A 137,849-nucleotide genomic window follows, 5' to 3' on the forward strand; every position below is an offset into this window, starting at 1 on the left:
CCCCATTATACCCACGAATGGATTTACTTAGATGAAACATTGTCATAGTAAACGTGTTTCTCTGTTACAGAGAACAAGGTACAAGAATGGATGGTCTGGTGGTTTCCTGGGGCCTGCCACCACCAAGTGCCCTGAACTGCGTGGCTTGAACACAGACGTGTTTTCTCTCCCGGTTCTGGACAGAAGTCTGAAATCCAGGTGTGGGCAGGGCCGTGCTCCCTCCAGAGGCTCTAGGGGAGGACCCTCCCTGCCACTTCCAGCTGCTGGGGGCTCCGGGTGGCCCTGGACTCGTGGCCGGGTCACTCCTGTCGTCACGTGGCCTTCTCTCTGTGTCTGGGCCTCTCCTCTTATAAAGACACCATCCACGTTACGCTCAGGGCCCACCCGACTCCGGCGTCACCTCATCTTAATCTAACTCATTACACCTGCAAAATCTGATTTTTCCAAATAAGTTCCGTTTCGGAGTTCCGGGTGGACGTGAATTCGGGAGCGGGGGTCGGGGGGATACTACTCGACCCTGTACGTCTCTCCTGGAAAACCCGCCCTTCCCGGGCCGGCTGGCCATCTATCAGGAACGGCCCCTGCAGGGCGGTCTCCCTCTGCTTCTCAGCGGGGCAACTGCTCCTGGCCCTTGAGTTTCTGGAGCCTCCAGTCGGTGTCAGGGCTGAGGGGCTGAGGCCCAGCCCGGTGCTGGAGGGCCTGGGAGGCGGCCTGCGACTGCCCACCTCCCCTCAGGGATCTGCCCTCACCCTTCCAGTCCCTGGGCCAAGACACCCAGTCCCACCGGCCACCCAGGGACAGTGAACTCCCGGTCTCAGCGCTTCAGCTTGAAAGGGCTCCCAGCATGTGGGGGCTTGTGCCTGAAGGCACCACCCCACCCTGGACCACAGGCTTTGGGGATCCAAGAGGCTTCCCAAGAGCCCCGAAGGAATGTGGGTTCCATCTCACACCCATTTCCGGAAGGCCCCATCTCTGCCCTTGCGACGTTTTCATCGGAGCGGCCCCCCTGCCCCCATCCCAGGCCCTTGGGCTGTTCGCCTCCGGAAGAGGGTTGGCTTGGCAGTTCCTGCTCTTGCCGTGGGCCGGCCAACCCAGAAGCACCAGAGATGGTGACGAGGTGACTGCTGTTTTCAGCCACCAGGTTCTGGGGCAGTTTGGTGGCAGGAGACAACGGGAACGAGTTTGTTTCACTTTGTCTTGGGGCCTTTTCTTTCTGGTTCAATTTTGCTTGCATGTAAGATGTGTACAAGGTGGGAGGGCCCGGTGCCTCCATATCAGGGCGGCTCTCATACTCACGGAAGCACCGTGCTCCCCGCGGCTGCGGTGCCCCCGAGGAGCACCGGGTGCCCGGGGGACGGTCAGCCCCCTGAAGGACGCTGCGGCGAGGGGCACACACACATCGGCACGCGTGCGGGCGTCTCTCCGGGTTTCCCACAGCGGGGCCCCAGGCGCAAGGGCTGAGGGGGCCTACACGCGGACGTCCCCGAACTCCCCCACGGGGGCCACGGTGCCCGGTGCTGCCGTCAGTGCTGCATGAGACGGCGTCTCCCGACCTGACCACCCGGCACCGACCACCCTCGGGTCCGAGCAGGTGCCCAGCCTTGGCAGGTGTGCAGCCGAGCTGAGCCGACTCCACCCGCACCGTCCTCGACAGGGTTCTGCCGGGGATGCTCTGCCCCCCTCCCCCCGGCTGGGACCTGGCGACAAACGGCTGCCCTCCCCGCCCCACCCCCTTATCTCCGCGGCCAGCTTCGGGATCCGGGCAGCGGCCGGGGCCCGCCCTGCTGAGCCAGCCCTTCGCTGCCCCCGGAGCGCGGGACAGCGGTCGGAGCCGTGGCGGTGTGTTTGCTCAGCAGAACGAGAGGGGCCGACCGAGCGGCCTTTGTGTGGGTGTCAGCGGCCTCGCCAGTCTGAGCCTGCCTTTCTCCCGCTTAAATACCTCCAAATGCACCGGCGCGCAGAGGTCAGCCGATAGCGATCTGCAGGGGGAGAGATTTCCCGGCTGAGCTGCGCGGCCAAGTCGTGCCCTGCTGAGCAAGCACCCCGCAGCCGCTTCCGCACCAGGGCCGGGCCTGCGGGCGACAGGCGGCGGCACAGAGGACGCGCAGCCCTGCTGTCTGGAAAAGTTTATTACGGAGTCTCAGAGCCGGCGACGGCAGGTGAACACAATTCTCAATTTGGGACCCGAGAGCCACTGTAAACATCATCGAGCGTGGGGCAGTGTCACTAAGGACGCAGAGAGAAAGCCGTCAGGCCACCGACGGCTTGGTGTGAAAACTGAGTCCCCTGCTGTTTCATTTGAAGCTTCCGTTTTGAACCATTTGCAGGTACTCCTTGTGGAGCCTCTCCTGAGCTTCCAAAAGCTTCTTCAGCTTCTTGGCTTGCCCTTTGCTCAGCTCTTTGCCCTCGCTGTCATGTGTGGGCAGACCCTGGGGACGGAGGGCACGGGGGGTCACCTGCACGCACCTGACTCCCGCTCCCGGGCTCACAGACTCGCGCTAGGACGCGCCTGGGCGGGTACCCGCCACGGCGCACCAACCCCAGTCACCGAGAGGCCGGTCTGGGGCGCCCTCCTCCCGCCCGGGGGCGAGGGCCACTGTTCCCTCTGGAGGCAGCGTGGCTCAGTCCTGATGGGACCGGCCCAAGCGTAAGAACCAGTAAGGAAGACCCAAGGGTCTAGCGGCAAGGCAGCCGAGCCCCGTCGGAAGGAGGAGCCCTGGGGACAGCGCCCTCTCCTCCTGAGTCGCGTTCCCGGCCAGCTCAGGAGCGACACCTTGTCTCGGTTTAGCCAGGCCACGACTCAGTGCGGCCGCCGCCACGGCGGGGAGACTCGAGAGGCCACAGGCACTGACCCCGGATAGCGCCTCCCCCGGACTGAGCCCCAGACAGAATAGCCGCTCGCCCGAGGCTGGAGATCCCCACCATTTAGGAGCCCAACGAGGTTCTGAAAAGACAAAAACGGGCTCCTTACGTTTTCATCAAACTTGGAGTATTTGTCAGTCTCTGACAAGAACATCTCACTGGGTGAGATCTTCATCTTGGCCAGTTTCGCCGCCTGCAACACAGACCCTCCGTCACCGCAGCCGAGCCCACGAGGGGAAAGGCGTGACCTCGCATCACTCCCGCCCAGCCCCGGGTTCAGAGAGCGACAGAAGGCGGGGCGGAGCGAGTCAAAAGAGGGACAACCCAACACTGACGGAGCTTCACGGTTTTTCTACGGAACGTCGAGAAGCTCGTTCCGAACGATCACAGCAGCGGGAACCCGGGAGGGTGCCGCTGGTGGGTGCGGGCGCAGGCCAGGGTGGGCCCGGCTGGGCCCAGGGAGGCACAGAGAGCAGGGCTCGGGGTCAAAGTGTGCACTTCCTCCCAGGAGAGCCCGGGCCCCACACAGACGGCACGTGGTACCTCTTGTTCCTGTTTTTTCCTGGCGGCCCCCTCTTTCTTCTTTCTCTTCTCTTCTTCAACCTAGGGGGCAGCAGGGGCCCCATGAGCCAAGTCTGCCCCAGGGCCTCTGGGGGTGGGAGGCGGAATAAAGCAAGTGCCCGCCACCCCCCACTGCCTGGACTGTGACCTGGCCCAACCCACGGAGGGAGCGGGGAGCCCTCGTTCATTCCCCGCGGGGTGATGCCCAGGGGCCTCGAACCAGCACACGTGACAAGGTCCGGGGTGCGGCTGGCACGAAGGCAGGAGCAGAGCAGCGAGCCCGGCTGGGGGGCTCTGTCGGATGGGTGAGCGGAGAAGCATTGCGAGGGCCCAGAGGGTGGGGGGCGGGGAGGTACAGGGCAGCAGGTGCCAGGACACAGGGCCTGGGCCAGGGAAGGGGCCTGCAGGAGACAGGTGGAGGCCGGAAGCCCACCCCCACCCATAGCCTGCGTCAGCGCAGGGCCGAGGGGGGGCGGCCTGGGAGCAGGGGCGGGGAGGGGGTCCCCGGGCCCGGGTGTCGGGTGGTGCCCGTGAGGACAGGCGCAGGGCCCCAGCTGTGCCACCACCGATAGGAGGGAAGGGCAGGTGTGGGGAGTTGAGTCATGATACCGTCTTGGAATCTGGGGTTCTCAGGCGGGCGGCTGGGTAAAGGCAAGCGTGGGGCCAGAGAGAAGCGGGGCGGGGGGGGGGTCCCGGGCAGACAACCGTGGGACGGGGCGAGGTCAGGGGAGGGCCGGTGCAGCGGGCAGTGGCGCTATGGGAAGCTGCACCTGGGGCCGCGGCGAGCGCGAGCAGCAGCAGGCAGGGCCGCCCCCCTGCCGCCCTCAGCAGAGCCGCCGTCTGCCTCTGTGCCCCACGAGCACCTGCATGGGCAGAGCGCCAGCGGAGCAGAGCGGTAGGCTGACGTGTCTGCTTCCCGGCCCAGCCCGCAGGGATGGGACACAAGGCTGGGCCACGGGACGGGGCGGACACGGGAGGATCGGGGAGGCCAGCTATCGAGAACCTGCCCTGGCTCCTCGCCCTGTGAACCGCGCACCCGCCCCCCCGCTTCCTGGGCAGATGGAGGGGTGACTGGCGGGTCCCACCTCAGGGACAAAGGGGACAGCACTTCCGTAGGGCCAGGTACAGCCCAACATGTCAGCTGCACTTTACTGAAAGGGACCTATTCTCCCTCAAACCCCGGGAGGAGCTTTTTAAGAAGAGGGTCCTTCCTTAGAAGGCAGACCTTCCCGTCACTGGATCGCCCGGCGGTCACACGCAATTAGGTCTCCCCCGACACTCGCAGCCACGGGGCCTTAGCACAGGAGCTGGCACAGCACAGGGCACACGAACGCCGCGGGTCTCGCGTCCCCGTAAGCCCGCAGCGGCTCCAGCACCACTCACCCGTCTCTTCTCCTCTCTCTCCTTCAGCAAGGTCTCTCTGTCCCCCAGCTTGACCACGGTCGGCAGCCCTGAAAAGCCAAGTCTGTGAGACGGAGCCCGGCCTCCACGCCGCCCACGCGCCCCCTCGCCGCTCGCTTCAACGGCCTCAACGTTAACTGACGCGGGAAGGCCTTGCCGCTCGTGACGGAAAGCCCAGAGGTCGTAAGATAGGACAGGCCCCCTCAGTGTTTAAAATCTAATAATCTGCCAAAAGTCAAGCCCAAACCCCCACAAAGTCGGAAGACACACAGTGAAACCGGAGGACAATCCCATAGGCTGTCTCCCGAGTGACAGACAACAAGCAGGGGTGGCCGGTGGCCTAGCCGCCGAAACGCCCGTCAAACACAGGAGGTGTCCTGGACGGCCACAACCGCAAATCTACAAGGCCGGCCCCCAGGGGCCACGGGGGCACCACTCCGGGACCCCTCCTCACGTAAAACCCCAGCGTCCTCTGACCCTGTCCCAGAACTTTTTAAAAAACAGCCCCCCCCCCAGCCTCCTTCCCTCCTGCCCACCCACCACCCCCGAAGCTCCTTACGACGGGTCCCCAGAAGCAGCCAGGGGGACCCACCTTCGTGATCTTCGAGCCGCACCCCGAGCTCGGGCAGGACGTCGTCCCGCAGGGCGTCGCTGAGCTGCAGGACCTCAGGGACTATGGAAAAGACAGCAGCTCAGTCAGACCAGACACGAGGCGTGCCCAGGACGCGGCGGACGGGCGCCTTCCTGAGCGCCGCGGAGGGAGCCCAGGCCTGGGCACGAACGGGGCCGCTGCCAAGAGTGGCCACGGTCTGCGCCCTGCCCTAGGACGCCGATCAGAGGCAGGTGCTGTCTGAAGACACACACGGACTGGTCCCAGGGACTCTGAGCAGGGCAAGGTCAGGGCCGCCTGGGGGGTCTCAGTCAGTTAAGCGTCTGACTTCGGCCCAGGTCAGGATCTCACGGTTCGTGGGTTCGAGCCCCGCGTCAGGATCTGTGCTGACAGCTCGGACCCCGGAGCCTGCTTCTGATTCTGTGTCTCCCTCTCTCTGCCCCTCCCCTGCTCGTTCATTCTCTCTCTCTCTCTCTCTCTCTCTCTCTCTCTCTTAAATATTAAAACAAAACAAAACAAAACAAACAAAACAAAACACAAGAAAAAAAATAAACCACCCCAAGCACCTGGCCAACTGGGAAGGCATCCGGGAGTGCTGAGCCCCTGCAGCCCGGCACCATATTCCACACTCCAGGACCCAGGGACCCAAGGCCACCCGCACGTCCTGCAAAGGCTCCTTGCACTCTTCACATCGCAGTCAGGCCCAGGGCAGGCCCAGCGGTGACGAGTCTAGGCTCCCCCAGCTCCCCCATTTCCCCCTCGTTCTCGTGGTGAAACGTGCTCCCGTCCACACGCTCCCCCGCCCTCCACACGTCCTCGGGACTCCGCAAGATTCCAAGCCCCCACCAGCCAAGAGCCGGAAACGGGTCTGGAGGTTGGGGCGGACCCCAGAGCTGCCGGCATTCTCAGCGATGCGGGAGGCCCAGCCGAGGGGTGCGGGAGGGCCAGAGGCCTGGGGGACAGGCACAGGTGCGGGTGACCCTGCCTCGAGCACCAGCTCCACTGCGGGCACGCCGCTCCCGGCCAGGCCTCAGCCCACCCCCAGGCTTGGGCCAGAGTGATCAGAGGGCCCGGGAAGTCCAGGAGGAGGTACAGAGCCCGCCGTCCCACTGGCTTTGAAGTGACGCCCCGAAGAAAGAGCACACACACCCCGACCCAGCAGACGGGAGTGGGCAGGGGTGAGGTGGCCACCGACGTGGCCTTCAGACCTCGGTGGACGGTCCCTGCGGGTTCAGACGTTCTCAAACCTCCGTGTCAGTCTCTGTGAGTCCCAGAGGCAGAGCCAATGACCACAGGCTCGCTCCCTCCAGGCCGGGGACGGCGGCCTTTACGGCTCTGCGGCAGTGGTCACAGGGCGAGCCCGGCGGCCAGAGAGGCCCTGTTCCAGGAGGCTCAGTGCCGGGGATGAGGCGGCAGGGAGAAGCAGTCCGTCTGCCTTGGGGGAGAAGAGCACCTCGCTCAGGAGCTCCGCCGTGAGGACCTGACCTCCGTGAAGGACATTCAGCCGCAGTGACAGCCCCGCAGGTCGGCCGGTACCTGGGACCAGCCGCCTGCCAGGCGGGGCCGACGTTCACGTCTGTGAAGCGGGCACGTGCTGCCATCCCTGAGAGCTCACAGGGTCTGGTGGCGCCGGGACACTCTGTCGTTCACAGCCAGGTCCCAGACCGGATCGGCTCACGCTCCCAGAAGGCCGCCTGGCCCAGCCGCCACGCCCACCAAGTCCCGGGCTGGCCCAGCCCGCACCTGCGGAAATCAGCGCGGGAGCTGGGCTGTTACGGGCACGTCTGTCTCGGAAAGGTCTAACGGTCACAGACCACAGAACGAGGGTCTTCCGGTGTCGGGACAGGCGTGCCGGGGCCCGGCCTCGTCTCGCGGATGCACCGCGGCCGGCGTCTGCCGAGTCCGCCGCCCTCCCCCGGCACCCGCCGGCACCCTGGGGCCCAAGTGGTTCTGCGTGCCCTGGCCGCACCCCCGTGAGAGCACCTGTGCGGGAAACCGCGTGCCGCCCCCCACCCCTGCCCCTGCCCCCGTGCCGGCCCGGCGTGCCCACACCCTGCACTCGCACTCCGCCTCGTCCCTCTCTGCCGCCCTGACCCTGGCCCACGGGCTCGCGCACCGCCAAAAGGACAGGTGACGCACGGGCGGCGGTTCTGTGGTCTCAGAGGACTTCCGAGGCCCCTGCCCACGAGCACAGCCACCCCCGGGGCAGATTCCCCCTTCAAGATGCCGTCTGGAGAAAAGCCCTTTCAGCCTCCCCGGCACGGCTGATGGAACGCCACCCTTTACGCTCGCTCCCTGCCCTGGCCCTTGCCCTGCCCTGGCACCGTGAGAACGGCGGACCCCGGGCCGGGCGCTGAGCCAAGCTGACCGGACCCGGAAGGAGAGCAAGCCAGGGCCCGCGCCCACCGCCACCAGCCGCCCGGGGGGGGCTCCGCAGAGCTGAGGACAGTGGCCATCACCCCCACGCGAGACCTGCCCTGTGAACACAGCTCGGACCCCCCCCGGCTGGCTTTCTCCTCTGCCCTCTTCTGAGTCACGTACTGACGAGGCCCCGGGGTCCCACAAGTCGCCAAGGTAAGACGAACGGCCCAATGAGAGGCACGGGGGCGCAGGGCCGGAAGGGACCCCTCCCCGCCCCCCCCCATCCCCCCCAGAGAAGATGCACAGGTGGCCGAGAAGCCCGGGGAAAAGTGGTCGACATCAAGTGTCGTCGGGGAACCGTGCCCGTGAGAGGGCCCCTCCCCTGCTAGGAGGGCTGGAGGGTGGCCATCGCCTTCGTACAGCCAGGGGCAACGAGTGGCCGCGATGAGACATCGGAACTCCCCCCCCCCCCCCCCCCACGGCTGGCGGGAACAGGAAACCGCGCAGCCGCTGCGGGACGGCTTGGTGGTTCTTACAAAGTCACACGTGCAGCAGCCACGGGACCGCCACGACTCCACTCCTAGGTCCGTCCCCAACCCAGACGCTTGTACCCGCGTGTCCCGAGCAGCCACGAGGTGGGAACAGCCCGGAAGTCTGCCAGCAGCGGAACAGACACGGCGTGGCGCGTGCACTCGGGGGCGTTCCGTCCCGCCCGCACGAGGAACGCAGCCCCACACACGCCGCCACGCGGGGGACCCTCCGTGAGGCAAAAGAAGCCTCCGTGGCCGACGGGCGTGCGGGGCCCAGGCCACCCCAGGCCACGGGGACAGAAGGCAGGCTGGTGGGGACCGGGGGCTCACGGATCACGGCTGCTCCTGCGGCCGGTGGGAACCAGAAGGAGGCCGAGCACGGCTGCACGACTCGGGAAGCGCGAAACGCCAGTGGACTCGTTCACTTTAACGGCAGCTGGGTTTACTCGTGTGAAGTTTGCCTAAGTTGTTTTTATTCTTAAAAAACAGGAAAAGTCTGGTTGGATACTTTTGAGGAGTTCGATAAAGCATTCTTTAAAGAAAAAAAAGTTTTTTTTTGTAATTTTAGAGAGTGTGCAAGTCGAGGAGAGGGGCACAGACAGAGACGGTGACAGAGGATCCCAAGCAGGCTCCACACTCAGCACAGGGCCCAACGGGGCCTCGATCCCACGACCCTAAGGTCATGGCCTGAGCCGAAATCAAGAGTCGGACGCCCAACAGACTGGGTCACCCAGGCGCCCCTCAATAAACCATTCTTAAACTAAACGTCTGGAAGCACCAGGTCTCCACAGCTAACATGACCTTATAAGAGAAGCAGAGAGGGGCCTTGCCTCCGGGGTGGCTGGGGACAGGCGGGAGGACAGGGCGCAGACAGCACGACGGCCGGGACTCCGGGAGAGGCCCCGCCGCACTGCCTGCCATGTCCCCAGAGCGGAGCTGGGGCTCCGGGGCGAGCTGCAGCCTGGCTGCCGAGCCTGGGGCTGGGGTGGGACCCGGACTGGGCAGGGCTGTCATGTGGAGAAGGGGCGCAGGGAGGGCGGGGCCGTGACTTGGGATGCCCTGAGCGGCAGGGCAGACGCAGAAGAGCCGCTCCCAAGGGTGCGACCACATAGGCTCGGACCCCGGCACCGCTCTTCCAGGGAGGAGACAGCCCCACAGCCACTCGAGGGCCCAGAAAAGACGGGCCTCCCTGGGTACAGCCCGGGGCGCCCCAGCCAAGTGTGCCAGCCACAAGGACCTCGCGGCCCTGTCCACTCTAAGGGGCTCCGACAGCAGCAGATTCTAGAAAAAGAGGGTTTCCGTCGCGGTCCTCCGTGAATGAGCAACAGCTCAGAAGCGTTTTGTATGAAACCAAAGAGACAGCCCCACCGCCCCCGGTGCGAACCCAGAGCCAAGACCCCTACCAGCACCTCCCTCGCGGGCCCCTCCTGGCATGGGGCTCAGAGTCCACGGAGCCCGGGCCCACAGGAAGGGGGTGTCCGTCGGGGCTGAAGGCAGGAGGAAAACAGCGGGCACGGAACAGGGAGGGCTCGGGAGGGGACACAAAGGGCCGTGGGAATCCCCCGAAGGACGAGCGAATGAACACGATGTGACAAGCACACACGGGGTATTACCCAGCCTCAAAAAGGAGGGAGACTCTGACACCGTGGCATCTGTTGGGACACAGATGGACCTGGAAGACGTCAATGACACCGAGTGATATGTGCTGTCACCGAGGCACAAGTGCTGAGGATTCTACGTGTATGAGGTCCCCAGAGGGACCAAGTTCATAGAGAGCGAAGGTGCAACGGTGGGCACCACGGCCGGCACAGAGGACGGAGGTTAGCGCTTAATGGGACAGAGGGTCAGTTTGGGAGCATGGAAGGTTCTGGAGAGGATGGTGGGGACGGGTGCTTACCAGCAAGAATGTGCCTAATGCCCCTGAGCGGAGCACCTGCACGTGGTTAAGACAATAAATTTTACGTTCTGCACCTTTTACCAAAAATGAAAACACAAAGGGGAAACGGCTCTTGTCTCCCCCACCCCCACCCCGGGCCCCCCGCCGAGCTCTGACCACAGGCACATCCCTGCTCCTGTGACTTCCCAATTTCCCAAGCCTCTCCTGGTCAGACACCCCCACACCCCATCCCTCCTGGCCAGGGCTGAGCTCTGGCCCTTTACTGGGGAAACTGTCTCCTACTCCTGTGTCAGGCAAGCGCCTGGACCTGGGAGACTCGGCCGAGTGAATGAACCAGGACCTGCCCTGAGCCTCTCGCTCTGTCTCCACGGCCAGCCCAAGGTGCTCGACAAACAAAAACTCAGCACTTGCTGCTGCTGTCGGGTCGGGAGGGAGATGGGGTAGGGACAAGGGTGATGCCGCCTTCGGCCCGGAAGGCTTTCCCCATCTGCGGACCGAGGTCCACAGGCCCCGGGTCTCTGGCTCACGGACGGTTCCCTATCCGCAGGGCCCCAGGTCTGCGCGTCCCAGGTCATCGCCTCGGGTAGGATGACCTCTCTAGCCACCTGAGCCTCAGGGTCGCACAGCGCAGCAGGTGGGGAAAGCAATACGGCATACACACAATGACCCCCGTCCTGACTGGCCACTTGGCCTTGTCCATCTACCAGAGCAACAAACGTAACAGAGCAGAGAAGCGGCCGAGGAAAAGCAAGACCGAACTGTCCCCCAAACCGGTCGACGGGCACCGCTCTCAGGGCCTGAGCAGGGACGTGGCTGGTCAGGGCTGCTGTGCTCAGCCTCCCATGGCCCTGGTTCCCCAGAACCTGCCAGGAAGGATGCCGTACAGCCGGGGGGAGGGGGGGAAGAAATGCCCAGGCTGCGCGGCCCCCCGACAAGAACAGTCACCCCCAAACCCGAGACACCAGCACTGTCAATGCTGTTGGACAAGTCAGCACAGGACCTGAACGTCCACCCGTTTTTTAGCTGCTTTAAAACGGCGTGAGGGCCAGGTGTTAGAGACAGAGAACCCTGCTTATTCAACTGGTCCAAACGCCACAGCCCCGGCCTAAAGCCCTCTGCTCCCCACAAAAGCACCGTCAGATCCCGGCTCCTCCCCGAGGGGCCCGTGGCCTCGGCTGGGGGGGGGGGGGGGCCCTCCCGCCCTCTTGCTCTGCCCTCCCCGGCACAGGCCCAGGCCTGCTCATTCCTCTTCACGGTGCTGCTTCCTCCAGAGGCTCCCCGGCCAGGCCACACCGCTGGGCCCTCTGCCCGCTCCACCCGCAGGACACCCTGCCAGGACCTCCTGCTCTGCGGGAGTGGCGGCCAGATGAGCTCCAGGTGGGACTTCCCAGCACAGAAAGGCCTGGGGAGGGAGCACAGCACAAGAGGTGACAGGTGGCATCTCCGGTGAGCGAGTCCAGCATGACCCTGGCAAGGCTCAAACCTTCCCGCTCTCCTTTCCACTCCGTGAAATGCCGAGCCTTGAGCCAGGCAGGTGAGTGTGAGCTCAGCCTGGCAGCCCCGGGCCCCCGCTCACCATGCCAGCCCCTGGCCGCCGATTCGGCAAGGGCGGAGAGGCGTCCCGGCCTGGCAGCTCCCGGGAGGCTCCGCCCTCACCCGGCTGTCCTGCCCCGCGGGGACACTTGGGAGCTAGAGACGACGTGGCCGTCACGACTGGGGGCGCCGTGCTAACCCCCGAGCTCGCCCCCGCCGGGCCAGGTGGAACCTCACCTTTCTGCTCTCGGGCGATCTTCCGCACGCCTTCTCGGAAGTCCGACAACACCTGCAGGTAGGGCATGACCGTGGACTCGAGCTGCGGAGAGAACGATTTCGCTCAGAGACCAGCTCGGCCCGTACTTGAGGACGGGCTTCAGCACGCGCTGCGGAGCTGGGCCGCCTGCACACTGCCCGTGGCTCCGCTGCCACGACCGGGGCCCCGTGTGGACGGCGGGAGCCGGGGCCCGGCCGAGAGCCTCCCCTCCAGCCCGGCCGGACGGGCTCCACAAGCCGCACCGCTCAACCACTCGAGGGAGCAGCTCCGTCCCAGGCCAGACACACGCTTGTTAAGAAACACCCGTGTTCACAGCGAAACGGTTCGACGCAGGTGAGTCTGCAAGATGGGCTGCCTTCGGACAGGCCGCCGCCGTCCCCCCGGGCTGGGACCTGCGGCCACACGCGCTCCCGTGTGAGGCCAACCAGCGCCTCTGAGAACCGTCCACCATCCACGCGCGCTCGCACCCGCTCCACGGCGCGCTCCCCGCAGCACCACGGAGGCGGCCACGGAACGCAAAGCCCGCCAAGGAAGGGAAGCCGACGACGGCAGAACCCGAAGCAAAGAAACAGTGATTTTATAAAAACTCTTTCTGTTACAGCTTTCCTATTTTTCTAGCAGGCTTTTAAGCAAGGTCTCTCCCTGCCTCCTCATTAAGTCATCCGGCGGCTGGGTAACCCAAGCAATGACCAGTAAACGCAGAAGCGGGCTAGGCCTCCCCGGGCCCATTCCCGCACCCGGGCTGGGGCGTGGCCGTCCTGCAGGGGAGGGGCCGGGCTTCTGGGGTTTAGGTCTGGATCTCCACCAGGCTGAGGCAGCTGTGGTGAGCCTCGGGGCAGAGGGGCAGGGGCCTCAGCCAGCACGCCTGGGGGTGCGTCTGGAGGAGGCGGGCCCCCAGCGGTCCTCCCTGCTCCCTCAACAACTCAGGTTTGGGGCAGGTGCACACCCTTCAAGGCCCGGCCCTGTGGCCTCTGGCAGCTCACCTGGCTCGTTCCCCGGGGCTGCTTATCCCAAAGGGCCCGCTGAGGTCACCTGGAAAGGCTCCCACCCCACCACCGCATTTGGAAGTATCTTTAAGGGGTGCCTGGGTGGCTCAGTCGGTTAGGTGTCCGACTTCTGCTCAGGTCATGATCTCGCGGCTTGTGGGTTCGAGCCCCGCGTTGGGCTCTGGGCTGACAGCTCAGAGCCTGGAGCCTGCTTCGGATTCCGTGTCTCCCTCTCCCCCTGCCCCTCCCCTGCTCGTGCGCTCCCTCTCTCTCTCTCTCTCTCAAAAAAAAAAAAATAAACACTAAAAACTTTAAAAAAAGAGGTATTTTTAAGTTCGAAAGCGATGGTCTCTAATGTAGGAAGTTTTTTTTTTTCCCCTGGGAAATAAAAAAAAAATCTGGTATCGCTGACACAAGAGAAAACAGCTTCCTTTTCTGAAAAGCGCCAAAAATGATGAAGCCTCGGGGCTCAGACAGGCCTTCTTAAGTCAATTCTCGGGGAAACACCTCCAAGCTCCCCTGAAGGACAGAGTTTTCACACCAGCCGCTATCACGAAACCATCTTAAAGAGGTTTTGCCCTTCCGCCCTGTACTTGGTTCCTGTTTTCATTTAAGTTACATTTAAATATCTACACTCGCATTCCAATCAAACCACAGGGATCATTCCGGAGCAGGGGTGGGGCGTGGAAGCAGTTCTGACAAGGCACACACTCCAGGAGAGTCGGTCACCAGGTCACCACGCAGCGGCTCCCAGCCACAAGGGTGACACCAGCTGCTTCTGCTGAACCTTCTCCCCATCAAGACGCGCGGACCAGCGTGGGATCTGATCCACACGAGCAAGGACGTGAGCGCCTGTGAACCCGGGCCGTGTGGCTGTGGCTTCTTCAGAGACCGTCCCAGCTAGCCTGCTCTCCCGGGACCACCTCACACAGACAGCACGGCAGCGCGGTTCCCTGACAAATGGCCGGGAGCAAGGCCCTGGCTGCCCCTGCACACGCACTGGGGTAGCCGACTGCTCAATTCTCCCAGCCAGGCCCAGGCGTGACCCGGGGCTCAGTCCGGAAGGTCCAGCGCAGGTGGGACCTAACGTGGGTCTCCAAATGTCCACAGGCTCGGCCAAGGAGGGGGAACAAGGAAGGCACGGAGCAGGTGTGGAGGGTGAGAGCGTGCTCCTCTGCATGGGCACGCTTCCCGGGGGCGGGGCGACCCAAGGGAGGGGGCTTCTCTGCACCAGGTGCACTTATACTCACATTTAGGCTGCTCCCAGGTCCTCTGACCGGGAATCCCAGGGAGCTTTCCTCTTCTATGGCCCCAAAGACCTGGAAGAGAAACGGACGTGCGGGAGCGTGTAAAGAGGTCCCGAGAGGCGGCCCGCGGAGGTCGGGTCCAGGAAACACGCTGCTGCAGATGGGTAGGGGGAGGCGGGGCAGACGGCCTCGCCGGGTGGAGGGAGACGCCAGGCCCGAGGGTGCCCCCCTCCCCTGCCCTCTCCGGCCCGCTCTCGGTGAGGCCACTGGGCAAGAGGGGGCCGGAAGGGCAAGGAGGCCGACCCCAGAACGCGTGAGCACGGAGGGCAGCTGCACGCAGGTGCTCTCTGAGGCGCAGGAGCGCAGCGGGGGCGAAGGACGGGACGGGTCTCGGCTTCCGAACGGCACGATTCGCCGTGCCGCCCGGGGCCTGACCGCCTGCGTGCACACAGCCCGGCGAGCACACGGCGGCCTGTGCCTCCAGGGAGCCGCCTACCTTGAGCATGTGGGTGAGGTACCGAGCGATGCTTCCCAGCAGAGCCCGGTTGGGCCTCCTCCTCGCGGCCTTCCGGGCCGCCATGTAGAGGTTGCACTGGCCGACCAGAGCCCGCATCTCTTCCAGGACCGTGCGCGTGTCGACGTTATCACAGAGGGCCTCGTGCACCGCCGTCTTCTTGTCGTAAAAGCTGAGTAAGAGGAGGCAGCAACGTCAGCCAACGGACACACTGCCAAGAACCCCCGCGGGCCAGCGCGCCCCGGGCGCGACGGCTGCCCGACCCCAGAGGCACGTCTCCCTCCTACCTCTTGTTCAGCTCTGACTCTTCGTCTTCCCACTTTTCAAACCGACCGGTTATGTCAACAGGGGCTCGGAGGATGTCTTTCACGTTTAAGAAAAACTCCTGAAGTCAGAAAGTTCCGTTTAATGGCGTTTAGAAACCTCTGCCCTCCGGGGAAGCACCGAGGAGAGGCTGTTGGAGGGGAGCACATCTCCTTCAGGTAAGATCTGGGGAGCCACGGCACGCCGGCAGCACCCCAGGGCCGGCCGAGACGGGGAAAGGTTTTCCTTCGAGACGGAAACGCGTCCCGGCGTTAGCCTGAGACGCTGGTCCGGCCGACGCCACGGGTCCGAGCGAAACGAGGCGCACGAGCGCTCCTGACGCCAGCGGGCGCCAGGGCTTTCGGGAAGGGGGCACGGGGCTGGGCGGCCCCGGGCGAGGCTGCTCTCGCCAGTCTCCGGTCCTCCACTGGGGGCGGGGGGGGGGGGGGGGGGGGCGGTCGCGGTCCCGCCGCGGCTGAGCCGAGGCGTCCCCGCCCCGGGGGAGGCGGGCACTTACGTTCATGAACTTCTCGTACTGAAGCGCGGACTCCATGGTGTTGCTCGAGTAGTCCAGAGTGTCCTTCCACGAGTGCATGAGGAAGGCCAGCCGCAGCTGCCGTGCTGGGGGAGGAGACGGCACAGTGGTCCCCCCACCCTCCCGAGCAGCCACCGCCGTCGCGCATCCAACAAGAGGGGCGCTCGGGTCTTTGGGAGAGGCCAAGTTCTTACCCGAGTGCTTCTGCAAGGCGTCTTTGATGGTGATGAAGTTCTTGAGCGATTTGGACATCTTGCAGCCCGCGATGGTCAGGTGGCCCGTGTGGAGGAAATAGCGGACCCAGCAGTCGTTGTCGAAGTAGGCCTGCTCGGGGGGTGGGGGGGGGGGGGGGGTGGGGGGCGGAGGGGGCAAGGTCGGGCACACGAGGCAGCTGCTGGCAGGGGCAGGGGCACGCTCCGTGAGCACTCTGTGTCCCCCACGATGCAGAACAGGGGGGGCTGCCTTTTCCAGCTGGGGAACGGGGGCCCAAGGGACGGCCCTGGACCAACGATGCAAGAGGTAACCACCGCGACCACCCCAGGCCTGTCTGTTGTCCAAGGTCAGGCTGTTCAGGTGGGAAATCGGACCCAACAACTAGGGTTCAAGTTCCACTGGCAAGACCCTGATGTGGAAATCAGGCTCCACGCAGCACCCCGCTGGCAGTGCCCTCGGCTTCTTCCTCCCCCGCAGGGAGAACTCGAGGCCCCCCAACCGGAACAGCAACCCCGGCCTCTGCCCACCTCTGACTGGGCCAGCTCGTTGTCGTGGTGGGGGAACCGGAGGTCGAAGCCCCCTCCGTGAATGTCCATCGAGGCTCCCAGGAGAGCGCTTGCCATGGCCGAGCACTCGATGTGCCATCCCGGACGCCCCTAGGGACCGAGATGACCCGGTGACCGATGGCCAACCCTCTGCGTCCGGGCCTTCAGTTACCCCAGCGTTCATGAGCCTCCAAATCTCCGGGCCTTACTGGAACAGGGGTTATGTTCCACACGTGAAAAACTCAGGGGAGCCCACGGCAGGCCATGAAGGCCAAGTAAGGCTCATGTAACCCCCAGAGCCGCCCAGCACTCGACCAGAAGCAGATGTCTACACCCCCTCCCGCAGCCTTGGGCCAGGGGCACTGTTGTCACAGGGGACATCAGACAGTGGACTCATCTCCAGGAGCGGGTAACACTCAGAGTCAAAGGCCCCCAGGACAGAGGGGCCACGGAGGTCGTCCAATCCTCCGGGAAGGAGTCCCAAAAGGGACGTCTCGTGCCCCGAGGCCCACGAGGCTCTGTGGCATCTGGGTCCCCGCCAGCAACCGGGTCCCGCCGTCACCGCAGCCCCACCCCTTCCCAGGGGCCCACCTTTCCCCACGGGCACGGCCAGGACGGCTCGCCGGGCTTGGAGGCTTTCCACAGAGCGAAGTCATTGGGGGACCGCTTCTCACTCAGGCGGTCTGCCGAGACGCTCAGGTCACCTGCGGACACGAGGGAACCAGGTCACCCGGTGCTGCCCGGCGGGCGGACCAGTGTCGCCGCGGGGCCCCCGCTGGGAGCGGCTGGCCGACACTTCTGGTTTGCGCGGATTTCCTCAGCCGGTGCTGCGGCTTCACAGCAAGACTTCGGTGCTGCCCCGCGGTTTGAGGGCGACCACCCGGGACCGGACCACGCCTGCCGCTTCCTCAGACCCTCCTCCCCGCCTTCCCCTCATGGCCGTGGCCCGGGGCCAGGGTGAGCCACGGGGCTCCGGTCTGAGAGGTGAGGCCGTGGCAGGGTGGCAGCCCTCGGTGGGGCGGGCTCGTCTCGGCGGCCCGCACGGCTCCCGGTTCTGGGAGGTCTGAGAACCAGCCAACCCGCTCTGTGCGGCTCCTTGGCCCTCCAGCTCGGCCCCATAGATGGCGAAGCGGGACGTCACCGCTCCTCCTGGCTGAGCTGGGCTCCCAGACGCGGCCCCCCAGGAGAAAGCCGTGGCCAGTCACGGCCGGGCCCCCAGGGGCAGGCCAGCCTGGGGTGGGAGCAACAGGAAAGGACAACGCCATCACCCCGGGACACTTCCCTGGGCCACACGCAGGAGCCGTGGCGCCCACGGACCCACCGGCTGCCGAGAGAATGAAGGAACGCCTCCGGCCAGTCCCCCTCACAGCGGGGCCAGGTGAGCGGGGCCAGCGCGGGGCATGGTCCCCGGGCCCCGTGCGTGGTCTCCACGCCGCCTGGTTGGTCCTGGGTGCTGTCGCCCCCCCCATGGACAACAGCGGAACAGGAACGACAGACTCCTCCCAGGGCCCACAGTTGCAGACACAGCGGACCTCAAAGACGGCCACCGTTCAAGCAACAGGGCAGGCGACCCGAGAAGAGCGGAGGGAGAGCGCGCGCAGGACATTTTTACGACAGACCTGACGCCTATGACACGGGCACTATAAGTAGAATACTTGGGAACAACGAGAAGACCCGGAAAACAACGCCACGGTCACAGACGAAGGCTGACATGTACTGTCAGTTTCCAGGTGCCCCCGTGTGCAGGTTTCTGGGTTGTTTTAGTCTCTGCAAACAAAACACACATCCACACCCAGCAGGACAGACTCCACCCCGGTCTCACGTCTCTTTCTCACTGAGCCAGTCACCACATCACACCAGCCGCTCAAAGACGATGTGACGAGCCGTCATGACACCCCTCTGGCCAGCCTGTATTTAGCCGACAGCGTGCATCCAGGCTTTTAATTTTCACGCTAACGAACACACTTACTATGAACGTACCTGACTTTTCAGAAAATTTTTTGGAAAGTTCTGTAACCGAGGACCCCCTTTCACACACACCCCTCCCCACACCGTTTGCCAAATGCCACTTTGGGGGACACCTGATAGTTGCTCTAGACTCTTCAAGAGGAGTAAGTCACACGACCCCTGCTACTCTCCTGGTGTCCTTTCTCGTCTCCCTCCTGAGGCACCCAAAGTGACCCCAGGCACAGCGGGTTCGTGCCTTCTGCCTCCCCGATGCCCCGCACCCCGAGATGGCTCTGGGCCCCTTCTCCCCCGGAGCCCCACATCCCAGCGTCCATGCAGTGAGGGGCCTTGTGCCGTCAGCACAGCCAGGGAAGTGGAACTGTCCCCGAAGGAGGGCGTGACCCCCCCCTTGTCCCTTTATATTCGCTGTCGGATCTACTGCTTTGGCCCCCGGAACACAAAGATTCTGACGTCAGTCTGGGAAAAAAGATCCAAGAACAAGTGACATTTAAGACCCCGGGGCGCCTGGCTCGGTCGGATGAGCACGAGGCTCTTGATCTCAGGGTCGTGAGTTCAAGCCTCGTGTTGGATGTGGAGGTTACTGGAAAGGACAAAAGAGAAAAAAGAAGAAGAGAAAGCAGAAAGAAAAAGAACGCAGCTGGGGCAGATGGTGCGGGGTCCCTAGCGCGGCGGGCAACCCCCGTCTCTGGGGCTCTCCCTGCCCCCCAACTGGACGCCGCCCCTGGCCGCGCTGGGCCGAGCGGCGCGGTCCCGTCCTCCCGGGCTCTCGCAGACGCCACCGTCTCTAGTCCCGTGCAGCCCTGTCTGGACGTATTTTCGAATCTTCTGTGTTTATTCATCGGTCCCGCTAGCGGGTTTTCTGTATCGCAAATCCTTGCGAAGAACCAGCTGTTGACTGTTTCAATTACCGCTATTTCAGGCACCTCTTCTTTGAGGCTCTGCTGCTCCTTTCGGGGCTTTTCTGGCAGCTGGCCCCGCTCATTTGCCGTCTGCGTTTTTTCACAACTACACGTAACACGTCAGGCGGCCCGGAACTGGCGCGAGAGCTCCCCCAGTCCGGTGGGGGGGGGACCGTGCGGCCCTCCTGTGTCCGTTCAGTTTCAAACCCGGAGTGACCTCCACTGCGGCTCTGGTGCGACTTTAAACAGGCCCGGACGTCCCCTCAGTGCGGGTGTCCAGCCCAGCGCGCCATGGGCAGAAGCTGTGGTCCTCGTGAGGAGCAACTCCTCCTGCGGCCTGGCGTGGGTCCCACGCGGGCTTATGGGAGGGCCCTGCCCTCATTCGCGTGTGTGAAGGCCCGTCTGCTAGACAAAGCCCCGCTGCCCGCGTACCTCGACCCCTCTGCATCTTGGGGGCCTCGGCCCGTCTGAGCAACCCATGCGTGGGGCGTGCCCGGCACCTCTCGTGCACACCAGGGTGCGTCCCTGATGCCGCAGGGATGCGGGGGCCCCGCTGCCGGTCCACCCAAGTCTGTGACCATCCTCTGAGGACACGGGTGACTCAGCATCGTGACGGGACCTCCTTTACTCTGCGGGATGTCTTCAGCGACCCTCGGGGTGGCCGGGGAGCTCAGGGGGCTGAGCGTCTGACTCTTGGATTTGGTTCGGGTCACGATCTCATGGTTCATGAGTTCCAGCCCCAAGTCAGGCTCTTCTCCCTCTGCCCCCTCGCCCCCGCTCGCGTGTGTGCACAGAGGCATTCTGTCTCTCTCTCTTTCCGTCTCAAATAAAAAACTTAAAAAAGAGAAAAAAAAGAGAGAGGAACCAGGGATTCTGAGGCGCCGCCCAGAATCAGAACATGCCCACAAAGACCTGACCTGGCAATTCTTGCCCCGCGTTCCTGCCTTGCTCGTCCCGGGGCACCTTTAAGACAGCTGCGCAGAGCTGAGCCCGCAGAAAGCGGTGACTGCCACCCCAACCGCCTGACAAGGACCAGGGTCCCGCTTCGCCACTGTCTCCCATTCCCCCGGGACAGAGGGCCGCTCCTCCCCCGGCTCACTGTGTGCGACCAGAACCCATAAGGGCCAGCTCTCAGGACCGTACTTCCTCTGGCGTGGGTGTGCTGAAACCGTAGCCTCAATCCAAACAGCCCCGGGGTTTCCACTTTCCCAAAGGCAGGACCTCAGATGCCAAGGGGGCCACCTGCTGACCCTGGTTGGGGGCGGGGGGGAGCGGCTTCTGCCCCCTCATTCACCAGGTCGCAACCTGCATATTCGTGACACATCGGCACTGGGTGTCCCACACCAGCACGCAGGGCGTCCCACAAGCCGCCCTGACCCTCCGGATCCAGGCCCGGGGTCCGCTACGCTTTTTGAGATGGTGTTGGATGCGCTCGCCTTTTTGTTTCTTGCGGAAAACCCCCCAAACTCCTTGGGCAACAAGGCGCAGCCCCCAGGCGCCCGGGTGAGGCAGGCTGAGGGCGGGGGCGAGGCCTGGGCTTGAACCCCCTCACCCGGCCCCGTTTACCTTCCCCTTCCTGCAGGGCTTTCTGGTCCCCAACGGCCTCGGGCACCAGCTTCCCGTAGGAGTGTCTCTCGCTGGAAGCGAACTTCACGGTGTCAAAGTAGACGGACCCATTGGAAACGTAGCTGGAAAGTAAGAACCAGGCTGTGGGAAGGCGGACAGACCCGCGGACAGCCCGGGCGCCTCGCAGGAGGACAACCTGCAAAGCCAAAGGGCTGCACGGGCCGCGGGCCTCTTAAAACTCTGCTCTGCCCACTGCGTCCAGCGCGGCCTCGGCCGTCCTGCGGCCCCGTGACGTAGCTACTCGCAACCACGGCCGCCGTGCAGGCCGAGCGGGCCCGACACGCACGCCTCGTCACGGAGGCCAACTCCTCACTCTCGGGACGGCGTGTCCCCGTGCAGTCCCTCCGCCTCGCAGCCCGGGACCACACAGCTCCCGCCCTGCCCCTCGCCTCGGTGACGGCGCGGTCCCGGGTGCCCTGCCCTCGCTCGGTCCGCCTTCCACCCGCCTGCACGGCCCCGCCAAGGCTCTCTGCCTCTCAGCAGCCCTCCATGTTATTCCAGCCCGGAATGATCTGTCTTCTCTCACCTTGGCCTCGCCCGCGGCACTCAGTCTGGCACACGACCCCGTGTCGCCCTGCAGGGACCGTGCCAGGTAGGGGACGGGGAGGCGCCACCACCTCCAGAGAGCCTGTGCTACTCCGGGCCCCACACCAGGTCTTGTGCTCTCCTCGTTCCGCTCGGTGGCACCTCGTCTCGCCCGAGAGGCGGGGACGGAATCTCCCAGAGCAGGGGCGCAGGGGAGGGCGCCCCCCTCCCCCTGCGCGGCAGACCCCACGCCCCCAGTTACGCTTCTCGGCATCGGTGACTCCCGACAGCGCTACCTTCAGAGACGCGGACGGTCTTTCGCGGGTCAGGTGGTGCCGAGAGGGCAGACCAGGGGTCGCCACCGAGGCCGAGGGCCTCGAGGAAACACGCGTCCCCGGGAGGTGACTCGTGGACAAGGGGTCTCACGCCACGCGGCGGAAACCGCGCCTCCACGCTCGCCAGCCCGGCCCCGTGCTCGTGGACTTAGCCCTGGGCTCGCCGGCAGCCGCAGGCGGGCGCTCTCTACGGCACGCGCATCCTTGCCGCGGCCCCGACGCTGAGGACTCAGCGGCACTGAGGAGCGAGGCTGCCGGGAGGGTCGGCGTGACACGGGGGCGGTTGCTCCCGCGGTGAGGTCATGGGCTCGGCCGCGTCCCCCCCAATTCCTTTGTGTCAGTGCTAGCCCGTAGCCCCCCCCAGAACGGGACGGTGTTTGGAGACGGGGTCTTTGCAGGGGCGAAGCGAGGTCACCGGGGGAGCCCCAACCCCGCATGACTCCTACGCAGCATCTGCGTCAGAGGAGGTGACGAGGACACAAAAGGAGCCCCAGCAGCCGTGTGCAGAGTGACAAGTATGTGCCAAGGCGGCGAGAGGGCCGCCGTCTGCCAGCCGAGGCCAGGGGCCGGGACAGAGCCCGCCCTCGAGGCCCGTGGAGGAACGACCCCGCCCTGTGCCGTCCGGAGCCAGGGGCTTGGTGGCCGCAGCCCCACAGCACGACGAGCTCCCCTCCCCGCCGCCTTCCCTGCACAACCTTCCTGGAATGCCGTGCTCCCACGGGGAGGGCCCCGAGCTTACCCGTAGCCGTTGTCCACGATCTTCTGGACAAAGTTCACGATCTCCGGCACATATTCACTCACCCGGGTCAGGACGTCCGGAGGGAGAACCTGGGGGCGAGAAGAACAAGTGCCCCTCTTCCTTCTGGAACGGCAGCCTCGGACGGCACGCTCCAGGAAGCACCGGCACCAAACGCAGGCCAAGAAGGCCCGCAGGCCCGCGGCCCGCACTTGAGACCTGACTGAAGACGGTCGGGATCGCGATCATCGGGCCCCGATGAGAGAGCAAGGGCAGGACAGCTGGCGACACTTACGTTCAGGGTTTCCATGTCTCTGTGGAATTCTTCTTCCCAGAACTTGGGCAGTTTGGAGAAAATAGAATTGTCCGTAACTTCGCTGCCCAGTGTGGAGTCCAGCCAGTCAGAGAGCAAATCTTTTGCTTCTTCCAACAACACCTGTGGACAAAGAACAGCATCCACACACGTGTACGAGCTTTACGGGGCCGCATCTCGTGCAGTTGGTCCGCACCGAGACCTCGAATTCGAGGATGTGCCACGCAAAGCCACGTCCACGACGAGCGCCATCTCCGTGAGACCGCGGCGCTCGTGTAAACGGCTCAGCACGGGGACAGACGCCAGACTCCCTAAGTGGGAGGTTCCAAGACGCAGCACACTCAGGAGGTCCGACTACTGTGGTCACAGGGTTGGGGTGGCCGTGGGGACAAGCGGGGCCGCCGCTGCCACGGGGCGGGGCAGGGCAGGAGCGGGCACGGTGCGGTCGTCCACAGCCAGGGCACAGAGATGGCAGGGCCCCGTCCCGGAGGGCGGCCTCCCGGCCAGGGCGCCCTGACCGCCGGATGCCATCACTGAAGACAGCAGGCCCACGTCACGGGCAACAGCGCAGTGCTGGTACGAGACGTGTCCTGTCACCGCAGCACTCCCGTCAGACAGGAGAAACGTCCATCTGTGATGGGAGGTGAGTGTCGTGGCCGCGGCCTGAGCCGTGCAGGCCGGGGGGGGACCCTGAGGTCCTGCTCTGGAGGAACCCAGCGACTTCAGCATCTTAACCGGAGCAGTGACAGGGATGTGGGGACAGGCAGGAGGTCTGCGGTCCGCCAGTGGGGGCAACGGGGCCAAGAACAAAGGGTGCAGGAAGTTCAGGAAAAGTGGACACGGAAGACACAGTGAGGACACGCAGGGAGGCACGTTTGTACCACGACGTGGACAGGAAAGGCGCAGCTAGGGGCTCCCGCCAGGCTCCCACCTGGAACACACCTGCGACCTGCTGCCGGGCTGGCGGGCGGTGACAGGGACCCACCAGGACGCTCGGCCCCACGGCCACCACGCCGGGCGCCAGGGAGGCATGGACCAGAGGCGTGGGCTCGCTTGAGACTGAACCCCGCTCACGGCACCTGGCACGGGGCCCGGCCCCCAGCCTGGTCACCTCCCCGCCCATCCCCTCACAGCCGGGAACCTCACGGCTGGCTATCGAGGAAACACGACCGGGCACGCCAAGAGGCAGGGAACGACGTGAAGACACAGGGCGGCTGTCAGACCCGGGGGTAAAACTACTGGGATTAATACGCTCAGGGTTCCGATGGATGCGGCCGACCATGCGCAGGAACAGAGGGTCAAGGTGAGCAGAGAGAAGGAAGTCCTGAGAGAACGGGCAGGAGACGTCGGGGATCCACCACTGCGTGACAGAAACAAAGACTGTCCTTGTGGGGTCATCGGGAGACTGGACGCGGCCGGCGGAAGAATCTCGGGGCTTGAGGACAACAGAAGAGAAACCCCCCAAACTGAAAATTAGAAAGGCTTCATTTTCACAGAGTGAACAAAACCGAACAGGGTAGCCGAGGACCCGGGCCCGCCATAGACGTGCCACACGTGCGTCACGGGGACAGCAGAGGGAAAGGGTGGGAGAAACATCGGGCTCCCGAGCGAGTGAGAGCGCCCCACTCGTGTCGGACCCTAACCGCAGGCGCACGGAGCCCCCGGGACGTCGGGCAGGAGAAACACCGCAACGCCACACCCAGGCACGCCGAGCTCGGGCCGCACCCCATCAAAGCTGACGCGATCCTGAAAGAAGCCAGAGGAAAACACCTCGCCGGTAGACGAGCAGAGGCGAGCACTGCGCCCGACTTGCCCTCACACTCCGTGCAAGCAAAGGAGGACGGGGACATTTAAGTGCTGAGACAAAACGCTTGCCACCCGGGAATTCTGTGCCCTGTGACGTCGGCCTGCAAAAGCAAAGGGAAACCAAACTCTCAGGGAAACAAAACCCAAGGGAACGTGTTGCCAGCTGACCTGCTTTGCAAGAAATGTCCAAAGAAGCTCTTTAGAGAGGACGGAAGTAACAGAGGTTGGAAGCTTGGGTCTACATAAAGTCAGAAAGAACATCGCGGAAAGAATTAAGCGCAGGTAAAATAAAAGCAATTTATTGTTATTTATTTTTTAGAGAGAGGAGAGAAAGAGCATGCACGTGAACAGGGGAGGGGCAGAGAAAGGGAGAGGGAGAATCCCAAGCAGGCTCCAAGCTGTCAGCGCAGAGCCAGACGTGGGGCTCGATCCCACGACCCTGGGATCACGATCTGAGCCAAAATCATGAGCCGGACTGCTCAACCGACTGAGTCGCCCAGGTGCCCCAGAACTTCTATTTCTCTTAACTGATCCAACAGAGAACAGCTTGTTCAAAATGACGGCAGTGGGAACGCATCGACCTGCACACTTACGTACACGTTTAAGTAGACACAGCGCCCTCTGTGTTTCCAGACAGCTAAGACAAGTGACGGCCACGACACAAGGGCGGGAAGCAGGAACTAGGGTCGTCTCGTTATTGTAGGACACTCCTATGACCACGAAGGGTACAGTGTTTTTGAAAGTGGGATTAGTCGTAAGTGTATATTGCAAACTCTAGGGCAACCACTGAAAATCAAGCGTTAGATATGCGGGAAAAGGAGAGAAAGCAGAATCATGTGAAATGCTCACCTAAAACCACGAAAGACAGGCAAGGAGTGGAAGACAAAACAGGAACAAAGAACGAGGGCAACGAGAGAAAACGGCAGCGTGGATAAGAACCCAACTACATCAACATCACTTTGAATGTCAATGGTCTAAACGCGCCAATTAAAAGAGATCGTCACAGTGGATCAAAATCCAAGACCCAACTCTCAGTTGTCCACAAGGAATCCACTTTAAGTAAAAAGACACGTACAAATGAAAAGTAAACGGATGGTGGAAATGGACTGCGCGACCACGGTGCAAATCAGTGAGATAAAGCAGGAGTAGCTCCCTTCAGACAAAGCAGACTTCGAAGCCAGGAGAGTCGTCAGGGATAGAGAAGGACGTGGCAGGACGAACGGGTCAGTTCTACAGGGCGACCGTGCTTACGGTGTGCGGGCCCGGGGCAGGGCGTCAGACCACACGAGGCAGAAGCGAGCAGAAGTGCGAGGAGAAACAGATGAATCCGCAGAGGTGGCTGGGGACCTCAACACGCCTCCCTCCGAAGGGGACGGACCCAGCAGTAGGAGATGGGTAAGGAGGCGGATGAACTCAACACGACCATCAGTCGGCTGGACCCAATGCACGTCCACAGACCACTTCGTCCGACAGCAGGCAGAACACGCAGCGTTCACCAACACGGACCACAGGCCGGGCTGTAAAACACGCCTGAACAAACTCAAAAGAACGGAAATCATACACCGTGTCTGCTCTCGGACCACTGTGCAACTGAACTAGAAACCAGTAAGAGAAAGAGAGCTGGAAAACCCCCCACAATACATGGGGATCAAAGAACACATTTCTAAAGAACACACGGGCCAAAGAAGGTTATCCCAAGAAAAAATTAAAAGTCTTGAACTAGGGGCACCTGGGGGGCTCAGTCGGTTGAGCGTCCGACTTCAGCTCAGGTCACGATCTCACGGCCCGTGGGTTCGAGCCCCGCTTCGGGCTCTGTGCTGACAGCTCGGATCCTGGAGCCCGCTTCGGATTCCGTGTCTCCCTCTCTCTGTCCCTCCCCCACTCATGCTTTGTCTCACTCTGTTTCTCAAAAATAAATAAATGTAAAAAAAAAATTTTTTTAAATAAATAAAAAGTTTTTGAGCTAAATGAAAACGAAAACGCAGCGTACCAAAATTTGTGAAATACGGCAAAAGCAGTGCTTAGAGGACATTTGTAACACTAGGTGCATAGATCAGAGAAGAAAAAGAGGTCTAAAATTAATCATCTACACTTCCACCTAACAAACTGGAAAAAGAAGAACAAATTAAGTCCAAAGTGGAAAAAAGAAATAATAAAAATTAAAGCAGAACACGGGAACTCCATACAGAAAAAATGCACGAAACCAAAAACTAGTTCTTTGGGGAAATGAATAAAACTGATACGCCTCTAGCCAAGCTACTTAAGAAGAAAGAGAGGACACAATACTAGGACAAAAGTGAAAGAGGGACATTACTACAGACCCCATGAAAACTAAAAGCAGAATAAAGTAACACTGTATACAACTCTGTGCCCCCAAACTGGAAACCTGGACGAATGGACCAATTCTTTGAAAGACAGAAGTTGCCAAAACTCACCCAAGATGATCCACACGATCCGAAAAAAGCCTGTATCCTATGTCTATTAAAGAGATTTAATCAATAACTTGTAACTTTCCAAAATAGACATCACCCAGCCCAGGTGGGTTCACTGGTGAATTTTATCAAACATCGAAGGAACACGTTATATCAATTTTCTACAGTTTTTCAGAGGAAAGTAGCAGACTACTTCCTAACTCATTCCACGAGGACAGCATTACCTTAATGCCAAACACAGACAAAGACATTGCAAGAAAAGAAAACTGCAGACCAGTATCTCTCATGGACATAGATGCAAAAATCCTTAATAAAATATTAGTGGGGCACCTGGGTGGGTCAGTCGGTTAAGCATCCGACTTCGGCTCGGGTCACAATCTCACGGTTCTGGGGTTCAAGCCCCGCGTCGGGCTCTGGGCTGACAGCTCAGAGCCTGGAGCCCGCTTTGAGTTCTGTGTCTCCCTCTCTCTCTGCCCCTCCCCCACCCGTTCTCTTCCCCGCTCTCTAAAGAGCATTTAAAAAAAACAAAAACAAAAACAAAAACAAAGAAAAAGGAAAGGAAGTGGTGTGCCCACTGCTGAACTTTAAGATCACAAAGTTCTGCTCTAGGAAAACCACAGCAAGAACACAAAAAGACGAGCCTCAGACTAGGAGAGACTACTTGCCAAAGACACAACTGATAAAGGGCTCTTATCCGAAATGTGCACACTCAACAGTGAGAAAACAAACAACTCGATGAAGACTGAGTCAAAGACCCCGACAGGCCCCTCGCCAAAGAGACTCAGATGGCAAACAGGGAAGGACGTGGGAAGGTGCTCCCCACCGATGCCGTCGGGGGAACGCAAACCCCAACAGTGAGATACCATCACACGCCTGTCAGAAGGGCCAAAACGCACACACACACGCGCCATGCTGGGGAGTCAGAACAGCAAGGACTCCCTCTTGCCGGGATCGGGGGCAGAGCAGCCACTCTGGAGGATGGTGTGCTGGTTTCTTGCAAAACGGAGCAGGCTCCTAGGATCCAGCAGCCACACCCCTGGTATTTGCCCAAAGGAGCCGGAAACTCACGTCCACACGAAACCCTGCAGGTAGACGTTTCTATCAGCTTCTTCACAACTGCCTAACCTCGGAAGCCACAAAGGTGCACTCGGCAGGTGGGCGGATAAACCAGCTGTGGGGCGTCCAGCGGACGGAGTCTTACCCCGCGCCCAAGAGACGCGAGCTCTCAGGACGTGAGACGCGTGGATGACCCTGACATGTAGATTTAGTGACAAGAGCCAATTTGAGAAGGCCACATGGGGTGCGATGCCAACTCTGTGACGTTCTGGAAAGGGAAACGCACGGAGGCCGCAGACAGATGAGTGGTTTTCAGGGGCTGGGAACAGGGAGGGACGTGCAGGCGGGGCACACGGCATGCCCAGGGCAGGGAAACCACTCCGCCTGACGTTCGAGTAGATGTGTGCACCACTGCACATCCGTCCACACCCACGGAACACGCACCACCCCCCCCCCCCCCAGGACAGAACCCGTGTCTGCTGTGGGTTCTCGGTGACGACGACACGTCTGCGGGTGATGTGCTGACAGTGGAGGAGGCGGGGCTGGGGGGGAAGGCCCCGTGGGAAATCTCCGTGCCTCCTCTCAGTCTTGCCGGGAACCTCAAACTGCTCTAAACACCAGGTCTTTAAAGAAACAGACGAAACAGAAAGACAGAATGGAGGGGACCGACCCGTCCGAAACGACGCCTCCCTATGAAGGTTAAGATCCCACCCGGGCCCCCCATGGGCCTGGACAAGCAGAGGATCGAAAACAGACGGGAAGAAAGAGACAGCACAAACGAGCCTAGACCTCCTCCCTCCCTGACGCCAGGGACAGCTGGTGAGATGCTCACACAGGGTGGGTGGCACGGCCAACAGAGGAGAACCTGGGCAACCACATGCTCAGACCTGACACAGAACACAAAGGAGCATTTAAAAAGCTGATACGTTTGACTGCGTCAGAATTAAGACCCTCTGTTACTGAAAGAAAGTGAAAAGAAGAGCCAGACATTGGGAGAAAGCGTTTGCCACGTATTTAGATGACGAGGGGTTAGCGTCCGGGAGTAAGGACGCTTTTAAACCCGTAAGAAGACAGAAATCCAGGTGGACAATGGGGCAGAAGACCTGTGCCCAGAATCACGGCCGTCAAGAGAGCACACGGAAAGGCCATCTCGCAAGAGGTCAGACACATGCGGACCCAAACTACAGTAACGAGCACGTCACGTGCCGGCTCCTATCCCACCCGTGAAAGGAACCCGGCAACCCCAAGTGCTGGTGCACAATAGCTGACACGTGTCACAGACACGGGAGGACACAGACACTTAGGGAAGCGTTACTGCACGGCAGGCCCCAGCTGCCAGCCCCCCTGGAGAGGCCCGCGGGCAGGGCGGCCCCGGCTGAGTCTGCAGGAAAACGTCCCTGCACGGAGAGGCGGGGACACCGGGACCACTCTGTGTCATCGAGCGAACAGTGTGGCTGACGCAAAACATAAACCTGCTCGTTTCTGGAGTCGGAGACTCGGTGGGTGGGAGCCGCGGTCGGGGGAAGCCGTGCTGGGTGCCGGGTGGATGGGACGGCACCCGTGAAGCCTCGGGCATGGAGGGTCCGATGGGCTCTCTGCACACGAACATCTCCCGCGGGCGGCCACGCATTTTCTGGTGGGGGAGGGCCAGCCGCGCGTCTGCGGGAACCGGGGAGGCCCGTGCGTGGATTCCTCCAGACTCGGCCCGAGCCTCGCCTCCAGCCACAACCCCGTGAGACCCGTGAGACCCCTTCGACGTGAGGACAAGTCTACGCCGAGTCCCGCGCGTCCTTCCGGAGAATCACCGGACGCGTGGCCGGTGTTGGGGACCCGACGGTTAGGCAGACACACGGCCCGACAGCCCGGCACCTCCACCCCAGACGAACAGCCTAAAGAAACTCTTGCAAATGTGCGTCCACAGACAGAAAAGGACTCCCAGCTCAGGGTCAGCCGGTCAGCCTCACCGGTGCTCAGAGAAGTGCGAACCCAGCGCCCCACGGGCCACGGCCCCCACTCATCAGGAAGGCTACCGTCAGAAGGACGGAAATCACAAGTGTTGGTGGGAACGGTCAGAAACCGCGGTCTGGATGCTGCTGTGGAAACCGGTGTGGCGGACTCTTGGAACCCTGAAATCTAGCTGCCAAACAGTCCAGACTTCCGCTCCGGAAGTGTCCACGCGAAGGAACGAGGCGGGATATTTGCACAGAGCTATTCACAGCTGCGTTACTCATCACGGACAAAAGGGGGCCCGTGTTTCACAGGGACAGAGTTTCTGTTTGGGAAGACGGAAAGTTCTGGACGCAGAGGGTGGGGACAGCTGCACAACAGCGTGAACGTGCTTAGCGCCCCTGAGCTGTGCACCTGTAAGTGGTTTACGTCACGTCTGTGTTATCGTACTCTTCGAAGAAAAGGGTATCGGTGGAATAATCAAGGAAAAAATTCCCAGTCACACTGCCATAACCAGGAAACGCGACTGGCATCCCAGGAGAGGGAGAAACAGCGGAGGCAGGAGGCCCACCGAAGGAAGGCCAGCTACGATGCGGGGCCCAGGCGGAAGCACGCCCGGCAAAAACGCCGGTCCGCAGGCCTGTGTGCATCAGGCTCTGTCTCATTAAGCTCGGCAGGAGGCCACGCCGGCCATCTGAACCTCGGGAGAATGTGAAAGTGAAAGTAAAGCCTGAGCTGCCTCCCCCCCTCCACTCCAGGGAGGCATGGCCTTGTCAGTCGTCCCACCGAGCGCTGGAGAGGGCAGCCAGCAGGGGGCGCCAGCGTGCAGGAGACGGGCCAGGCTGGAGGCGCCGGCAGGGACAGCCTCCCGGGCTCCAGTGCAGTGCCCTCACCCCGTCCAGGGGGCGGAGGAGCCTGCCCGGGAGGCCCCGGGGCCGGCGGGGAACCCACACAGGGCCCCACAGCCCAGTTCAACTCCAGCCTCACTCTGCTCTCTGCAGGTGCCGCCGAGAAACACGGGGGAGGCCACCAGAAACCCCTGGAACCATCTCCGCACATGCTCCGATGCGCCGCCCCCGCCCGCGAGGACGCTGGCGTGGGGTGAGGGGAGGCCTGCTCGGCCCCGGGGTGGCCGGGCCCAGGTGCCGCGCGCAGAGGCACAGGCTGGAACCCGGGAGCAGCGAGCCACCTCGGGGCAGGGTGTGGGGGACATGCTGGAGACCTCACCTCTGCGCAGCGGGCGGCCTCCTCTGCCGGGAGGCCGCCCCGCACGGCTCTCTCCAGGGGCTCTGCGGCCAGCTCCACCGTGCGCCGAATGCGCTCCAGCATTTGCTTTCTGTCCGGGTCCGTGGTCTCATTTAACTTGACTGAAAACGGCTGCAAGCACAGGGGAGGGCAGGGCCGTCAGAGGCTGCCCCTGCGCGCCCACGGGGGCGCCTCACCGGAGAGGAGGGTCCCTCCCCCTGCCCTGCAAGTGTCCCCAGGGCGTGGTCCTAGCTTCCCCGAAGGAGGGGCAAGTCCGGCAGTGGACAGGCCCGGCCCGACACCCTGCTCCTCGCGCCCCCCCCCCGGCCTGTTTCTCTGATGTTAAAACGCCTGTGCTCGGGGCCACTCAGGTGTCACCTGGGGACTACTGAGCCTCGCAAAGGCGCGAAGTCCTGGCGGGCCCGCCCCATGTCAGCCTAAGACACTAAGCTCTAATTTCATTCCCACTTTCTCTTCTAGAGATGATGCACGTAAGCGCTGATCACTGCTGCGGTCACTAAAATACTAATCACTTTTAAAGAGAATAAAACGACTTATTCTAGGCTTACCCTGTTAGCACCATACTTTGTGATACCGTTACTCAAAATATTAAATTGGAAAGAATTTCTGCCAATAATTCTGAAAATTTCCAGTGCCCCCAACGAAAGGGGCTTGGATGGCTTCCGTGTCGCACACTCAGAATCATCAGATGTGGCTGTGATCTCAGCACAGAAGACACAGGAGCGTTAGGGACATTGTACGGGCAAGCATACTTTACTGCCACCGTGACAAACTCTGACATTCTCCCGTGAGCGGCAGGCACAGCCCCCTACTCCACGCCCCGTCCAAGTGTGTCTTTCCTGGCGACTTTTCCCACAGGCCAGGGGACCACATGACCCAGAGCTCCGGTGCCCGGATGGCGCTAGCTTTCATTGAGGACAACTGAGGCCCCACGCCAGGGACGGTCAGGAGTCAAGGAACAGACAGACGGGGGCCCACCTTCAGGGCAGCATGAACATCCTCCAGGAGCTGGGCCGCCCGCGGCTGCTTCCCCCGGTACTGCTCAAACAAGTAGTTCTGCCGGGCCCTCTTGATGATCTGGAGAGATGAAAGGGAAACCGGGGTCACGTCCAAAGCGCGCCCTTGTCCCTGCAAGCCGGCAGACTCTGAGCCCCGCCAGGCGGCCGGGGAACACTGCCCTCCTCCCGCGACCTTTCTGATCTTCAGGAAATTGGCTGCCCTCCCCCCGCCGCCCCATCGCTGCACGCAAAATCGCGTGCCACCCGAAGTCTCGTTGCCACGAAGTACCTCGGGCTGACATCTTATCAGCCGGGTCCCGGTCGTTCAGGTTCTCGCGGCATCTTCGCATCTGAAGACGGACGTCGTTCATACAAACCGCGACGCTAACTGGATGTGTACAGGGCCGAGGCCCACCGTGTTCTACTCACCGACGTCACTTCCTCCTTCCCACCCCCACCGTTCCGAAAACGGCCTGGTGAGAGCCCCACCTTGTCGTCGATGTCCGTGATGTTCATGCAGTAGAACACGTCGAACCCGAAGTAGTCCCGCAGCACTCTCCTCAGGATGTCGAAGGAAATGTAGGACCTAGAGCACACGGACAGACCTTTCCTGCGGCCCGCCACGCACCCCCCCCCCCCCAGGGCCACGGCCACGAGAGCAGCCACGGGGGAAGGCTCCCATGGCACCACCACCCTGCTCAGGGCCCGTGACCGCCGTGGGAGCCCCAGCCTGCCGCCAGAGCCGCGGGACCAGATGTCTACACGCAGCCGGGACGCCCGCCACACGGCTGCCGGGCAGGATTCCTGTCACCTGTCCGCATCCCCCAACTTTCCTATCACGGATGTGGGTTACTTACAGAATGAAAATTTTATCTTAGAAATAAGAAAGGCTCGGGGTTGATTTTCCTCTCGAATCTCGGGTCCCTATAGCAGAGCAGAGATCTCTGCCCTATAGAGGGCAGAGATGCTCCCGCAGGGCCCACACCTCCAGGCGCCCGCAGCGGGTCCCGCCCGGCCACCCACCCCTGCCCGTGCCGGACGCCCGCAGCGGGTCCCACCTGGCGTGCCCCATGTGAGACGCGTCGTAGACGGTAGGCCCGCAGCAGTACCACGTCACCTTCTTCCCGTTTTGAGGTATAAACACGTCCTTTGGTAAAACACAAAGGGACGACCGTCGTCGATGTGTAAGAGGCACCGCGCAGGGTCACCCCAGCCAGCGTCAGAGAGGACGCTGGGGTTTGTTTACAACAAATTCAGCAAGGACAAGTCTGTCTTACTGACAAAGGCCATAGACGTCAGGGACGGGAGAGCTCCATTACTCCGGCTGGAACCCCAGAGACCCCGTGTCCCCGCGTGCCAGCGCGCTCACGGACAAAATTCTAACCCGCCGTGGCCGCAACCAAGCAAACCCCACTCGACTGGGATCCGATCTCGCCTCCTCCAAACCCGGTCGGCACCCGGCAACGCCCACCGGGCCCGCCGCTCTGCCCGTCGGTTTGGCTGGCACCGGGGCGCCTGCCGCCGCCACGTGTCCCCTCTGAAGGCAGGCCAGCACTCGGCGTGGCTCCGAGTGACCGCGGGCGTCTACGCCTGAGCGGCCGGGAGAGTGGTCAGGGCGCTGCAGGGCCAGCAGGCGGCCCTCCCCTCGAGGACAGCTGTCCTCGGGCCGCACGGAGAACGCGGGGCGAGGAGCTGCCCGGTGGCAGAGCCCGACGCAGCAGCGCCAGTCGTGGGCTCCACGAGGGCACGTGGGCTCCTGGGGCCGGCCCTCCCCGCACCCCTCCCGCGGGGCCCCTCCTGACCTTGTTCCGGGTGAGGCTGTTGTAAAGGCGGAGCTTGCACGGCGGAGACCCCGCTGGAGGAGACCACTGAGGCTGCCCCCGCCGGCCTTTACCTGCGAAGGCAGAAAGCGTGCAGAGTCACGGAAGCGCACGTCACACCGCAGCCACCACCTGGCTGTCCCGACGCAAACACCGGGTTGCTCTCCATGAACCGCCAGAGGGGCCGAACGAGCGGATCTGCCGGCATCGCCCGGGTCCAACGTGACCCCTTCTCCACGTGGCTCACATTCTGCGCTACGAGCGGGAACACGGCCTGGGGAGGCCCCCGAGGCGTGCTCACGCCCGCCAGCTCCCGCCGGGCCTCACACCCGTGCCCCCCGTTCACGTCCGTGCACAGCAGCGGCGGCCACCGCTCGCGGGTCAGGAGGGGGCTCGGGCCCCGCGCTGCTGGGCTCTAATGCAGCATGTAACTGGGGGTGCCCTGCCCTCCCCCCCGGGTTCGAGGGACATGGGCCACTTCCCGGGGCAGCACAGGACCGGCCGGGGCAGAAACTCAGAGAGGACGGCCTCCAGCCCCAGCCCCGTCTCTGTCAGACGGGGGCAAACGAGTGGCCGGCTCCCCCTCAATTCTGGGGCCCACTCCCCACCACAGGCAACGTGTCCCCTGACTCGACCCTGGAGCAAACTCGTGCGGCTGGGAGCTCCTCACTGGTGCCTGACCGGCTCTGGAAGCAGCGTGGGGCGGCTCTGTCCCCTCGCTTGCCCTCCACGACCCGTCCCCGCCTCAGCACGGTCTCGGGGGCTGCCCCCACTGCTCCACGTGTCCCAGGCCCGGGCTTCCGGCCGGACAAGAGGCAGCACTTACGCAGCCTGCGCCCTGAGAGCCCGAAGGGGTGCGGCTCCGTCGTGGGCACCTGGCACCCTGCGCTACGAGCCAGCTGTGCGCCCCGGCCCTCGCCCACGGGGCCAGCTTGGTGCCCGCTCACGGTGCACAGGATGGGCCCCATGGAGAAGTCAGTCCTGGGCACGGCCATTTGCCCAGCGTGTCGCATCGGCTACACGGAGGCTGACTTAACTGACAGGCAGAGGAGAGAGGAGGAAGAAGGCGGCCGCCTGTGTGTGTGCACGTGTGCACGCGGGGAGGGAAGCAGGCAACCGGGAGGAAGGAGACAGGGCCCCACGGGGGTTCCTTGTTCTGGGTAACTGCCAGCAAACCGAGGTGGCCACGGATTCTCGTGCGTGGGGAGGCCCACACCCTTAATGAAACAGCGAGGCTTATGTTAAGGTCGGGTATGTGTCTTACAGGTTCATTTTAAAGGCAGCAAACACCCTCGAAGGAAACTCTCAGTCCGTGACTCGAGGACACTCAACCTGCTGTGTATGATGCCATTAATCTCCTCCCTCACTCGGACCCCCCAGCTCCTGAAACAGAGTCAACACTGCCATCCGGGGTGACTGGGGACACCGGCCAGAGCTGTCACACACACCGATGTGACCCAGGGACCCAGCAGTGCTCGCTCGCACTGCTAAGCAGGAGGCCTCGGGGTTCGCAGCACCGGAGACACTTCCGAGACCACGAACCATCTGAGGACACAGCCGAAGGTGGAGTCCACGGAGACTGGCCACGGCCTGAAGGGCCACTTCTGTCACACGGGGTGGCGGGGTCAAGGAAATCCGGCATTTTACAAATGGGAACTTGCATAAGGGGAAAATTGGAAGATGTCACACAAGGGCCCTTGATTTAATATGGAAAATTCTCCACCAGCATTCCCCCTGCATCAACCCGGCTCACTTAGCACCAGCGGCCCGCCTCCACGGCGCTCCCCAACCTGACCACGCCAAGCCGTGTCTCCCTGCGCTCTACACAGCTCTCGGCCACAGCAGGGGCCTCCCTGGGCATTAACTTCTCATTTGGCTTCCGTCCGAACGAACACGCGTTCGTTCATCCAACACATACCCAGTCCCCTCCAGGCCCTGTCCTGGGCACGGGGCTGCTGTGCGGACAAACTCGGACCTGACAGAACCACACTCCGCTACGAGACGCACTGAAGAAGGCTCGAGGGAGGTCTCCAGAGCACCCCAGCAGGGCCGGCCAGGCCCCCCGCACTGTGCTCATTCCCCTTCCCCGGGGCACAGGGGCGGGCGCATGGGTGCTGAGCTGCACTGTGATGCTCCCAAAGCCATGGGGCCTTCCTCAGCGCCCAGCCCGCCCTGAGGGTCCTGCCCGGGGGACCTGGGAGGAGGGGCAAGGTCCCACGCTGGGTGCGGAGCCCTCCAGACTCGGGGACACAGCAGGTGAGGCCCCGAGCGGAGCGGTCCCCCTGTGCCGGAGCCCAGGAGAGGAGGCTGACGGGGCCAGGAGGAGGTAGAAAGAATGGAGGTCGGGCCGCCAGTGCCCCAGCCTCTGTGGGTACTCAGGGTGTTGAGGCCCACAGCCCTGGGGAGGGACACGGACGGCCCGCGAAAGTCACCAGGACAGAATGCGGCTAGTGGCAGGAGGAGTGACAAGCCAGGTCACGGTCGCTGGCAGAACAGACTTGGAGGGAATGTGGACGGGGGCCGGGGATCGAGGGACCACACGCCCAGGACAGGGCTCCAGAGCCCTCAGGGACGGAGCAGTGCTCAATTCTGGTGGCAGCGAGGGGGGCCGCAGTGCTCAGCTACATCCCCCCCCCCCCCCCCTCCAAGGGACGTGGGAGAGGATGCGGCCTCCAAGGGTTCTGGGACCAGCCGCGCTCACACGACGGAACTCGGAAGGGGCAGAGGCAGGAAACGCTATGGGTGCCATCCAGGGTGCGTGTCCCCACCACCTCCGAGCCGGCCTAGAGCAGCCCCGTCAATGCTCAGGGTGACACTCTGTCTCGCGCGGCCTTCCTCTGTGCGGATTGAAAGCTGTTTGCAGGGGCAGGCGCCCATCTTTACGTCACGATGTCCGTGGTGACACGCGTCCGCACCTTTCTTTCAACAAGGTCCCCGATGGAGCGCGAGCCAGGCCACTGCCAAGGCTGGGGGCCCCGGACCCTGCCTGACCGCCACTCTGGCAGTCTGTGTCTTGGGAGCTGGGACCCAGGGGACAACCCGACACCTGAGAATCGGAGGGGACACAGCGGACGCCACTGACCTCACCCGGGGCACCGTGCCAGACGCACAGGGAGGAGACAACGTACACACGAAGCACCCACCCTATGCTGGGGACGGGGCGTTTGCTGCAGGATCGTCGAGGACCCCACATCACGCCATTCTCTAGGACGGACGACGCCCCCACCGCCGCCCCCTGCCGCAGGGGACCCAGCGCAGACCAGGACAGGGCGACGCTCCAAATGCTTCACCTGAAGACCTGGAAAAGCCCCCGGGAGGCTGCCCGGCCTGGCAGGGCCACCAGGGACAGCATGCGGCCCATCCCTCCCACAAAGCAGCAGGAGAGCCCCAAGCCACAGGGGGTGGTGGCCAAGCGGCTCGAGGGCATCGGGCGATTATGGGGCAGATGAACCCTGGGGTTCATCGCAGAAGAGAAACCACGCAGGGCCCGAGCCCCTAAGACTTTCCAGAAGTATCCCTAAACAACCAGCATCACACGGTCACAGATGCACCGGCACTCACAGGCTGGAGCTAAAGCCAGGTGGCGGACTTTAGCTCAAGGCTGAGAAACGACTTTCTTCTGCTTTTCAAATGGCCCAGTGCCAACTGGTATCGTTTCAGGATTCGCCCGTTCCGAATCCGCTGGACACACACAGCCCGCAAGGCACGCAAAGAATAAAGCAGCAGCAGCACGTCAAACGTGAGCCGAGCAAGGAGCTGGCTTTAGAGGCCAGGCTGCAGCCTGAGCGCCCCCCCACCCCCGCCCCCCGGCCCAGGGAGCTCGCTCTCGTGGCGGCTCCACGCCGTGACCACGGGCCGCCACGGCGACCGCGGGGGTCCCGGTCGGCCAGGGCCGCCTCCTCAGCGCAGCGCGTCCTAACCCCCACTCGGGGCGCCGGGGCGCCCGCCAGGCCGCGTGCTTGCGTGGGGTGCGGGGAGCCAGCCCTGCGGCCAACCTGCGCCACACTTCTCTGGGGCCCCGACCTCGCAGGCGGCCCCCGACGGAAGGCGTGCTCGCGGCTGGGGACTCTGCTACTCACTTGCTTGGCGCCCACAGGGCTCGCCTCTGCCGCAGGCGCCACCCAGGATCGCTTCCATGTGCCTGAACCACCGAGCCACGTGGAAGAGGCGCGTGTCGGCGGGAGGGGCCGAGAGCTGCCTGAACACGTCCACGTCTGCCTGGGACAGTGAGTACCCCCGGACATAGCTACGCGTGCTGAGGTGCTCGTTCAGGGCCTGCACCCTGGCTGCCTCGTCACTAATGCTCAGGATGGACCTGTAGGCGGGAGCTGCAAAGACACAGGCACAGGGCATCAGTCAGGGGGACGGGGGCCTCGGGCGCGAGTCCAGAAAGACACGAGGCTCCTGCCCGTCAACCCTTTCCCGGCCATGGAACGGCAGAAGCAGACAGCGGTTACCCGGGGCTGGCGAGCGGGAACTGGGGGTGGCTGGTGGGGTTCCCACTTGCGGGGATGGGAATGTTCCGGAAATGGATAAGGGTGCTGCTTGCATGGCATTGTAAATGCACTAAAGGCCACGGAATTGTGCCCTTTCGATACGATTTCAATGGTGAATTTTACCTCAACTAAAGAAAAAAACGACTGAACACACACACAGCCCCTTCTCTGCAGCGCACCTGCTATCCGGGCGCGGCGGGGGGCTGAGCACACCCGGTCTCGGTGGGCACCGAGCGGGCCAGGACGCAGAAAGCCTGGACTGCGCCCCTGCACCGGCATGGTCTCCGGCAGCTGGAGGCCTCGTTTCTGGGAGGAACACAGCCCCCCGAGATGCCAAACCTGACGGCAGGCTCCGTCTGCCCTCCCTTAGAGCGATTCCTGAAAGGAGCAGCATTCGGGTGTTTATCTCCTACAAGCCAGAAGTGACTCGCAACCACCTGAAGGCCACTCCTCTCAAACGGCATCGTCGGGAAGGACGGGCCCCGCCTCCAGTCTCTGTGGGAGGACAGATCCCGGACTTCAGTCACCACCAGCCAGCAGGCGCAGCTGGCCATAGCGGCCTGTGACACTCACGACCCTTGAGGATTCTTCGCCTCCTCCACAATACTGAGTTCTGCTCACCCTCCCACCCCCTTTTTCATCCCCAGGGCTCTGTCACCTGTCACTTCTCCCGGTATCAGTCACGGGGCAAAACCTGTCCTTACCACCCTAACTAACGTCCGGCTGTGTCTATCCCTGGCGTGGGGGGCTCAGGGTCAGGAGGAGCCCCAAGCCTGAGCAGGAGGGGCACAGACCCAGCCCCGCCCCAAAACAGGGAGGCAGGGTCCAGGCTGGTGGCACTAAGCTACAGGCCCTCTGGCCACAGGAAGGAGCCTGGTACCCCCGCCCATAGGTCTGAGCTGCGTCTAAGCCCTGATCACCCCAGATGTTTTACCTTAATTTTCTGAGGGAACCGTGGAAAAAGGACCAGGGCTCATTTGCTTCTACAGACACCCTCTCGGCCTGGGACCCACTCAGAGCGGGAAAGTATGAGCCCACCCCTCTCCCTCTTGGCATAGCTGTCCTTCCGGGCCAGCTGCCCGACACTACAAGGTCACTGGGTCACTGTGCGGGACCCACAGCAAGGACAGCTGCAGGCAGCGAGGCGACGCTCCCCTACACGGCCACGCTCCCACCTCTCTGACCCTCGTCTCTCCCATCCCTGCTTACCCGCCTGGCCCAATGCCTGGCCCCACTTGCTTCCGCCACGCGAGGACCGTCGTGTAGGTCCAGCCATCAGCAGGCAGCGAGGAGGGGGTGGGATGGACCCACCGAAGGAGGGAGGCCCGCACCGCTTCCCAGCTGCTGGAGCGCCTAACAAGGCCCACTTCTCACGGATGTCCTGAACCCCTTCTCACGGATGTCCTGAACCCCGAGTTCTCCACCCACAGGAAAGGGGTGGACGGCGAGACGAAAAGTCCTCGAGCTCTCACATGAACGCTGTGCTTAAAAACGCAGGCTTTCCCGAAAGCCCACTTGCTTCCTTCCCCAGCGCACCCCCAGGAGGGCTCGGCTCTGCCAACCGGACGGAATGGCCACCCACTCCACGCGGCCACAAGGGGCCACCCTTCCCTCTCAACTGGAGTCCTGCCCCCTTACCAGTCACACTCAGGAACGCCTACCGCCAAGCCACCGGGCAGTCTGGGACTCCGCCTGCAAATGTACCTGAAATGCAGTCCTTCCCCCCGTGGCTCCCACGCGGGGACCCAGCCTACCCCGTACCCGAATCTCCGTGCCGCAGGCTCCCCCACGGGCGGCCTGGCGTCGCCCAACACAGTGGCCAGCGTGGCCTGCTGAGAAGTGCAAGATCATATCACATCCCCCACCCCCCTCCTCCCAACCACCCCACCTCGCACGGGTCCCTCGGGGCTCTGACTTCAGCTCCCGCCCCCACCCCGCACACCCTGTCCAGCCCCATGAGGCCCTGCTCACTCCACAAGAGCCTGGAATGCTCCCCCAGACGTGGCCAGGCTCCGCCGTTCCTGGGGCCCTGCTGTCTGGCTGTCATCTTTCCGTCGGCTCTCCCTGGATGTCGCTCCAAATGACTGCCCGCCGACCGGAGCCCCGACCTCGTTTCCGCTTTCTCTCCTTACGCTTACGTGTAACCCGCCACTCCTTTCTTTCCGTCTGCCCCACACCCCCCTTTAATCACTCCGCACATACCCTCAGCATCTAGAACGGAGCCTGGAACATTCTAGATACTCAACACAGGTGCTGAGCGAATGGGGAGCCAGCGGCGGAACACACGCTCGCACTGCAGCGCTCCCTGCGACGTGCCGGGGGTCGCCGCTGTTTCAGGGCCTGGCAGGCCTCTCCCGGACGCAGCCCCCCCCCCCTCCCGCCCCCAGCACATTCCCATGGGCGGAGCCTAAGGCTGCTTTTAACCCCGAAGGGCTCGCTCCCAGAGGTGCACACCTACAGGGGGCGCGGCTTCCGCTCACTCCGGACCCACGAGGAGCACGAGCATTTCCGCGTCAGCTCCCGGAGTTGCCAAAGCAAAGAGACACAGAGGGTGCCCCCCGCCCCGACACTGAAGACGCCCCTGCTCTCCCTCCTCCACCTGGGCAGCTGGCTCTGAGGACCCGGCCCGCGGGCTCTCGGGGAGCGGCCCCACTGCCACAGCCACCCTCCCCCCAAAGATCACCCAGGTTCCCGCCAAACACCGAGGCAGGGGACCCTGATCAGCGGGTTTCTCCACGTTTCCTCCAATAAGCACATACTGTTCTTAACATGAGAAAAACGGGTCAAGTGTCCTATCCGCTGGGCTGGCCGTAAAGCGCCCCGGCCAGGGAGTCCGGGAGCTCTCGAACTCGTGGCGGGGCGGGGGCCGGGCCAGGCTCGACAGGCGCGGAACAGCACCCGCCTCGTAAAGCTGCTGAGTGTTAGTGAAATCACGCTTGTCAATGTTCGAAACGCAGCCTGGCACACAGCCAGCCCCCAGTCGGTCTGCGGCCACTGCCATCACCATCGCCCCGGAGTGGCTATCACGACGGCTCCCGAAGGAGCTTCCCCAGACGCTACACGGGCGCTTCAAGTCTACCCTCCGGAGCGGCGTGGCCGTCACGGGGCAAGGACCTTGGGGGACCGGGGCGGCACAGTGGGATGCGGGGCTTCCGGGCCGCAGGGGCGCACGGGCACCGCGGTAACTGTGGCGGCTGCATCCGAGTTTGTCTTGAGGAAACAAGCAAAACACAGGTCAGCTTTGAAGCGGCCACGGACGAGGGCCAGAGCGGCTATCAGTCTGGCGGTCTGGCTATCGGCCCCGATGCTGAGATCAGACGAGGAGGCTCCCGGGCTGGAGGCGCACCTGCGGTGACGGACCTCACGGCGGTGACCGTGTGGAGGGGACGCCCGCCACCAGGTCAGGTTGCGGTTCCGCCCAGAAACAGGCCGCGGGAGGGACCCCTACTGTTCGTGACAACGTCACTATGTGGCCACACAGTTTAGACTGATCTCTCATCCGCTTTTTCCAATTTAGAAGGCTGAAGTCTTCCTAAGACATTTCCTGAGACCACACAAACAAGAAAACCAGGTAATCCCTCGGCACAGGTAGTAAAGCAAACACCACAGGGAATGAGCTGCACTCCCGACACGGCCTCGCCCCTTCTCCGCCTCTCCCCCTCTCCCCAGCTCCTGCTATCGGATTTAAACCTGCCTCACCTTCCTCTTCCTCCTCCGCTCAGGTGTGGCCCAGCTCCTCCCCATGAGCTGTGGGAAGGGTACCTGCCCGGCCCAGCGGAGACCCGCAGAATCAGAACCTGGGGGGTGGGCTGGGCTGGCAGCCCACTGCCCCAGGGCCTGCAGACCTCAGTGTGCATAGAAGACACCCCCCGCCAACCCCCCCCCCCCCCCCCAGCTTGCGGAAGTGCGGACCCCTCTGCCTTCCTCATAAGCTCCCAGACCAGGTCTGTTTCTGTTTCCAAGATGAGCCTGGGCTCAGGCGTCAGCACCCCTCCTCCACACACACCCCCCAAAAACTGCCCTACAAATCACGCCCTCTCTGCAAACCCTCTGCTGGCTCCCGGGTTGCCTGCCTGCAGCGCCCCTCCTCCTGGGTCCCCTCCACTCCGTCTCCCTCCGGGATGCTCAGCTGCCCAAGCAGCCCTCAGAAAGGGGCCTGGACAAGGCTTCCCAAACGCATCCCTTCTCCACGTGATTCCAATGTCGGGGAGCAGAGAGGCGTGTGCACCGTGCTCCCCACCACCCAGTCCCAGAGCCCAGGGCACGGCCACCATCCCCTACTGGGCTAAAGCCTGGGTGCTCTGCTCTCAGCCCCACACCACCCACGCCCAGCGCCAGCCCTGTCCCCCAGCCCTGCCTACCTCTCAGGCCAGTACGGCCACGGCCCCCACTGTCCTCCTGCCCCACCTCCACGTGGGGGAGGGGCAGATGATCTTTCCCAAGCCTCAAGGTAAGACCTGAATTCCAAAGGCATGCCCAAGGCCCTGCGGCCCATCTCCCGGCCCTCCTCCGCCCACTGGCCTCAGAAACTTTCGGGAAAGCTGTGCCCTCTGCCAGGACACTCACTCCTCATTCTTCCTTTGGGCTCAGCCTCCATCGTCCTCAGGACCAGAGTGTCAGGGGCTCACCGGCCTCCCGTCCTCCACCTCCAGGCTCTCCTGGCCTACCAGCCCACAGCTTGCTGCCACTGCTTCCGTGTGGAGCCACCCTTGGGGTCCCCACATGCCGTCTCGCCCGGCGGATGGCTGGCAGAGAAGGGCGCGCCGAGGTCTGCAGCCTGGAGAGTCGCGGAGCCCGTGCTCTGAATAAGCTGGCAGTGCTTGGGCCACCAGGCAGCACACGCTCTGGGAAGTGACTGGGGGGGGGGGGGGGGGGGGAGGATTTCCACGTCCCGCAGAGGCTGTGACATCCTCGGTTCCAGCCCACCCTGGCACTGACCCGCCTCAGCAGAAGGGGCTCGCCCTTCACTGCTGTCACCCAGCCCTCTGCCGGATGGCTCGCCCTTGCTCGCATTCAGGGCTCCGGGGCCCCGCGGTGCCGAGCAAGGCAGGCGCTCCATGCGCGTTCACGGGGTAAATGGCAGGTGACAGATCCATTTAAGCAAACCTTTTTCAACTGCTCAGTGACACTTTTCCACCGAAACAGAAACCATAACGCTCTCACGTGGCATTGCACAGACCTTCTGGTGATTAGAAGCACAGTCTGCTGCCCAGGTAAGCGGGTGCCGGGACACCGGAAATGGCTTAGTTTCTACCCCACGGGCACCTCTCTTACAACTTTAAAAAAGTAAATACCGGGAAATGTGAGTTCACAACTGAGCTAATAGTTGCAATCTATGAATACACACGTTCCGTTTTTCCTTGGGAAACCCAGCAGCACGTTGCCTTGATCTTATCTGTCCCGACACGCTCTGGAATTAGGACCCTCGTTGTTATTCTGAATGGAATCGGACAGATTATCATCAAAGGCAGCACGGGATCGTGGTTAAGATCCCCACTGTGGTCTGAGATAGACCACAGAAGCCTGGCTCTGCCTCTGGCTGTGTGACCCCGGACAAATCACTTCACTCCTCGGAGCTTCAGGACTCTCGCCGGTCCAGGAAGAGAAGTGCAGCATCTACCCCAGAGTCGCTCTGAGGACCAAAGGCCGGGACGGGTGCATGCAGACCAGGGCCCGGAAGGCGTGCAGGCCGAGAACAACGCTACCTACGTGATTATCGCGAGGACCCTTTGCACTGCATCAAAAACGGAACAGCAAGTTGGACCTCATGCAGAGCCACCAGAGGCTGTGAGTCTGCAGGGCGAGGCCTCTGAGAGGAGCCGAGTGCCCCCAGGGGTCCTCAGAAGAGTCACCGGAACCTGGGAGGGGCGCGTGCCTTCAAAACACAAGGGAGAGGCCGTAAACCCAATGTCATCATAGGGGACCAAACAGATGTCCTGAACCACCTTAGGGAAGACAATCTGAAATGGGAAGAATATTCTAAATGAGGGTCTCTTTCAAGTCTGGGAAGATGGTCACTTTTGATGACTCATAACTTTCAGAACAAAAACTTTTCGGGAACTGGAAACCAAGCACATCTACAACTCTGGCACCTAATATACAGCCCTTTCCAGTTTCATTTTACTTCCAGTCTCCTCAGAGGGTGGTCTTAGGGTGTTGTCTTTGAGGGAAGCCTGGGGAACAGGTGGGGGGGGGGGGGGCGGCAGTAAAGGAAGTACAGGTGAGCTGTGCCCTGGGGCCAACTCCTGGCTGGGACATGTGGTCCCAAGGCACAAGACTACAAAAATCTATCAGTGGTCCAGACATCCTACCGAGGCCAACTCCTATCAAGGCTCCAAAAACCTCAAATTCTAAAGCAATTAAAGGAAAAAACCAATGAACCAAAACCACACTTTCATTAAAAAAAAAAAAAAAAAAAAAGAGCAAAGGGGGCGCCTGAGGGGCTCAGTCGGTTAAGCACCTGACTCTTGATTTCAGCTCAGGTCATGATCCCCATGGCTTGTAAGACGGAGTCCCGCGTGGTTTATGAGATCCAGCCCCGTGTGCTTGGGGACTCTCTCGCGCTCTCTCTCTCTCTCTCTCTCTGCCCCTCCCCCACCTCTCAAAAATAAACTTAAAAAAAAGAAAAAAGACAAAACAACAGAAGGCAAGACAGCAGCTCTAGTCTCAACCCAGACACACAGCACCTATCCCGTGCCAGGCGCTGTTCTAAATCCGTCGCTAGTAATGACTCCTTTAGGGGCCCGCATCCTCTGCGGCCGTACGCGTCACCCCTCTGTGCTGCGAGAAAGGGGCACAGCTGGGACCCCAGCCCAGCCGGACCGGCTCTGCGGTCAGGGCTGGGAAGAACGATGCTGTTTTACGGGAGTCTGGGTGGACACCTGTCCGAGGGCTGTCTGGCGGCAAGGCAGGTGGGGGCAGTGCTGGAATCCAGGCACACCTGTTGGGTGACATCCAGCGTGCCTGGTCTGTGGGCACTGGTGTGGGACAGCAGCCCCGGCACATGGGTGCCTCTCACATCGCTGGGTTTCCCCACTTTGAGCCCCAGAGACCTCAGGAGCAAAGAGGAGGACTGGGGGCCAGGAAAGCCTTGACCAGCCTACACTGGGGGCAGGCCGGCAGACTGGCATGTAATCGTCACCAGCCAAGAGCATAAGAACTCTACACTCAGAGTGCTTCCCGAGGGAAGTTTGCTCCAGACTTAGGAATCCTGGTGACAGTCTCTGGTCTTGCCAGCGGCTACAGCCTTGCGAGCCGGACGGTGGGAGAAGATCCAGTGCTCTGCGGAGGTCTGCCTGTGGACTCACTTGTCCACCCGCTGGTGGCATCGGTGACCCGGGTGGGCAGAGCCAAGGCTGCTCCCTGAACCTCCGCGGCGGCAATAAAGTGCGGCAATAACGCTCCGACCACGCAGATCCCAATGACCACTGTTTGCGGAGCCGCAGATGAAAGGCTTCGTGAAACCCCAAGCCTTTCATGTGTGGGGCCGCGTACCCCCGGCGTCTTCCGCCCACCCCCGGGTTGCTGGCCGGCTGGGCGCAAATCGCAACAACCCTCGGGCTCTGCCTGTCCCCGGAGCACAGCTGGGGCTGGAGGGGGCGAGGTCGTCCCGGGCACAACCCGAGGAGACTGAGGCTGAGGAGGGGGTGGCCGCGGCGCCGTCAGGAGCCAAGTCGGGTCCCAGCGAAGTGCGGACAGCGCAGGCCCAGGCCGGGGGTCGTCCCGCCTGCCCTCCCCGGGGACCAGCCTCCCTCGGGCCCGCGGTCGCCCCCCGCTTGCCCTCCCCGGGGACCCGCCTCGCTCCGGCCCGCGGTCGCCCCCAGCCTGCACACCCCGGAAACCCGCCGCCCTCAGGCCTGGGGTCGCCCCCCGCCCGCCCCGGACACCCGCCGTCCCCTCAGGCCCGGGGTCGCCCCGCTTGCCTCCCGCGCGCACTCACCCTGCTCCCCAGAGGAACCTGACATCGTAGGAATTACAAACCAGCAGCCGCGGCGCCGGCTTCCCAGAATCTGATGCAACCACCGCCCCGGAAGTCCCGCCCAACTTCCGGCCAACCTTCCGGGACACGCCCGGTCGCTAGGCAACCGCCGCGGACCCGGGACGCCGCCGGCTCAGGGCATGCTGGGAGTTGTAGTTGTTACAGCGCCGCGGACGCCATCCTTGGGCATCCCCGGAGCTACCGGTTCCGTGTCCGGGCCCATGACGAAGCCCGGGGCCAGCCCGGGCGCGGGGCTTGGTGGAGGTGTGTGTGGGGTTGGGGTTGGGGTGTCAGGGAGGAATGTTGCAGTCCCGCCTCGGGAGACGGGCATCAAAGACAGATCTCATGCATGCCTGTTTAAGTTGGCATTGTACCCAGTGGTGTGGGGACAGGCCCTTGCCCACCCTCCCCCCCCACCCCTATCCCGCCTCCCCGAGACAGGAATGTGCCGGCCTGGATGGAGGACTAGTTCGAAGGAAGCTCAGAAGATGGGATTCGGGATGGGTGGGAAGTGCCTTCCAGGTGGAGGGTACTGTCCTGCAAAAGAACCCAGCAGAAAGCACAGCCCCTGGTAACTTGAGCCTTAGCACAGAAGGTGCTGGAGCAGCCCTGGCAAGAGGCGGGGCTCCAGGCACAGGCCATAGCTCGGACCTTTTTGAAGCATCTTGTAAGCAAGGTCAAGAAGGGCACTGACCCCTGAAGGGTTGAGACAGGACAAGGCATGACTGTATTTGTGCTTGAGGACTGTCATTCGATTGCCAGGTGCTAGTGGAATGAACCCCGGAGAGCCAGAGGAAAGCAACGCCCGAGGCCTTTCAACAGTCTGTAGGAGAGCGAATGGTGGCCTGGATTGGTAGGGTGAGTAGACAAGCCTGGGAGAGCCACAGGAAGCAGCAGACACTGGGGTGTGGGAGGGAGGGTCAACGAGAGACTTGGTGGCATCCCACCTCTGAGAGGACACCTCAGCTCCTGAACTGGGTGGCTGTAGCAGCATTTAATGAGGAACTGGAAGTCGAAGGGCTTGGTGCTGGAAGTGTGCAGGCTAATCTGGCAAGGTTTGGGGCGAGTGAGGAGGGCAGGGTGGAGATCCCATTCTGAGGCCACTGACATTCCCAGAGCCCCTCCCTCTGGCAAATCACATCCTTGGGGTCCGTTCCTTCCCCTGTGCATGCCTTCCCCTGCTAAAGATATCACACCCAAGATTGTGTACCCACCAGGAATAAAAGGAAATGCTACTTAAGACAGGAATTTTATTAGGTAAAAATAAAGAACAAAATGTTGGTATCAGTAACTTCACAAAATTTTTTTTTCAGGCTTATTTTTGAGAGAGAGAGAGAGAGAGAGCGCATGAATGGGTGAGGGGCAGAGAAAGAGGGAGACAGAGTCTGAAGAATTCAGGCCTCTGAGTGGTTTTTTTTTTTTTTTTTTTTTTTTACGAAATAGAGTTTTTTACGAAATAGAATTAAAAAGTTTTTTACGAAATAGAGTTAAAAACAATATGTAACCTCCTTTCAACCTGCCCAATCTAAGCACGGATTAGCTTAGAAACATGGAGTCATTCGCTCTCTCTGAAAATAAACAAACGTTAAAAAAAAAAAATTCTTTAACATTTATTTTTGAGAGACAGAGCGTGAGCAGAGGAGGGGCAGAGAGAGGGGGAGACACAGAAATCAGAAGCGGGTTCCAGGCTCCGAGCTGTCAGCACAGAGCCCGACGTGGGGCTCGAACCCACGAACCGTGAGATCGTGACCTGAGCCGGCCGAAGTTGGACGCTCAACCGACTGAGCCACCCAGGCACCCCTTAAAAATTTTTTTAAAAAGCAGGCCGGGGTCTAGGCCTCCGGCTGAAGCCCTGAGATGGTCTCATGCAGCTGCCGGGTACAGGTTCCTGGTCACTGAGCTGTTCACACTCACAGAGCACTCAGTCACAATGGCACCCCGTTCTAGGTCCTGGGGACATCGCAGTGACTCGGACCCGGTGCAGGCCATGGCCGAAAAATAGTCAAACCCTCCTGGCCTCAGAACCCAGAAGAGGGCTGAGGAATGCGAATCAACTCGACACAGTAAGTGGATCCCTCTGGCAAGAGTCCACAACTTGCTAGAATCCCCAGTCCCCGCAGGACGTCCCCACAGGCAGTATCTGAAGCTCCCGGTCCCTTGCAGGGAAACACTCTCGACTGGCACATAAAACCGACCTCCCGGATGGAAATGTTCCGTAGAAATCAATTCAGAGAACGCACACAACTTCACCTGGGACTCAAACAATTCCTAATAGGATAGACCTGGGCAAGAAGATCACGTCCAGTCCGTTTGAAGTCCTGCTTGAAGGCACAATCCAACGCCAAAACTTCACTTTAGTCGGAGGTCCCTACATGCCTGCCTAAAATACCTTCGGCAACTAAGTTGTTTATAATGTTTTGCAAATACATTTGAAGCCCCAGTTTATGGAGGGCAGCCAGGAGTTTAAAAACAGAAGCTTCCTTTCCCAGCTTCTTTCGCCACGTAAAGAGCATCCTGTGACGCTGCTCCATCAGATTGCCTGGATTCTCGCATTCACAAGCGTCAATGTCCGTCTCGTCCAGACCAATTAGCCTCATGAACATCTTCCAGTCGTTTCCCATGCTGCTCTTTACAAACTCATAATGGATGGTCGCGGTAGCTGCAAGAGACAAAGCCAGAAAGGAAGACGGTTACATTCCCGGGATGACCACGTGGCACCTGCTGTCGCTGGGCCCCGGGAGTAAGGTCACGGGTGGCCCCACCGTCCCATTGCCCCGGGGCCGGCCCCCCCACCCCCCCCCCGCCCAGCGCACCACACCTAGGACATGGGAGGTCTTGTACGACCCCAGGGGTCTCCCGGAAGTGATCAGGCCCAGGGGCTGGGAGACGGCGGAGGCTGGGCCACCTCTGCCACAGCTCTTGCCCCGCAGGCGCCCTGCCTGCAGCTCGTTCCTCGAGCCCGGGAGGAGCCAAGGGTGGGGGCAAGCAGGAAGCTGTCGGAGAACGCAGTCTGCTGTAGTCCACCTGCCTTCTCTCCCTTGACCCCCAGAGAAAGGCTATAAGACGGTCAGGACAGGAAGGCCTTCTGGTGTCAGCTGGGGACCATGGTTAGGGTCTGAGGCCTGGGGCGACTTCTGTAGCCCGAGTTTCAGACTGTCATGTTTTTAAACCCGTGTGCTGGGGCGATCTTGCAGAACCGTTAGTGGAGGGGATACAAAAGCACCCGACGTGCAGCATGTCTCCTAGCCGGGGGGGGGGGGGGGGGGGGGCCCTACCCATCCAGGAGCGTAGAAAGCATTCCTGTTGCCCGTTAGTGTTTCTTAAACACACAAATGGGTCATAAGATCAAAGCCTGATGAACCCCGCAAAACTCATGTTGGGCAAATGCTGTTTCCCCTAATGCCATTAGTGGCTGTGAAAAAGCACGGGTCGAGCTGACAGAAGGTCCCACCGCTTCATGCAGGCAGGGGTTCCCGGAAACAAGGCGAAGCCCGGTCACTCACTGTAAGTGAGAATTCAGATCACGTACCTTCTTTGGAGTTATCCTTGACAAAATATTCCTTTTTGTATCGCTGCGAAGAGAAAGAAATAAAATTGACCCAGGGCAAGAAACCCGTGTCTGAAACAGAAGCACGATGTGGTGGGAGGGAGCAGCAGGGTGGGGGCAGGTGTGGCTCTGCGAACGTGAGGTGGCCTTGAGGGAGCTCCCGACTGGGGCAGAGAGCTCACAGCCCACTCGTGTCTCCCGGCCAGTGGTCCCGGGACACGCCATGCCCCGGGCCGAGGGACAGCACGGTGTTGCCGCTGTGGCACGGAGACCCCTGCTCGGGTGGGCAGGTGACAGCTGAACTATGTCACCGGGGGGGGGGGGGGGGGAATCCTGTCCCGGCCCAGATAATACTAACAGGGAGGACACTCGTAAATGCAGTTTCCTAGTCGCGGGCGATGCCAGTGTGTGCGAGCACCGCACAGGTGTCCGCCCGAGAGCGACCCCCCGGGCCTCCCGCCGAGACGCACGAGGGTCCTCACTTCTGTACCTGACTCCCCTCAGAACTCTTGGAGAATCTGGAGTCATAGACCGTGTCCCTGGAATGACGCCTAACGGCACTCGACCCAGGAACCCAGGCTCCAAAGCAGAGTTCCTGACCTCCCTGCACCCCCACCACAGCCGCCCAGGGTCCCGTGATCTCCTCCCTGGGACCTTGTCCCGCAGCTCCTTGAGGATTCAGAAACAGACCCCGGTCAGGCTCCAAGTGCTGGCTCTGGCCCCCCCCTCTTCCTGAACAGTCCCCCTCCACTAGTGCCACTTGGCAGGTATCTGCCCAGCTTGCCAAACCCTATTCGGGTGTCACCAACTCCAGACGGGCCCGCACATCCCCGCAACAGAGGATGGGGGCTGCTGCTGTCCTCCGAGGGGGAGCGCACCCGGACGAGGCCCGCCCCTCTCTCCCACGGTCCCGCGACCCGGACGGCACGGCTGGCACACGGGCGGTGCTCGGTCGAGGTCCGCCGCGCGGAACGAGACACGCGTGCGCTCGGGAGGCCCTGGTGTGCGACACCAACGGGCCGGGCCTCCTCCTTCCTGCCACACCCCAAGCGCGGTACCCGGACAAGGACACTCTCGGAGCCTCGGCACCCACCTCCGTGTCACAGTCCCTTCGGACAGCAGGTCGGGTTGGGGATTGTTAGGGGCTGACCTGTGCCGCACCCCCTGCCCCCCCGAAAACACTGAGGCCCAAACCCGTAAACACTGACCGTGTTTGGGACCGGGATCGTTGCCCGCAGTAAGCTTACGAGAGGGTTATTGGGGTGGGCCCTATTCCAAGGCGCCCCCCGTCCTCAGGAACAGGGGCGAGTTGGACGCGGACTCGTACACAGGGAGACGCGGCCCTGAGAGTGCAGGCAGAGGTCGGGGCGATGCCACTCCAAGCCAAGGAGCCCCGAAGGCGGCCAGACACCAGCGGCAGCCAGGGGGAGGCCTGGACCAGACCATCCCTCACAGCCTCAGCAGGAAGCAGCCCCGCGACGGCCTGTTCTTGGACTGAGACGGCAGGGTGTGCTGTTTAAGCCGCCCCAGGGCACTCCTACAAGACGGCTGCGAAAGCTCGCACGTTAGCACTTAACGCGGAGCTCTGCGCACGCGAATGCCCGCTACGCACGGGCTGCGTCATCACCGGGACCCACGCAGACACTTCACTCACCTCCTCTAGACTCTTGAGCGAAGGGAACGCCTGGGTCCCGTCCTGGGGCTCCGGAGCGGCAGGAGCAGAGGCTTCTAACGTCTGTTCCTGGACCACCGGGCTTCCTCCGACCACCAAGGCCTGCAGCTCAGGGCTTTCCTCGGACTCCCCTGAGGGCCCCGAGTGGGGCCTGGCCTCGGGCATCAAGGCCAGGCTCTCCTCCTCCGCAGGCTGGGTTTCTGTGCCAGGGGCCAGGGGCGCCTCGGGTCGCACCGTCTCGAGCTGCGAGTTGCTTCTCAGTGGCTGAAGGGCAAAGTCGTTTCTCTTGGTCACAGAAGCCTGCTGCACGGGGCTTCCCAAGCCACTACCCGGGGCGGGGGTGGGGGGGACGTCAACTGCCTGACGATTACGCGGGAAATGTGCAGTTTTCGAGAACACCGCATGGGGTGAGCTCCCTGTTCTGCCACCGGCTGCTTGGGAGGGGTCCCGAGACCCCCAACCCAAGCCTGTGGTGGGTGGAAAGTGGCCCCCGCCCCAAGATATAGGCGTAGGTCATTTTATTGCACTTTGCAGGTATGTTTTTTTTTTGAGAGAGCGTGTGTAGGTGGAGGAGGGACAGAGAGAGAGAGAGAGAGAACACGAACGAATGAATCTCAGGCAGGCTCCACGCTGTCAGCACAGAGCCGATGCGGGGCTCCATCTCATGAACCGCGAGATCGTGACCTGAGCCGAATTCCAGAGCGGGATGCTTAACTGACTGGGCCCCCCAGGCTCCCTGCCAAGTACGATTCTTTACAGATGAGGGCTCGTGGCGACCCTGCCTTGAGCACATCTGTGGGCGCCATTTTCCCGACCCCGTTGGCTGACTTCGTGTCTCTGGTAATTCTCGCCGTATTTCAACCTGTGTCGTCATCACCGTATCTGGTGACCTGCGATCCGTGAGGACAGCTCACCCGGACCTCAGAGGGTGGTTGGCACTCACGATAAAATGTTTAAGTGAGGCGTGCACGGTTTGCGTAGACGAGGCTATCACGCACTGAAGAGACCGCACTACGGGACACGCAGAACTTTCCTACGTGCTAGGAAGACTGGCTTTCCCGTGCACTTGCTACACGGCAGCGGTCTGGAACCGAACCCGCAGCGTCTCCGAGATGCACCTGTGTGCCTACGCTCTAACCCCCTGGTGCCCGCAAATGGGACCTAACTGCAGGGGGGGTAGACACTGGATTAGCGTGAGCCGTAACCCGGGGCGGAGTGTCCCCAAGAGGAGACCGGCTCTGAGATGCACAGACAGGTGGGGAGCAAGCAGAGAAAGACGGATGCCTCTAAGCGCCCAGCAACCAGGGTTCCCGGCCGCCGGCCTCCCCCAAAGATGCAGGGAGGGGCCCCCCACCCCCCGAGGGCGTTGGAAAGAGCCAGCCCCACAGAGGGGCCGCAGACACGCAAGCAACGAGCTCCGTGATGCGTCGTGACCTGCTTCGGCAGCCCTGGGACCCACACGCAGAACCCCTCTGCCCCTCCGTGCCTCGTTTTCCACTCTGGTCCCGACCAGCACATTCCGGGGCTCTGTCCGCTGAGGCGCGTGCGGACGCCCCCACACAAGGTGCAGCAGACACAGCCGAGGAAGGGGCTGCCGCCTGCCCCCGCCCCCGCCCCCGCCCCCGCCCCGGGCATCTTCTGGGACTCTGCGGCCACCAAGGCCAGCAGCTACCATCAGGCAAACCCCAGGGCAGTACTCACAAAGACGCCTGGCCCGTCCGACCTTCCTGAAGACCAAAGAGAAGAGAAATGACCACGGTTGGTATCAGCGGGGACAATGACTTCCGTGAGGAAAGGAAGCGCCTTGAACTGGCAAGAAAGCACACTTACCCTTCAACAATCTGACGATCGGCCGGTAGGAGACCCGCACACCTGGGAAGGACACAGGAGGTGAGCGCCACCTGGGGGGCTTTGCCAGCACCCGGGCACCGCCGCCCGCCCACCCACCCCAGGAGCCCCCTGCCGACACAGCACCCGTCTCGCCCTGCTTCTTGGCCGACAGCACCCCAGACACGGCATCCCCAGCCGGTGGACCTGAGACCCTGGCCTTAAGACCCGTGTGCCAGGGAGCAGGCGGCAGGGCCCCCGTGCCACAGCCCGGAGCTCAGGAGCGCGAGTGAGAAGATGAGCACAGCCGTGCTCCCAATGGACAAGTCCCTGGGGCGCCTGGGGGGGGCTCCGTCGGTTAAGCGTCCGACTTCAGCTCAGGTCATGATCTCACGGTTTGAGGGTTCGAGCCCCGCGTCGGGCTCTGTGCGGACAGCTGGGAGCCTGGAGCCCGCTTCGGATTCTGTGTCTCCCTCTCTGCCCCTCCCCCACTCATGCTGTGTCTCTCGCAAAAACAAACACTAAAAACAAATAAGATTTTTTTTAAATAAGTGAAAAAGTCCCCGTCAGGGACCGCTTAACCCCAAGTGTCCACTTCTGAGCTCCTGCTGAGCTGGCTTCTCCAGGACTGACTGACACTAACTCACCTTTCTTCTTATACCAATAAACACCGACGACGGCCACGGCAAGAATGACGCTCACGGTCACCCACGGCACGAGGAACTCAGACCCACGTTTGTTTTCTGGAAGGAGACAAAACAGACGCTGTAGCAGGGTCAGGCACACCCTCCTCATTCAAGCCACATGCTACAGAAAGGCCCCGAGCCCTCTCCCACGGATCATCATCTCGAATGTCCCCAGTGGGAGACAGGAGAGGCTCGCGCCTCCTGTGTCACGGACGAGGACCCCAGGCTCGGGGGACCTGGGGCCCCACACAGGGGGCCGGAAGCAGCAGGAGGCGTACAGGGCCAGGGGGGCGGCTAGGGGTTCTGGTACCCAGGCCGGGGCTCCGGTGTGAGCGGTCACAGCCGGCAGCAGGAGGCAGGGGACGGCCCGTCCTGACTGGAGCAAGGCCCACCCACGGTGGCCGGAGGGACAGGGCAGGTCCACCCTGGGGAGACATCTGGCATGACCACTTGGGTGTCCTGGTGTCACCCTGGTGAGATCACAGCACCGACAGCACTCGTGGACACAAAGACACGGCGGGGGGCGAGGGGGGGGGGGGCAGGGCACACCCATCTGAGCCCTGGACCGGCAGCCACCCGCACATCATTGGCGTCAGCAGCCGGTGCTGGGAAGGACAGACAACTTCTGCATGGTGCTGCTGTTTGACTCAGAGATGTTCCTTATTCTCAGATGAGGCCCTTCCCAATTTTTCCCGGTGTTAAAATATCCTTTCAAAGTGCACGTTACGTGATCAAAATCTTCCGTGGAAATCAACAAGCCGATTCCGCAGTGTGAACTGACACACCAAAGACCGTGCGGAGAAGGACTGGGGGCCCCGGGCCTCTGCCGGCAAGGCCTGCAGGTGGGTGTGGCCCCAAACCGAACAGGAGGAACTGCCTTCACCACCCAGGGACCCCAGGGCAGGTGGGAGGGACTGTCTTTTCCAAACACGGTCCTGGGTCATTCGTGTGTGCGTGTGGGAAAACACATCGAAGCCTGACCCCCTTACCCCACGGCATGCGGAACACCGATCCCAGGCTCATCACAGGACACAATCAGAACAGGAAAAGAGTACAGCTTCTGGCAGGTCCCGTGAGAATCTCAAGGTGAGCAGAGCTCTCGCACACGGGGCACAATAAAGGGACCTCGTTCAAGGAAGAGCCCGTCCCTCGGGAGACCCCTCAGCGTGAATAAAAAGGAATCCTACCCTAACTTTGTAATTACCAACATTTACAAACACAGTTGACCCTTGAACATGGGTTTCAACCGCGAGGGCCCGCTTACGTGTGGATCGTTTCTACAAGCAGTAGGGCGCCGTAAACGTATTTTCCCTTCATTCACTTAACGCCCTTTTCTCCCCTCCAGTTTACTCTATTGTAAAAACACAGCACACGGTACAGACAAAACACACAAAACAGGGGTCAATCGACCGTTCGCGTCACTGCTAAGGCTTCTGGTCAACAGCGCACTGTTCGTAGTTAGGCTGTCGGGGGGATCGAAAGTTCTATGTGGATCTGACCGCGTGGGGCATCGGCGCCCCTCACCCCGTGCTGTTCAGGGGTCAGCTATGATTATCAAAAGTGAGAAACAAACCTGCCTGCGACTCAGTATGAAGCAGGCATGTCTCGCACAGGCCCTTAGCACAAGAGGGCGCAAGGCGGGGGCAAGTCACAGCTTGTCACCAAGGATGCTGTTTACTCAAGACGGAGGTCTATGAGCGGTGGCCCGCGGGAACCCAGCCCACTACAAGTACGCTTTTCTGCAAGTACGTTTTTGATGGCACCCAGCCGAGCCCATCTGTGTACTTACCGTCTCGGGCTTTTGCTTCAGTGGCAGGGAGGGTTGAGGAGTGACAAGAGAGACCGCAGGGCCTGCAAAACCTACGCTTTTTACCTTTATGGGAAAGGTCTGCTGACCTGGATTCAAGACATGACCTCAGGGGGCACCCGGGGGTCTCAGTCGGTTAAGCGGCCGACTTCGGCTCGGGTCACGATCTCACGGTTCGTGGGTTCAAGCCCCGCGTCGGGCTCTGTGCTGACAGCTCGGAGCCTGGAGCCCGCTTCGCATTCTGTGTCTCCCTCTCTCTCTCTGACCCTCTCCCGCTCACGCTCTGTGTCTCTATCTCAAATATTAAACATTAAAAAAAAAAGAGACAGATGAGCTCAGTTCCTTACCTGGACGCCCTGGATCAGTTTCTGTGGCACAAACCGTGTTGCTGGTAGCATTGCAAGGTGACAGGACAACGCCAGGACATCTGAAGGGTGAAGAAACCCGGAGCGTTACTCCTCCCTGCCTGGGCGCGGCACGCAACGTCCTTCCCACCACCCACAGCTCCCACGACGGCCCGCCAGCCTTCAGGCAAACACTGCCTGGCATCTCCCGGGCTCTCTGGCCCAAACTGGCTCATGGAGAATAAGAGCGTCCTATGCTGAAGAGCCTCCCTCTCTGTTCCTGGACAGAGCTGTGTGTGGCTAGGAGCACTGGCCCTACTGCAGCTGGAGCCCCATGCCCATCGAGAGAGAAGTTAGGCCAAAGAGGAAGCACGTGGAGAAGGGGACAAGCAAGCAAGCCCAGAGAAGCCAGAGCCTGGATCACACCAGACCTGAAAGCAGTCCTTACTTTGGACTCGCCAGGTGCAGGAACCTGAGTCGTATCAGTTCACAATGTGCCTCAGAAACCGGACCTGTTTTAAACGGCTTTGCCACCGTACAGGTCTCCCCACAAGGCCCTCCCCAAACCCGCGCCCACCCAGAACCCCAGAAGTTGACCTTATGTGGACACAGGGTCTTTGCAGACAGAAGCACTTCACAGTGAGGCCGTGCCAGACTTCAGTGGGCCTAAATCAAGGACCGGTGTCCCTGGAGGAGGGAACTCGGACTGGGACAGAGAGAGGCCGTGTGCAGATACCGAGACACAAACGCGAGAGGTGACCTCGCAGAGACAGAAGCAGACGGAAGGTAAGCGAAGGAGCATCACGGAGCGCCCACAGCGTCAGAGGCTGGAAGAGGAGAGCCAGGGTCCTCCCCTAGAGCCTGCGGAGGGAGCACGGCCCTGCTCACACCTGGGTTTCAGGCGCCTGGTGAACACAGCTGGGAGAGAACACACTTCTGTTGGTTTTCTCGAAGCTGCCCAGCTGTGGCGCTTTGTTACCACAGGCACAGGACGCCCACGGGGGCCACAGGACCCCCACGGGGACAGCGGCCGTCCCGCGCTGCCGCAGGGCGCGGCTCTACCGTTCTGTCTGCCTGGACTGCTCTTCCCCCAGAACCCTCTATGGCTCCCTACCCTCCTCGCCAGGCCTCTGCTTGAGAGCCTGGTCCCCTCCCACGCCCTCTACCCCCCTCACCCCTCACGGAGTCCTCACTGCCTGTGGGTTTGGACTGTCTCCACCACCACCGGGAGCCTGGGGTCTGTACTACTGGGAGGACAGGAGGGGCCCACGCCTGTGCCCCCAGGACCTTGTACACCGGAGGCAGTTCTCCACGCAGTCCACAGAGTTGCAGTAGAAACTCCCCTTTCTGCACTGACACTGCCGGTCGCTGGTGGGGGAGCACTTGGCCACCACCTCCTGGTCTCCTGGCGGGAGAGGGTCGCGGGTCAGCAGGGGCGGACGGGAAAGTCCCTGCCCACACCGGGCCGCGCCCAGAACCTTGGTCAAGGGTGCCGAACCGTCCTCAGCCTCCCAACTACGCAGGGGCGGAGAGGAGCTAACAGCCGGCCCTCACCCCTGCAGCCTGGGCCAAGGGGCCGGGGCCAGCTCCTCAGAGAGAGCCCGCAGCGCCCCTCACCTCGTCCGCCCCACAAAAGCACACCGCCACCACGTGTCCCACACGAGCAAAACCTCGGGGCGAGAATGGCATAGACACAGGGCCCCCTCTGCCGGCCAGCGAGAACCGCAGCGGCCACGCTGACGACCACCCTTCCAGAGCCTTCCGCCGCGCTGGATGTCAAAGAACCGTACTCGAGATACAGATGACGATGAAACACGACCACACTCGCAGCTCGACGCCACGTCCAGACCCGCACCCGGGTCCGGTCCCTCCACGGCGTCACTCCGCTCCCACGCTTCCAAAACCCAGACGGGTTTGGCAAGACGCGACGCAGGCGGGATCCCGCCGCGCACGCGCCGGGCCGGCTTCCGCGGCTTCCTCCCGCGCGCACCCGCTTCTCGGTCAGAGGACGCTCGGGTTGCTTCTGGCTTTACGCGACTGCGAACCCCTCCCCACATCCCAGCACACACAGGGCAAGAGCCTGTCCAGGTCTGGATCGGGACGCGGGGCGGGTGGGCAGCCCCAACTGTGTGCGGCGGGGTGTGCGGACCCTGCTTCTCCCGTGGGGACGGAGCGCTCGCTGTTCTCGGTCCCCGCGAATGCTGGGCATCCACAGCGACGCTCCGTCCGGCTGCCAGAAGACAGGACGTCCGTCCGTCCCTCCACGCCGGCGCTTTTCGCGATGGTTGCCGGCGCTCCGTGCCCCATCTCCTTCACCACGTCTGTCTGTCTGTCTCCACTCGAAGCGTTTTTCCAAACCGTACGACTGATTTGCTCCAGGTGTGAATTACGCGTGGGCTGTGTCACCAACAGGTTCTGCCCCTTCGCGGCTTAACTTTCGTGCCTCGCGACAAAACGGGAGCTGGGTCGTTCGACTGCCGCCACGTGTACCCACCTCGACGTTATGGTGTAGGGTTTTCAGAAATCCCGTAAAACGTTCTGTCGCTGCCTGGAAGTCCTAAGTGCTCCTCACGTCCTCCTCTCAAAGAAGTACTTTTCACCTGTGGACTGTGAGGTGGGAGGGACCACTCGTGGGGGCAGCGGAAGCTTCCCGTCCCGCACCGAAGGACAGCCCGCGGTCCAGGCCAGCGTCGTTTGCAATCCCGCCCTTCCCCCCGTGGACGGGTCGGTCGCGGTGCCACAGGCCACTTTCCACATCCGCGGGGCCGTCTTCCCCTTTGTGCAAATCACGCTGTCTCCGTCGCCTCGAAATATGACCACGCGGGAGAGCCCGCTGCGCCCTGCCCTCTGCCGGAGGGTTTCGGCGATTGTCTGCTCATCGAGTTCCACGAAAACCCTCGTGAGGGTTTTGTTTTGTTTTTTGTAAATAAAAAACCGTATATTTAAAATATACGGCACGCGTGAGGAGTTGCTACGTGCTGTTGGGAGTTTCACTGCGAACACAGCAAATCTGAGAACCGTTTCACGGAGAACCGACGTGTCTTTAAAACGTGGGGTCCTCCCATAGTCTTGTATTTCTCTGTATGTTTAGATTTTCCAAACTGTTGTTTGTTCTGGTAAACGTGTTATACGTCCTTTGCTAGACTTATCTCAAAGGATCTTATTTTCTTTGCCTTTGCTGATGCAAATGGTTATCTTTTAAAAAAATTACATCTTTTAAAATAATCCGTTGCTGATATATTGAAATTCAGACAAAGTTTTGTAGATAGTTCTCGTATACAGCACCTCTAAAATCCTGCTGCCCTGTGGATGGAGATTCCTTAACCACACACACACACACACACACACACACACACCCCACACACCCCGTCCCGATAAAAATACGTGTTCACCTGTAGTAACTCCCTCGGGGCGAGGCCCACAGGCCGAGTTGAAAGGCCAAGACCCCACTGTGCCCACTTACCCTTCCGGCACTGGATGCACCTCTGGCAAGTAGGCTCGCCATTAGGGAAGGCGAGGAAGGTGCCGGTTTCACAGACGCGGCACTCGCCGGCGGTATGGTTCGCCCTGCACGGTTTGAAGACGTACTGGCCTGTGTGAAAGGGAGGTCGCGGAGGTGAGGAGGGGGTTCGCAGCAGACCCAACCCAGCCCCCGAGGCCTCCCCTCGAGGAGGACCAGCCCTCACCAACCACACCTCCTTGGAATGTTCTGAATGGACACTTGGCCACCTGCGTCTGAGAAGCCGGGGACCCGGCGCCCCTCGGCTTTCGCCGGCGACTCCCGGCCCACGTGAGCGGAGGGCTTCGACCACACACGCTGGAGGTGGCCCGAGAGCCTGACAACGCCCGTGTGCCTGCCCCTAGCGCCCCGGGGACCCCGGGCTGATTTACAGGGAGCACTGGCGGTCTAGAGACCGAGGGCTCTGACCAGTCCCAGAGGAGCCCCCCTGGTCTAGCGCTTGCCTCGTGCAAAGGCCGTAGCGGAGTCAAATCACACCTCCCTGGGAGGAGGGGGCCACAGCCCTCACTCTGCCACCAGGCTGAGTTCACCAGGTTTCCAGCTGGGCCAGCTGTGTCCAACCTGTTCCCAGCTGAGCCGTGCGCGTGTGTGGGGACACGTGCACGCAGCTGTGGACGCACAGGTGTGTGTGGGATATACAGGTGTGAACGGCCCAGGTGTGGATGTTTGGTCCCTGAAACAGGAGCCCTGCAACGGCCGAGGGTCCCGGAGCAAAGGAGGCACAAGTGGGGGGGGGGGGGGTGGTGGTTACAGATGGAGACGGTGGACGCGTGTGGAGGCCCCCCAAAGACACCGTGGATGCCAACGCGGGCACATCTGTCTGTGTGCGTGGGGGCGGCGGGCTGACCGGGTTCCCCACAAAGGAGGCCCGGCTGCCGTGGCGGTGACTGGGCAAGAGGTGAGGTGGGCCGGGGCGAGGACACAGCAGGCACTGGGAGCCTGAGGCCCGCCATCTGCCTTGTGGGGCTAATTGACAGCATCCTCACGAGGGTCACTAAGGCTCCACGGACGTGTCGTGCGTGAGGACAGTGCAGGCCCGGCCCTGGTAGGACTTCCCTTCCTCAGGTGTCCACAGTCACCCCGACAGGAGGGCAGACAGGAGCGTCCAGCCTGGGGACGCACCCCCACCTCTGCCTCCAGGGGCCCCGGGCCCACCCACCAAAACAAGCCCACAGCCCGGTTCACGGGAGTCCCCGGGGCGTGGATGGGGCGGGTGGGCGGCTGCCCAGGAGAGGTCCGCCCACGCCAGCCAGCGGGGATCCCCCCACCCCGGGCAGCCCCACAAGGCCCCGGAAGGTTCTCTGGGACTCACCAGCGGGGCAGAGGCGGCAGCAGAGGTTGCTGTCCTCCGGCTGGTACTCGGTCACGTCACACGGGGCCACGCCGAGCGCCCCGTCCACCTCCAATCAGAAAGGGGAGCAGGCGTCATCAAGAGGGGCCATCTGTAGATGGGGCCCACGCATCCTCTGCCCAGACACACGCGTGCAGAGAAGCACACGGCCACCTCCTGGGGGTGGGCTCCGCTGGGGGCGCACGAGCTGGGACCTTCCCTCAGATCTGTGAATTCTGCATTTGCACACTTGCCTCTCGGTGACATTCCCCGTCACCCCCAAGCTGCCACTCACTGCACGCCCTCAGACACGCAGACTCTCGTGCCGGACCGTGCTGACGTCACCCCACCGTCCCTCGGTGAGTCTGCCGTCTCCCATCCCCGTCTGCGTCCCACCGGCCGTGCTGGTCCTTCTACAGGCAGAGCTCTTAAAGGCCCCACCTCGCCAGGCTTTGCCCTTCTGACCCAACCCGATCGCTCAGAGAGGACGTCAGCCGGTGTGCGCGTGTCGCACCAGCACCGTATTCGCATTCGCTTTCTGCATCTCTGCCGTGTGGTTACGATCCAGCTTTGCGCCCATTTTCTCGTCCCCGGGCTTCCCCGGCTTTTGCTCCCCCGACTCCCCGTCTCCACATCCCTTCTTTCCTTCCCCGCGCTGGGAAACTGATTACATTCTACTTCTTGTATTCACAAGGAGTAACAAAACACTACTTGGCCAGGCGTCAGGAAGAAAGCTCGTCGTGCACACACCGCGGTGCCCACGATCTCCGCCAACAGCCCGCCAAGGCAGGCTCGCGACCGTGAACAGAAGCGCGTGGGAAAGCACGGTATCGACCCAGTTGCAAAGCCGCCCAGCTCCAGAAGAGAAAATGCTAACTTGACCTGCACTGTCACCGAACTCAGCATCGCCGTGAGGGGACACGTTGACGTCACGACTGGAAGAGACACCCCAGTCACTTCTGTGCCATTTCTGCCCAAAATGCCAAGCTGGAATCCGTTCACGACAAGCCGCCCACACAGACCCAACCCGACCCGAGAAATGTTCTGCGGGACGAGGGCTCAGCACTCCTCTGCGGCGTTAAGGTCACAGAAGACACAGAGGACGGAGGAGTCTGCTCGGGGACGTCCGTGGGACGGCAGACACAGGCAAGGGCACTGCCCCGGCCCTCGCCCCCACTGTGATCGGGGCGCACACGTCACCCCCCGGGGGGCCTGGGCGGCAAGCACAGAAGCCGGTGCTATTTTATTTTCTTTCCGTTCTTTTCTGAGCCTTTCGTTTTTGTTTTTAACGGGCTAACACACGCACCACCCCTAAGAGTGACCGTTTGTTAAGTGTCCGGGACGCCCGTTCACATTGTTGTACAACCATGAGAACTACTCTTCTAACTCCAAAAGTCCCAAGTTATTTCAAAAGGAAACCTGAAAAATTAAAAACTTTTTTTAAAAAGAAAAGGAAAAAAAAAACCTCACGACAAGAGCAAAAAGCAGCTTTCCTTTCTGCAACACCCTGGTCACGAACATAATGGAGGCTGTTTCCTCTATGGCTGGGGCTCCCAGTTCTTCCGGCACCGGGTCCCTCCCCTTCCCCATGGCAAACAACACTAAAGGAAGTTGTGTCCCCCACCACCACCACCACGCCCCCATCAAGGCCCCCTGCCTCCGCTGCCATCTGCCCAGCATCTGGCACTCAGGATGCCAGAGCACCAACTCCCTGCCCCGGAGCATACCGGACGGAGAGGGGGTGGTTTCAGCTGGACCGGTGGTGGCGCTCTGGGGGCCCCCGGTACATGCCATGACCTTGGGGGCTGGGACACAGGCGGGGAAAAATGTAGGCTTCCTCTCCCCGCCCCCCCCCCCCCCCCACCATTCAGCCATCAACGTAAACACTGCGTGATGCAATATTTTAAGACATGAAATCAGCGAAGAGCTTGCCAGCTTTTGTGAATCAAGTTTTTCCTGGAAACGGGGTTGGAACCCTAGGATGTGAAGCACGTGGGCAGGCTCAGGCCAAGTGCAGGGTCCCATTCTTTGTTTTCATCTCAGGATGTTTTTGCATAGATTTTCACTCTTCAAAAAAAAATCACATCAAAACATTCTTCACCCCGTTTCCTAAGTTGTGTCGGTGCCTTCATAAATTGGACACCAGACCCAAGTGCCCGACTCAACTCCTCGGGCACCTGCCTCGCAGATGACGACAGTTCCCGATCCTCCCTCTCCATGGCCCACACCCCCTGGTGCTCCCCCCAGCCAGGGGTCCCCCTCCTGGCTCCAGCAGCCCTCCCTCTCTGCCCTCCCTCAGGCTCCAAGTCCCCTCCAGCCCCTTCACTTCTGTGCCAGGAAATCCCTAAAGAATTTCCTGCTAGACACGCAAAGCCACGTGGGAACCACGACCGACCGGCATTTGCGAACCCCCAAGGCACCGAGTGGACGAACCCCGAAAAGCCTGCAGGCAGCTAAGGATTTAAGTTAACAAGAACACAACACCCATCTGACGTGAGCGTCTTCTTCCCTCGGACCCCAGCCTCACAGAATGGAAGGTTCTGGGAGGGGCTGCGGAAGACTCCGGAACCACCCCGGCCCCAGCCTGCGGCCTGCTGTGAGAAGGCACTGGAAGGGGCCTGAGAACCCTGCGCCCAGTGGCTGTGATGCAGCCACGTGGAGGAGGAGAGAGGCCTTTCCGCTGCACCCCTGAAGGCAGGCTGGCGAGCTCATTCCAGAAGGTACACGTGCAAAAGCGGATAGTGTATAGGACCAGAAGGCGGTGGAGGAAAGCACCCTGAGAAAACACTAACCAACACGTTGTGATGCAAGGCCAAGTTCACTGGAATAAAAGGCCCTCTCCTTTTGCACAGGGAAGGAAGCCGTCGACAAAATGAGTGGCAATCTGCTGAACGGGGGAGATCCTTGCACACGATGCATCCGATAAGGGGGTGATCCGAAAGACAGAACAGCTACAACTCCGTAACAAAAAGACAAACGCAAACGGGGGGAGAGACTCGAGGAGACATTCCTCCAACGGAGACACACACAGAGGGCCAGCACGCGCATGAAAAGATGCTCAACGTCACTCACCGTCCGGGAAAAACATCCTGGCACACGTCAGAATGGATAGGATCAAAATGACAAGAAGTAACAAACGTCGGTGAGGATGCGGAGAAAAGGGAGGCCTTGCGCGCTGTTGGCGGGAACGCAGATTAGGGCAGCTACCCTGCACAACGGTACGGAGGGTCCTCAAAAGCGGAAAGGACAACCACCGTATACAATGCAGCGATTCTGGTTTTGGGGCTGCACCTGAACAGAATGTCGGAAAGACACGTGCACCCCCACATTCGCCGAAGCCTGATTCACAACAGCCAAGAGGTGGAAACAACTAAGTGTCCATCAACAGGTGGACGAAGATGTGGTGTGTACACGTGGGGAGACAGACACACACACACACACACACACAGTGGAGTATTACTGATCCGTGAAAAGGAGGGAAACCCTGCCATCTGCAACAACGTGGATGGCCCCAGAGGGTATTATGCTAAGGGACGTAAGTCAGACAAATTCCTTCAGATTTCGCTCAGACGTGGAAATCTCAGAAATAAACGAACGCCATGCAAACAGACTCATCCATACAGAGAACTGGTGGCCGCCAGAGGGGAGGGGGATGGGCAAAATTGGTGAAAGGAATCAGGAGACACAAACGTCCAGTTGTAAGTCACAGGGATGAAAAGCCCAGCCTAGGACAGAAGGTGCAGCACGGGGACCAGACACGGTCATGACCGTCGCGCAATACCTATAAATGCGTTAAGTGCTGACCCGTTGCGTTACACCTGAAACTAACATAATGCCGTAGCTCAACTACTATTGTGGAAAGAAAAATTCACAATTAAAAAAAGAAAGAAAAAAGAAAAGGCTCTCTGGATAAAGCTTTTCAGCCGTTAAACGTGGTCCGAAGGCATCGCCATACAGAGTTTATTCCTGGCACAAATGGCCCCAAGTAAGGAAGCTGCTAGCAACCAGCGGGCAGGGCCTACGACAGAGAGACAACGCAGGCCAGTGGGCCCCCGCGGTCCTCATTCTGAATGCTCCGAACAAAGCCTGGGCACTGCTTACTACACCTGGCAAGTGCAGAAGCAGAGGCTGCCCCAGGGCGGAGGGCCTTCAGAGGTCTTAGGCATGAATGCCCACAGGGCAGAAAACACCAGACTGAACTCGGGAATTTCACCAACGCCTCAAGCTGGCACACTGGCCATTATTTAATAAGAGTACTAAAATCAGAAAAGCCATCCTTTCTGGGGCAGAAAAACAGCGACGCTGTAGCCAAACTGGCTTCAGGGAAGGCACTAGGTGCGGAGAGCCTGAGGCCTGCCTCCCTGGGTCCCGAACAGCTCGACCGGAGCGGAGCCGCGACGCCAAACTTTGAGAACGCTGGGGGGGCGAGGACCCCTAGCGGCCACACGTCCCAACTGCACACCCCGATGGGCCGCTAACCTCGGCAGAAAAATCAGTCTCGGCCGCCTGCGGTTTGCAAACCTAACCGTTTCTTGTAACACTTGAAACGGGCTGTGCACCAAACCATTCCTGTGCGGATGCTAGGCCGCAGAAAATACGGCCAGGGAGATGCACCGAATTAAAGGCCGGAATCACTGAAGAAAATTCGAGAATCCCCCCCCCTTGCCCCCCGCCGCCGTTTCCACATCCGTGCGCGCTCCTCCAGCTGCTCGCCGATCGCCCGGCACATCCGACGGCGGGCCCAAACTCGCAGTGTCCCTCTCCAACGCCTGGCTGCCACCGGGGTGCGGCACCGCCGGCCAGGGCGCACGCTCGCCCACACAGCTAAGCACGCCCCCCGCGGCCCGCACCAGAACCCAGCCGCCGGGAATTCCCGGATTCCTCCACCTCCCGAAGGAAGACACACGGTCTTCCCGCACCTCTCCGCGCGCCGCCCCACCCCCCCGGTCTGCGCGCCTCCTCCCCGCCCCACCACCCCCCCTCCCCGGCCTGCACTCCCCTCCCCACCGCCCTCCCCGGTCTGCGCGCCTCCCCCCCGCCCCCCCCCCCGGTCTGCGCGCCTCCCCTCCCCCCCCCCACCCCGGCCTGCACTCCCCTCCCCACCGCCCTCCCCGGTCTGCGCGCCTCCCCCCCGCACCCCCCCCCCCGGTCTGCGCGCCTCCCCTCCCCCCCCCCCCGGCCTGCACTCCCCTCCCCACCGCCCTCCCCGGCCTGCGCGCTACTCCTCGCCTGCCCCCCCCCAACCCCTCCATCTGAGCGCTCGCCTCCGCGTCCGCTCCCGAGGATGCCCATGCCCGGGCATGCCCGCGCCTCCGCACTCTTCCCCGACCCTTCCCCCGTGCCTCCCCATCCGCGCCGGGGGCACGCCCGCGCCTCCGGACCCCTCCCGACCTTTCTCCGCGCCGGGGGCAAGTCAACCGCCTCCCGACGCCTCCCCGAGCCTCCCCCGGCTTCTCCCCGACCCCTCCGCCACCGGCTTCTCCCCGCCGCCGGGCCCTACTCACCCAGGCCGCGAGCGGCAGCAGGAGGGCGCACAGCCACGGGACGCCCCGACCGACCGCCATCCCGTCCGCTCCACGCTCAGGAACTGAACGAAGCCCGCGGTCCGTCGCCGACTAGAGGCGGTCGGACGACGGAAGGGGCGGGCGGACGTCACCTGACGGGAAGCCCCGCCCCGCCCGCAGGCGTCACGTAGCCGCTTTCCCAGGGGCGAAGGTGGAGCCGGGCTCGGCCGCCTGGCCCTGCGCCCGGACTACCCCGCCCGGTGGTGAGGTGGTCAGTGCCTCGGGTTTCCTTTTCCTTATGAAGAAGTCGTCCCTACCGTGGAAAGTGACCAGGGGGCCCCCGGGAGGGACCCAGCCGGCCTTTGCGGGGCCGCCCCACGCGGGCAGGTTCAAACGGTGGAAATCCATTCCCTCCCATCCCGGAAGCCGGAGTCCAAGATCAAGACGCCCAGGGCGGTTTCCCTCTGAGCCTGTGGCGGAGACCCTGTTCCAGGCCCTCTCTCCCAGCCGCCAGCGGGTGCGGCAGACCTGGGCGTTCCTCGGCTTCTAGAGGCATCAGCCCGGCCGCCTCGGTCGTTCTCCCGCTGCGCGTGCCTGTGTCCAAGTTTCCCTCTTATGCGTTATGTTTTATTACGTTTTCGTTCTGGTATAGTTAACTTGCAGGGTTATATTAGCTGCAGGGTTATATTATATTCGGTAGAGTGGTTGGCCAGCGCTCATCACTATCCCCCTCGCCTCGTTCGTCCGCGCCCCCACCCACCTTCCCTGGGGAGACCACCTGTTTGTTCTCTAGATGAGAGATTTTGTCTCTCTTTTTCCCTGTTCGTTTCTTTTGTTTCTCAAATGCCACAAGTGAGTGAGATCTTATGGTATGTGTCCTTCTCTGACAGACTTACTTCACTGAGCCATTTTCCCTCCGGATCCGTCCACATTGTTGCAAATGGCGAGATTTCATTGTTTTCAAATTTCCCCTTTTTATACGTGTAAGTAAGGGTTAAGAGCTCTTATAGACCCCAGAGCTCGGGTCAACTAGAAAGGATAAATCAGACCCTAAAAAAGACCTTAACCACATTGTCCCTTGAGACGGGCGAAAATTGGGTCGATGTCCTGCCTTTTGCCCTTTTGCGAGCGCGTCGTACTCCATTTGTCAAGGGATTTTCCCCTTATGAAATTTTATTTGGCAGACCTCCACCTATCCTGCCGAGGCTAGGAGACGACGTAACGGAACAGTTGGAACGGGACCGCTTGCTGGCCTCACTCGTGGCCCTGCAACATGTACAAAAGGAAATAACCAGGGCCTTCGCTCATCCTCCTGTTCTTCCCCACCCCTTTCAACCAGGAGACTTAGTCCGGGTCAAGAGGCACGAGCCTAAAACCCTGGAGCCGCGCTGGAAAGGACCGCACGCACACCGCGATCCTGACCACGTCCACGGCCTTGAAGGTGGATGGTGTCCAAACCTGCATTCATCACTCTCAGGTTAAGAAAAACTGTGTGAAGGCGGGAACACCCCAGACTGATACGGAAGCAGATAACGAACGGCAATGGAAGGTCCCGAGGCACCCAGAGGATCCTTTAAAGCTAAGACTGATGCGGGCATAATAATAATAATTGTCTGGGTTTGTATAATGGTAAGCATGGGGGACTGTATGGGATTACCTCCCCTGTCTTTTTTGGCCATACCAACGGGAACTCAGGGACACTGTCACGGGGAAGGTGATAGCATCTAATACCTCTTCCACTGTGCCTTGTTTTCTGTTTGATTTATGCGACTTGGTGGGGGCCTCATGGGGGAATTTAGTTCCTAATTATAAACAGCCAACGGGCTTCGCTGCTCCGGTCCCCGAAAACCCCTGTATGGTTACCTATGGATGTGGACCCAGGGATCGAGGACAAAAATTGGCTGACATACCAGGGTTATACAGTTGCCCTGCAAATAGAAAGGTCGGATGTGAAGGAAAAGGCCAGAAAATTGGTATCAGAGTTTATTCTCTCGGTCCCTCTGGCTCACATCACTGCTCACCCCTATAGCTGGGCCACTGCTGTTGTTACTTCTCGGGTTAACTATCGGATTATCAATAACCCGCGCATTATCAATTGGTTAGTATGTCAAGAGGCGAGTTGGTGAAATAAAAATCATGATGATGAGGTCCAACTATGTCCCCTTAGTTCCTAGTGATGAATCAAGGGATTGATTCACTGACAAGAAAAGGGGGAAATGTAAGGGTTAAATTGTAGTGTAGGGCTAACATGTAGCTTAAAAAATAACAGCTTTGTTCTGACACTGAAGGTCAAGAGATAACAGCCTTGCTTCACTCTTGTAAATTATGCGCTATACTCCTGTAAATCAGGCTTCACCAATGAAGGAAATGAAAGCTCAAAGAAAAGAGCATCAGAGTCAGCGTCAAGGAGACCCACTGGTTGCAACTTAGGGGCAGAAAGTCTAAAATAACCACCTCATCCGGCAACTGTTTCTAACTCATCTGGGAACTCATTCTCCGTTCTGTTTCCAGGTGATGATCAAACGATGTGGTCGGCTTTAAAAACTCTGTACCCCGGCTGTTTGAGGCCGCACTCTGATCAAGAGTGTTGGCCCCGCTGAGTTCCAGCCAGCCCCGCGTCGGGCTCCATGGTGACAGCTCGGAGCCTGGAGCTGCTTCCCATTCTCCTTCTCTCTCTGCCCCTCCCTGCTTGTTGTCTCTCTCTCTCTCTCTCTCTCTCTCTCTCTCTTTCAAAAATAAATAAAACAAAGACACCTCTGGAGGCAGCTCCCATGGCACAGGGGGCAGCCAGGTAAGAAGGGATGAGTCCCGAAGGAGCATTTTGCTTGAGTCCCGAAGTCGAACACATCTTCCTAACTGCCCGCCAAGGGCCATTCCGAGCACCTCTCACATGCTGCTCCTCCCCGACACTGCTGGCCACGACACTGAGTGATGCCACGTGAGCCTTAGACGTAACCAGCGCTTCACGTTGCCATCAGACACAGACTTCGATCGTGTAGTTGCTGGGGAATCAGGAGGCGAAGCAGGCGGACAGAGAAAGGGACTTGGGAGGAAGACGACGTCTTGGCTCTGGTATGGCTGCTGGGGCTGAGGGTCAACCCCCTGCTGCTTCCAAGTCACAGATTCATCCCCCGGGGCAGGAGGTAGTATTTCCACCCTGGTAGGTCTCGGATGGTGCTGCTTTCCCAAGGATCACGAGGGTCCTGGTAGGGCCTGCCCCGGCAATGCTGCTTCTCGTTCCGCTCGCGATGCCAAAAACTCGAAAGCGGGACCTTGAGGAAATATTTGCACACCACGCTCACCGCAGCATTATTCACCAAGTAATAACGGAAGTGATCGGAGAGTCCGTCGAGGGATGTATGGACGACCTGGAGTCCATCCACACCGTGGTATGTGACTCAACCTTAACAAGGAAGGGAACTCTGACAGCTGCTACCATGCGGCTGAAGTTCGAGGGCATGATGCTGAGTGAGGCAGCCGGTCACCGCAGGGACAGATATTGTATGATTCCGGCTCTGTGAGGGCCCAGAGGAAGCCAGTCCATAAAGACAGAAAGTAGGACGTGGGGCGCCAGGGGCTGCGACAGGACGGGGGGCAGTGTTTCATGGGACAGAGTTTCAGGTTGGGAAGGTGGAAAGTTCCAGCGGGGGCGGGGGGGGGGGGGGGAGATGGGCGTACAACGATACGGACATACTTAACACTGCAGAATTGTGCATTTCGTGCTGGTCAAGATGGGAAATTTTGTTACGTGCGTTTTTAGCACAAGACAAGTCACTAAAAAAAAGAAGACCCAAACAGACGGGCGGCAGTATAGGACCCAGCCCTACCTGTTCACCACGCAGACCGAACGAGCAGGAGGACCGAAAGGCAGACTTTCACCCGAGCACCAGCTTCAGGAAGTGGGATGTGGCTCGACGAGCTACAGTCTTGATGCACCTGCTCAAGGCTCACCCAGGGCTCAGTCAGACTGAGAACAGAGACTTCTATGAGATTCAATCCTTCAACATGCGTTAGCATTTTTCTGTCATAATAAATCAGGTTTCTTCCTCGAATACGTACTCGGTTCTGAGCCGAAGCCTCAGGTCACAGGAGACTCGTACAGAGACGTCACTAAGCTGCACTTTGGGGTCTGAGTCAGCTCCCCACTTCTGGGTCTGCCACGTGGGTCTCTGTCTCCTCTCCCCTCCTTTAAAGGACCATCAAATGTGCTCCTCCCTGTTTAAAAGGCCAAATAGCAGCCAGAATGAGTGGGCAAGAGAAAAAAAAAAAAGGCCATCCAAACGGTACATGAAGAAGTGAAGTCTATTCACAGGACATCCTCTTAACCACAGAAAACCCTGGAGATTCCCCTAAATGAGAAACAACCCTCTAGAAGTAATAAACAAACTCGGGACTGAAGCCTGATTGCAGGGACTGTCCTGTCTCACACCATAGTGATTTGTGGCGCTCGGTATAGCGGGACCATCACGCCCAGGAGCGAACCCGCTGGTGCGGCCCGCTTTTGGGGGTGCTCCTCCATGAGGCAGGGATGGGGGGGGAACGTAGGGACCTAGGTGAACCGGGTGGGGACTTCCCAGGATGCCCAGGCAGGTGGCGGGGGTGGGGGAGGGGGCCCTCTCCCAGAAGGGCCCACAGGCACTTGAATAAACCAGACCCAACTTGAAGGCATGAAAAGCATTGGTCACCTTGAGGAAATCCCTCCCAGCTCCTGGCTCCTAAGAACCGTAACAGGAGTCAGAGTCAGGCTGGAAAGCTCCAGAGACCCCTGGGTAAAGTGGGCTTGCTTCCTCCGAAAGAAGGCTAACGTCCAGGTAAGCTCCAGCAAAGTGGGAGGGGGGACAACGGCACACCTTTCCCCGGCTTTTTTTTTTTTTTTTAAGTTTATTTATTGTTGAGAAGAGAGAGTGTGAGGGAGGGGCAGAGAGAGAGAGAAAGGGAGAGAGAGAATCTCGAGCAGGCTCCGCGCTGTCAGCACAGAGCAGCTCACTCCAATTACGAACCCAGAGATGGTGACCTGAGCCAAAATCAAGAGTCGGAGGCTTAACCGGCTGAGCCACCCAGGCGCCCGGCCCCAGCTTTTATTATTTTATTTCATCTTATTTTAATTCCAGTATGGTTACCGTATAGCAACTACATTAGTTTCAGTCGTACAATATAGTGATGGTCCTTAAAGAATTAAGCACCACCTTGGGCTCAAGCTGCCAGGGACCTGCTTGTCAGAGTGGGCAGACGGCGGCGGGGGGAGGGGGCGACCTTGATGTTTCCCACTTGGAGTCAGATTTGGTTGGTGCAGGCAGGCAGGGTCCCAGGACCCAGAGGGCGTCCTACAGGACCACAAGAGGGGCCCTGCCGACTCACGGCATAGCAATCAAACACGAGCCAGCAGGAGGTGAGCAGAATTTATTGAAGGTATAGGGAGAGTGCAGGTAGACGGGGTCCGGGAGGTTCAGGAAGGAAGGGAGGGAGTCTCTTCTTGGCTCGGGGCCTGGGGTTTTATTGAGAGTTAGGGTCCGGTGTGCCAGTCCTCCCAGGAGCCGGTCAGAACGGACACGAGGGTCCAGACGTCCTTCATAAACCAGTTCCTTGGAGCCCGGGGTCTGGGCATCACGATGCCTGACGCTGGTGGTCTGGATGTGCATATGATGCCTTCACATCTCACCCAGAGCTTCTCTGATGTTGTCTCTCGTTCTGACGGATTCTGAAGAAACCATGAATTCCGTGTCCCTTATGGGGGCGGGGAGGGACACACACGATTTGCACTAGGAAGCATGCGTAAAGAGGGGGTCAGGTCTTGGCAAGAATAGAAACAGGACAAGGAGCAAAACGCAGATTTTTATGGAGTCCTTCAGGCTTCCTATGTCATGTGGCTCTGAACCCCCGTTCAGGGTACGCGTAACTAGATAACCACAGTTTCCGCTTTGCAGACCACAGAATGAGTGTGAGTTGACGGTGTTGTTTTCTGCACAGGTTAAATTAAGGTTTGAACTAAGCATCAGGCTTAAAAAATTTTTCCCTTATCTCTTGAAAAAAAAAAACCACCTCTCACGGTGAAAGCCTTAGGGGTGATGGCTCAGTCGGTCAAGCGTCCAACTCTAGGTTTCGGCTCATGTCATGATGTCACGGTTTGTGAGTTTGAGCCCCGCATCGGGCTCCGAGCTGGCGGTGTGGAGCCTGCTTAGGATTCTCTCTCTCTCCCCCTCTCTCTGCCCCTCCCCAGCTCGCTCTCTCTAAGTAAATAAACTTAAAAGAAAAAGAGTCTTTAGGGGCGCCTGGGTGGCTCAGTCGGTTGAGCGTCCGACTTCGGCTCAAGTCATGATCTCGCGGTTCGTGGGTTCGAGCCCCACGTCGGGCTCTGTGCTGACAGCCCGGAGCCTGGAGCCTGCTTTGGATTCTGTGTCTCCCTCTCTCTCTCTGCCCCTCCCCTGCTCATGCTCTGTCTCTGTCTCTCTCTCTCTTTCTCAAAATAAATGAAAACATTAAATTAAAAAAATAATTATAAGTTCCATCCAGTCTAGGCTCAGAATTTCAATCCACACCCTATCCAGTGATTCTCCCAGAGCCCATCTAGGATCCTGCGGTGGGGGCGGGGGGCATTTCTTGGCTCTCTCCTGCCTTCCAGTTCTTCCAGGGTCAGGCAGGGAGGGAGGGAGGGTGCAGGGGGAGGAGGGTCCCCCATCCTGGGAGCCGCTTCCTCTCAGCTGGCACTGGCTACGAGTGTGTACGTGGGGTCTGCAGAAACCCCTCTCGGGGCCCTCGGCCTGGGTCTTCCTGTGGCTGGACCGCTCCCCTGGGCCGGGTCCCCTCAAGACGCCTTGAGGCCAGCCACTTTCTACACTAGCGATGTCGTGCCGTGTAACGCGCGCCTGCAAACCTCACCTCTTAAAGCGCACGCATTTACCGTCCGTGGTGTCTGCGGGTCAGCAGTTCATCTGCCCGTGACCTTGCTGGCTCTCCTGCCCAGCCTCCCACAGACAGAAAGCAGGGCGTTGGTCGGGGCTGGCATCCGGTCAGAGGCCGGCCTGGGGATGGGCCCGTTCCCAAACTCACCGGCCTGCGTCGGGGAGGGATGCACGCCTTCACTTATTACCATGCCTAATATTTTTAGGTCTTACTGAGGTTGGTGGAAAGCATCCAACCACACGAAACGTGTAGGGAAAAGCGGCCATATTCGAACACAGCCACAAGGGGGGGGACGTGCGGTCAGTGCGGGCGGTCCCGCTGGGCCTGGGGAGCCGCATTCTCATTCGGCGGCACCGCGGGCAGACGTCCTCGTTCTTCAGAGCCAAGGAGCTGCGGCTTCCGGCCGGGCCCAGCGTCTCAGATTCAGAAACTCCGGATCATCGGCCGGGCAGGGCTGCGGACCGCCCTGCAGGTCTCTCGACCTTTCCCGTGCAGCTGATGATGGCCTCAGCGCGCACGCGAACCAGCTTGGAGCCCGTGGACGCGCTGCGGATCTTGCGCAGCGTGGAGGAGGGCGGCGGATTGTTTGAACATGTAGCGGGAGCTTCCGCGTTAACGTTTTCTAAAGCCGTCACCGCCTCTGTCACGCTCCTCCCTGGTCACAGTGCCGACTCCCCTGCACCCACGAAAAGTCCTGCTGGGGCGCGCCGGCTAATTCAGGGCGGGCAGGTCGAGCAGGTCCTCGGTGTTTTCTCCCAATTTCGCTTTTGCTGGAAGGTCTCTGGAGACACCAGCCTTCAAAACGTCCTGTCTCAAAATGACTTGAGAACGAGTGGCCTTTTTTTGCCAGTGTTGGTGGGGGCAGCGGCGAAGGCCAAGGCGACGTGTGGGGGAGCCTCGCCACGGCGCGGGGGAGCAGCTGGCCAGAGGGCCGCCAGAACCCAGGCAGCCGGGATGCCGACGGCAGGTGCCCGAGGAGCCGGGAGGGTGGGATTCAGACAGAGGAGGCTGCAGGCCCCTCAGCTGCCCCGGATCGCACCGCCACCCAGCTGGTGACCCAGCGACCGGGTTGCGGGACGCGGAATGCACACGCCCGCGGGCCTGCGGTTTCCCCAAAAGTTCTGGCATCGAGGGAGGTGGCTGTCCTGCCCACCCCCCCTTTTTTTGAAAATGCTTTATTTTTTTCACAAATTAAGTCAGAACAACACAGAACCCAGAGACCGGATGTGTAGCAACTCAGACACCTTGTCTGCTGACCCCCAGGAAGCTAGATTCGTGCCCTTGTACCCGGAACCTATGAACGTGACCTTAGTTGGAAAGAGGTCTGTGCAGATATAATTAAGGATCTTCAGATGAGATCGTCTTGGACTTAGAGTGGTCCCCAAATCCACTGACAGGCGTCTTTGCGAGAGTGACACAGAGAAACTGAACGCACGTAGGGCAGGTGGAGACAGAGGCGGAGGCTAGAAGGGGTGAAGCCACACGTCCAGGGATGCCTGGAGCCCCCCGAAGCTGGCAGAGGCAGGAAGCATTTCCCTCCAGAAACTCCAGAATGGAGAGAACACATTTCTGCAGTTTCATTCAGCCTATTTCTGGTCATTTATTCTGGAAGCCCCAGAAAATGAATACACCAGCCGTCCTGGCTTGTCCTGGGTAGAGCGGTTTCTGGGACATGGGTCTTCCTCTGTGTGACTTATTCACTTACTATGATGCCCTCAGAATCTAGCCACACGGTCGTCAATGGCTGGCCATTCTTCCTTTTACAGCGGAATGATGTCCGTTGTAAGCACACCACGATTTCTTTACCCATTTGCGGACGGACCCTTAGGCTGTTCCCACGTCCTGCCTATTAGGAACGATCCTGCCGAGAACACAGGAATGCACGGATCTCTCAGCATGATTTTGTTTCCTTTGGACATGTGTCCAGGAATGAAATACTGGGCCAAAGGGATAACTGGTTCCTCTTTTTTAACTTTTTGAGGAACAGCCATACAGTCTTCTGTGGTGGCCACGGCAATCGACACCCCCAAAACGCATCTAGCGTATTTGGTGAACGTGTCGGTTTCCCGAGGGTTCCAGAACAAAGCTCCTCAGGTCGGGTCCACCACAGAACAGACACTGATGCTTTTAGTCCTGGAGGCTGGATGCCGGCAGGGCTGGCCCCTCCTGGGGCTGGGGAGGACGATCTGTGCCAGGCCTGTCCCCCTGCTGCTGGTGGCCTCAGGCGTCCCTTGGTGTGTAGATGGCCGTCTCCTCCCTGCGTCTTCACACGGGCGTCCCTGTAACTGTGTCTGTCTCTGTGCCCAAGTTTCCCCCTTTTCTAGGAGGACATCGGTCATGTTGCGTTAGGGACCGCCCTAGGGACCTCACCTTAACTCGGTCCTCTGCAAAGACCATTCTGTTCCCAAATAAAGTCACAATCATAGGTATTGGGGGGGGGGGGGGAGGGCGGGGATCAGGATGAGCTCAGGCCGAAAGGAGCCAGCGGGAGGGATGACTGTCACTCCTGGTCCGAGGTACACAAGAGCAGTGGGGGTCCCGGACTCTGCCTCGCTGCCCGCCTGGATGCCCGCGTCACCACATGGGGCAGAGGAATCCCGGAACCCACCAGAGAGCCGAGTGTGTTCCCAGGGTACGGCCTCATCTAATCTGACAAACTTGGTTAAGTGACTTAAACTTCCACAGCCTGGTTTGGCCATCGGTGAAGCAGGCATGAGAGCACCTGGCCCCGAGGACCGAGTAAGGGTCAGGGGTCAGAGGCCCTGCTCCGCACGCGGGCACTGTAATGCCTGCTGAGGTGTGCCCACCAGGCCCCTGGGCCAGCCGCCCTTTTCACCTACTTTATCAAAGGGGCGCCTGGGAGGCTCAGTCGGTTGGGCGTCCGACTTCAGCTCAGGTCAGGATCTCACAGTCTGTGAGTTCGAGCCCCGTGTCGGGCTCTGTGCTGACAGCTCGGAGCCTGGAGCCTCCTTCCGATTCTGTGTCTCCCTCTCTCTCTCTGCCCCTCCCCTGCTCATGCTCTGTCTCTCTTGCTCTCAAAAATAAATAAAACATCAAAAAAAAAAAAAAAAAGACAACAGGTAACCTCTCTTCTTACAGAAACGAAGGTATCATAGAATAGAGGCAACATTCGTGTGCTAAAATAAAAATGAAGCTTTATTTTTAAAAAGGTTTTTAAATGTTTACTTATTATTTTGAGAGAGAGAGACAGAATCCCAAACAGGCTCTGTGCTGTCAGCACAGAGCCAGATGCAGGGCTCGATCCCATGAACCAAGAGATCATGACCTGAGCTGAAATCAAGACTGAGCCACCGACGCTCAGCTGACTGAGCCACCCAGGTGCCACTTCAATTCTAGACGGGGCTAACTCTGTCACTCTACTGTCCTGAGTGGAAGCAGGCAATACTGGGTCTCCAGAGCCTTCTGGCCAGTTGGCTGTCGAAGTTACACAGACCAAGCTTCACGGAAGAGAATTTGTACAACGTCTAAAATGACAAGAGATTATCGAAATCTGAAAAAAATGAAGAAAACAGTAGGAAACCCTAATGAAAAGCAGACAATTCAAAAGCAGCTCACATGGGAAAATGTGTGTGTGTGTGTGTATGTGTGTGTGTATTTATCCAAAGGTTTCTGTATCTGAAACACCAAAAAAACCCATATAACTTTTGTTAGTCACACACATGCGCAATGGTGCCCCTGGTCTGTAACTCGTGTTAACGGTGTATATATATCCTTTTATTATCTTTTGGCTATTTAGAAGTTTTGAATTTTAGGGATTCTTTCTGTCCTCAGGGTGAAACCCCAGGAGCCAGGCTGCAAGAACCTCTTAAAAAAAAAAAAAAAAGGAGTTTTGAATTTTAATGTAGTTGAAATTATATGTCTCATTTAAGAAATCTTTCCTTACCCAAGTTTATAGATATGTTTTCCAATATATTTTTTGAAACTTTAAGGTTTTGATATTCATTATTTACATTTTTTTAAATTAATTTTTTTTAACGTTCATTTATCTTTGAGAGAGACAGAGTACGAGAGGGGGAGGGGTAGTGAGAGGGAGACACAGAACCAGGCTCCAGGCTCCGAGCTGTCAGCCCAGAGCCCGACGCGGGGCTCGAACCCACGAACCTTGAGATCACGACCTGAGCCCAAGTCGGACGCTTACCCGACTGAGCCACCCAGGCGCCCCTAAATTGTTCGCTTTAAAATGGTTAATTTTATATTATGTGAATTTCATCTTAGTAAAAAGTATACGTATTTTAAAAAGAGGTAAGAGGCGCCTGGGTGGCTCGGTAGGTTGAGGGTCTGGCTCTTGATTTTGACTCAGGTCATGACCTCACGGTTCAGGGGATCGAGCCCTGCATCAGGCTCAGGGAGGAGCCTGCTTGGGATTCTCGCTTTCCCTCTGCTCCCCCCCAACTCGCTCTTGCAAACTCTCTCTCTCTCTCTTAAAACAAATAAATAAAAAAACACAAAATAAAATAACTGAAAAAGAAACCCTCTCTTACCGGCACCAGCCAAGCTGCATCATGTCTGCTGTCATGTTGCGTTTCTGGGGACCGTGTTCCCTTTGGGACACCTGAGGGGGGAGAGAGGTCCTCGCTGTCCCTCCCCCATGTCCGCCCTGGCCTGGCACCCGGTCCCCATCATCACCAACAGAGGGTGCCCAGAGAGTCCTGGTGCATAGCCGGGGCGTGCCCTCAGCCCACTTTTGGGGAGTACCGGGGACAGGGAGAACCACAGGGCCGTCACCCCGAACCAACATCTCAGACATCATGTGCCATCTTGTTCAGAGGAACGTGTACCCATTCGGTGCGTGTTCACGGCCTTGTTTGTGCTGTGGGCACACAGACTCGGGACATGCATGCGTCCTGCTTCTGACAACGGCTCGGGACTTCGGGGGCTCCTTCCTAATGGCTGCGAGTTCCGGGCAGTCGTTCGTTGTCGCACACGTTCACAATCTGGACGTCACAGGCAGGCTTGCTGGACGGAGGATTGTGTCACTGCCTGGGCCGCCCGCACTACGCCGACCGTCCGCAGCCGCGGATCTTTCTACGGGAGTCACTGCCGTCGCCAGGTGCCCCACCTGCTTCTGGGAACACAGGAGGTTTATTCCAGAAAGCAATAAAAAAAAAAAAAAAAAAGCAATTCCAAAGCAGGAAACTCTGGAGGAATCTCCAGGTGGGATGAGTTTTATGGCACCGAGAGCCCTGTCCAGCCTGTCACTTGGCTGTCTTGTGACTGAACCCGGCCTTGGAGAAGTGGGCATGTAAGTCCTGCCCCCACCCCAGGCCCTGGAGGGCCTGCACCACAGCGCCCCCCGCCATGAGGTGCCCGGCAGGCATGTCATCAGCCACTCGATGTCAGAGGACAGAGGTGTGATGGCCCAGAGTCCCAGTGGGGCCACCTTCCCACCCAGAACGCCCTACACAGCCGGCCAGTAGCCGCGAGGACAGAACGAAGGAGTAGACCGAGAAGCGGGCAGCGGGGGACCAGGACCCAGGAAGGCGGGGAAGGGAGGTCTTGCCCCAACAGCTGGGAACAGACTTTGAGAGCGTGGCGTCCAGCTGGGGGCCAAGAGAACACAAGTGATGGATGATGGACAGAGAGGGTGGCGGTGGCTCAGAAAAAGTGAGGCAAGAGGAGGGCAAGCGGGGCGTTAGAACAGGGAAAGGGGTCGGAAAACTGAGAAGAAAAAGAACTGTTGGGAACAGAATTGGGCCAAAGAAGAAATCCCCAGGGGGTGGGGGTGGGGGGCAGCTCCGTGGGCCTGGGGGGAGGAGTCACCTGGCCGGAGTCTGCGTGATCCCTGGGCTGGCGCTGGGCTGTCCTCACCCCGTCCCCAGTCACGCATCCTGCTGGTTCTCGGCGACTGAGAAATATCCCCACTCAGGCCCAGACCCAGAGCCACCTCTGACCTCCGCCCAAGGCACCTGTGCAGAGTGTCGCTTACGTGGCACGCCGGCTGCGGAATCCCGAGGGCCCCGGGTGGCTCTGGCCACGGCCTGTCTGGCGGAAGGGTCCTGTGCCACCATTTCTTGGTCTGCAGTTCAGGGAAGACCGAATCGGTCCGAGGGGCACGCCCTGTCCTTGTGCGCACACAGGGGCTCCCACACGGTCACGTACGGGACTCGGCCAGACACGGCGCATGCGCCGATGGCCCCGAGAGCTGCCGAACGCCGTAGATGATAATGCTGGGTGTCTCAGTACATTTGGGGGGGACCCCCCAGGCGCATGCCCGCAGCCGGCTGCTGGCTCAGAAGGTCTGCGCAGATAAAATTCTGAAGCACGGGTGCCCCCACAGGCTTCTATTAAAGGCCGTTCTGATGTGTACGCACAGCACTAGGCAAGGGAGCACTGTTTCGTGAGTCCACTGTCCCTTCTCTACCCAAATGCCGGATCAGGGGGCCCTTGTCTCTTCTCTAAGTTTTCAGAGCAAAGCCGCAGACATCCATGTGGCTAAGGATTCGGGGTTCGGTTCGTTGGCTTCTTTAGGGCACGTTCCTGCCTGGCCAGGGGGCTGCAGATTTCCGAGCAAGGGAGGGGCCTGTGGCCGAAGACTCCCCCTCAGAGCTAGTAGAACACGGAAGCAGGAATCCCGGCCGTTGGGAAGCACCGCGCATGCCCCTGTGTCACGCTTCACGCTCGCCTGTGTCACTGACGTGCTCGCCTGTGCAAGAGGTCAGGCACCGCGCTCAGATCCCGCCCCAGGGTGCAGCCGGGGACCCGGGCTGTGCCGGCCACGCATCCAGTCCCCGGGGGCTTGCCCGGGCAATGCCTAAATAGAAATACCTACGTCCCGGAGTTTTGGAACTAAATACTCTCTGGGTTGTCACAGTTTCTGGGAAACCACGAATGTCGAGCTGTGTTGGCCGCCTCCGTGGGCTCCAGTGGCCGGCCCTGCATTTGCACCTGAACAGCTGCGCCGTGGGGGACGACAGGGACCCCCACGGAACCCCGCCCCTTCAACCTGTCAGGTGCTGGGGCCCACGGAGGAGCATCGCGTCCAGGGTCCGTGGAAGAACTCGGACAACAGCCCAGCTCTGGGTGCCCCCTGCCAGGTCTCACCGCCCAAATCCCCCCCTCCCCCCAACGCTGGACACCGGAGCAGGTGATGGCTGCGTGAAGCTTTGGGGCCCAGCGTCGCCCCCACGTGAGCACGACCTAGGTTCCCTCTGAAGGCACCTGAGATCGGACACCCGTTCTGTTCCTGATCGGATAACCACTCGTCTTGGCCAGTGTGGGTTTCCCTCGCTATGTTTGCTAAGGGCGGGACGGTTCTTCCTTCGAGACGTATTTTCCCCGGGGCCTTTCCCACCTTATCAGCCCTCCGCCAGCCTCTGTGTTGCAATGTCAGAGGAGTTTAGTTTACCTATTTATTCTGTTGCACAGCCAGAAAAAAATGAGTTTGGGGGACATCACCGCCCAGCTGAGCCCGCACACCAGCAGACACTCGCCCTCGGGCCCCCAAGCCCGGCCCAAGGGAACTGGGTGCACTGCGGCGTGACCCCCAAGCCCTGGGTACCCACTCTTGGCACCGTGTGCTCTTTTCGACGGCCTTGAAGGTCATTTCCAGGAGCCGGAGGTCACGTAGCCTCTGACAGCCACGTGACAACAGAGACCTGGGGCCGAACGGTCCTGAGGTCTGGTTGTAAAACGTCAGACACAGAACTTTGAAAGGGTCCAGACGGCTGTGTGTGTGCTCGGCGGGTCTGGAAGGGGCGAAGCCAGTGCGTCTCGGCTCGCGGCTCTCTCTGGGGTCACCCATACTGAGTTTTCACGCACAGCGGTGACACACGTTTCCTTTTCAAAACAGACGGGTTTAAAATTTGAAAGTGATTCCGACCCGTGAACAATATTGAAGTCATTGTCTGGATGCTGGGCCCCGGGGTGGTACACGAGCGGGCAGCTTTGGGGGGGCACACCGATTCTCCAAGCCCGTGTTCAAAACCTGATGGTCCGCAGACAAAGACAAGTGCCATATACGATTTCACTCACGCGTGGAATTTAAGAAACAAAACAGGTGAACATGTGGGAAGCGGGGGAGGGGGGAGCGAGAGGGAAACGAAGCAGAGGAGACTCTCAAAGACAGAGAACAGACTGAGGGTGACGAGGGAGGTGGGTGGGGGATGGGCACTAACGGGGACACTTGTCTGGATGAGCGCCCGGTGTTGCATGCAAGCGATGAGTCACCGACTTCCACTCCCCAAACCAACATTGCCCTGTATTCGAACTAACCAGCGATAAAAACAAAAACCTGATGGTCCGGTGGGGTCAACGTTACTGCCCCTCTTTACTGACGGGGAGAGGCGGTCAGCAGGGGGCACAGCAAGGGACATCACTCTGCTAGTGAGATGCCTTGATGGGACTATGTGTGGTCTGAGGCTCTCCTCCAGGGACACGGACAGGGGACAGGGGACAGGGAGTCCCTCCCGGGCAGACACACTGCCCCCAGCCGAGTGTCAGGGCCGTGACCTCAGCTCAGGTGGCCACCACAGTCCTCCTGTGTCCCGCATCGGTCCCGCCCTCTCCGCTCAGCACACAGCGTGGAGTTGGGGAGGGGGCTGTTGGGGTGGATGCCCTGGAACCAGGGCGGTGGTGGTTCTTTTGTGGGAATCGGACCCTTTCTCCGGGGGGGTGAACAGAACGTCGCCCTTGCACTCCCCACCCCCCTCCTCGGTCCCCTAAGCCTCCGACAACCGTCCAGGACAAGAGCCCCGCACTCCAGGAGGGAACTGGCAGCTGCCTGCTCCTTCTGGGGGTGGGGTGCGAGGGGGATGGTCTCCCAGTCCTGCGGGGACCTGGTCGCTTCCATCAGGAGATCTTGCTCCTAGAAATTGCCGGCAGTTCATCCAAGGAGATGAGAGCTGTCAGCAAGGTGGCTGTCACTGTGTTACAGGGGAAGCCGCATCTCCTCCTGCCCTGGGGTTCCTTGGGGGCAGGGCTGGAAGCGAGGATCGTCGCTCCCCCCGTCTAGCCTCCCGGTCGAGTCTGGCACAGATGGCCGAGAGCCAAGCCAGGTATGTTTTCAAGGAGGCCAGGAAGGGGGGTCTGGGGTGCGGGGAGGGATGGGAGCTGCCACTCTGGACCCACATCATTCTACAAGATCACCGCCGCCATCTCTGTGCCCGAGAGCCAGCCCCGTGGACCCAGACATCACGTCCAAGTCTTTACTATTTCAAGGTGCTGCAATGTGCCCTCGTCACCACCCATTTGGATGTCGGACCAGCTGTCTCTGTGGGATGAGTCCGCTGTCTTCTTTCCCTGTCGATCTAGAATAATTCTTGGCCCACCAAGGACGCAGAAATCATTGTAGAGGCGGTTCTGAGGCTGCGGGGGGCGGTGGGGGGCGGGGGGGGCGGGCTGTGCTTGGGTGGGTCGGGCCCGCTCTGTCCAGAGCAACCTGCCGTGGCATCTGCGACCACCTTGAGGGCACCCGCTCTCCAACTGGGGTGGCCTCCACCTGAGGGTCAGAGGCCAGTCTGGGGGCAATCCGACCCCAGGGCCAGGCAGCGAGAGGCAGGCATCCTCAGCCCCACCCGAGCCCCGCCCAGTCCTGGGGACCGAGGGGGAGAGGCTTGGAGGGGCGAGGTGCCTCTCTCACTTACCTGCCTCTTTCCCTTCATCTCGCTTCCCCTCCAGGTACTCCTAGGGGTGGGCCAGGTCCCCCTTGGCCGGGGCACGTGGGGTGCGTGGCTGGCTGTACCCAGACTGTCCTTCAGGGGCCTGCTGGGCCGTCCCAGCAGAGACAGGGCCCACTCACTCCGGCCCTCATGGCTGGGAGTACCCGGGGCGGTGGCCACGGAGGAGTCAAAGCAAGGGCTGGGCTGGGGACAGCAGTGAGGGGGAGAGGGTGGTTATTGGGGGGGGGGGGAGAAGAGATCAGGCAAAATGGGCTTCAGGGTCACCCACAGTCTCAGTGGCTCCCTAGACGGGGCAGGGCCACCTATGTCCTCAGCTGGCTTGTCGGACGGTGGACGGGACCCCCGTCTCCCCGCACTTGGTCCACAGGGTGGGCCTGCTTCCCACGGTTCCCTGCAAACCGCACCCCGTCCTCTCCCGGCCCCTCCTCTCCATCCTCATGGCCTCGGGCCCTCCCTGGGCACCTCCAGCCCCAGGCAGCCCCTGTGGGCACCAAGTCTCTCCTTGGGAAGGCTCCCCCATCTTTCCAGAAGTTCCCCAAGAAGAGCACGGAACGTGGGTCTGTTTACTTCCAGGTAAGGGGCGGAGACACGCCCCCAAACCTGGGCGGGAGGTGCGGGGACAAGAGCCTGCAGACCAAAACCGGAAAACGAGACCATCCGTGCTGACGGCATCGCCACACGTAGTTTAAGGCTCTGTGTGTACCTCTACGCGCAGGTGCTCACACACACGTGCACACGCACACGCCCGCGGCGGCACCTGACAGAGGAACGGAGGCGGGATGCCAGACGCTGCCTGCAGCCTGCCTAAAATACCGCGTTTATTAAAAAAGTGTAAAACAGGAAGACCGTGCAGCAGTCTGAGCAAAGTGGCGAACTTGGGCTTCCCCGACCCGGGGGATGCGGGGCCAGCGGAGCCGCCCCTGTGCACCACAGCCCACACGTGCACACCTGTGCACACCTGTGGTCAGGTGTGTCCGCCCCCCCTTGGCTCGCCCAGGCTGTGGGAGGTGGCGGGGGTTCCACTGGCGGGTGTGGTGGGGTCCCGTCCAAACAGCAAACAGAATGAAATCCAAACGCTGTCTCCAGAGTGGCTCCGGCCTGCCCGGGAGTCCACTGGAGGCCCCTCTGTGCGCCTCGGGCAGCGCGGGTCGGGGCTCAGGAAGGAAGGGACTGTGCGGCAGGACGAGGGAGGCCCCGGGTGGCTCCACACAAACTTCCCATTCACCCCTCCTGGGGAGTGACCGTGCAGAGCCTGGGCGGGCGCCCTGTCCCCCGCCTCCGTCACTCTCGCGGGGCGAGTGGGCGCCGGACGGGGAACGGGCAGGCCAGGTGAGCGGGGGCGGGGGGGGCACGAAAGCTGCATTTGGCGGTAGCGTTAAGGCCGGCCCTGGGTGGAGGGCCCCACGGGAAAGGTCAGCACCTCCCCTGGAGGAGCCCGGATGGCCCCCCCAGGTCCTTCCTGCGGTCCTCCTGCCGCCACGGGCCCGTCCGGCCACAGTGGCCGCGCTTGTGGGTCTGTCTGCCTCCCCCGGGCTGGCTTAAAGTGCTAGGTGCCTGGGAGGGAGGGCTGGGGCCGGCCCAGTTCTGCGGGCGATGCCCACGTTGTCCCCAAGGGGCTCCTATTTGAGGACGTAGTTAATGAGCAGCTGACACGCCATGAACACGCAGAGCAGGAACCAGGAGCGCGGGCTCTGTAGGAGGCCTGGGGCCGGCACCTGCCTGGCCCTCGCCGTGGAGCTCAGCATGGCCGAGAGGTGCCTGCAAATGGGGTGGAGGCTGAGCCAGGGCCCAGACAGGGGGGCCTCCCCTCCCCTCAGTGGACGGCTGGTCAACACAGGGGTCCCAGGGCAGGGCGGAGGCGGCGGGCACACATCCCAGGGAGGGAGGGGTCACGGCTGGGGCAGCGGGGGCTCTTGTACCCCCTTTTCCATCCCGCTGTCGGCCTGAGCCGTCTCCCCCTCCCCCAAAGCCATACGTTGGAGCCTGACGCCCAGCACCTCAGAGGTGACTCTTTTTGGAGATGGATTTTTTTCAAAAGGTAATTAAGGTGACACGGGGTCACCGGGGTGGGCCCTGATCCCGCGTGACCGGGGTCCTTGTAAGAAGAGGGGATCGGGACACAGACACGCACGGAGGGACAGCCCCGTGAGGACACAGGGAGAGGACGGCCGGCCACACACAGGAGAGGGGCCTCGGGGGGACCCGGCCCCGCCCACGCCTGGACCTCGGGCTCCGGCCTCCAGGACGGCAGGGGGGACAGTGCATCCTGTGGTGTGAGCCCCGTCTAGGCACAGCGTCATGGCCGCCCCAGGACAGTAACCCCCACCCGGGCCTCGGATTATCATCGTGTGCCTGGAAACTTCTGGCTATTCTCTGGCCACGTGCCTCATAGCCAGCCTCCTGTGTGGGGCCAGGCGGCTGCTCCCACAGCTTCCTTTCTGCTTCCAGGCCGGCGCCATGCTCCCCTCCCCCCCCCCCCCAAGGGCAGTGCCTTCTGACTCACACTGACTCAAGGCCCAGGCTCCTCCAAGCCTACACCCTATGTCAGGCATCCTGCTATTTATGTTTTTAGCACAGAGCTAGGGGGCCCCCCGAGCATCGCCAGCTCATCCTGTTCAGGGGGATCCCCTGCAGCCCCCACACCGCCCAGGGAGCCTTCGTCCTGTCCTCATGACACCAGACCCCCGGCCAATCTTCAGGGTTCTGGCACCGGAGCGACATTCCGGATTCCAGAGCCCCTGGCGCTCTCCAGGCGGGGACCCTGGGAGCGAGCCTACCTGTGCAGCTCCTGCTGGGCCTCCCGGATGGACAGCACGGCCTCGTGCAGCGCCTGCAGCCGCCGAGCCTCCTTCCCACACCGAGGGCACGGGCTCTCGCTGCCTGGGGTGGCCGGCCACACGTCACGGGACCCAGGGGACAGGGGATGGAGGGGGAATCTAAGGTGAGCTACGTGTCCCGGGAGCCAGCAAGGGGGCCCCAGGGCCACGCCGCACCTCTCGGGTGAGGCTAACCCCTCGAGGATTAGAAGCACGGGCAGCGAGGATCCCCCCCCTCCCCCGGTCCCCTAGCCCTGGCCAAGCTCAGCTGGTCTCTGACAAGCCCTGGGACACAGAAACGGCTGAGGCACAGCCCATCCTCCACAGAGGCAGGGACAAAGTCGGAGACACACAGGGGCAGAACCGGAGGGTCACAGGCGGACAGACACTGCCCAGCCCCGCCCCCCACGCTGCCCCTGCCAGCCATGGGAGGCGCCTCACCGCCACCACCCCACGCCCCCGAGTACAGGGTTGGGGACCGCTGCCCTCCACGCCCCTCGTCCGCCCCCCGGGCTCAGGGAGGCGGGTGAGGGCCCCTGGGAGGAGGGTCGAGGCAGACCCTGTACCTGCCGGGGCAGCCGCTTCTCCGACCCCTCCCACCCAGCTCAGGAGGGCTCACCGGGGATGAAGTCACCGTCCTCCTCCTCTTCGTCAGAGAGCTCTGGGCAGGACTCGGGCGTGGAGCTGCTCTCCGTGACCTGGCTGTGGCCGGACGGCTGGTCGCTGGCCTTGCGGAGCCGCCGGTGTGGGCCGGGCCCCTAGAAAGAGGCAGAGCCGCTGCCGCTGGGGGCCCGCCTGTGCCCACCACACCCTCCGCTGGCCTCGTGCTCCGGCTGAGCCCCAGGGGCCCTGCCGGGGATGTGCCGGCCCGCGGACACGGCGGCACGGTTATGCCGGGACGGCTCTAGAAGGAGCGGCCGTGGCCGCTGGTCCCGTCTCGCTGTGTGAGCTGACAGCTAGGGATCCCCCGGCACCGGGGAGACGCGTCCAGAGGGACCTCCAGGATTGGCTGACCCCCAATGCTTCCCCAGAGTACAGGGGCGGCCGAGGCGTGGCCGGCCGGAGGGGCTGCGGAGAGGGTGGGGGGGGGGGCCCGGGGGGCATCCAGGTGGAGGCGGCTGGGGCTGCCCGTCCGAGTCAGGGCTGAGGGGCGACGGCAGGGGTGTCATGTGGACGGCGAGAGACGTGGCCCCTGCTTGCTGGGGAGACTGGGGCCACCCTGCCTGTCCTGCCTGTGTGGCTGCCGGCCTCCAGCTGCGAGCACGCTGGTCCAGCAGATGCCGTTCTGTTCGCACACAGACTCTGCGACGCGTGGGGTGGGTGGCACCCGTGGAGAACACCGCAGGCTTCCCTCATTGGCTGCGCCCTGGGTTTCCCTCAGGAGACCTCTTGCTCGCCTCCGGGAGCCCCCCTGCCTCCTCTCCCCGCTCTCCCTCTGCACCTGTGCAACTGCCGGGGCCGCTCCTCCTCCTACCCGGCCGGGCCCCCAGGCTGCCCTGAGCCTCGGTTTCCTCATCGGCTGTCAGCCTCACAGAGGGCACCTCCGGGGGGCGGCGGGCCAGGAGCCAGCCGCCCCCCGCACGGCACCCTGCGCATCTGGCTGCCCCGTGAACCCAGCCTCCTGCAAACCCAGGCGTTTCGGGTGCCGTGCTGGGTGGGGCAGGGCAGGGGATGGGGAGCGGGCGCAGAGGAGGCCCTGCTGGGAGGGGCGAGTGTGCGTGGGGGGGGGGGGATACCGGAGGGGGAGCGGCGGGCAGGTAAGAGTGAGGGTGGGGGGCGGCCGCCACACCCACCGCCTGACGGTCCCCTCCCGCCGCTGAGGTCGACCCCGGGCGGGGACCCTGGGGGAGCTCACCTGGTGCCTGGGCCCCGGGCTGCCCAGGAAGGCGGTCCGGTGGGCCGTGGTCCCCCGTTGCACGGTGTGCAAGACCCCGTGTTGCTCAAACTGGCCGATGTCCTTCAGGGGATCCCAGGGGCTGCGGCTGGAGGGTCCGGAGGGTCTCCGTTGGCAGAGGCAGTGGCCCCTGGGGCGAGGGGACCCGTCCCGGCCCAGCCTCAGCCCCCCAGCTCACCCCCCAGAGGGAGACTACTGCCTAGGCCTGTGTGCAGGGTCCACGGGAGGGCGGCCGCGGAGCCCCGGGAGGACCCTCCCGCCCCCATCCCTGCCCCTCCAGGGCAGCCGGGGCCCCGTGTGGAGCAGTGGCCCCGGGGCCCCCCCGGCACTCACTCCTCGTGCAGGTAGCGCCACTCCTGGGTGGCGGGGTCCAGGCGGAACAGCTGCGGTTTCCAGGGCGTGAGGTTCTGCTGGCGCTCGCGAGCCCGCTGCCGCTGTGCCTCCTCCAGCGAAAACTTCTCCCGTGTGGCCTTGTGCTGGTCGCCCTCGCCAATGGCCCTGGTGACGTGCTGCCAGAGCCTGCGAGCAGGGCACTCGCTCTGAGCCGGGGGCCCTGGGCTGTCCCGCCCGCTTGGCACCGGAGGGGAGGCTTAGAGCAACCTCCACTTGGTTGCCTCCGGCGACAGGCAGCTCACTCTCTCTCCTAGGGTGCTGTTTACTACGCACAATGAGATGGTTCTTTCCCACTCTGAGCTCACACCTCTCGCCCGCAGGGTCCTCCCTGTGGAGCTGCTGGTCACCTGCGGGCAGTGACGGGTCCCCAAGCCCTCCGTCCCTCCCCCCGGCAGCTGCCCCAGTGGGACGTGTCATCTGCCATGAGAGGTCGGCTCTGGTCCACCCTCCCTGCCAGCGACATCCTGGGACAAGCTCAAAGCACCGTAGCCCTGCCGACCGGGAGGACAGCCGCCTGCCCAGCCACCGCGGGCTGGGGTCCCGGGTCCCGCGGCCGCCGGCAGGCCTCACCTCTCCGACTCCAGCTCGGTCTGCTCCTCGAATAGCACCGTGTGCCGCTTCAGCCTCCGCCCCCGGACCTCCCCACTCGGGTTCCAGAAGAGCTCGGTGCTTCCTCGGCCCTCCTCCTGGATAAACACTTCTCTGTCCTGCCCCAGACGGCCCGGGCAAGGTCAGAGGTGCTGGCCCCATGGCTGTGCCCGTGCTCCGGGGGCCTGCCTGCGCCAGCCTCTTACCCAGTGTCCGGTGAGATGGGCCAGAACCTCCTCTCCGGACGTGATCTTCCCCGAGATCTGGTTGATGCTGGTGCTGCCCCCGAAGAAAGGCTGCGGGGACGCCCCGCGACAGTGCTGCTGAGGGGTCGGTGGCCTCCCCTGGACCCTTGTGCCCCTCCGCGGGCCGGGGGAGGAGGAGGCCCCTTCCTCATGAGGGTGCAGGCCCCCCCGTCCCCGGGACGTGGGAGGCTAGGATGGGACCCAAAGCCGGGGGGCGGCCACGCTCACCCCAAGCCTCAGCTTCAGCTCGAGGATGCCCCCAGGGCGTGCGCCCCATGGAGGGGAAGGGGTCTGGGCCTGTGCCGGCCCCACCGTGCGGCCTGCGGGAAGCCCGTCCTCTCTCCTGGCCCTGGCTGTGCCACAGAGATGCCAAGGGCAGCTCCCTCCTCCCGTGGGCATCTGCTCCAGAAACCCCGGGGCGCCAGAGGGCTCCTCCCTGCCCTGAGGTGGCTGGGGGTGTGGCGGCCAGTGCTACCTTAAGCTTGAATTCCAGCTCAGCCTGCAAGTTGTTCTTCTCACACTCGATGGTCACTCTGCCGCCCAGCTCCATGGTCATGGTGCCATACAGGATTCCTGAAACACAGTCCCTGCTCGGTCCTGCCTCATCGTCCCGACCCAGCCACGCTGACCCCGAGGAGGCCGGTGTCGGACCTCAGGACGGGGAGAAGGGGCAGGGTGGGGGAGAGGACAGGGGCCCCTGGGGGCAGAGTCTCTGGGATGGAGAGGAGTCGGTCAGGGGGAGCGTTACCCCGACCACACCTGGCTCCTCGGTGACCCTCTGCCCCCAGGGAACGGAGTCTCTACCCCCAGGGCTTTTGCTCCCAAGAGTTGCTCTGTCCAGGGAATGTCCTGCCCTTTGCTGGGTGCCTTCCTCCAGGACCCCCCCTTTCCAGGCTCCCAGGGCCCCCACGAGACGCTCATCACCGTCTATCATTTGCTCTGGAGTTTGGGCCCCGACGTGAGCTCCTACATCCTCCCCGCTCACGGCTGCACCCGGGATTGGCCCGGCATATTTATTTAAAGTAACAGACATATTTTTTAATTAACGTAGGAATGGATGAATCTCCCGTTTCTGGCCGTACAGAAGACTTACTCTAAAGACAAGAGCTGTGTTGTGTCGGTTGTAAAACACCTGGGCGTGTGGGATAACGTGGAAGAAAAAAAAAAAGACGAGCCACTTGGAACGAAAAGGGCTGGGAAACACCCAAATCCCACGGGCACACCTGCGTGCTGCCCAGGACGGCCCTGCACCAAGTGGGGCGGGGTGCTGCAGAGCGGGGGTGGGGGTAGGGGGGGGTGGTCCCCTCTCTGCTGGTGGGGACAGGGTCCCGAGACAGACACCAGCCTCCTCTGACTACACCTGTGGTTTCGACTTTGGAACCAGGTAAACATTGCATTTCCACAAGCACTTAAAATATGACATTTGCCAAAGGAAAACGAAACTAAAACCAAGTGGGAATTTTCTTGGTAGTGGGATCCTGCAGGGGGATCAGTCCCCAGGACTTTACAGACCCCGGGGAGACAGGCCAAGATAAGACCAATCATCACAGTGAAAGCACAGAGTGCTTCCGGTCGTCACACTATTGGGCTGGGTGGTCAGTGTTATTCTGACCGGTGTGCGTGGTGTGGGAGAGGAAAGGTGACCGTGGTGGTGTCACTTAGAAAGGGGCTCTGTGGCAAGAGGGAGAAAGACGTTCCAGATGCCCGGTCCCCAGGACTAAACACAAGTCCGACGTCTAGGATCTGGATTGGAAACACGTAAACTTCGTGATGTATTTTAATCTTAAAAAAAAAAACAACCAAAAAAACCAAGATTAGCTACTGTTTAGTTACTGGAAAGTCCTAGAGGCAATGACGAAGCACTCCTAAGAGGCAGGTCTGGCTTGCAGCTGTGATACCGAAACACCATTTCCTACTGGCAGGAAGCTTGGCTTCCTGCAGAAATGCCTGCCTCGTGGTCTATGCCAGGAAGCGTCACGCTCCCGTGGGGACAACCGGGAAGGAAGCGGGGTGTTAGGGCCCAAAGATGTCTTCCGAGAGGAGTCCCACACCCAGCTAGGAAGTCACTGAAGAGTCGAGCGCACCCTCAACCGACCAGTGAGGACCAGAGCGTCTGCACCGAGGGAGCCGGCCTGGGCGCTGCTCCCCTGGGCAAAGGGAGCCCCTCACCTTTGCAGTGGGCGTAGGGCATGGTGAGGGTGTAATCCTCTGCGCGGTTCAGGAACGTGAGCGTGGCCTTGCCGTCCAGCAGAGCCGACAGGGAGTTCCCTGCGGAGATGCGGCCGGGGGCACCGGTGAGTGGAGACGGACCCTCAGGACCCCGGGGGCCCGCCCCCTAAGTCACAGGGTCTGAGCTCCCTTCCAGCAGGTGGAAAGAGGCCCCTGTCCCTCCAGCTGTGTGACTGTGGGGCAGCCGGGCCTCTCACTAACCCTGTGGGTCACTTAACCTCTCTGTGACTCAGATTCTGGAAAAGGCCCACCCAGGATGCCACACGTTAACGTTGATTTCACTTACCGAAGGGGGGATTTTCAGGGCGTAGGCCGCAAACGTTTGCAAACTAGCCCAGCCCCTACCTGGGTTTTTTTTTTTTTTTTTTTTTTTTTTAATGTTTATTTATTTATTTTGAGAGAGAGAGAGAGAGAGAGAGAGAGGGAGAGCCAGCACAGAGCCCAACGTGGGGCTCGAGCTCACGAACCGTGACATCATGACCCGAGCCCAAGTCAAGAGTCAGATGCTTCACTGACCGAGACACCCAGGCGTCCCTACTCTGTTCGGATTTTGGGGAGACAGAAGCCACGAGCCATGTGGGGCCACAGAGCAAGTGCAGGGCAACTGAGGAGCTGCTCTTAAAACTTCATTTTGATCAATTTAAAGAGCCACACGTGGCTAGGGGTGCCGCACCGGACAGCCCAGCTCTAGACGGCACCTGTTGGCGCAGGTCCTTGCCCGTGACCCTCACAGCGTCCCCGCAGGACGTGCCCTCCCTGCGGCTGAGGGGCGGCCGGGCTCTGCACGGACCCTGCCTCTCTCCGGGTCCCGAGCTCTTCACCACCCACGTGGTCCCTGACCCGGAGACGTGGGGAGGGAGACAAAGCCGGCCACCCCGTGCGGTCTTGGGGACCTCCGCATCCAGGGGGCCCCGTCATCCCCCGGCTGGGACAGCCCAGGGGAGCCCCCTCACCGTAAAACCGGGACTTGGCTGTGATGTTGCCGCTGATGCAGAAGCCGTCCTTCCTGTTACTGACGTGGAAGGCGGACACGGGCGGGTGGTGGGACACCTGCGGGCAGAGGACAGAGGACAGTCCTCCCCGGGGAGGGCAGAGCCCGGCTTCCTGACGAGAAGTCCCCGTCCCCTGCCCCACCGCATGCCTCCTGGCCATTCCCGGCTCTCAGTCCCGCTGCCCAGGGAAGCGGTGCAGGGCGCCCGGGGGGTCAGGGTGGGCCGTCCCCTCCCGAGGAAGCACCTCTGCTGTCCCGGGGCCTGTCCCCGACTGCAGCTCCCGGGAGGATCCTGACGGCGGCCGGGGGGCCGCCAAGAACGTGCGCTGGGGTCGGAGTGCCCACCACGGGCCCGGCGTGCCGCCTGGGAGCGGCCGGGCCTTACCTGCTCCGCGATGTAGAAGGTGTGGCTGCTGGTGTGGGGGTGGAACCAGCGGCAGCGGAAGGTCTCCCCCAGGACGGGGTTGTACGGCTTCTTGATCCCCTGCGGGCAATGACCGAGAAGCGCACGTGAGGAACTGGGCCCAAGCGGGACGGGGTGTGGACGCAGGGACAACCTGGGGGGCTGCCCACTGCCCACCCCCATCCCTACAAGGGACGGCCTGCTTGGCCACCAGCACCTGGGGGCAGCGCCCCACTTCTGCTTTGGGGAGAACACGCTTTGCCCATGGTTTACGTTCCGGGGGGGCAGCCCATGAGGTGTCCTGTCCGGTTCCTGGCTCCGAGGGGGACCGGAGACCCTGAGCAGGTCACGCTTTCCCTGGACTTTGGGTGAAACCAGCGCACAGCCTGTTCGAAGCCCCCAGTGGCTTCTATTGACCCTTTCAGTAGGACCCCAAGCCCCCAGCCCTGCGCCCCACTCCCCAACTCCGCTCACCACCTTTCTGCTCCCGCAAACGGCCCAGGTTCGTCCCCACTGCAGCAGGGAACAAGCTCCCGTTCAGGACAGCCCTCCTTCCGGGTCTCGGACCCCCTAATCTGATCGGCAGCAGCTGGCCACCCCTTCACGCCATCCAGCAGACCTCTGTGCACACGCACATGTGTGTGCCTGTATGTATGTGTGTGTGTGCACGAGTGAGTGAGAGTGCCTGTACGTGTGTGCCTGTGAGTGTGTGCATGTGTGCATGTGTGCCTTATGTCTGTCCATGTGTGTGCACATGTGTGCCTTATGTGTGTGCCTGTATGTGTGTGTGCATGTATGTGTGCACATGCACATGTGCGTGCCTTACATGTGTCCATGTGAGTGTGTGCACATGTGTGTGCGTGTGTGCCTGTACTTGTGCGTGTGTGTGTGTGCACGTGTGTGCATGTCAGTGTGTGCCTGTATGTGTGCACGTGTGCGTGCCTGTGTGCATGCGCGTGCCTATACGTGTGTGCATGTGTGTGCATGTGTGCCTGTACTTGTGCATGTGACTATGTGTGTGTGCACATGCGTGCGTCAGTGTGTGCCTGTATGTGTGTACATGTACGCGTGCATGTGAGCATGTGCACATGTGCATGTGTGCACACACGTGTGTCTGTGTGTGCATAGGAATGCGTGCATGCACGCACATGTGTGCGTGTGTGCCTGTACTTGTGCGTGTGTGTGCACGTGTGTGCATGTCAGTGTGCGCCTATGCGTGTGTGCGTGTATGTGTGTACATGTGCGTGTGCATGTGTGCTGTGTGTGTGCATGCACGTGTGCATGTGGGTGCCTGTACTTGTGCATGTGAGTATGTGTGTGTGCACATGTGTGCGTGTCAGTGTGTGCCTGTATGTGTATGCATGTGTGCATGTGGGTGCCTATATGTGTGTGTACGTGTACGTGTGCATATGAGCATGTGTGCGTGTGTGCACGCATGTGTGTCTGTGTGTGCATAGGAATGTGTGCGCACACGCACATGTGTGTGCCTGTACTTGTGCATGTATGTGTGTGCACGTGTGTCAGGGTGTGCCTGTATGTGTGTGCATGCGTGCATGTGGGTGCCTATATGTGTGTGTACATGTACGCGTGCATGTGAGCATGTGCACGTGTGCGTGTGTGCACGCACGTGTGTCTGTGTGTGCATAGGAATGTGTGCGCACATGCACATGTGTGTGCCTGTACTTGTGCGTGTATGTGTGTGCACGTGTGTGTGTCAGGGTGTGCCTGTGTGTATGTGCACATGTGCATGCCTGTGTGCACGTGCGTGCCTATACGTGTGTGCGTGTGTGCCTGTATGTGTGTGCATGTGCATGTGTGTGTGCACACATGCACTTCCCCCGGAGACCGGGCTCCACGAGCGATAAATTGGCAGGTGCCCTCGGAGGACGCCTGCCCCACCTGTCCGAGCCTCCTGTCCGCTCCTCCCTCTCTGCCGAGCTGCCCGGATCTCGCCCGGAGCCGCCCCTGCGGCTCCCCGTCCTGCCCCGGCCAGCCTCCCAGACGGACGCTCCTTCTCTGCCCCAGCAGCGCCCCACCCAGGGCCGCCACGTGGGCGCGCACCCTGCCCTGCCGAGGGCCCCGAGGCAGTTAAGAGACCTTGGATCTGCTGTGTGACTCTGGGGCCGTCCCTCCCCTTCCCCGAGCCCCAGTTTCCCCTTGGGCGCAGTGGAGGAGCAGAACCAGAACCACACGGTCACGCCCGTGTCCCTCGGAATCCCCCGAAGGGCCCAAGCAGGACCCTCCAGGTCTGAGAGACACAGCGGCCACACACAGCGGTGCTGGGAAAAGGGCTCTCGCCCCTGCACCTCAAGGCACCCCTGGGACCCGCTTTTCGTGATGCATCTTGGGAGTCATGGAAACCTTTCTGAGAACCCAGACTCGGGCTCTGATGAGCACAGGGCTGCTGGGGTTGCAGTGAGAGCAGGGGGCCCGCAGCCCCACACCTCCACTGGGCCCGCCCTCCCCGCCGGGGCCCTGACCTTGGGTTTCTTGTAGAAGCCTGACAGGTACCACCGCAGTACAAGCTTGATGCGGCTGTAGGCGTCCTCCTCCAGGGCGGCCCTGTGCCAGGACGGGAGAGGCCCCTCAGCCCAGGCCGGGATCCCCCAGGCCACCCTCTTGCCCTGTCCACCTTCCATCCGCTTGGCTGGACACGGGCCACCGGGCCCCTCCCGCCCTCGCCCAGCTCCCGAGCCTCTCTCTTTCCAGCCTCCGCAGCCTGCAGGGTTCGGCTTGAGGGCACCAACGCCCAGAGCTCGGGACACACAGAAGGTGCTCGGGGCTGGCCCCACGCTCACCTTTGACGGCTCCGGCCCTGACCTGACGGGCAGCCTGCCCCCCTCCTCCCTCTCGACCTGCTCCTCCTGGGGCCGGTCTTGGACACGGGGCCCGCTACGAGGCTGAGCTCAGCCGCGGACCCCGGGGCCCCTCCGGAAACATCCATGAAGGGGCCGGGGGCTGAGGGAGGCTGGGGTCTCCGGGTGCGCACGGGTGGGAGGGGCGCCCCCTGCTCGCTCACCTGGACAGCAGGTCGGCGTGGAAGTAGTAGTCCGAGAGCTTGTCCAGGAAGGAGCGGGGCTCTAACACGAAGGTGGGCAGCACCACGCGGGACAGGTCCATGCCCGGCCGCAGCTGCCTCAGCAGAAGCCACATCAGACTTTTGTTCTCCTCGGACACAGTCTCCACCTGGGAGGCCTGGCCCAGCTGCCAATGGTGGGGGGGGGGGGGGGGGGGATGGAGGCTGCGGTCAGGCCCCCGGTCCGTGCCTCCCGGGGGAGCGGGGACAGGGGGCAGGACAGGGGCGGCCGGCTCTGGCCGGGGGACGTGCGCTTCCTCGGTCTGGCCCCCGGCAGCCCAGCCGGCCTGTCTCGCCCGGTCTGGCCCCTGCTCTCTCCGGCGACCCCAACCCAGAGGGGCACGTGCTGGCCCAGGCTGGCTGCTGTCTGCCTCCACTCCTTGCCAGCCTGGCCGACCTGGGCCCTCCCCTCGGTCTGGGCGACCCCCGACTCTTGTGCGCGGGGTAGAGCCCGCCCACCCTGGCTGCTGAAAACCAGCGGTGGCGGGAGGCGCGGTGGGTACGGGGAGACCCCACCCCAGCCCATTCAATCTTCCCAGTGGCCTGGAGATATGGGTGCGGGGGGTGCTCTGGGCCTGCGCTTCCTTTAGAAATAAGGGTCCAGGGTCACACTGCCGGGTGGGGACTGCCCTGGCCCCCACCTGTCCTTCCCAATAACACACTCAAGGAGACAGAGCTGTGGGGGCTCAGGGCTTTGTCCCTCTGGGTCTGGGCAGCGGGGTCGGGTGGCTGCACCTCGCCGTCCATGCCAACCAGCAAACCCTGAGGCAGGCAGAGTCTCAGAGGCGTGGCCAGCTCCGTGGGGTGCTCACAGGACGGGGCAGTACAGCCGGGACACGGGGGAGTCCCACAAAGCCCGGGCGGAGGTCTAGCCCATCATCCCTCCCTGGGGACCCCACTGTCTTCAGCCTTTGATGCCTCTGGCCTGGGGCGGGTCTGGACTCAGTTGGTGGGGGGGGGGGGTCCCCTCAACTGCCTACCCCTCTGAGCCCCGATGAGGCCCTGAGCTGGATTTGGACCCAGGCGGCCCCTGCACCCCTTCTCCCCAGACTTACTCCTCGCAGTGGCCCCTGGGCACTGGCACTGCGGTCGTCCCCGCGTTACAGAGGGGACGGGCGACTTACCCGAGCTCACACAGCTGAGCTCGCACAGCACAGGCGGGCTGTGAACTCAGGGCTGTGTGTGTCTGTGGCCCGAAGGCAGCCACCCCGAGGGAGGCGGGATCGGTATCTGTCTCCACCCCGCTGGGCCGCCTTTCACAAGCTGCTTTGCCTTTCTGTGCTAGCACACCTGTCCTGGGGCCCCTGCCAGGTCTCCCGGGTCCCTCTGTGGAGCCCAGCCTCGTCTGTGCTGGACCTCTGAAGGGTCCCTCGGGCTGCCCGCTCTCGGCCCCAGGGCCCTCACGTGCATCTCCCCCAGTGTCGTGGCCCTGACCCTACCCCCAGCTGCCGGCCTCATAGGTGCCTCGCCATCGGGCTGGGAGCTGCCCGTCCTCCTCCCATGTGTCTTGAGCCCTGCCCCTTGGCCCTCCTCCAGGGCTGCCTGGGACCAAGGCCCTTGTCGGCCTCCTGACAGAGGCTCCTCCCTAGTGGCTCCGGGTTTCTACCCCTGGTTTCTTCCTTGGCTTTCCAAAGGCCTCGCTGGACCTCGGCGGGCCCCCACCTAACCCCCCCCGCCCAGGGTTTTCCCAACACCCTCAGCAGAGTCCTCACGGCCCCCTGGCTCTCTCTGAGTCGTGGACACCATCCTGGTCTGGACTGGTCCCCCAGCACTCCCACCCCGGGCACTACAATCTCCCGTCCAGGGGCCAGCCGGGCACCGAGGCCTCTGTCTTTTCCGGGGAGGCGGGGGACGGGGCGACACCGGCCGCCCAGGTGGGGCGGGCTCTCACCTCCCCAAACTCCTCGTGGACCTGCTCCACGTACGTGGTCCCCCCGGGCGCCAGGCCCTCCAGGGTCTCCGACTGGACACTCCCGCTCTCGTTCGTCTTTCCGCTGTGGTCCTGGGCCTCGTTGTCCGACTCCTCTGCGTTCTCCCTCTCCGACTTGTCTGAGAAAGCGTCGTTCTCCAGGGAGGAGCCATTCAGCCTGGAAGGGAGGGGCGTGCCGGGGGTCCCAGGTCAGGGGTGCGGCCCGGGCGCCCCCACCCAGGGCACGGCTCACTGCCGGCACTGCACCCACATCCTCGGGTCTAACCCAGTGTGCACATGAAGAAACTGAGGCCCCCCGGGCCCAGTCGGGGTGAAGGAGGCTGCCTCCTGACCTCGGGGTCTGGTGGCCAGACCTCCATGCTGCCTGCCCCCCTCCCCACGTACAAGGAGACCCACGTGTGAGTCCCGGTGACAGCCAGGGTCCTGGGGTCCCCAGCAGGCCGGAGACCCGGGCTCGACCCCTGCCCACCGCGCCCCTGCTCACGGGCACAGGTCTTGGTCGTGGATGGTGGCCGAGGGGGGCAGCCCGCAGAGCGAGGGGGGCGACGCATCCGGCGAGGACCCGGGCTCCCCGTCACGGCCCTGCTTGCACGAGCTGAGTCGCAGAAGGCTGGAACAGCGCAGAGCCAGCTCTAGGGCGTCCAGCCAGCAGCGGCCTGCGGGGGGAGGGGGGGAGGTGAGCCCACTGCGACCCCGGGAAGGGCCCCTCCCCTGTGCCTCCCCCACCCCCCTGGAGAGCCTTCCCCGCCACGCAGGTGCACGTGGGCGAGTGCGGGTGGCAGACGTGAACAAGGACGGGGCCTGGCGGCCAGCCCCCGCCCGACTGGGGGAGACAGGAGCCCGGGGGAAGGAAGACGCCCTTCGGGGGATGCTCCAGACCCTCCCTCAAGGTCACACCTGAGCAAGACCCAGGCACCTGCAGCTTCCACACACGGGGCCCTGCCTGACGACAGCCGCCTGCCCCAGGCCTGGGGGGCAGGGGTGCGCCTCAGGGGCCCCGGGGCTCCTGCTGGCCCACGGCACAGGCCAGGACAGTGGGCGGCAGGCTGGGGAGGGGGCTGCTGAACGTGGCAGGCAGCCCAGGGCGTCCTGGAGGGAGGGTGGCCCTGAGGCAGAGCCGGCCCAATCCACCCGCCCCCCATCCCTGCTGCCTTCCTGGTGGAGGCTGCCAGTGGGTGAGACCAGCAGCGCTCGCGTGTCCCAGGCAGCGCTCACAGCTGTGGGGACGCCTGTCCGCCAAGGCGACCCCCGGTGTCCTGGTGGGATTACTAACAGCGGCCTTTCCACTCACGAGGGCGTCTATGACCGCACGTCACGTGATCAAGCGTTACTCCGAGAAAAGCTTCAGGGGTTCGAGGCGTGGGATTAAGGACAGTGACGATACCTCCCTAGTCTGGGCCTTCAAAGTGCGGCCTCTCGGAGAGCGTGACTCTCGTTCCCTAACTTTGAAACTCACAGAATCCTTTGGGGGGCATCCCGGGCCTGGGACTGGGAGGCGAGGGTTTGCAGGGACGGTGGCCCCTGGTTCTCACAGGGGCACCCGGGGTCCTACAGGGTTTCACTGCAGGCTTGATGGGAGCCCGAGCGCCCAGCCCTGGGGGCAGAGGTGGGGGTCACGGGAGCAGCCCCCGCAGGAAAGAGTGGGGACACCGAGGCCTGCTGAGCTCGGGGCTCGCCTCATCGTTGCCACAAAGGACCAGACACCCCGAATGCTACGCATCCTTCGAGGCCCGTTCCCGGGCCCCCTCCTCGTCCTCCAGAAAGCCCACCCTCATACGCACGGGGGCTGTGGACACCGTCCCTCCCTGCTCACGGCGCCCCCGCCCATCTGGGACCCAGCTCACGCTTTAGTCCCATCTGCCTTGTCTGACAGTGGGCTGCTCTCCTTCCCCTGAGACCACAGGCTCCAGGAACAGGGGCGGTGCCTCCTGGGGTGTGGACGTGACAAAGTCCACCAGCCCCGCCCCCCCCACCGCTCTGGGCCCCCGAGGGCTTGAAAGAGGGGCAGCTGCATTTCCCCAGAGCCGCCACTGGAGGGCGCTCCAACAACGCGCGCCGCACTTGGGAGCCCGGGAAACTGGATGGCTCTCCAGACCTCAGGGCTTCCTTGGGGGCAGTGTGCCCGTGCCTCAGCTTCCTCGTATGTCAACGGAAGTGAAAACATCAGCAGGTGAGAACCTGCTGATTCGACGGGGCCTGGCATGTGCGTGGCGCTCAGCAGCTGCGATCTGGTTGCTTTAAATAAGGTCACTGGGTGGTCGTGACAACTGGGTAGCCGGGCAGTATTCATGGTTTGGCCTGGGGAAACTGAGGCTCCGAGAGGTAACTAGCGGATGGCAGGCCTGCCTGGCCCAAGCCCAGGCTGGTCCCGTGACATCTGCCTGCGTCGTGCTTGGGCGGCAGCGGGAGGGTCTGGACAGGGGCCGCGTGCACCTGGTCTGCGATGCCCCCGGGGCGCCCGCTCCAGGCGGGGCCCCACCAGGGAGGCCCACAGGGCAGCGGGGGACTCACCGTCGGACTCTGAGGCGGCCCTGAAGATCAGGTAGCTGCTGGGGAGGGGCTGTGTGATGGAGCCCACACTCTCGCCTTTGGGGCCCTGGAGAGACAGCCGGCGTCAGCCGAGGGGACACGCAGACGCCCACTGAGACACACGCGGCCTCAGGACCCCCAGGTGGGGCCAGACCCCCGGCCACGCGGACGCAGCAGGCAGCGAGAGGAGAGAGCGAGCCCGCGGCTGCGTCCTGGGCTCTCCTCCGGCTCTGGAGTTCCCTCCGTCTCCGGGTGGCCGCAATCGGCACGTGCACGCTCGGGGTGCCCGTTCAGCGAAACGATGAGTAACTCTTTACAGCAGAAGTATACCCCCTGCAATCTCTGGGACATACCTACACTAAAAAAACCATTTGGGTGTCCGTCTGAAATCCTGCCGTAACTGGACGTTCTAGATTTTGTCTGGCAACCTGACGGGCAGCCTCCCGGTTAGGAAGGTGCAGCAGGGAGGGCTGGGCCACGAGCGGCTCACACGGCCCGATTCCTCAGCCTCTGCGCGTCGCGTCGCGTCACCAGGCTGGGGGCCCCCGCCGTGTGCTCCGCCCGGGCCGCATCTGGTCCCCGGCCGGCCACCGAGAGACCTAACCCACGGCCGGGTGGGGGCCGGTGGCGATGGGCCCACAGAGCAGTTGCGATTAGGCTCCTGGCCACCCCCTCGGCGCCCGTCTCTTACTCGGCCCGCCCGCGGGGCCTCGCTCCTCCTGGGGCCCGACCCCCCTGAGCCCCGGGGCCCCCCCCGGAGGTACCTTCACGGCCCAGACGGACTGGTCCAGCGGGTGGAAGAGCTTGAAGCAGAAGCCGTCTTTCTTGGAGGGCCGCTCGATGAGCTCGCAGCAGTGCAACAGGACGGTGCCCACCCACTGGCCCACCTTGGGCGTCTTGTAGATGAGCAGCACGCCAGGCTTCAGCACGCACCACAGTTTGGTCCAGCTCTTCAGCGTCCCGCGGATCTGCGGGGAGGGGCACGGCTGTGGGGGGCGGGGGGGGGGGGGGGAGGCCGGCGCCCCGGGGGCACCCGGACAGCTTGGGGGCGGAGCTGGGCGGTGGGCGAGGTCCTCGGGCTCTGACAAGGAGCTCGGAAGTTACAGTGAATCCAGAGAAATGAGGCACTGCCGCCAGGAGCAGGTGTCCGGGTGAGGTTCAAGGCCAGATCGGAGCCCCTCCCCCCGCCCCGGAGGACCCAGCACCCGGTGGACTGTTGTGATTGTCAGCTTTGTAAATTTTGGAGTTGGTCAGTTCTTTTCTCGCTCCAGAGAAGAATTTCACTGTAGTGCCTGATTTTTTATTTTGTGGGGGGCCAAAAGGAGCCCACGCCGGCCCAAGTCCTAGGCAGGTGACCAGGTGCTGGTACACCTGTCTCGGGGGTCCTTGGTGGCAACCCCGGGGTTCAGCAGCTTTCCCGCCACCTTAGGGGGGGCAGAGAGAAGTCCCAGGAGCTGAGGGAACCACCATCACCCCCGTCGAAACACAGACTCTAAGCCCAATCCATGAGGCTGTGATACGGCCTCCCCGCCCCCACACCCCGGCACGGGGCTTCGTGGCATCCTGAGACCCCCATCCACAGGCCAGGAGCCGCCCCCCCCCCCACCTCAACTGGACACAGGGTCTCTGCAGATTTCAGCGGGTGAACATGAGGCCACATTGGAGCCGGGTGAGCTCTGATTCAATGACGTTTGGACACAGACACACGGACACAGGAGGGGCCACGTGAAGGCAGAGGCAGAGGCTGGAATCAGCAAGCCACAGCCCAGGGCTGCCTGGAGCCCCCCAGAAGCTGGGGAGCGGGAAGGATGCCCCACTAGGGGGCGGGGCGGCCCTGTCCACACCGGATTTAGGGGCCAGCCCCCGGAACTGGGGGAGAACGCATTCCTGTCTTTAAGCCCCCAGCCTGTGGTCCTTTGCTGGGGCCTCCACGGGACACGGACACAGACTCACAGTAACAAACACGCCCAACTGCCTCCTGGGTGACTCTGCAACGTCCCCTGGGAAGGCCTGAGACTGGGACAACGTGCCCGCCCGTCTGGCCTACCTTCAGGCTGTCGGCCATGATGACCACGCTGGGGTCCGTCAGGGCGCTGAACAGCTGCTTCGTGGCACGTTTCTTCTCCTGCCGGTAGTTCTCCTTCTGCGCCTGGGCCCAGGGAACCCAGCGGGCGGGTCAAGGGAGAAGGCCCTGAGCTGGCCCCCGCCCCCACTCCTCCTGCCAGCCCGCCAGCCCACCGGGGCTCCCACCGTCCAGTCTGGGGCGGGGGGGAGAAGTGGGGGTGGGGAGGTGGCCAGAGCACAGCCCGCCCCCTCCCTCTGGCAGGCCGGGCCGTGGTGACCTCACTGGCCCACCCATCTGACAAATGACACACTTGTGTCCCCACTTCCTGGGCCCGTGCCCACCTTGAGAGCTTCCTTCTTGGTGACCTTGGCTGTTGGGGACACACATTCCTTGTCGGACCCATTGTATAGCCTGTATTCTACCTGCAAAAGAGATTCAAGTTGGGGGGAGGAGGGGCATCAGCGTGCATTCTGGGGATGCAGAGGGCTGGGGGGTGGCCAGGTGCGTTCTGGGGCTGCAGAGGGCTGGGGGTGGCCAGGTGCATTCTGGGGCTGCAGAGGGCTGGGGGGCACCCAGGTGAGCTCTGGGGCTGCAGAGGGCTGGGGGGTGGCCAGGTGCATTCTGGGGCTGCAGAGGGCTGGGGGGTGGCCAGGTGCATTCTAGGGCTGCAGAGGGCTGGGGGGTGGCCAGGTGCATTCTGGGGCTGCAGAGGGCTGGGGGTGGCCAGGTGCATTCTGGGCTGCAGAGGGCTGGGGGGCACCCAGGTGAGCTCTGGGGCTGCAGAGGGCTGGGGGGTGGCCAGGTGCATTCTGGGGCTGCAGAGGGCTGGGGGTGGCCAGGTGCATTCTGGGCTGCAGAGGGCTGGGGGGCACCCAGGTGAGCTCTGGGGCTGCAGAGGGCTGGGGGGTGGCCAGGTGCATTCTGGGGCTGCAGAGGGCTGGGGGCGGCCAGGTGCATTCTGGGGCTGCAGAGGGCTGGGGGGCACCCAGGTGAGCTCTGGGGCTGCAGAGGGCTGGGGGGTGGCCAGGTGGGCTGGAGGCCAAGAGAACCAGAGAGGTCAGAGAAAGGTACTGTCCTCACACCCGTTCGACACCCTCTGCTCAGTTTATCAGCAGTCTTGGGGGCCGAGGGTACAGAGACGGAGAAGTCAGGGAGGCTGAGGACAGCAGGTGGACAGGATCTCAGAGGTGCCGGGAAGCGTCCACCCTAGCCACTACCGTGTGTCCAGCCTCTGGGGGGGGCACACGTGCAGGGGGGACTCTCACTCCTGGTGCCCTGGGAGCTGCTGAGTGGTGGGCAATGCCCAGGCCCTGTCCTGAGCCCAGACCAGAGCCGAGGACGAGGCACAGCCTGCCAGGCCCGCTGGACACGCTGCACGGGCTGAGAGCAGTAATCCAGGATCTGGGGCTGGAAGGGGCTGCGGTCCTTTAACAGATAGAGAAACTGAGGCCCTGGGGGTGGAGAAAAGGCCAGGACTAAAGGCTAGAGGCAGAGGGCGGAGCAAACTGTGGCCCGAATCCCGCCCCCCGCCCCCTTTCTGTTCAGCCTGTGAGCTCAGAACGGTTTCAACTTTTTAAGTGGCCAAAAAAACGTCCAGAGAATAATATTTTGTGAGACGTGAAAATCCTATGGTTCGTGGCCGCTTCTCCCCCGAGAAGCTTCAGAAGCTTCAGGCCCTGGGGGTGGAAAGGAGGGGCAGGCCACCACAAGCGACAGAGCTGCTGCGAGAGCCGTGGGTCATCATCATTGTCCACATCCCGCAGAAGAGACTGTGGCACAGAGAGGCTCCGAGCCTGCCCAGGGTCACACAGCTCGTGAGGGCCGAGCTGGGGCTGAATCACAGGAAGGACGGGGTGCCTGCGGCCTCTGCTCTAGAGCCAGTCTCGGAGCTGAAGCTCGCGTGACGGCGTGCGTGCCAGACTTGGTGGGTGACAAGCCTCTGGGGGCCGGGACTGAGCTACAGAGACGCTCCCGGTTGTCCTCCTGGGGAGCCAGGCCTCTCACGCGGCCCCCTTAGCACATGCTGGGGGTTGGCCAGGTGGGCTGGAGGCCCACCCCCCTTAGCCCCCTTAGCACATGCTGTTCCCCCAGCCTGGAATGCTGTTCCCTGTCGCTGGGTCCTCAGGCCCCACTGAGCCACTCCCGAGAAGGAAGACAGCTCTGACCGCCCTGCTGCCTTCAGACCCTGACATACCTGCCCCTGGCCGGCCCCACACCTTTTACAATTACTGCCACGCAGGCAGTCCTGTCTGTCGTCTAGAACTCCTGCCAGGGAAGTTCCGTCCCAGCACACGCCCCGCCCCGGCAGCTGGGGGTTTGGTGAGCATCCTGGATGAATGAATGAATGAGTGAATGAATGAACGATCCTGCCACCCAGCTCTCCTCCAGATGTGACTCAAAGGAGTGGGGTTTGCTTTAAGCAACAGAGGAAGAGACACAGGCTCTGGGGCCTGGGGACCGGGGGAGGGGTGGGGTGGGATGGGGGGGGGGGCGGTGGGCCGGATGGAGCAGAACAGAAGTACTTGCAGTCACGTATCTGACCAGAGTCTGAGGTCTGGCATATATAAAGAGCGCTTACAACCCAACAACAAAGACAACACAACTCGAAGGCGGGCAGAGAAACCCGAACAGACATTTCTCCAAGGAGACATCCGGTCGGTCAAGAAGCCCCGGACGGATCATCAGTCATTAGCAACACGCAAGTCAGAGCCGCCGGGAGCACCACAAAACGATGAAGGAGAACCCGGAAAGTACAAACGTGCTGAGAACGTGAGCAAGGGGAGCCCTCCCTCGTCGCTGGTGGGGTCGTGAAACGGTGCAGGGGCTGTGGAAACCAGTTTGGCATTCCCCAAAAAGCTGAGCACAGAGTGCTTTAGAATTCCCCGTGACCCCAGAACGACCGTCTGGCCCAGCAACAAAACAGGTAAGGCTCTGAAGGGTTTCCGTCTGGGGGGACGGAGGGGTTTCGGAACGACCCAGCACTGAGCACCCACTAAACACCACTGAGTTGTGCACCTAACACAGCGGGTTTGGGGATGTTTGACTTGGCCCCACGAGGAAGATGACAAGATCTGTATTAGCTTGTATCTTTTCCCAAGCTGTGTCCTCACGGCAGCCCCAGGTTGCCCTACGGCATCTGGGGTCCCCCCGCCAGGGGCCGACACGTTACGGGTGGCCTTGTCTCGTCTGGCGCTGTCCCCCCCCCCCCGCCAGGTCGGACGCACCAGGAGAGCAGGACGCTGTTCTCTCCGTGAGCCCGACGCAGCACCCCGGCAGCGCGTGCCCCTCAGGAGACGCTCAGACACGGTTACGGAACGGACCGGATCTGAAATTTGAACCAAGTCAAGGGTTGCTGCCAGTGCTTGTGTTTTATTGGCTTGTAGAAAGACACAGCTGTGTTTCCAGCGTTGTTATGCCATAAACTTGTGTCTTGAGAAAATGAATAGCCCAAGTGGTCCACCCATGCCAGGGAACAGCATTGAGCCTTAAAAAGGAAGGGCGATCTGACACCCGTTACGGCATGGGTGGACCTCGGGGACGTGATGCTGATTGACACAGGCCGGTCACAGAAGGTCAGATCCTGTGGGATTTCACTCGTACGGGGACCTCACGGACTCACATTCATAAAGACAGAAAGCAGACTGGGCGTCGGGGCTGGGGGAGGGGGTGGGGGGGGTAGCGTTTTAACGGGACGGAGTTTCGTTTCGGAAGACGGAAAGTTCTGGTCGCGGATGGGGGACGGCGGCACAACAGAGTTGAAGCTGCTTAATGCCATACGGAGCTGCGTGCTTAGAAACGGGTAGGGCGGTAAATCTGGGTTATGCGTGTTATACTGTAATTAAAAATGAAAAAATTAAATTAAATACAAATAAGCAAATAACTACGCTCTGACTCCTCCTCCCCAGCTGGCGGCCCTGGCGGCCAGGGAAGGGACATGCGGTCTCCAGCAGGTGGGGGGCACCCACCAAAGGTTTGGTTTCTTCTTCGCCCGAGGCAGACACAGGGACAGACCACGAGAGCCACAGCAAGCCCTCCTTTGCTGGATGAGGCCACGAGGCCCCAGGGGAGCAAGGCAGTCACTCGAGATCACACGGGGTCGCAGGTGGTCGGGCAGGGGGCCAACCGCGTGTCTGTCTGCACTGCTCCCCAGCCCCATGGCAAGAAGCCAGAGCCACCAACCCCCGTCAACGTCTGGGGACCCTGGCCTGAGACCCTCTGGGGGACAGAAGGGTACGCCTAACACCCTCCACGCACCGCCCGGGGCCTCGGCGCCCGCCCTGGACCAGAGGTTCTGCCTGGAAGGGCACAGCCGTGCCTGGGCCAGGAGAGGCTGGCCTGGGAGGCCCACGGGGCGTGTGGGCGCGTGTGCTTCCAGAACTCGCCCTGCGGAGGGTGTACCTGGTGGAGGGAGCGCAGAGGCAAAGGCAGAGGGAGGGGAGGCTCGGCGGTTTGCCTACAACAGAAAGACTCCACGGACTCCCCTTAGAATTTCCTGTCCCCGAAGGCCACCGAGCAGCCCAAGCCTTGGTCCGGCCCCGGGCCTCCCCGGCCCGTGTTTTGCCACAAAGGCGGCTTCGATGACACAGCCCACGGCACTGTTTGTGACTCCCCCCCAGCCTTCCTTCCCAGACGTGCAGGCCGGGGTTCGGAGCCGCTCCTCCGGGCCCGCGTGGGCTGGGGACGGCGGGCTGTCCCCTTCCTCCCACGGCCAGGCTCTTACCGGTGGCCCCTTGGTGGCAGAGCCCGGGGTCGGGGGCCCTTCGTCCCTCGGCAGCGGCTGGCCACTGGGCTCCAACTCCTTCCCTGCAAGAGAGCAGCTGGAGTGAGGACCTGGGCACAGGGAGGAGCCCGGGCACCCTGGGCGCGGAACGTCCTTCGAGGACCGTAAGGCCAGGCCCCCGCTTTCAGGGGAGGAACGCGGTGTCCAGGTTTGGAGGCCCATGGTGGGTTCAGGGCGCCTGGACCGCGCCTGGCCTGCCCTCTCTCCCTAACCTTCTGGGAGCTGGACTCTGGGAGGGAGGTGGCCGGGCACTGTCCCTGCACCCCGACCCGGCAGGTGCCCGTTTTCCTGTCCGGCTTGGTTGAGGGCGAGGGAGAGAAAAGGGAAGCATCCGGACTCAGTCCCGGGGAAACAGCCGCCCTTGCCTAGCTCCTTCTGTCCTGAACGGGGCTTCCGAGGCTGCGGTTATGGGCAGGAGGAAGAGGGGCTGGTCTCGGGAGGCCCGCCGGCCACGCGCCCCGGCTCACAGCCGGGTCCCTGTGCCGAGGCGCAGAGGTGGTAGCCGCTGGGGGGAGAACCATCCCGGTGGGGCGGGGACACAGGTGTCCCCAGACCCAGCCCTGGCAGGGGCTCCACAGACCCACCTCCCGGAGCCCCTGGGGGGCCGGGGGGCCGGGGACCGAGAGCCGTGCCCTGCAGAAGAGCCAGTATGGCCACCTGGGGAAATGATTCTGTCCTGGGGGGCCCGGCTTCACCTAGGGCAGCAAAGGCCCTAGGACCGAGGCCACTCAAGGTGCCCTGGCCTTCCCGCCCCGGCAGGGATGCTGCCTCGCTGCCTCTGCTTCTGCAAAGCCCCCTGCGCCCTGACCCGAGGCCCGGGCTGGGCGGTGAGCACGGGGCTTTCCCCACCTCCGAGGTGCCCTCTCCTCCAGGACCCCTCGATTCAAGGGCTGTCCTGGGGGGCTCACCCGGCCTCTGTCGCCCCCCAGTGTGGGTGACGCCTGCTGGGGAATCCTCCTAGCTCAAGGGAGCTCCTCTTGGAACGGGCTCCTCTCCTCCGTCCACACCCACCTCCCCACCCCTCCCCCAGGACCTGCCCTCCCCTCCGGAGAAAAGGTCTTCACCTACCGGGTCCCTCACTGCATGGGGCGGCCACTCTGGGGACCAAAGACCTCTGAGACCGGCCACCAACTGGGATGTGTCCTTCCCACCCCCTCCACCGCCCGCTCCCGAGAGGGCATGGCAGCAGAGAACAGATGTCAGCTTTATTTCCCTAGGTGTCCTGTGCCCTGGCCTGTGAGACCTGACACGGCATGTTCCTATCTGCTCGTGAGACTGGGTGGGATGTCCCCAGAAGCCCCTCATGTCCTGACAGCCTATTGGTCTGAGGCTCTCCCGGTGACAGGTGGGGGCAGGATGGACACTGCGGCCGGGAACAGCTGGGGCGTCCCTCTCCTCCCTCCCGAAGCTGGCAGCGGCCGAGGGGCGGGCAGGCCGAGGAGGCGATGTCTCCCAGGACGGGGAGGGAGGCAGGCCCTCTGGGGCAGCAGTCACAGACACGCAGACAGCGCTCAGCTTGGGCTCTGCTGGGCGGACCCGGGAGGAACGAGGAGCTGGGGTGGCAGGGACCTGGGGCCGGGCAAGCACCAGCAGGTACGGGTGACCCTGTCCCCTGCGTGCTCAGTGCTTCACCCACCGGCGGCCTGAGGGCACCCAGTCTGGACTGTTCCCTCCCAGAGCCCGGGACTCCTTTGTAACTGGGAGCTCACATCCCCATTTCACAGAGGAGGAAACTGAGCCCCAGAGAGGCCCTGAGGCTGGCCCAGGGTCACCCAGCCAGAACTGGGGCTGGGGTTCAGGGGGCCTGTCTCAGGAGGGCAGGTTTGGGGCCGCCACACCACACGGCCTCTCCACGGACGAGCTGCCCCATAACCCCGGCGAGGGAGCCCCCTGCTGACCTCCCATGACGCCACGGTGGATGGGGCTTAATCCCCCTCGCTGACCAGGACAAAACCCGGGAAGCCGCGGGCACTGACCTGGGCCGAGGGGGTAGAGCTCGTTCTCTCCACTGAAGACCAGATTCCGGGTGAGCTTCCGGGGGTCGGTTTTCTGGGGGGTGGAGGAAGGTGGACACAGGGAGAAGCGGCGCCTGAGGAAGGCCTCCTCCTTCATGGCCTGGGCGCTGGGAGGCTTCTGGAAGGAAGGACGGGAGAGAGGCGGTCACACCTCACGCTGAGACCGGGGGAGCCCAGGGGCCGGCGGGCATCCTCCCACCCGCCCCGTCTTAGGGGCACGGAGACACTTCCCGGAGTCGGGAGTGGCGGGCGTCACCCCGTCTTACACTCAGGCCCTCACTTGGGGCGTCCCAGGAGTGGACGAGGAGGGCCTGGCGGGGGGACCCACCGGCAAGCAGGGGGTGGTCGCCCGGGGGAGACCACGCCCCCGTGGGAAAGACCACGCCCCCGCCTAAGCAGCGCACAGCTTGCCCTGGGGACACCGCACCCCCAGGCCAGCACTCCCTTGGCTCTGCAGGACCCTGGCTGCAGCCAAGTGGACCTGAGATGTGCCAGGGACCCAGGCCAGGCCACCAGACCCGCCCTCCCCGGTGAAGGAGCCATTCCAGGGGAGACGGCCGCTGACCCACCCAGGGGAGGCGGCAGAGAGACAAGGGCTGTGCGGTCCACAACCCAGAGCACCGGGGGCAGCTGGCCCCGCCTGCACATCCTGCCTCCTGCACCCCCTGCCCCTGGCTCTCCTCCCTCTGCCTCGGCTCCTCCTGGGGGTCTCTGTTGCGGGCGCCCCAACAACGTCACACCGAGAGAGAACGCAGGTGGGCTGAGAGCCAGATGCACCCCAGTTCACACCCTGCCCTGGCTCTCCCGAATGAGCTTCCTCCCTGCCCCAGGCACAGCCCAGCCCATCACTCACGAGCAGGCCTGGGCCTCCTCCCAGATTCTTCTGCCCTGGGCAGGCCTGGGGCAAGCGGTCGACAGAAGTCCCCAACGTCAGCCCATTTTATAGATGAGGAAATCAAGGCTCCGAGAGCTGGAGGCCTTGCCCTGTGGTCATGGCCCGGTGGGTGGTGGCACAGCAGGGACCCTGACTCCTAATCCCGTGCTCCGTGAAGGCCCACTGACCCATCTCTCCTCCAGGTCTGGGGCTGCAGCCACCTCCCTGGGTGGGCCCGTGGCTTCCCGCCAAACCCAAGACAAAGGCCCCATTTCCTCCCAAGGCCCTGGGCTTTCAGGGCGGGGGCTCAGACACAGAGCCTTTCCTGCTATGACTGGGCGGGGCTCCGGAGTGGGCGGGGCCCAGGGCATCTGGTGGTGGCCCCGGACCTCCTCCCGTGGCAGCCCCAGAACCTTCTCTGTGCCCCCCCACCCCGAGGGTCAGAGTGAGGGGCTCCCAGCCCTTCCCTTCCTAACCACTGTCTTGTCACCTGGCTAAGCTGGTTACCTTTGCTGTTTGGGATTTGGGCCCAAGGCCACACAGCTAATAACTGGCGAGGCCTGTGTTTGAGCCAATTGGGACCGATTCAGAACCCAGCTCCTGGCCGACGCTCCCGCTACCTCAGCTGGGCTTCTAGCAAACCCGCTGCTGGGCCAGAAGGACGGGCATCTGGGGGGCCCAGCCCTGCCGATCAGTGTCAGTGGACACTTCTAGCCTGCCAGGAAGCCAGCACCAGAGACGAGGCCCAGCTGACTGACTGACTCATCCGGCTGAGATTTTCCAAGCACCCAGGTTGGTGGCCAAGACGAGTCAGACATGAACTTGACCTGCAGGGGCCCCCAGGGAGGATGATGAGGGGTGATGGCCCAGGTAGGCCTCCCTCACCTGGGGTCTCACCTGTCTTAGTGGTTAAGCCTTACAGACTTGGTGCGGGTGGAGGGACTCTGGCCCACACTGCCTGAGCCTGGCTTACAGCTCAGCCTCAGCTCCCAGCTGGCCCATCTGCCCTGGCTCCACCCAAAGCAGAGTAGAGAGGGCGTGAGGATCCTGGCTGCCTTCTCAGACCCTATAGGTGCCTTCTCCCAGCACTGCTAATGGCCAGTGGGACTCTAGTCTGTGAGCTGCACCATCCACCCATGTACACCATCCTCCTTCCCTCCCCCTTCCCTCCATCCACCTGTCCATCCACCCATCCATCCATCCATCCCTCCAATCATTTATCCATCCATCCATCCATCCATCCATCCATCCATCCCCCCACCCATCCACCCGTCCATCGAACCATCCATCCGTCCATCCATCCATCCATCCATCCATCCACCCATCCATCCGTCCATCCATCCACCCACCCGTCCATCCGTCCATCCATCCATCCACCCACCTGTCCATCCGTCCATCCATCCACCCATCCATCCGTCCATCCATCCACCCACCCACCCATCCATCCGTCCATCCATCCACCCACCCACCTGTCCATCCGTCCATCCATCCACCCACCCATCTGTCCATCCACCCACCCATCCATCCATCCCTCCAATCATTTATCCATCCATCCACTCACCCACCCATCCATCTGTCTGTCCATCTATCCGCCCACCCACCCATTCATCCATCCAATCATTTATCCACCCACTCACCCATCTATCCATCCATCCACCCACCCACCCACCTGTCCATCCGTCCATCCATCCATCCTTCCATCCACCCACCTACCCATTCATCCATCCAATCATTTAACCACCCACCCATCCCTCCATCCACCTACCCACCCACCTGTCCATCCGTCTATCCATCCACCCACCCACCTGTCCATCCGTCCATCCATCCACCCACCCATCTGTCCATCCACCCACCCATCCATCCATCCCTCCAATCATTTATCCATCCATCCATCCATCTGTCCATCCATCCATCTACATGTCCGTCTGTCTATCTATCCATCCATCCACTCATCCATCCGTCCATCCATCCATCCATCCACCCATTCATCCATCCAATCATGTATCCAGCCAACCAGCCAGCTGCCCATTTGCCTATCTATCCATCTATCCACCCAACCTCTCATCGCTCCCTCCCTCCCTCCTCCATGGATCTTTCCAGCCAGTCAGCTGAGTAGTCCTCCTTTTCTCCCCACTTCCTTCCTATTGGCCCAACACATCAGAGGTGACCTTCAAACAACTGAACCGCTCTATGGACACCCTCCAATCCGAATGCAATGCAGGTGTGCACCAGTGAATGTCCCCTCTGTGTCCTGACACCCCAGAAAAGTGCTGGGGCCCCTACAAGCCGCCTCTGACCTGCCCAGACGGGGAGGGGTCTCTGAATTCGTACCTCCCTTGGTCGTCCCACCCTTGGCTGCTGTTGACTCTGGGCGCTTGATCTCTGCTGTGGGCAAGGCAGGGGTGAGGCGTTGGGGAGGGGGTGCTGTTGCGTCCACTGCAAAAGTTAATCCGGGTCACATCTCCCCAGTGGCTCCCGGCCCAGAGAACACAGGCCAGCCTCAGTCCCCTGGCCCCCGTCTTCCAGCCCCTCCACAGCCCCACCCTTCCTCCCACTCACTCTCCCAGCCACACGGGCCCCTTTCTGTCCCTGGAGAATGCAGAGCCCGTTCCCCGAGGGCCTCTGCTCTGGACCGTCCCCCCTGGAATGCCGTCACCCACACCCCCGCCTGGCGGGGTCCTTCCCACACTAAGCTGCAACGTCGCCTTCCAGAAGGCCGGCCCCCTCGCACCTCACACAGCAGATTCTCCACATAGCGCTCCGAGCTCCAGAGCTTCTCCCTGGGGTTCCTTTCTTCTCCACTAGCTCTCTTTTCCCATAGGACACAGGTCCTAGGAGAGGAGTGGTGTCTGTCCGTCCTGTTCACTGTCTATCCAGTGCATGCCAGGAGCAGGGACTCACGGCCTGCCCCAGAGGCCCCTGGGGCGAATGAAGGCCGCGCAGCCAACGTCCCAGGGCCTCGTTCCTCCTTCTCTGCAGGGCAGGGCAGGGCAGGGTCCTCAGAGAGGTGGCCAGGGTGGGTTTGGGGCAGATCTCCATCATGGCCCTGGAGAGGGTCCTGTCCCCACCTGCCCACCACGCCAGGGGTGGCTCCAGCACCAGAGGACCGCGGCCCCGCCCTCCGGGTGCCGGCAGGGGCTGCGGAGGGGGTGGGTCTGGCACGGGGAGGCCTCCTGAGGATGAAACGGAAGGCTTGCGGGTCCTGGGAGTGCAGCCCCCATGCAGCCCGGGGGAGGAAGGGGGTGCTGAGGAACGGGGGACGTGACGACACAGACCCCCCCCCCCCCAGCTGAGCCAGCCCCAACCTGGGGCCGCACTCACGGTGGGCAGCCGTCCCCTCTGTCCCTCACTGCCTGCCTGGTTGCTCCCCAGGCCCGGGGTCCAGCTGCTCAAGGGCGCAGGGGCACTCCCTCTGGTCTCCCATCTGGGGCCTGAGAGCCCCCCCACATCAGTGGGCGACGGGTCCCACGCGGGGCTGGCCCCGAGCACGCAGGTACAGGTCAGGCTGTGCCCCTGGCTGGGCCAGCCCGGCGTCCCTGAGTTGACATCCTCGTTTGGGCACCTGCCAGGTGACATGCTCTCTGAGGCTGGGCCAAGGCCAACAGCAAGGCCTGGGGAGTGGGCACGGAGCCCACCCCCGCCCCCACCGCGGCACACTCCCAGCCCCCACTGGAACCTACCTTCTGGGCAGTTTCCTGCCCCCAAGCACTGTCCCCTCCACCAGCACCCAGACGCCCACCTTCGAGCCAGAACAATGGGATCCTTATAAAGAAAGGTCACTGGTGCCTTATCAGGGCTCCGCAGGCAGGACGCACAGCCCGGTTATCTGGGCCAAAACCCGCCAAGCCTCAGCTCTCCGTGGGAAGGCCTGAGACAGAGAAGGAATCCAGCAGGATCCAGCAGAATGGACGCACCTCCCACTCCACCCGCAGGCGCACAAGTGGGTGTACGGTTCTGACCACATTCCCCCGGTCCCCCCACAGATGCCTGGGGACCACACACGGAGCTGGGGAGAGGGGTCCAGCCCCACCGCTGACGGCTGTGTGCCCCAGCTCGCCACGTTTCTCTCCAAGTCCTTATTTGTAAATGGAGGTTTCTTCTGAGCAGAGGGGGCAGAGCCCCAGACCCGCGGGGGCCCAGGTGAGCTCTCAGACCAGGGGCCAGAGTGACGGGTCCGGCCCAGCCGTGCTGGGGGCAAGAGCAGAGGTTCCCAGGCGGGGGGGACAGGGCTCAGGTCACCAGCGGCTCTTTGTCACCGATGGGAGCAGAGAAGCAGGGCCTCGTGGCCTGGCTCCCACCACCACCGCCGCCAACGTGGCTGGGCTCATACCTTTGCCTGAATGCAGGGGACCGTAAAAGGCTGCGGGGAAAACGCTCCAAAGTCACAGACAGGCTCAGGGATGAAGCGACATAAGCCCCCCCCCCATTTGGCTCTCTGACCTCACAGCCAATGGACAGGGAAGGACAGCAGCCATCAGTTAGAAGACAGCAGCCATCAGTTAGAAGACAGCAGCCATCAGTTGGAAGACAGCAGCCACCCTGTCAACAACACCCCCTTACGTTCCAGAAACCTGCTAAGGTCCCAAGGCTAGTGGCCGTGAGGAGCCTGCTGAGGGGAAAAACCACCCAGGTCTCCAGAGCCACGCCAGGGAGGCCACCCTACGCTCCAGCCCAGCAGCTGCTCTGGTCCCTCCTGAGGGCAGACACCAGCACGAGTTTCCAGAAGCGTGCCGGGCTGGACTGACCACTTGGCTCAACCTGGGCAGGGTGAGAAGGCCCCAGGGGAGTGGCAGCCTCTTCAGGACATCCCGGCATGCACTTTGGTGTGTGGGGGCTGGTCCTTCAAGGTCTCCCGGTGCCCACCTGGACTGGTGTTCGGGCCCCAAGGGGCTTTGGAACTGGGGTGTTTCCAGTCTACCTGCTGTGCTGATGACCCTCAAGGCGCCCCTGGGCCCTTTCATACGTGGTACCCCATCAGATGCAATGCAATGGCACCCAAGAGGCAGGGAGAGAAGATCTCAATGTCCTGTTTAAAGGATGCAGAAACCAAGGTCCCCGGAGGGAAAATGACCAGTGTTAAGGCCCCGTGGCATAAGCCAGGCCCTCTCTGGTGGCACAGCTTCAAGCCCCGAGTCCCTTCTGTGCTTTGGAGGGCTGAAGCCAGGGCCAGAAAGGAGGGGAGGGGGCCAGGCTCCGCTGGGGGGGTGGTCAGCAGAAGCGGGGCCTCCCCCAGAGAGACATTTCCCAGCCGTGGCTGTGGAGTGTGGAGGAACGCGGGGCGGGGGCAGGAAGTGGCCTGCCAGCCTGGGTGTTTCTCAGGCTGACTCAGCTGGGTCATGTGGCTGTGGGTTAGGGCCGGGTTCTGGCATCCGCCCACCTGGCCTCCTGACCGACACCGGGCCAACTGCATGCTGAGTGCCGGGGTCAGCTGGCCTGGGCACCGCCCACACGCACTGCCCGGTGCACACCAGTCCCACCCGGTTCTGGGAGCCCCAGGCCCCGGGCTGGGCTCCCTGTGGTGCCCTGAAGGCCTGACCCCACCATGTCCCCCCCAGATCCTGCGGCTGTCCCGACTGAAGGGGGCTGATTTTCAGAGGCAGACTGTAACCCCCTCTGGGGCGGGGGTGCAGTGGGGAGGGCCACCGCAGGAGGGGGCATCGAGCCCAGCTAGGAGACCTGGGCCCGCGGCGGTCAGGGACCCCGCCCCACCCTCCCACACCTGGAGCAGGGAGGTGGGTTGGGGTCCCAGCGCGACCTCACGCCCCCTTCTGGAAGAGGAAGCCCGTGTGGGGGGCCTGGCCTCCGTCTACAAGTCCTGGACGTACCTGGGCGGGGGGTGGGGGGGACCTGCCCCGGGTGCTGAAGCCCTCTCTCTGGGCGCCCCCACCGCCCGGCTCTCCCCCCGGGGAGGAGGCCCCACGGGCCGCTGTCTGCCCCGGTAGGGGGACTGACGGCCCCGCAGTTAGGTGGCCGCCGCAGCGGGGGGCACACGGCCAAAGCCGGGGCGCTTCTGCCTGGAGCCGGCTGCTCGTCTTCCCTTATTATGGGGCTGGAGCCTCGCGTGTGGGCAGACAACTCCCGCAAGAAAGCTGAAGAAAGTGGGTCACGGGCTGCAGTGAGCCACAGCTCACGTGCGCCTCACTCCCCCCGAGGCTGGGGCCCCAGGGGCTGCAGCAGGCTGGGGCGGGGGTACAGGGCGGGGAGGCGGGTCACTGCGGACCCCAGGGGCTCGGGCCAGCCTCCCCTCTCCTCCAGACCCCTCCAGCCTCAGTGTCCCCCATTGCCCGCCCCACATCCCCCCACGGGACTCTCCACAGCTACTCCTGCTCAGGAGACTCTGGGGTCGGCAGGTGTCGGCCCTTCCCGAGGGGAAGGGGGACCCTGCGGAGGGGGGAAGCCGAGGGCTGGGGCCGCACCCTGCTGGGGACCCTGGGAGGGGGAGAGTGTGCAGGCAGGGATGCCCCCAGGTGGATCCCCCTCTGCGGAGGGGAACCGGGGGTCCCTCAACAGCGGCCACCACCTTGGACTCCACCGGCAGGCTGAGCCCTCAGGAGGGAGGAGGGTGGTTCCGGGGCCCCCTCCCCGGTCGGGCCGCCCGGTTCGCTGGGCGTCTCAGGAAGGGGAGGCCCACAAGGAGGCCCAGCTAGTTCTGCACGGACGGACCGTTCCCCTCTCCAAAGAAGGGTGTTCTCACACACGCAGCCCCTTCACCGGTTCTGTCGTGGGTGGTCTTAGACGCCAGCCTGCCTGGCCCCAGGCTGCTCGGCGCTGGGTGGGAGGCGCCGTGGCATGCTCGGGGGACACGCGCCCCGGATCTTGAAGGACCCCCCGTGCCCAGCCCCTGGTCCTGTGCTCCTGGGCATGTGGGGTCTGTGCGAAGGTCACGTCCAGTTTTCACACAATGTAAATCCCACCTGGGCAGTGCCCGAGGCTGTTCTGGGGCATGACCGGAGCATCATGACTGCACCACGTCCACCAGCCCAGCTGGCCTTGGGGCCCCCCCACCCGCCATCAGAAAGGGGGGCGGCCTGGACCCCTGGGGATGGGCAGCACCCTACACACACCTGCTGCACAGAGTCAAGTCAGCGACGGCGGGGGGGGGGCGCTGCTGGGGCTCCTGGCTCCCCGTCCTCTGGGCTTGCACACCAGCCTGCACACACACACACACACACACACACACACACACGAGAACCCTAACCCACACACTCGGACATGGTGCTGTTCCTGCCACAATCGTCGACAGGAGCCCACAAAGAGAACACGAGTGGAACAGGACGGAAGGCAGCCCCCGTCGGGGCACACGGGCCACTCCACTGCTCTGTGCCGTGGTTTCGCGGTCTGTGACAGGCCGATGACGGTACGGACGTGGAGGGCTGCTGTGCAGGCTAACAGACGAGGCTCAGGAAAGGTTTAGAAGGGCTGCGTGTGCTGTTTGCCAGGAAACGCAAACTACCACTGTTTGTGCCGCTAAGCCCTAAAGAAATAAGCCTGGTGGCTCAGGAGCGCGGGGACGCCGCGGGGACGCCACGGGTCCCGAGACGGCGAGCGCCAGGGCCAGCAGAAACCAGCACAGTCTCCCTCCCCAGGTGGAATGAGGCTGGGGGGGGGGGGGGGCCTCCGGAAGGCGCGGGAGAGACCGCGAACAGTGCCCACGAAACGCAAAGGTCGGACGTGCACGCGGGGACCCTCGGCGGGTTCGCACGGCGGCCCGGGGGGATCGGGCTGCTGGACGCCACGCAGTAATTATGCTCCATCCTGTCCCAGAACCAGCCTCGGGCACGGTCCAGGCGGAATCTACCTTGAACAACGCGGGATTTCCACAGGCCCCTTCCCCGCTCCCCACTCTCCGGCTGCGGGCATCTCCTTCCCACGTGCACCACTCATTTAGTGCCCGTGGTCCGGCCACACGAGGGCTGACATGGCGGCGTGAGCGGAAGTCAGGGGCAAAATGATGGAGCCTCTGCCACAACTGACCGTCTCAAACAGGTGACACGGAAGACACGTGTCCGACGGCCTCCTATTCGGTGGACAATTCCGCTGCCCCCTCCTTCATGCCCCACCGGACCCGGACTCCACAAAACCACTCCCAGGCCACGCGGGTCCCGGGTCAGGGTGAAGCTTCCTTCCTAACGGACCCCTCCAGACTCTCCCCTGCAGGGGACAAGGCTCCAGATCTGGGCGGGAGCACCTCCCTGCCCCGGACGGCAGCGGAACCCCGGGCCCGCGCGGTCCCCTCTGCCCCTCAGTGCACGCGGGGTCAACGGAGCCGCCTGGGAGCGCCGCTCAGGGATCTGAGCCATGCCGGGCTGCAGCTCCCCCGCTCGCAGGAGCCGCCAAGGACCCGAGACAGGTGGGACCACCACCCAGAGCCGCGGCTGCTCCTGCCAAAGGCCAAACGTGTCTCCCGGCCCGAGTGCAGGGGTGCAGAAACCCCCTGCCTCCCTCCCGCCCACCTGGAAATGGGCGGTCGCCGGCTTCCCCCAGGAGAACCTGCCCTGGGACAGGACGTGCACCCCCACACTCCCCCCTCCCCATCCTACACGGGCTCAGCCCCCCCCCCGGCTCCCGGGTCCCCCGCAGACTGGAGCTTCCAGAAGGGCTCGAGCTCATGCCTGCAGAGCACTGAGGTGGGAGCAGGTTTCATCGGGTTTTGCGGCATGGAGGGGCCCAAGGGAGGCCTGGCTTCCCCGGCGTGGACAGTGAACCCTTGTATAAACTGGAAACTCCCTGCTCAGAGGCGGGTGCCGGTTCTCACACAGCAGAAGCTCCACAAACGTGTGCACGCCACCCCTGCGCTCTGTCCTCACTGGCACCGGATGCTGAATGAGTCAGCAGGTGGGCGGCAGGCACGATCCCCCCCACTTCTGCCTCCCACTCTGTCCAGGGGCCGGGAGGATCCAAGTCTGGAAAGCAAAGCCAAAAAAAACAAAAAAAAAAAAACCCAAGCATTCAAACGCTCCCTTCGCACGCCTTCTCTCCATTTCACAGATGCAGTAACTGAGGCCCGAGAACCAGCTGACTCGGCCAGGGCCACGCGGCCGGTTCGTGGAGGCCCTCCCCGCTCCCACCTCGCCCAGAGCAGGTGGTGCTGGGCCCCCCACATCGCCCACTTCTGCTGGGACTGTTCCGGGAGCCGGGACCGGAACTCCAGAGAGGGAACGTTTGCCGGGCTGCGTCTTTGCGATATCCCCAGGCTTCCCGGCCCTGGGTGAGAGCCCAGGACCCCGCTGGGTGGACAGGCCGTCCTCCCCACCGCCACTCCCAGGCCTGCGCTCAGCGGGCCCACCTCTGCCGACTCCCACTGTGCGATGTGCCATCCTCCCCCTCGCGCAGCCTGGCCCCGCGGGTTTTCATCCATCGGGTGAGCAGCCGACGGGGTCTCGCAGGGGTCCGGGCCCCCCCTCCCTTCAGCCTCCAACGTGAAGCCTCATTCCCCCGCGGATCGGCTGGGCAGGCCGCCGCTGGGGTACGAGCCGCAGCCCTGCCGTCTGGGCCGCTCTGCTAACCAACCGTGGGGAGCTCCTGGTGACCCCGAGCCAGGCACCCCCGGTCCCCGCCTCCACCAGCCCCGCCCTGCTGGCTTACGGGGAAACTGGTTCTGGCAGAAGTCACGTGTCTGGTGGAGAAAGTGGCCCTGCCAGTCAGGTGGGACCACGGTGGCACAGAGCCAAGCACCCTCTGCCCGTCCCGCCACGGTGGGGACGGTCCAGGAAGGTGACGTGACGGCTCGAGGATGCGGTGCCCAAAAGGCCCCCAGGACCTGCCTCCAGCCCGGAGCCAACCCCACGTGGGGGCACCCAGCCTCCTGGGGAGAGAGCGTCAGGAGACACTGGCCTGACCCATGAAACACGGGGGGCCATGCCTCGGGTCCCCGAAGAGGCCAAAAGGGAAACGGAGACGTGTTCCACACAGCGACGTGGGCACCCACGTTCACGACGGCCCGGGCACCTGCCGGCGGGTGGACGGGTGAGCCTCGGCCCATCCACGCCAGGGACTGTTCTCCGTCCGCGAAAGGAGTAAAGTATTGTAACCCCGTCCACAGGCCCTGGAGGGCTGTGTCAGGAACTCCGGCAGAGGCACTCGTGTGGGGTGGGGCACGGTTTCTGTTTTAAAAAGTTGAATTTCCACTGGGGCGTGTGGGTGGCTCCGTGGGTGGAGCGTCTGACTTCGGCTCAGGTCGCGATCTCACGGTTCATGGGTTCGAGCCCCGTGTCAGGCTCTGTGCTGACAGCTCAGAGCCCGGAGCCTGCTTCGGATTCTGTGTCTCCCTCTCTCTCTGCCCCTCCCCTGCTCATGCTCTATCTCTCTCTCTCTCAAAAATAAACAAACGTTAAAAAGTTGAATTTTCACAACTTATCACATCTCCACTGACCATCGTCCCCACCTGATTCTGGCAAACCCCAAGCCGCGTGGCGCTGACCCATGACCCCTGACCCTCTCTCTAGCAGCCTTTTTGGCACGCCTGAGCCATTTTACGGACACTGAAGCAGTGGCCATCCAGCCCCGAGTCCTGCCACCTGTGAGCCGTCCAGTGGAGTCGCTGAGACATGGAGAAGGGACCCCTGATGACCCAGGTCGCCGAGCGTGGGTCCCCCAGAGCTATCAGGACTGAGAAACCGCTGTGGGGCAGATGAGAAGGCTTATTCCCAATGTCCCGAGACCTACATCTGGGTCTGTTCCCGACACACTGGTCACACTGTAAGATGACAGGTCCCGAGGCACAAAGCGCGAAGCAGGAGCCTCGTGAGCAGCAGGGGACAGCTAAAAATGACACCGAGAGTGACAAAGAGCTGGTCCTGGGTCATGACATGTCCTTCTGGGTCAGGATGGACACCCGTCCTGCCATGTCAGGTCCTGACGGCCCGCTGTCCCTTCCTCGACGCCCGCCTTCCGGGACGCCCCAGGGAACCCAGCCTGCCAGTTGGGGCCCCGCCCTGGGCACCTGCACTGGCACACGAAAGCCTCAGCTCTGTGTCGGGGACAGCCCGTCCCAGCCCCCGGGAGGTGGTGCTCGGGGGAGCTTCCCGGTGGCTCCCCAGCCCACGTGGGGTCAGACGCCCCAGTCACGTCCTGAGACCACAGGGCCACCCCCTCCAGGCTCTGTGACCAGGGCGGGTGAAGGGAAGAAGCGTCCCTCCAGCCTCTGCAGTCACATGGCCCTCCCCTGTGTGTCTGTCTTAATACCCCTTTCCTTTCTCTTAAAGGTCACTGGATTTAGGGTCCAGCAGACGATCTAGGACGATCTCATACCAAGACCCTCCATCTGTAAATCCCTAATTCCAAGCAAGGTCATGTGCCAGCAAGGTCACATTCACAGACTCGGGGGCTAGGACTAGGACAGATCTTTTAGGGGGGGGTCCTCATTCAACATTCAGCTCACTGCAGGGTTTGAAGGTCACCCAGCCCAATGGAGACCTCCGGGATGGCGTGTGGGGGGCTCGCCATGACATACCCAGCGTGGGCAGGTACGCGGTGCCCCTTGGCTTGCGGGGACCCACCTGGCCCTCATCTGCTCTGCATCCACCTGTTCAGGCCCCTCCTGCTCAGCCGGGTTAGGCCCAGGACCTGCCGGTTCCTCCCACTGCCCCGAGGACCCTCAGCACAGCCACTTCTTGCCCTCCCACCCCCTTGACCAACCTCCTCAGGGCTCCATCCGCTGGATGATGCCTCAGACCCGCCCGCCCCGTCCCTCTGCCTCGAGCCCGGGCAAGCACTGGAAGGTATTGGCTGTTTTCCCACGCTGGCCTGTTCCTGCACCAGGTCGCCGAAGCCAGGGAGCTGCACGCATCCGTGCCTTTGGTGATGCACCTGTGTCTGGGCCAACGGTGCCTCCTTGCTGCCCACGCCTCCCTCCAGACCTGGCAACAGCCCCCCCCCCCCCGCACCCAGCTCGCCTTCACCCCCACTGAAACTTCCAGAGAGCCAGCAATGCTCCCATGTGCTGAGCTGGCCATGGAGGACCCGATCTGACTCCCGCCCGGGACCTGCTCGGGACCCCAAGGCTGGGAACGACCATCGGGGCCCGTGCATCCCGGGGTTGGCCAGGAACAGGCGTCTGCACTTGGAAGCTCCTGGAGGAGGGATCACAGCCTCCAGCGCTTAGACCCGAACCAGCAAGAGCCGCCTGCTGCAACGTGCACATCTCAGCACCCAGAACAGGACGTGTAGGGACAGCAGGGGCCCCGGGACCTTCTGAAACGGGTGCTCGTCCATCATGCACCTTTATTTTGTCCCTGGAGGAAGGCTGTGCCACCCACGGCGCTCCCAGAGGATTCAAGCGAGCTGAGAGCCGTCCAGTTAGGAAACGCGCTCTGAACACACACACGGGGTGCAGCTGCACCTGCAAACGGGGGGCTCGGGGAGCCCTCCCACCGCCCCACCTGGGCCACACCAGGAGCCCAGAGAGCTGTCACTTCTCTCTGGACAGCTATCTGGAGCTTGTGGGGGAGGGGAGGGGAGCCGGTTCGCTCGCCGTGGGAGGGTGGAAAGGGGGTCTCGTGAGCGGATTCCCCTAAGGACCTGGGGGGCCGGTTGTAGAAAATGCTAGGAGAGATTCCAGCCAGAGAGGAGGCTGGGAGGGCCCCACGGGCACGGATGCTGGACCCTGGGGACAGGGCACCTGGGGAGGCGCCCCCTAGGTTTCCGTTGCACTTTTGGTGCGACGTCTTCAGCAGAATCACTAAGCTGCCGCAAGCAGGCCGCATGCCCAGGGCGCCCAGGACGGGCAGGGATGGGGGAGGAGGAGGGACGAGCCTGGGGGCACCTGCAGGGCTTGGGAAAGCGCTGAGTCTCCACAGCCTGTTCCAGAACGGCGCCTGGCACAGAGGCACACAGACCGCGGGAGACGACCAGGCGGCGTCGAGCCCCCTTCGCCGAGGTAGGGGGAGCGGCACCCCTCTTTACGCGTGTGCCCCTCGCTCTCCTTCCCGTCACGCACAGCGCGGAGGGGCTGGGGGCTGAGACGTGGTTCAGCCGAGGACAGAAGGGTCTGGCATCGCAGCTGCCCTCGCACCCCGTCCCCAGCGATAAACACACGGACAGCGCCTCCTTGGAGTGGGGACGGTGCACGTGGCCTGGGGGCGTCTGGGCCCCAGCAAGGCTCCCGGGGATCTGACCACTCGCCCTACCCCGGGGCTTCAGTTCTCCCCGAGGCAAATCCAGGCACTTGAAAGACCCGTAATCCCAGGGGAGGGGGCACGACAACACGAGCGACCAGCTGCACGCCTCGCCCCCAGTCCCAAGGGCACTAGGGGCAGGTGTCGTCCTGGCCGCTGAGCCTGGGGCACTCCGCTGGGGGGCTGCGGCTGGGGCTGGGCGGGGGTCCTGAGGGCCCAGCTGAGCCTGGCAGAGGCTGGAGGAGGGGTGCTCGGCCACAGCCCTCACGTGGGATGTGTCTTACACTGTGTGCCCCCAAAGGGCCTGGTGTGGGGCTGCCTTGGCCTCCAGCTGCCCGAATGGGGGGGTGGGGCTGGTCACAGACCAAGGCCGGACCACAGTGACAGGCCCCGGTCTGCTGGTCAGTGGGCAGTGCTCCGATTCGGGGATCCCCCAGCGTACCCTGCAGGCCAGCCCAGCGGATCCCGTTGGCACGCAGCCCTGCGTGGGCCCAGCTCAGAAGCAGGCCTTGCGAACGGCGGAAGACGGACGGACGGACCGGAAGGAGGGAGAGAAGGGCAGTTGTAAACGAGAGTCAAACCGCCAAGCGCTGGAATCCGTTAGGCCGGTGAGCCACCCCCTGGAGACTCACTCTAGGGAATAAAATCCCATCCGATCGACACGGGCGCGAAGGATGGCTCCGCGGGTTATTTACGGCACCAGGCGCAGGTGGGCACCAGCAAGGGAAGGAGCGTCCTGCTGTGGACATCGAGCGTGGCAACATAAGGGCCACGGGATGCACGTCTGTGTAACAAGGGGCTCGGAAGGCGCCAAGCGTGGCCAGCAGGCTTCACCACAGCCTGAGGTCTCGGTGACAGGGACCACAGAGACGTGCGTGTGTGCACGTGTGCGTGCGGCCAGGGGCCTCCTCCATCCGCTTGGGCCCCACGACGAGCGTGTGCGGCTTCACTGTAGGAAAACGCCCCCGGCCCAGCCATCCCCAGGCTGAAAATAAGTGAGGAGAACTGGAGACGCTGTCTCCTTGGGGGGACGCGGGGGACGTGGGAGGGGAGGGCCTGGCAAGGGGCGTGGGGGGCGGCGGGGGAGGGAGGCCCAGATCCCGCCTGTCGGGCACCCAGTGGGCACTCAGCAAGTAGCAGGTATTTAACGACTGCTGCCCGGGGGGCCCAACCCACGGGGGGGGGGGGGGGGGGCGTGTATACATTAGGTGCTTGGTGTGCACACGAGGCTGACTGAACAACTGACCTTCAGGGCAGGCCTGAGCGGGCAAGAACAGACTGAGGGGATCCCGGTGGGGGCGGGAGGCGCCAGTGGAGGCAGAGGCTGGGGACCCTCTCTCACCCCAGAAGCCCACCGCTCTGGCAGGGAAAAAGCGGCCCCAGGACTCTGTCCCCTGGGCGTCTTCCAGGAGGGTGGCCTCAAGGTCACGGGGGTCTCCGGGGTGTGACCTCCAGAACCCTGCCCACAGCACTCAGGTGTGGACCGCGGGCGGGCCCTGTCCTGGGAACCCTGAGCAGACCTGGAGGGGAACCTTGGGGGCCCGCTCCCCTCCCCCCCGCCGACCCCCACCCCGCCCGGGACACGCGCTCTGCCGTTCGCCTCCCTGCCGGTGGCTACACAGCAGATGAGCTCGGAGGGCTATTTTAAAACCGCATTCAGGTAGATGAGAGGCGGCCGCCTTTGGGGTTGGTGTCGGCAACCGCGGGGTGCCGAGGGGCCCCGGTTCCGCGTCCTCTGCGCGTATTTGACACTTTCCGTGCTCTACAGTAAAAAAGGAGAGGCTTAAAGCTTCCTCTTCAAGACGAAAAGGGAGAATTGTGTAAGAGCCTTAAAGCAAGAGAAAATAGCACATCAGAGTCACAGCCTCCCGGGAGGCTCGGACTTTAAAAGACTAAAAAGAAGCCACGCGCCTCTGAGGGTGCGGACAGGTGACAGCCAGCTGGGGGGAGGCTCCAGACCCGAAACAGGGGCAGCGACTAAGATCCAGAGCCCGCGGGACGACGTGGGGGAACGGGAGGCAGCGGCCACTGCCGACGGTGCCCAGCGGCCTGGCCTTTGGGGGCCCGCAGCCCCCCGTGAGCGGGGACCCCCAGTGGCTGGGAACCCAGCCCAGCCAGGGCCCCTGTCCCCCTGCTGCAGAGCCGCCTGCGGGACCCTCCGGGCCTTCGGCTTGGCAGAAGCCTCCCCCAGAGGCCCCGGCCCCTGACCTGGTTCCCCCCCCACCCCCCGCCCCCCGCCCGGGGCAGGTGCCCGGCCCCAGCACACGGCGGGGCTCCCAAGGCGAGGGCTCCCCCCAGCCTCCTCCTTGATCATCACCACCTCTCCCTGACCTGACGGGTCAATGGGCAGCCGCTGTCCCGGCCGAGTGCCAGCGGCTCGCGGGGCGGCCAGCCGGTCCTTGGGCACGACCAGCGCGCTGAGTGCCTGGTGCTGGCACACAGGAGCGCGGGGCCACTCTGCTCCCTCCCCCACCCTGAGTGCTCACCACCCTTCCCTAGACACAGAGCCGCGCACGGGCGCGTGCCCATACACACAGACACAGACACACAGGCACGCACACCCTCGGCAAACCAGGAGTGACCCAGGTGTCTGAACCTCATCAGCTGCCGCCTCCCCCTTCGCCACCCGGCCCCCGAGAGGGCGATGCCACCAGGTGTCAGCGCCCGGGATCTGGGCAGGAAGGGCCTCAGGACTACGAGTGTGTGCACGTGTGTGCACGTGCACGTGCAGGGAACAGCCCCCACCGCAGAGGGGCACCCAGGAGTAGTTCTCGGGGCCCCCGGGAGACAGCACTGTGTTTTCCCTTTTCTTTTTTGAGACGGCTCTTTCTGAAGGTGTGCTTTGACCCCCAGGTAAACACATCTGCAGTCACAGCTGCCCTGCCCCCAGGTTCTCTCCTCTGGTCCTGGGGTCAGCAGAGAGCCTCAACCGTGGGCCGGGAGGGGCTCATATCTCCGGGCAGGTGAGGGGCCAGGAAGCCAAGGGCCACGGTCTCCCGCAGCCTGGATGCCAGGGCCGGCAGCCTGTGCCCAGCGGGCGCTGTGAAAGCTCACGGGACACACGTTTGGGCAGGGGAAGCAGGGACCCAGCGTCACTCCCAGCTAAGCCCTGGGCACCTGTGTGGCCCCTCGCCTCTCCAGAAGCCTCAAGGATCTTACGTATAAATAAGGCAACCCCCGGCCCACACTGAGCATCGCTGGGGACATGACGTGTCTGTACCTGCGACATCACCTCTGTGTTTCCAGAATGCCGTCCCTCTCCTCGCCACCACCCCGGTCAGCTGAGCCCAGCTGTCTCGTCTCTGCAGCGAGCTCCTGGTTGCTGCCCACGGTGGCCACCCTCTCCTGGTGCAGGGGGTCGAATGGTGTCCCCTCCCTAAAAGATACGTCCACATCCTAACCCCGGGACCTGTGAGTAGGGCCATCTGTGGAAAGGGGGTCTTTGCAGATGTGACCAAATGAAGGTGAGGCCACACTGGAGGAGGGTGGGCCCTGATCCAATGACTCTGTCCTTATAGGAGAACAGGACAGAGAGACACAGGAGGGGCCACGTGAAGACAGGGGAGAGAGGCTGGATGAGGCAGAAGGATCCTCCCCGAGAGCCTCCGGAAGGAGAGGGCTCTGCCCCCACCTGGATTTTGGACTTCTGGCTGCAGAACTAGGAGAGAATATTTCTTTGGTTTTAACCCCCTGCCCAGTGTGTGGTCCGTTGTTACACCTGCCCCCGCGGGACGCGGCACTTGGTTCAAGGTGAACGCTGTGAGCGAGAACGGCCTGAATCCAAGGCGGGTGGGACCTTCATTCCTCTGCCCGGAGGACAAGGCTGAGGCCCCTCGGGAGGAGGGAGAGGAGAGAGACGGCCCCACGCGGCAGGGGGAGGGAGAACGGGGCGGGGCGGACCTCAGCTCCCCTCAAGTACAAGGGCCTTCCGGCTCCCCATCTGGGGCGTGTCCAAAGCAGCCCCTGCCCCGCCCCCTCGGGCAGCCCACAGGCCCCTCCCAACCCCAGCAGCCGAGGGCGCAGTCCCAGCCTAGACCAGGCAGAAAACTGGCCCAGACTTTGCAGATGCCAGCCTGTCCCCTGGGGAGGGGTCGCCAGGCAACGCGGCAACACCGCGGCCCCACGACTGAGGTCACCTCCCAGTGTCCCAGCAGCAGCCTCTCGTTCCCACTCACCAGTCCCACTCAGCGGCTCCTGGAAGCCCCTGGAATCGGCCACCGAAGGCCCCTCTGCCTCCAGAGCCACGTCACCTACACACAGTCCCAGAAACGTGGACCGAGAGCAGACAATGCTGGGTGATGGCGGGGGCTCTGATCCTCGCTGGTCTTGGGGACGACGCTCCTCTCTTTAACCGATCTTTCCAGCCTCCCGACTGTGGCAAGGGAGGAGGGTCTGGTCTTTCCGGTGCTGACCTCTGTCTAAGGGCAGGTGGCCGGGGGCGTAGACAGCAGCCCTGGAGGCAGGGTGTGGGGGTAGCCACGACCCAGGCCAAGGCCAGTGTTTTGTATTCGCCTGCTATTTATTACTCAAATGTTCTTTTTAGATACAAAATAAGTGGATTTAAAGAGCCATGTTTTAAAGTAAAACAAAGTCAAGCCACAGAAAACTCCAGAAGCTGCTGAGTATAGAGTCCCGCCCCGGTCAGGGACCCTGTGCTTCCTTTGGCCAAGCAGGCCCAGGCCTCGGATGCTGTGGGTTCCCGTTCCCAGGGTCCCAGCCAGAGTGGCCTCCTTTGCCGTAAAATAAAATGTAAATACCGAAAGCCACACAGACGTTTGGCGTCGAGGGCTTTTTTAGACACGCCCCTTTGCGGTCACCCAGGCCAGAAACCCAAGCTGTCCTGCCGCTCAGGGCCCCACCTGCCCTCCCGGTCCAACCAGACCCACCGCCCAGGGTGCACCTGTAGGACCCAAGCCCCAGGCCCGTCCGCTTGGAAACATTTGCCTCTTCTTACGCCTGTTCCTCAGTCCCCTCCCTGGCTCACAATTTATCGGAAGCCCCCAGCGTCCGAGCCTCTGGACGAGCGGGGCACTGGAGGCCCGGAGCCCCAGCCCCAGGAGCCCGGGGGCCTTTCCTGAGCTTGCACAGAGCAGACCAACCCCCTGAAGGTCTGGGTTCGAGGGAGCGCTGCATACCCGTTGGGTGCTGCTAGTCTCCGTGAGGGTCCCCACTGGACCCCGGGCCAGAACGAAGAACCCACAAAGAGCAAAGCCTCTGAGCAGCCAAATCAAGCATCACATCACAGGACACCTCCGTTCAGGGTCTCGGGCGGCTCACTGACCGAGCCCGGGGTCTCCCTCAGCACGTGCTCACGCTGGGTCTGTACACGCTTCTAACAATCTTACTGACCTGGTTCCCTCGGTGAGAGCGGACTAGAAGCAGAAACAAGCCTTTTAAAGAAGAAGATAAAATAACCAAGGACCCTCCAACAAGAAGCATAAGAAAAGGAGCCTGGGGCCATTCAGTAGCGTGGACAAGCCGTCACGGCCACGTTGGCAGGTGGGAGGCCACGCGGGGAGGTGGTGCCCCTCCCGGCCGCATCGCGCACCTCGCCGAGTCTCGGTATAAAACGGGATGAGAGTAGGACTTGCTGCGTAGGGTTGTTTAAAGGATTAAAGAAAACAGCTCATTTCAAAGCCTTCAGAAAAATGTGAATCACTATTAAAATTAATCGTAACGATCCCACAAGAAATGTCGCTGGGAAAGGGTTCAATTATTTCTTGCCTATCCCCAAGGTTGCAAGGCATCCTGTGGGTATAACTCACTGTGGAAAGATTTCCACTGAATGTGTTTCAAGGTCTGGTGCTTAGCGGGGTGAGCTGCCCTCGCCAGGGAAAGCCCCGTGTGGCCCGAAGGAGTGGGTCCCCGAGGGCCACGCACGGTCCGGGGTTCCTCCTGCTCCAGCAGGCAGACCGGGGTGGCCGGGGCGTCACCCTCCAGGCTCAGCCCTGGGAAGTGATGAATGGCCACGTCGGGGAGAACAGGCACACCACAGACAAACAGCATGTTCCTTGCGCTTTCGAGATTTAAAAATAAACTGAAAAGCAGACACGGTTCAAAATAACGACCAGGTTGGTAAGACAGTCATTGGCCTGTGTGCCTTCCTCCTGCCGTTCCTTAAACCGCAGTTTAAAAACCGACCGCCAGTCCCGGAGGCCCTTCTGGCAGAAGGCGGGAGTAGAAGCTGGTGGCACCCCACGGGGGGGGGCCGGCGGTGGTCTCGAGGGGGCAAGGACCCGCCCGGCCGCACCAAGAGGGACGGGGACACCCGGTCGCACCAAGAGGGACGCACCCATGTCCGCTTTACCCGGGAGAAGCCCCTCCCCCTTTGGTGGTGACCTGGGGGTTCTGGGCAGGGCCCTTACGAAGCTCACGTGGTCCGCCCCACCCAGGTGCTCCCAGGATTGCCTGCTCTTCCCACAGGGTGCTCCCGGTGCTCTAACCGCATGGGCCGAGGCCACTGAGCTCTTCCCCTCCTCCCCTTCCTCCTCTCCAGGGTGGGTACGGGTCCCCACACGCCCCACACCGCCTGGCCAAGGACGCTACACAGCAGCCACCCACCTGGTGTGAAACGGGGAGGGGCAGGGGACCGGGGAAGACGCCCCCCTCCTCCCCCGCCGGGCGTTCCAGAGTGCAGGGCCGGAGGGCAGACGCCTGCGGGCTCTGAGGGCTCCGCTCAGTGGGCATCAGCACCCCGACCCACCGGGGCATCGTCCGCACCCACCCTGAAGGAAGGGCCGTGTTTGGCTCCATAGGGGCCACCGTGGAGGGACGGCAATACCGGGGTGTGGGGTGTGGCCGTCACGTGCCCCGAGGCGCCCTCCTCTGGCTCCCGGCCAGAGTGTTTCCACCTGGGGGCCTCTCTGCTCTAACCGGCCTGGGGCAGAACCCTCAGCTGGACCCTGGCCATCTCTGGTTCTGCCTACTTTTGTTCCCCGCCTATCGAGGTGTAAGAGAAACTTGTAAGATCTTCAAAGTGCACGTCACGCTGCTCCCATGTCCCTACACATCGTGAAAGGACCCCCCCCCCCCCGCCCCTGCCTCGAGTACATCTATCACTTTGATATTTATCTTTTCTGTGGAGGTGAAAACATCTAAGTTCTACTCTCCTAGCATGTTACTTCTTAATTTTTTTTAGGTTTATTTATTTTGAGAGAGAATGAGCATACCAGAGGGGGAGGGGCAGAGAGAGAGGGAGCCAGAGAGAATCCCAAGCAGGCTTTGCACGCTCACCGCACAGCCCGACGCGGGGCTCGAACTCATGAACTGGGGGATCATGACCTGAGTTGTGATCAAGAGTCAGATGCCCCGGGTGCCCCTCTCTCAGCATATTTCAATGACACAATAGTGTTATCCATTGGAGCCACGATGTTACAGATCTCTGGTTAACAGAACGTTAACAGAACGTGCTGGTCACTGAGGGACCCCTTGGGGACCCTGGCAAACATCTATGTAGCACGTGCCCCTGCGGTGGGGCCATTCGGCCTGCAGCCCTGGGCCAAGGGCAGGGAGGAGGGAGGCAGGTCCCTCCGGTAGGATGGGAGAGCCTGTGGTCTTCCCACAGGGACAGGACGTGGCAGGTGGGGCCCCAAGGCCAGCAGAGTCGGCGGACTTGCTAAGAAAGTGCGTCTCTGGAGCCCAGGACCCTTGCCCTCCCAGTGGACGTGGCCTCTGCCCCCGCCCCCCCCCCCCCCCCCCAGCCTGGGCCCGGGTCCTGGGAGGAGCCCCCGCTAACCAAATGTTGTCACTTCGGCTCTGCCCCTGCTGTGTGTTCTTTGCCCCAGCTGCTCGAGGGGACAGGCTGACTCCCCCCGACACGTGCTGGGGTGTCCCTGGCAGCCACCTGGCCACATCCAGCCGGGCCAATACCCCCAGGGCGGCTCCTGCCTCGTGCCCCAGGAGACCCCGCACATGCAACACGCTCCTGGGAGACGACGGAAATGACCTGACCGTCCCTCGGTAGGAGGGACGTGATGTGTTCTTTACACGAAGCGGAGAAAATGAACAAGGACCGATCACTTGTGACAGGGCGGCTCAGGAGCCTGCGTACGTGCGTTCATGCGGTTCTCTGCTACTCCAAAATCACGCTGGAACCAGAGAGAGCACGAGGGGAGCATCGGCTGGAGGCGCCTGCGTTGGTGTGTGGGTCCATCCATATCTAGTCGAAACACAAAAACACGCCTGGGAACGTCCGCTCACAAACCCTCTGGGAAGCAGGGCCCCGCGTGGCTCAGGGCGGGCGGTCCGGGCCCTGTGCTCTACTGGAGATCCCAGCCCTTAAACTTGAAGCAAACAGAGCCAGATGTTGCGGCCTCGAGGACAGAGCCGGGGGACTGGTTGTATTCTTTCGTGTGGTTCCGGTGTTGAAACATTTCACAATCGTTAACCACTCATCAAAGTTTTAATTGGTGATAAGGAGACCGTCCCTCCCTGTTCCCAGCCGCGCCTAAGCCGAGGGCCGGCTCTGCACTTTCAACCCCGCTCTCGCTGCCGTGATGGCCCATTTCACAGATGGGAAAACCGAGGCCTGGAGCTTAAGGGGCTCGCCCAGGGTGGGCGCCCGGCCTGGTGAAGCGTCAGAATCGGGCAGGGACTCCCGCCCGGTTTGCCGACCGCCGAGCCTCCGTTCTAATCGCCGGGCGCTGGGCATCCGTGCGGTCGGACGGGTCACCGCACAGAGTCCCCACAGGAAGTCAGGAGCACTTTCTACAGGAGGTGTTTGCAGACCGGGGCATCCGGCCTCACGAGCTCCAGCTATCTGCCTGCCTCTGCGTGGAAAAACAAAACACCCAAAGCAAACAAACAAAAGCAGCGGCTCGCGGAGCAGCCGGGAAAGGACAAATGACGTTCTCCCAGCAGGTGTGGGAGGGAGTCGGGGGCTCAGACCGGAGCGAGTGGGGCCGGTAGCAGAAGACCAGGCACATGGGAAGGGAAAGGGCAGATGGTCGCCCCGGAGACTTCGGGCTCCACAGAGAAGGTGTCCGGCCAGGGCTGAGCCTCCCCGAACGTCCGGTCTGCTGTAGGCATTCAAGAGCTTTCCAGGCAGGGAACAGCATATGCTAAGGCAGAGAGGTACAGGCGACAGGTCCTACCCCCTCCACCGCACGACACCTATGGCCCAGCTTTGGGCTTTAACGCCAGGTCCCAGCACCCCCGAGGCCCTTCTGTGCAGCTGGCCTCGGGTCAACACGGACGTCTGGTTCCTGACCCACAAGGGGCTGGGCCAGAGCCACCAACTGGAGGCGGACGCTTACCCAAGGGGCATAGCAGCCCCTCTCCCGACTTGTCGCAGGACTGCTGTGGCCTGTGCTTACAAGCGGGGAAAGGCAGTTCTAGGAGGTAAACAGATTGCCATCAGGAATCCCTGAGCCAGATCTTCCTCGGCCAGGCCTCCAAATCCGCCCTGAGCCCTAACACCACCCACCCCTCGGTCCCGGCCAGGCCTCTCCCCGACCCGAAGCCCCAGGTCTGTGCCAGGCGCGGGGGGCCCGGGTCAGGATCTCCTGTTGTTCAGTCACCTCCCTGCTCAGCCGGGCCCCAGCAGCCCGGGGAGGGGCGGGGGAGAAGGGACAGGGATCCCAGGAAGGACAGGGCTATGCTGCTACCCCAGTGCCACCCCAGAGACCACGAGAGGGCTCTGTTCCGGGGCGCACCGCGGAGAGGTGAAAACAGGGCACCCCCTGCCTCCCAGGCTTGGGGTGAGGAGCCCACAGCCTACGCCCAGGGGAGGGCCGTGCCGGTAAGGGCATCCCGAAGGCCTCCCCGCCTCCAGGGTGGCCGAGCACTGGTGGCAAATGAGAAGGACCCGAAACCCAGTCCCAGGCGTGACAAAGCAGCCAAGGCACAGAAAGCCACACCCCACCGACACCCCGTAAGCAGCGCGGGCCCCTGGCAACAGTTCACGTCCCAGAGCAGGGGGACTTCAGATCTGCGAGCGGGCTGTGGGTTCGGGGGCCTTCCTGAGGAGTGGGGTGGAGTCTGTCCTAGAATGGCCTTCCTGTTGGGCCGCTCGTGGTCCCCTGGGGCCGTGGTGGCCCAGGGAAGCTGATGTGTCACCGCAGGCCCTCTGAAGGGCCCTCTGTCATATTCGCCCCAATAGGCGGGCAGGACACCGGCCCACCGTTCCTCCCCAGCAGCAGCTGGCCCTTTAAGCGACCCTCCTGGCGCCTATTTACCCCAACAGGCGGCAGGATGATGCCACTACAGGGGCCCCCTCCCCTCGGCCTGGATGGCCTGCCCTTGGTGGGAGAGGCTCTTCCTAATGTGGCTGTGGGTGAGGGACAACCCAGCCTGCTGGCCGGCAGAGGACCAGGAGGCCCTGCTCCCCCTCCTCCCTCCGCCTCCTGGGGACTTGCCTGTCTCCACAGCAGAGCGTGGCCTGCGCCTGGTTTCCAGACTCCCCTGGCCTTGGCCTGTGGGACGGGGTATTCCCAGATCCCGTCCTCAAGGTCTCATTAAGCCTTGTGCACATCCCTGTCACTGGGCGGGCACCGATCAGCCGTGGGGGCCTCATCTTCCCCTTGAGCCCTTCGTCCCAGCCAGGGTCAGAGGGGCTGAGGCAGGCCAGGCCACCTCGCTTGCCAAATAAAACATTAGGCGTTCCTCCCAGGTAAGCCCCGTGCGCTCTCTATTTATAATTCAGGAATGACAGTCACCCTGGGGAAGGCGGGAAGCTGGGCCTTTTGACTATGAGCACATCCGGTGAAGCCAGGGGACAGGGACGGGAGATGTGGGAGATTCGGGACAGTGTGGGGGGAGGGCATCGCATCCAGACACTGGCTCCCCCAGGCAACGACGATCCTAGGGCTTCCCGTGACCAGAGCGCCTACTACGTGCCAGGCCCCGAGCACACGTTCAGCCAACAAACGAACAACGACCACCCGTGCTAATAGTGCCCGCCGTGGGCCCGGCTCTGGCCCACCTGCTCTCTCCACAGCCAGTCATTCGATGAAACCAACGCGGAGTGGAGATCGTTGAGACACGGATCAGGGCCGCTAAGGAACAAAGCACGGCCCCCCCCCCAGCCACGGGCACTGTCATCGGGGACGGAGGGTCTCCAGGAGAAGCGACACCCGAGTTGAGGTCTGAATCCGCATCCTGGGCAGAGGGCACGGGGAATTCAAAGGCCCCGGAGTGACGGAGGCTGGGCCTGGGGCTGGACGCCGGCGGGGGAGACCCGACAGAGGTGGACGGGACCTTGGGCAGCTCAGGAAGGAGTCTGGAATTATTGGGGGATCAGTGTGAATCACGGGGCACTCTAATGGGGAAGCTATGTGATGTGGTCTATATTTTTGAAGCTCATGCTGGCTGCTGGCCGGAGAAGGACCAGAAGGGCAGGAATGGAGCCTGCCGGGTGGCTGGTGTGGTCCAGCGGCTGCTGGAGGACAGCCAGGGCCGGGCCTGGACAGAAGAGTGGACATCAGGTAGGCTCCACCAAGCCCTGGCTTTGAGACGTGCGACAAAGGCCCCCCGCGTATCCTGGATCCCCTAGAGCCAGCCGGCCAGCTCAGGTCCCGAGCGGTGGGGACCGTCTCTCCCTGGCTCGATGGCCTAGATAATGCTGGCAGTTCTCCGGTGGCCCTGGGCCTCCCGGGGGGCCCGGCCGGACGGCTCTGGGGCCCTTCCTGGGGTCATCGTGCACCCCTCTCTGCGGCTTCAGGATCTGCAACTCCCTCCCTGAAGCTCTTTCAGGCTGCCCCACATCTTGGGTCCCCGACTCTCCTGGTGCCGGGAAGACGATTCCCCAGCCGCCTCGCCGGACAAAGAACTCTAGGCTGGACCCATCGTCGTGCCCCTGTCCCCAGCCCTGGTCCGCGTTTTCAGTCGGGCACGTCCTGAGCACACAGCTGGTGCCCCCCGCTCACAGACGCCAGGCCAGCATCAGCCAAATTCACGCCTGCCTGCACAGGCTGCACGCCGGGGCCCTGGTGTGGAAGGACCGCCGTGCTAAGAGAACCAGACGCTCCCAAGTCCGAGTTCCTCGTATTCAACCGTCACTACCGCCCCCTGCAGAAGTTCCATGGTCCGCCCGGACGGCTCCCCAGGTGAGCAGCCTGTCCAGGCTGGCTTGGGACCCTCAGACAGCTCATCCTTCGGCCGTTAAGTTCTGTTTCCTTGGCCTGGAGGCGCCGTCGGTTACGGGGCAAAGCCGGCACCCAGGGCCATACCCGGTTCCTTCGCGTCAGGACGTCAGGGTCCTCTGCCAGGCACGGTGCGCCCCTGCGCTCGGCCCCCTGCGGCCCATCCCGGGGTTCGGGCCTCCCCCATACGCCTGTGAGCCGGTTCCGCACCGCTTCGCAGGGCCGGCTGCACACCTGTCGCCTGAACGACAGCCGGGAAAGGGGCGGGGCGCGCTGCTGTCACCTTGGGTCGCATGTACGTGTGCTGGCACACTCACAACCGGCTCAGCCACAGAATCAGCAGAAAGCACAAGTCCCCAAAACACAGCTGCCGAGGAAGACACATAACAGTCTTCAAACCACCAGCTTGTCACTGGCGCACTGGCGGGGGGGGGGGGGGGGGGGGGGTTCTCCCTCCCCGAGCGCAGCCTGTCGGGTTACTCTCCCAGCTCGGGAAGCTTCCGGGAGGAGAGATTTCAGGAGAGACATTGATCCTGGACGCTCTCAGCATAGTAAATAAAACCCACCCTCAGGGGGGAGGGCTGCGTTGGGCCTTCTGTAAAGAGCCAGCAGCAGACCTTCGAAGACAACAGATTCCAGATTCGTGGCCCCACTCCGAACCCCACCCCCACCCCCTCCCCGCCCCCGCCAGGCCCGGCCCAGGAAGGAGGTGCCACTTGGCCTCCGGGATGGACCGCCCAGGCTTCCACATCTGCACAGAAGGTCAGAGGGTCCTCGCCCATCTGTTCCGTCACCTTTTCTAAACACCGCCCGGCAGGACACCCCAGACAGACAGACACCCTCGGCGACCGCCTCCCTGGCACCCGGGCCCTGCCCCACACACGCGTGCTGAGCCAGCACAGAACAGAATCTGCAGATCTGGAGCTTGAAGCCTGAAGGGGAGCCGCCGGCAGGCGCCCCCGAACTGCCTGCTGCTCGCAGAGCCTGTCAAGTTCAAGGAGCCAAGGAAGTGGGGCAAAAACGCAGCCAAGAGACCACTCAGCCTGCGACTGCCGAGCTCAGGGTTTTTGCTGACTGGGACCTGGTTCCCTACGGCGCACACAGGTCCAAGGACACACACGTCCAACCCAAAGGCTGTGCCCGCGTCCCTGGCTGTGCCGCCCTGGGCCTGCCCCTGGCCTGGGGGCTGTACCCTGGGGACAATCACAGACGTCCGCCTGTAAAAGGCATTTGGAAGGGGCTCAGGCAGACATATAAATCATTTCTAGCGTCGACAGAGCGGCAAGTTAGTCAAATCCTAGGAAGGAAAAGAGCAGAAATCCAACCAGCTGCTCCAGCAAGGCCAGGCCCGGCTCGGCTCAAGGGTGTGTGGGGGCAGAGAAGCCACCTCGCCCCTGGAGGGCCCTGTCCACACCCCCAGACACTCGAAATCCTAACTCCAGCTGGCTTCTGACAGCAGACGGCCCAGCCCAGGGGGGGAGGGGGCCCTGGCGGTGCCGGGAGGAGCCCAGTTGGTGAGCGGCCCTCCAGGGACTGCTGGCAGCAACCCCCCCCCCCCCCACACACACACCGCGTCCCACCCACCCAGGAATCCTCAGGTGCACAGGACCCTCCTAGACTCGTGTCCCTCCCCCCGCCCCAACACTTCCTGACCCTCTGTCTCCCCGGGGGCCGGTGGCCTAGAGACGGTGGCTGGGGCTGGTGGGTGAGGCAGGGGTCCTCCCTCCCTCGCGCTGGGGGGGGGGGCCCACCCACGGCCGCCCTCGGAACCATCCCGCCCCTGCGCTGACGGCTGCGGGATCCAGACCCGGCCCGCCGCGGCACCCCCCCCCACCTCCGCGCCCAGACCCCTCCCCCCCACCAGGGCCGGCTGCGTGGGGGGCGCGCAGGCCGCCCCCCCCTCCCCGCACTCCCGCGTCCCCGCTCCCTGGGGCCCCGCCGCCCGGCGGGACTCGGGCCGCGCGCGCCGCTCCCCACGCCCGGGCCCCACCCGCGCCCCGGCCTGCGCGCGCCCGGGACCTGCCCCCCGCCGCGCCGCGCTCCCCCTCCGCGCGCCGGGCCGGGGCTCCCCGCGGGGCTGCGTCCCGGTGCCCGGGCCCCCGCGGGCCTCCCGGCGCAGGGCTCCCCGGACCCCGGCGGCCGGCCCGCGGGGCGCCCCGGGCCCCTCCCCGGGCCCTCCCGGACGCCTCCCGCGCCCTCCCCGCCCGCCGCGCCCCTACCGTGCCGCGACTCGGAGCCGGCGGGGCCGGGCGCGCGGGTCTCAGCTGGCGGCGCGGCCCGGCTGCAGGAAATGCCAGAGGACTGATCCAACCGCGGAGCCCGGGGAGGGAGCGGCGGCGGAGGGAGGAGGGAGGAGGGAGCCGGGAGGGGAGGGGGCGGGGAGGAGGGAGGGAGCGGGAGGAAGGAGCAAGGGAGGAGCGGGGAGGAGCGGGGAGGAGGAGGGAGGGGGCAGCAGGGGGGAGGAGGAGCGGGTAA

General features: G+C 62.4%; 3 protein-coding genes and 2 long non-coding RNA genes across 10 annotated transcripts; 2 read left to right on the forward strand and 3 right to left on the reverse strand.

Annotated features, from left to right (window-relative positions):
- Window positions 1-2,114: 2,114 nt before the first annotated feature.
- CARS1 (cysteinyl-tRNA synthetase 1) lies at window positions 2,115-46,634 on the reverse strand. Of its 4 annotated transcripts, XM_081790197.1 has the most exons (23): window positions 46,538-46,634; window positions 38,182-38,430; window positions 34,085-34,176; window positions 33,341-33,429; window positions 32,772-32,868; window positions 32,263-32,361; window positions 31,246-31,395; window positions 22,760-22,900; window positions 22,468-22,556; window positions 20,809-20,930; window positions 16,967-17,079; window positions 16,358-16,486; window positions 15,812-15,941; window positions 15,600-15,703; window positions 15,067-15,164; window positions 14,762-14,951; window positions 14,269-14,337; window positions 11,993-12,074; window positions 5,417-5,497; window positions 4,807-4,874; window positions 3,406-3,465; window positions 2,972-3,055; window positions 2,115-2,429 (listed from the first exon to the last, which is right to left on the reverse strand). In XM_081790197.1, exons 1-23 carry the CDS (start codon window positions 46,560-46,562, stop codon window positions 2,295-2,297), a joined length of 2,496 nt encoding a protein of 831 aa, XP_081646323.1. In that variant the 5' UTR covers window positions 46,563-46,634; the 3' UTR covers window positions 2,115-2,294. The 4 variants fall into 4 exon arrangements, with proteins under 4 accessions (XP_081646323.1, XP_081646324.1, XP_078289944.1 ...); XM_081790198.1 differs by lacking the exon at window positions 38,182-38,430; XM_078433818.2 differs by lacking the exons at window positions 2,115-2,429; window positions 2,972-3,055; window positions 3,406-3,465; ... (1 more) ...; window positions 5,417-5,497; window positions 46,538-46,634 and adding exons at window positions 5,507-6,869; window positions 6,971-7,177.
- A 91-nt stretch (window positions 46,635-46,725) lies between these two features.
- Window positions 46,726-50,188, forward strand: LOC145712455 (uncharacterized). The gene is made up of 3 exons (XR_014135276.1): window positions 46,726-46,840; window positions 47,339-47,434; window positions 48,524-50,188. It is a non-coding gene; the product is annotated as an uncharacterized LOC145712455 (long non-coding RNA).
- On the reverse strand, window positions 47,904-66,946 carry LOC145712454 (uncharacterized). Its single transcript, XM_081790199.1, is given in 13 exon segments — window positions 47,904-49,235; window positions 50,106-50,148; window positions 51,778-52,109; window positions 52,112-52,151; window positions 53,257-53,265; window positions 53,503-53,522; window positions 53,626-53,667; window positions 54,270-54,365; window positions 56,463-56,542; window positions 57,747-57,864; window positions 59,923-60,051; window positions 61,292-61,379; window positions 66,814-66,946. Coding segments are annotated over 13 exon segments (1,362 nt in total). The 5' UTR covers window positions 66,874-66,946; the 3' UTR covers window positions 47,904-48,930.
- Window positions 66,947-67,028: 82 nt separating this feature from the next.
- LOC145712456 (uncharacterized) lies at window positions 67,029-71,241 on the forward strand. Its single transcript, XR_014135277.1, has 3 exons — window positions 67,029-68,442; window positions 69,325-70,202; window positions 70,574-71,241. It is a non-coding gene; the product is annotated as an uncharacterized LOC145712456 (long non-coding RNA).
- A 12,904-nt stretch (window positions 71,242-84,145) lies between these two features.
- On the reverse strand, window positions 84,146-137,727 carry OSBPL5 (oxysterol binding protein like 5). Of its 3 annotated transcripts, none has more exons than XM_081790201.1 (22): window positions 137,594-137,727; window positions 109,267-109,423; window positions 107,231-107,313; window positions 102,852-102,932; window positions 102,493-102,594; window positions 101,210-101,413; window positions 100,428-100,512; window positions 98,401-98,572; window positions 97,878-98,073; window positions 95,930-96,114; window positions 95,391-95,472; window positions 92,893-92,991; window positions 92,470-92,566; window positions 91,457-91,555; window positions 89,763-89,860; window positions 89,249-89,338; window positions 89,025-89,161; window positions 88,395-88,580; window positions 88,023-88,149; window positions 86,787-86,925; window positions 86,129-86,231; window positions 84,146-85,109 (listed from the first exon to the last, which is right to left on the reverse strand). In XM_081790201.1, exons 2-22 carry the CDS (start codon window positions 109,400-109,402, stop codon window positions 84,971-84,973), a joined length of 2,640 nt encoding a protein of 879 aa, XP_081646327.1. In that variant the 5' UTR covers window positions 109,403-109,423; window positions 137,594-137,727; the 3' UTR covers window positions 84,146-84,970. The 3 variants fall into 3 exon arrangements, with proteins under 3 accessions (XP_081646327.1, XP_081646326.1, XP_081646328.1); XM_081790200.1 differs by lacking the exon at window positions 137,594-137,727 and adding an exon at window positions 119,466-119,582; XM_081790202.1 differs by lacking the exon at window positions 137,594-137,727 and adding an exon at window positions 110,159-110,272.
- Between the last annotated feature and the right edge of the window lie 122 nt (window positions 137,728-137,849).

This window comes from Panthera onca, chromosome D1, assembly GCF_046562875.1.
Source record: "Panthera onca isolate mPanOnc1 chromosome D1, mPanOnc1 haplotype 2, whole genome shotgun sequence".
Taxonomy (NCBI): Eukaryota; Metazoa; Chordata; class Mammalia; order Carnivora; family Felidae; genus Panthera; species Panthera onca.

Coding starts and splice junctions, on each gene's coding strand:
- CARS1 (XM_081790197.1), bottom strand. CDS start 46,562: ATGTCAGGTTCCTCTGGGGAGCAGG. Junction 16,487..16,966: donor GGCCGTGCCCGTGGGGAAAG/GTGGGCCCCTGG, acceptor CTCGGTCCCTAG/GGGCGTCCGGGATGGCACAT. Junction 14,952..15,066: donor GAGTCAGAGCTGAACAAGAG/GTAGGAGGGAGA, acceptor CCTCTTACTCAG/CTTTTACGACAAGAAGACGG.
- OSBPL5 (XM_081790200.1), bottom strand. CDS start 119,537: ATGGATGAAAACCCGCGGGGCCAGGCTGCGCGAGGGGGAGGATGGCAC. Junction 107,314..109,266: donor GCTCTACCCCCTCGGCCCAG/GTCAGTGCCCGC, acceptor GCTCTCTTGCAG/GGAAGGAGTTGGAGCCCAGT. Junction 102,933..107,230: donor CTGCCACCAAGGGGCCACCG/GTAAGAGCCTGG, acceptor TCTCTTTTGCAG/GTAGAATACAGGCTATACAA.